The sequence below is a fragment of the Microcaecilia unicolor genome, chromosome 2, assembly GCF_901765095.1.
Source record: "Microcaecilia unicolor chromosome 2, aMicUni1.1, whole genome shotgun sequence".
Taxonomy (NCBI): Eukaryota; Metazoa; Chordata; class Amphibia; order Gymnophiona; family Siphonopidae; genus Microcaecilia; species Microcaecilia unicolor.
In genome coordinates this window covers 212563475-212666265 of record NC_044032.1, presented here as the reverse complement: position 1 = coordinate 212666265, position 102791 = coordinate 212563475, and the positions used below count along the sequence as shown (strand labels likewise).

Sequence of the window (102791 nt, the reverse complement as noted above, 5' to 3'; positions counted from 1 at the left end):
GGGCATGTTTGGGGGATTCAGGTTTACCCGTTTCGCTCAGGATTTTGTGGACCTCCATCATATGTCCCCTCAGCCAACTCTTCTCCAGGTGAAGAGCTCTAATCTCTATAGCCTTTCCTCATATGAGAGGAATTCCATCTCCTTAATTATTCTGGATGCTCTTCTTTGTACCTTTTCTAATTCTACTATATCTTTTTTTTTTAATGCAGTGACCAGAATTGCACACAATACTCAAAATAATAAGGTAGCATTGCTCATTCACTGGAAACTGTGAGGTCAGCATTTAGCAGGACCTTCAACGCATAAAGATAAATTGATGATTTATCTACTTGTCTTTATGCCAGATTTTCAGCATTACTATCCATTTAAGGTAGAAACTTAACAGCCAAAAACTCTTGTTCTAAAAGACAGTTATTTTCTGTTCTTTGGCTGCTGGAGAGGTAGCAAGTCCAGGGACCTCAATTAGGTGCTAACTAAGGTGTGGGGAGGTAGAATATTTGCATAGGTTGCTGAGTTAGCTTCAAAGAGCCTGTTTAAAAAAGCCCCCTTATAGATTCAAAACTATTTAAAGAGGAAAGGTCCCACTGAACTTTCTTTCTGAGAAGTTCTGATAGAAGAGGACATTTCTCTGGTAAGTGAACACTATTTTGCTTTGTGCTTCGAGAACTTAAAGATTGGGGTTTAAAGGAGGAATTGTAGGTTAGTGATAGGCAAAATAAAAATATAAAAAAGCACATTTTATCAACTAATCTCCATAGTCTTTTCCCCTAAGTTTTAAAAACTTTGTACCACAGCATTAACAGATAGACTCTAGCAGGCACTGCAGGATCTAGTTTAGTCTTCCCGCCCACCCCTAGGACAACTCTTCATTTATAGTCAGTTATTGTAATGAGGGTAACAAGCAAGGAGTGCTCTTACAGAGTTTTAAATACAATTCATTACCATCTAAGAAGGAAACACTAAATAAATCATACAATATACTATATAAACTAAAAGACATTTTTATATTAGGCTAATATCCTTAATACTGAAACAAGTTTTAAATTATTGAAAAACTCATAAACACTAAGATGAAGTCAGCTGTCCAGCAGCAAGAGGGGTGCTATCCAGTCTTTTGCATTGAGTGTCACATGTATGATTATCTCCCAGTTGGTGAGATGTCATATGGGTGTGCCCGATGCAAAGAGCTCCTAGCTTTCAGAGAACGTGTCCGTTCTCTTGAGGCTAGAGTAGCAGACTTGGTGGAGCTGAGGGAGACAGAGAGGTACATAGAGGAGACCTACAGGGATGTTGTAGAGAAGTCCCACCTCCAGTCTGGTAGACCCTGTGCTATCTTGGAGGAGGGAGGTCTCCTAGAAGGAGAGCATCACCCTGGTGAAGTAGGAAGTAATCCTGTAGCCAGGACCTGCCCACCAGGGGATGTACTATCCTCTCACACCGAGGATATGTCTCCAAGTGCTGCCCGGGTGGGAAGGGTTAGGACAGCTGTTGTAGTTGGTGATTCGATCATTAGGCATATAGATAGCTGGGTGACTGGTGGATGTGAGGATTGCCTGGTGACTTGCCTGCCTGATGTGAAGGTGGCGAACCTCACACGTCACCTAGATAGGATTTTAGATAGTGCTGGGGAGGAGTCGGCTGTCTCAGTACATGTGGGTACCAATGACATAGGAAAATGTGGGAGAGAGGTTCTGGAAGCCAAATTTAGACTCTTAGATAGAAAGCTCAAATCCAGAACCTCTAGGGTAGCATTTTCTGAAATGCTACCCGTTCCACGCGCAGGGCCCAAGAGACAGGCAGAGCTCCGGAGTCTCAATGTGTGGATGAGATGATGGTGCAGGGAGGAGGGTTTTAGATTTATTAGGAACTGGGCAACATTCTGGGGAAGGGGGAGCATATTCCGAAAGGATGGGCATCGGCATTTAAAAAGGAGATAGAGCAGCTTTTAAACTAGAAATGGGGGGAAGGCCGACAGTCGCTCAAAAGCGCATGGTTCGGGATAAGGTATCTTTCAAAGATATCACCAAAACAGGGAAGATACGGTATCCTGGTAGTGAGATTGCAAAAGAGACCGTAGTAGATCAGGTGTCCTTAAATAAAAGTAAAAATCAGACAAAAGATGGCAAATTAATACTATCAAGTACTAAGAATGATATAAATAGGAACAACAAACATAGTTTGAAATGTCTATATGTGAATGCCAGGAGCCTAAGAAATAAGATGGGAGAGTTAGAAAATATTGCACTAAATGAAAAATGAGATATAATAGGCATCTCTGAGACCTAGTGGAAGGAGGATAACCAGTGGGACACTGTCATACCGAGGTACAAATTATATCGTAGTGATAGGGTGGATCGAATTGGTGGAGGGGTAGCATTGTATGTTAAGGAGAGCCTTGAATCAAATAGATTGAAAATTCTGCAGGAAACAAAACACTTCTTGGAATCACTGTGGAGTGAAATTCCATGTGTAAAGGGGAAAACGATAGTGATAAGAGTGTACTACCGTCCGCCTGGCCAGGATGAACAGACGGATGCAGAAATGTAAAAGGAAATTAAGCACGCTAACAAAGTGGGCAACACAATAATAATGGATGATTTCAATTACCCCGATATTGACTGGGTAAATGTAACATCGGGGCACACTAGGGAGGTAAAATTCCTTGATGAAATCAAGGACTGCTTTATGGAGCAGCTGGTACAGGAGCCGACGAGAGAAGGGAAAAATTCTAGACCTAGTCCTTAGTGGAGCACATGATCTGGTGTGGGAGGTAATGGTGCTGGGGCCACTTGATAACAGTGATCATAATATGATCGGATTTGATATTAGCTTTGAAGTAAGTATACATAGGAAATCAAATACGTTAGCATTTAACTTTAAAAAAGGAGACAATGATAAAATTATTATTATTATTATTTGTTACATTTGTATCCCACATTTTCTCACCTATTTGCAGGCTCAATGTGGCTTACATAGTACCGTAACGGCGTTAGCCAGTTCCGGTATGAACAAATACAAGGTGATATTATGGTAGAATGAGGTTCATGTATGGTCATAGGTGCCCGGTATAAGAGGCTTGGAGAGGCTAAGCCTCCCCCCTGCTGCAGCAGAATGGATCAGCTATGGAGTCCAGCTGCTCTGAGGGGATTAAATTGTTGATTTACCTCCATCCTCACAGCAGGAGCTGCAGTGAAAGCTCTCTAGCAGTTGTAGAAATTGGTTTATGGTTTGTTTACCTTACTGCTCGGAAAGCAGGGGCGGTTGGCTGGAGGTGTCCTGGGTTGCCAGGGAAATATTTAAGGAGGATGACTTCCTGACCTGCAGTGAGGACAGATAGCAGCAGAACGGATACTGGGCCAGCATGATCAGAAAAAGTCACCAGACAACAAAGGTAGAAAAGATCATTTTATTTTCATTATAATGTTTGGAATATGTCCACTTTGAGAATCAGGTGCTCAACATTAAAAGTTTATATTTATTTACTTATTTATGGCATTTTATCCCACATTAAACATGAATTAGGGTGTTTTGTGGCTCTACATGAGAATTGTGATGATATGATCCCTTGTTTCATATTGTTGACAGTCTGCATTTTCCGTATGAGTGGTATGTTGGTGTATTAGGTCTGCCCAGTGTAACGTAACCCTAGTAGCGCTTTAGAAATGTTAAATAGTAGTAGTAGTAGTAGTAAGGTTCTGAGTGTGTTTTTGGACAAAGTTGTGCATAGTGTTTTGCAGTTGAGCGATTGTGGTTAGAATATGCTTTGAGCAACCACTTTATTCTTTGACATATGGTACATATCTAATATCTAAATGTAATAAAAGGTATTAATTGTGACTTTTATTTTTATTTATTTATTTTTTCTGTGTGTTATCAGACAATTATGGATTTAAGCTCCACCCCTGGCCCCCTTTAGCCTCCCTAAACAGTTGGGCCACTGACCGCCTATGTGTATGGTAAATACATTAGGGGAACTTAGAGAGGAAGAGGAAGAGTTAGGATATGTCCATTATGATTATGAGAAGAACGGTGAAAAAAAAACTTAGAGGAGCGGCTGTGAGGGTCAAAAATTTACATCAGGCATGGATGCTGTTCAAAAACACCATCCTGGAAGCCCAGGCCAAATATATTCCGCGTATTAAAAAAGGAGGACAGAAGACCAAAAGACAGCCGGTATGGTTAAAAAGTGAGGTGAAGGAAGCTATTAGAGCTAAAAGAAAATCCTTCAGAAAATGGAAGAAGAAACCAACTGAAAATAATAAGAAATAGCATAAGGAATGTCAAGTCAAATGCAAAGCGCTGATAAGGAACACTATGAGGGACTTCGAAAAAAAGATTGCGATGGAGGCCAATACACATAGTACAAAATGTTTTAGGTATATTAAAAGCAGGAAGCTGGCAAAAGAATCGGTTGGACCGCTAGATGATCGAGGAGTAAAAGGGGCGATCAGGGAAAACAAAGCCGTAGCAGAGAGATTAAATGAATTCTTTGCTTCGGTCTTCACCGAGGAAGATTTGGGTAGGATATCGGTGCCAGAAATGGTATTCGAAGTTGACGAGTTGGAGAAACTTAATGAATTCTCTATAAACCTGGAGGATGTAATGGGGCAGTTTTACAAACTGAAGAGTAGCAAATCTCCTGGACTGGATGGTATTCGTCCCAGAGTACTGATAGAACTGAAAAATGAACTTGCAGAGTTATTGTTAGTAATATGTCATTTAACCTTAAAATCAAGCGTGGTACTGGAACATTGGAGGGTGACCAATGTAACGCTGATTTTTAAAAAGGGTTCCAGAGGAGATCCGGAAAATTATAGACCGGTGAGTTTGATGTCGGTGTCGGGCAAAATGGTAGAGACTATTATAAAGAACAAAATTACAGAGCATATTCAAAAGCATGGATTAATGAGACAAAGTCAACATGGATTTAGTGAAGGGAAATCTTGCCTCACAAATCTACTACATTTCTTTGAAGGGGTGAACAAACATGTGGATAAAGGTGAGCCGGTTGATATTGTGTATCTGGATTTTCAGAAGGCGTTTGACAAAGTACCTCATGAATGACTCCAGAGGAGATTGGAGAGTCATGGGATAGGAGGTAGTGTCCTATTGTGGATTAAAAATTGGTTAAAAGAAAACAGAGTAGGATTAAATGGTCAGTATTCTCAATGGAAAAGGGTAGCTAGTGGGGTTTCCCAGGGGTCTGTGCTGGGACCGCTGCTTTTTAATATATTTATAAATTACCTAGAGATGGGAGTAATTAGTGAGGTAATTAAATTTGCTGATGACACAAAGTTATTCAAAGTTGTTAAATAGCGGGAGGATTGTGAAAAATTACAAGAGGACCTTACGAGACTGGGAGACTTGGCGTCTAAATGGCAGATGACGTTTAATGTGAGCAAGTGCAAAGTGATGCATGTGGGAAAGAGGAACCCGAATTATAGCTAAGTCATGCAAGGTTCCACGTTAGGAGTCACTGACCAAGAAAGGGATCTAGGTGTCATCGTTGATGATACGTTGAAACCTTCTGCTCAATGTGCTGCTGCGGCTAAGAAAGCAAATAGATTGTTAGGTATTATTAGGAAAGGAATGGAAAACAAAAATGAAGATGTAATAATGCCTTTGTATCGCTCCATGGTGCGACCGCACCTCGAATATTGTGTTCAATTCTGGTCACCGTATCTTTAAAAAGATATAGTGGAATTAGAAAAGGTGCAGAGAAGGGCAATGAAATGGTAAAGGGGATGGGACGACTTCCCTATGAGGAAAGGCTAAAGCAGCTAGGGCTCTTCAGCTTGGAGAAAAGACGCTGAGGGGAAATATGATAGAGGTCCATAAAATAATAAGTGAAGTGGAATGGGTAGATGTGAAGCATCTGTTTACACTTTCCAAAAATACTAGGACTAGGGGGCATGCGATGAAGCTACAATGTAGTAAATTTAAAATGAATCGGAGAAAATGTTTCTTCACTCAACATGTAATTAAACTCTGGAATTAATTGCCAGAGAATGTGGTAAAGGCGGTTAGCTTAGAGGAGTTTAAAAAAGGTTTGGATGGCTTCCTAAAGAAAAAGTATAGAATGTTTTGTACTTTTTTGGGATCTTGCCAGGTATTTGTGACCTGGATTGGCCACTGTTGGAAACAGGATGCTGGGCTTGATGGACCTTTGGTATTTCCCAGTATGGCATTACTTATGTACTTATGGTCCTAAACTTAAAACAAGTAATTTATCCACTTAAATTAGGGTTCTCTTCTGCAAGTATATTCTGACCCCCTTCTAAAAAAGTTCCAAAAGTGCACTCCTCCTTTGATATCTATACCTCAATGTGAGGCACAGAGGAAAAATGGAGGAGTGGCCTAGTAGTTAGGGTGGTGGACTTTGGTCCTGGGGAACTGAGGAAGTGAGTTCGATTCCCGGCACAGGCAGCTCCTTGTGACTCTGGGCAAGTCCCTTAACCCTCCATTGCCCCATGTAAGCCGCATTGAGCCTGCCATGAGTGGGAAAGCGCGGGGTACAAATATAACAAAAAAAAAATATACAACATTTCTCAAAGCCAAAACATGACAATATTTCTTCATGTGTTATTGTTGTCTGCTTAGGACGCATCACAGTTGGTCCTTCACAAATTGATCTGGACTTCCAAGGTTGTTTAATGGGATGCATCCCCCTGGTCCCGCAAACATCCTTGGGTATATCAAAACACTCCTACAACTTGAAGTGTTCACGCAGACCCTAGCTGGGTTACTTCAGACTACTAGTTACTTGCAATCTCTGAAATAGCTGTACATCTACAGAAATTTTCTCCAGACCCCTTTTTGGTCTGTTCTCCTATCAACACTCTGTTGCAGTTTAGGCTTAGTCAGCATCAAACATCTCTGTTTGTTCAAGGCCTATCTGGCAATGAAGAGAGTCAGCTCATTGCTGTTTCTCAGCAGACCTTGAGCACCCTGGGCCCTGTAACTCACTCAGCCATGCACTGGAAAATGCGCCCTAAATCTTACCAAGCAGTGACTGCTTTTTATAGGTCTTTCTCAAACACATACAGGGAACACCCACTGTCTGAGAAAGACACCTTGGCCCATTCTCCATTACATTGTTTTATGATTCTGTATGAATTAGGAGCAGGAGGCTCAGAAATGTCCTCACCTTAAAGGCGGAAGAAAAATTGAAGGCCCTGCTACGCTGTGGTAGTGGTAAAGGAGAAAAGCACAAAAACAGCACTACTAAAAAAAAAAAAAAGTATCAGCGCCGAGCAATTATTCTGTTCTATATATGGAAAAAGAGAAAATCAAGTACCAAACCAGATGTGATCAGTCAGAGACCAAGACAGTTGGCAGAAAGATACTAAAATAGTCACAAATATATTGGTCGTTATGGACCAAATTCTATAAATAGCGCTGAAAAATCGGCACCAAAGAAAATAACGCACTGAGCGCTATTCTATAAAAGGTGCTGAAAGTTAGGCACAATTTATAGAATATTCTTAGGGCCAGATTCTGTAAATGGAGTCTTAAATATAGATGTGTCCAAAAAAGTGCTTAAGGCTATTCTATAAACCGTACCTAAAGTTAGGTGCGGTTTATAGAATAGCACATAGGGCCAGAGAATACACCTACATTAAGGAGCGGCCATTTACGCCACTGAAAACCTGGTGTAAATACCTGCACCTAAATGTAGGTGCATTCCCCCAAATTCTATAACCAGGCACATAAATTTGAGTAACGCCCACACTCCTCCCGTGGCTGTGCCCCCTTTTCAGCAATGTGTGCCTCTTTTGAGAATACAACTAAAAAGAAGCATGCGTAAATTCCAATTATTGCCAATTAATGATAATTAGTTATCTGCCAATTACCATTAATTGGCTTGTTACTCAATTAAGGTGCATGTATGAATTGGGCTCACACCTAATTTAATGCATGCAACTCATCTCGCCTTATAAAGAATCCAAGGCTAGTGCCTAACTATAGATGTGAGGATTTACACCACGTAAACCCTGGTGTAAATCCTCATGTCTAAATTAGGCATAGATCTTCCTTATTCTATAACAGCGTGCATATATTCCATGGCACTTCAATGAACACGCCTCCATATTGGAGCCATGTGTAAAATTTATATGTGGGTCCAGGCGACTAAAAATGCATGCATACATTTCAATTAGTGCCGATAATTATTAGCACCCAATTAGCGCTAATTGGCTCATTATTCAACTAAATTGCGCGTTCAAATTGGGTACACACCCAAATTTGTGCATGCAATTTTAAGCACCATTTATAGAATTCTGTGAAATCTGCGTGGATTAAAACAGGAGCGTAGCCTGGGACCACCCAATCTCAGCTCAGGCCCACCCAGTTTTAAGCGCCAGTGAAAAGTGCACAGCAAAGCAGCAGCTGAACGGGCCACAGCCTTAGTTTCTGCCATTGTGGTGGCAGCCCGCTCAGCTGACCTCCCAGTCCCACCCACCTGCGTTTTGGCAATCTTGGCAGCTCTTGACTTCTGGTCCTGGCTCCTCTTCCTCCTCAGCCAGCACTGCCTTCCATCCCATGCCACGGCCGTGCGCACTCAGCCTCGTTCTCACACTAAAATAAGTAAGCATAAGCTCAGCTGCTGCATGCGCTGCAGCCACATGGCACTGCCTGCTTCCCTACTCCCCCACCCCGGCCCGCAGTGCACACGGCACAATGGTGCCGGCCGGGCCACACACAGTACCGCATAGGAAAGGCTGCTGTTGGCCTGGCTGTGTCGTGGGCATGGCTCCTTAGTCATAGTAATATAGTAACATAGTAGATGACGGCAGAAAAAGACCTGCACAAGATAAACTCATACGTGCTACTTCTTGTGTATACCTTACCTTGATTTGTATCTGCCATTTTCAGGACTCAGACCATAGAAGTCTTGCCCAGAACTAGCCCCACCACCCATACACCAACCCTGCCTCCCAATCTCGGCTAAGCTTCTGAGGATCCATTCCTTCTGCACAGGATTCCTTTATGTTTATCCCACGCATGCTTGAATTCCGCTACTGTTTTCATCTCCACCACCTCCCGCGGGAGGGCATTCCAAGTATCTACCACTCTCTCCGTGAAAAAATACTTCCTGACATTTTTCTTGAGTCTGCCCCCTTCACTCTCATATCATGTCCTCTCGTTCTACTGCCCTCCCATCTCCGGAAAAGGTTCGTTTGCGGATTAATACCTTTCAAATATTTGAACGTCTGTATCATATCACCCCTGTTTCTCCTTTCCTCCAGGGTATACATGTTCAGGTCCGCAAGTCTCCCCTCATACGTCTTGTAACGTCCGCATCTGAGTCTAGATGATTCAGTACCGGTTGGGTTCTTAACAGTGAGTCACTCGAATCTTTGATCACAGTCACAACAGTAGCACTCCCCCGCGCCCCACAACACAGTCTGAATCAGTTACAGGAGCCAGGATGCTCTGCACCACATGGCACGTGCAACTGCAAGCAGCTAACCAGTGCTCAAAGGAAATGATATTCAAATTATATGCACACTGTAAAAGTGAAAGCGGTGGGGGGGGGGGGGGGGGAATGTACTTGGCACATGCACAGAAGAGTTTCATGGTAAGCTCAGGTCCTGTGCGCATTCGCCAGGCAAATCTGAAAGTGAAGCATACATTGGCATCTGTTGTTTTCTGTGCCTTTAAATATAAGCGTTCCATTTTTTTTTAACTTGGAAGGTTTATATTTAAACGTAGGAAACCGGGCGCCAATGTGTGCTTTCACTTTTGGGTTTGCTCTGACTCACTCACATTCGTCTCTCACTACTAGCGCTTAGGGGTTTGCATGGGTTTCATTCTGCTTACAAATTAAATTTTTTTAAAAAACGGCACATTTTAAAGAAAGAATCATGAGAAATCCTGTCTTCAAGCAACAAAAAGAGAGGGTCCAAAAGTATACAAATCAAGACAACAACAAAAAGCACAAAAGGGCCTCCAAGACTGGAACAATGAAATGGACCCAACACTGGCTGTGTTTCGGCGCAAAGGGATGCCTGCCTCAGGGGTCAAACCAGTGTTCTTTACAGTGAAAAAATGTGTCCCAATCGTCAAGAGACTTTTCAATCCGCAGCAGATTGTACCGAACGCTTCTGAAGGTAGCAGATGATTCCTGTCCAAGCTGATGTTATTTTTGCAGTGGTAAGGCAGATTTGTTTGTGTGCTGTTCTCTGAGCATTGGGAGGGAATAGGAAATGACCTCATAAACATCCGTTTGACTACATTAGCATGCTATTTGCATTCATCTTTGGTGCGCACATTGTCTCCCATGCTAGAGCCTCTGAGCATTCTGCGCTTACTAATGTGGGCGCTAGTCCAGTGCTAATGGCCTCTAGCGTCCATGTTTGGTTCTGAGCATTGGCCCATGAGGCTCTATTAGGCAACAGTGATATAAGCTTTGCAATTTGTTTCTGTTGGTCCTGCTTGGACAGTGCGTGATAAGCAAAATAAACCCATTTGGAGACATTGCCCCCATGGAGAGAAGGTTATTTTAGAGACAAAGCGCTACTTTAGGAATTTCAACTGTTCAATTAGCAGCAGGCACAGCAGGGAGCTAATGCACAATGACATGCAGATTCCCCAGACATTTTCTATCAAGATTTGTGTGATTTAAATCAGACCCTGAGATGTATCATTAATACTCTGAACTCTCCTCTGGTTGTCTGAACATCATATTGTAAGGGTTGAGGTACAAACGATGACTGAGCCGTTGTCAGAATCTGTGAGAAATTTAGGAATAGAATTTCAAGCGATATTACCTCCACAAAAGACCAAGTTGATGAGAAGCTCTCACATGGGCAGCAAGACAGGCTGCAGAACAGTAAATGTTAATGGTGTGAAAAAATACTATGTAAACTGGCACTTGGATTATTTCAAATATACAGACCTGCAAATCAAAAATGCAGTACAATCTGTTTTGTTCCTCAGATAGCAGCACTGTGTGTGCAGATGCATCATCTCAAATCTTATTCTAAAGCATTATCATTCAACTCAATCTTCCTATTTTGAGGCAGATATTTGCCATGTAAAAACAGCTGTGAAGGCGCATCCTGTTGGAAGACTAAAACAGTGCCAAGGGTCTCCAAGCACGGGACAAACAAGGGGTCTTTCTGTGCATTGACCCTAGCAGAAGATAAGCTGGGCAGCTGCTGTATCTCTAAAGTATTTTTTGCTGCGGTTTGGAACAGATATCTGCTGTGCAGAATCTGTTCAGATGTGTTTTTATTAACACTGTTTTTTTTACTGACATACTTTTTATACATTTTTCAAGAGTCGAGACCCCTGATGCAAGCGCATTGTGCATCAAAACATGACCCATGTCAGGTTTCTCTAATAAAGACTCTTGATTTGTCCCATTTTGGAGGCCATTGGTGCTGTTTTTGTCTTCCGTCTTGGTTCTACTTTGCCATATGATCTCTTCAGGGCTTTTTTTGAGTACCAGCACATTTTCCATTGTCTGCTAAAATTGACCCATGAACCCCAAGTTTTAATGAAAGAGCTCAGGCTCTACACACTTGTCATAGATTCTGTGACTGGTTGCAGGGGCCTGGCTCTTATGGGATGGGTCCCTCAGTGATCACCCCACCCCTGAAGGGTGGCCTGGCATTTGAGTACCGGCACCTTTTTTGCTAGAAATAGCACACTGGATCTCCTGCACCAACCCAAGTGTCCTCTTAGCACTTAGGCATTCATTGCAGTCTGGGTCTCCTACTTGCTTGATGATATATGAGTCATTTGCTATAACTCTTCACTGCACAGCCACAGCCACATCATACATATAACAGTCAATACTCCAGTACAACAAGATCTTTTGTCTTTTCTATCAAAGTTCCTTCAGGTTATTTGCAGCCTATTCTCTTTCCAGTGCAGAGTCTCCATCAATTTGCAATCTCTGAGATTAGACTGGGTTACTTCCTGATTGTAGGAATGGCCTCTCTCTGCTACTCCACCCTATCCTGGCTTCTGCCCCCAAATCCCTCCAAGCCTCAACCCTGAGTCTTCCATGCTACAAATTCCTAATTTTCCCTGGGTGCTACTTTTGGGCACCATTTGCAATGCTAGTTAGACAGCTTGCTTGTGTTTCCCTGTCAATGTTTATTATGGAACATAAATTCTGCACAAACAGGGCCAGCACATCCATTAGGTAAATTAAGGGGTGGAAAATGGCAATAGAGATCCTGGGCACTCCCCCCTCCCAATCAGAATTGAGCAGAACAGCTGAACTAGCAGGCAAGCTGGCAACTAAACAAGGAAGCACAGGAGCCCCAATACATGTATGCTGAAGGCCTGCTGTGTCTCCACCTACTCTGATGCAGACTTCCTGTTACAGAGTGGGCAAGGATGTGGCAGCCTTCAGCACAAGAATGTACTGAAGCCCCATGCTTCCTCATTGTTTAGCTGTCAGCTTGCTTTCTGTGCTCTGGCTGTACCACCTAGCCGTCATGGCAAGGGACAAGTGGACAGGAGAAGGGGCAGGACCACCAAGTAGGAAGGATATGAGATGCTGGACTGTCAATGCAAAGGGAAGGAGAAGAGGGGGGGATATTGTGGTCCATGTGGAGGGAGGAACATACAGGACAGGACAGGAAGATGCTGGACTACGTAAGGAGGGGAATGCTGGCCAGTGGGAAGAAAAGAGGGAGTGGTGAGATGGTGAGCTACTGGGGAAGGACATGGAAAGGGGTTGGGGGGGCACAAGATTAAAGGTTCACCTAGAGCACCTAATAGCCTTCCACCAGCTCTGGTCACATACAAGGAATCCCCCTCTCAAAGATATGCAAAACACACTCCACCAACGCTTCTCTTTCCCTGAACAGAAAGTATACATTCTAAGTTTATGTCCAGTTCTGTGGAATGTTTCAAAATCATACGTCTGGAGTGTGAGGTACCACTGTATAGTAACACAGTAGAGAAGAGAAGAAAAAGATCAATTGGCCCATCCAGTCTGTCCAGTTATTCTTGTCCATAATGCAAAGATATATCCCAGATGCCAGTCTTAAAAACTTGACCTCTTGTTGGATACCACTTCTTATTCAAGTCATTTTTTTGTATTACTCATTAGTTCTCTACCACTCTGTGTAGATGTGCATACAATATTGTGCAGGGGTACGAGCCCCTGCCATCATGCAGCTAGTATATCATGGAGTTTCACTGGGTTACATCTGTGGGATATCTGCAGTGCCTGGGACTTCACAATACAGTGACCTTTGCTACAGTTAAAGTTTGCTATAATTTAACTTTTCTGAAATAAAGGGCCAGATATTCAGACTGTGGGAGGTAGCCCAGCTAACTCACGCAGTTGGCATTGAGCCAGGATATTCAATGCGGGGATATTTCCAGTGACTGGCATTGAGTATACGGTTTATTTTTGGCTGGTTCAAACTTAACTGGCCAAGATGCTATTCAGCACTGGCCAGTTAAGTTTGAACTGGCCAAAGATAGGCCTGGTATTCACACGGCTGTCAAACTTGTGCTGAAAATCGTCAGATAGCCGGCTGTATCACGTGATATAACTGGCTAGCCACTAGTCACGAATTATCAGCAGGTCATGGCCGGCCATGTCCCACTGAAAATTTGCAGATAGCTGGTTATGGTGCATTTAACCGGCCGGGTGCCGATCCTGGCCGGTTACATGCTTTTGAACATCAGGAGGAAAGCTTTTTCATGCCCAAACATGCCCGTATTTTTGTTAAGCAGCCCGGCTGATGCAAGACAAAGAAATCTGGGCACAACAACTTCTCAAGACTATTCAAAGCCAGACTCACTGGATCCTGAGTTTTATTTATTATTTATTTATTAGGATTTATTTACCGCCTTTTTGAAGGAATTCACTCAAGGCGGTGTACAGTAAGAATAGATCAAACATGAGCAGGAGGCAATTAGAGCAGTAAAAATATTCGAACAACAATACAAAGTATGGCATGGTATACTACTTGCAATGACAACACAATATGCACTAGAACATTATAATTGGTAGTGAAAGGTAAGGCAAAGTTGTAACGTATAGATGAGTTCTGACGAAAGTCCCCAGAAATAATGTCACAAGACTGTTCAGAGCCCCGAATCCCAAGAAAAGCATAAAAAATGACACCAAAAGACATTCTTGTGGTTTTGTGAGCCACAGCAAAGAAGAGACAGCCAATCACTTTTTGGGATTTTATCAAAATATCGGGGGCATTGCTGATGGCATAAAATGCTAAAAGGGCACCATCGGGATAAGAGATCAGCTTTTGGGCTCACTAGATTCATCTGACTTTCATTTAATCTTCTATCAACTCATTGAATGCCTACAGCTTCCAGAGTGAATACTGCTTTCTTCAGTCATCACCAAGAGACCCTGGCAATGCATGCAAGTTGTATGATCAAACTCTGTGATTGCTTGCGGGTAACAGACAGTAGGCAGTTGCCGATATGGAAAGTGTGTTTGTTCTAATTTCTGATAAGCATGAGTTTTCTTTCCGAAGAATTTTGTTTCAAAGGTAATCCTGGTGGGACCTGTGGGGGTGGGGGTCTGGTTGGGGCTCTTCTTGTCTTTGAGAGGAGGGACGGGGCACCACAAACCTCTTATGCAGCTATTCGGAAGTTAACTGAGCACTGACTGATATTCGGACTGGTGTCCAGTGACACCTCAAGAAACACTATTTTGGAGCTGTACTTTTGAGGTGTCACTGGACGATTTAGCAAAGGTAGCTTTCCAGCTACAAGATTGCACAACTGAAAATATATCCTCAATTGACACAGATACGTTGACTCCTGAGGCAGGTATACCATTTGCCAACACACAGAATCGTGTTGAGTCTTATATCTGGTCATTGGCAATATAGATTTTATCTACTCAGCTTTTGGTGTCCCGTCTGGAGTGGTTGCCACATATCCCTTCCCTACTCCTCAGAAAAGTTCATAAACCATTATTAAAGTTGACTTGGGGAAATCCCACTGCTTAACCCTGTGAATAAACAGCATGTAATGTATTTACATTTTGGAAGCCTGCCAGGTACCTGAGACCTGGATTGGCCACTACTGGAAACAGGATACTGGGCTTGAAGGACCTTTGGTCTGAGCCAGTACGGCAGTTCTTATATTCTTAAAAGAAAGATCACTTCCCAAATTGTGGGCCCACAATTAGAAGAAATGTTTTAGTTTCAGCAGACAAAAACAAACTGAAGAAAGCTGCAGAGCCACTTCAGCACAGCAATTACCATGTGTATGCAGTGAATGTTTTTTTTGCCTTTCCATATTATATGTTTCACACCAAACAGGATCACATGGCCCACTTGTGTGTCAAGGAACCTTTTTGTTTTCAGAAAACACGATCATGTCAAGTACTATGTATTACAGGTTATACAGCCACAGTTCACCTGGTTACATGCCAGCCTCACATACAAAGGGAAATACAAGTGAGAGAAGCTTTTATTCTTTTCACCTGTGTGAATAAGAACAAGTCCTGCATTGTATTTTGAGCATGTTCTGCCAGTATTCGACAAAACACTGCAAGCCTCTAGCAGTGCTGCAAATTGCTACGTGAAAGACCTGAATTTTCTTCTTGATCCTGGTTTACACTCTCTGGGTCAGCTGGGGATGCTGGGAGGCAAAGGAAGTAAGAGAGCATAGGTGTAGGGAGAGGTAAGAGAATGGGTAAAAGGAGGGGTGAGGTAAGGGCATTGATGAGAAAGTGAGGAGAGAAAAGAGTAAAACCATGAACAAGACATGGAGTTGACAGAAGGGATCAGAGAGTAAGGGTGAGGAAGGGCCAGCTAACCGTTAAGCAGAGTAAGCAACTGCTTAGGGCAGCAGCTTCTGAGGTAAACAGTTTTCAAAATGCTCTTTACCCAGGTATAATAATTTTTGTGCGTACCTTTCGGATACTGCATGATATCCCCAAACAAAGAGTTATAAGTATATCAAATAAGAACATAAGATTGGATGCCAGAGCCGGTGGTGGGAGGCGGGGATAGTGCTGGGCAGACTTATACGGTCTTTTCCCCTGAAAATAACAGTTACAAATCAAGGTAAGTAATGCACAAAAAGTAGCACATATGAGTTTGTCTTGTTGGGCAGACTGGATGGACCGTGCAGGTCTTTTTCTGCCGCCATCTACTATGTTACAATGTATATTAGGACAGACCGAAGGTCCATCAAGCCCAGTATCCTGTTTCCAACAGTGGCCAATCCAGGTCAGAAGTAATTGGCAAGATCCCAAAAGAGTAAAACCAGATTTTATTATGCTTTTCCCAGAAAAAGCAGTGGATTTTCCCAAGTCTTAATAATAGCTTAAGGACGTTTCTTTTAGGAAATTATCCAAACCTTTTTTAAACCCTGCTAAGCTGATTTTTACTATATTCTCTGGCATTTTCTTTTATTGTTTTGTTTTATTTCTATTTATTATCTCTAAAGTTCCATGAAGAGTCTGAGACACACCCTGTTACAAAGGTTTTAAAAGCAGAAGCATTTCTATGTGTCACCACTGGCAATTGCATGGTGAGCACCCTCGAGACTGTCCAAACTTCTCATAGGTATTTTTGAAACAAGGCAACAGAGGTAAACAAAAGACCCTTTGCATATTTAGTACAATTTCTAAAAGCCATTTTCCCAGTTCTCTCTCTCTCTCTGCTATTATTCAGTACATGCACTGTCACCTCCAGGGGCAGTCTCTCAGGGGGGAGGAGGAGATTATTTCCTTCCAAGGCCCAAGACACAAGATTGCCAAAAACACATTCTCTCATGGGGTAATCCAACTAGGCTTTGCTGCTTGTGCAAAAGATTCAACTATCTTGAGGTAGTCTTCCTTTTTTTCGGTTTCGAAAATTAGTCCCTAAACCCCTTAAATATTATCAGTATATTGATGACATTTTTATGATTTGGACTTTGAGAGGAGACTCTCAAACAATTCTACAATTCTGAAAACTATTTCACAGACAAAGTTAACTTTCTAGATACCACATTTTAATCAATATTGGTTATATACAAACATCTATATGCAGGAAAGCAACTGACACATACAGCTATCTCCACAATTCCAGCTTCCACGCTTCACATATGAAAAACCAAGCCACAAAATAACATTATATCTGCTCTGACCCAAGAGAGAGAGAGAGAGAAAGAAAAACATCTCAAAATCCTGACTGAATCCTTCTAACAGAAAAGCTACAACACTAAAATGATCTCCAAGAAGACTTCCTTGTCACTTAATACTGGGCTACATGTTAATCCTGGTTAACGCAGCAATTAACATGTTATTTATTAGTCACAATTTTAAAATTATTTACTGTTAATAAAATTTATCACTCTGCACAGTCTTCCCCCAGTATCTCCCCCTCTTTCCCTCCCTTCATCCTCCCCCCACCAGATGCATGGTTCAGCATCTCTCTCTCTCTCTCTCTCTCCCTGCAGCTCAACAGCTTCCCCCTTTCTCAATTCCCCCCCCCCCCCCCCCATATGAACCTTAAATCAGGCCTACTCTCGGTCCATGGTGGTGGCAATGATACTTATGCTGTTGGCAGCTTGCTCTAAGGCTATCCCTCTGACCCGTCCCAACCTTTTTATGAAGCAGGGGTGGAATGGGTCAGAGGGAAAGCCCCAGAGAAGGCCACAGCCAGCATATAAGTATCGCTGCCACTGTCAGGGACTAAGAAGAGACCAGATTTAATGTACACCCGGGGAGCTGTGAAACTGCAGGTAGGTGGGGCTGAGGGGCTGGAGGGAAGGGAGAGAGGCGCTAGACCCATGGAGGGGCATGGAGGGAAGGGAGAGAGGTTCTGGACCACAGGAGGGGGTGGGTTAGGGTTGGAGAGCTGGAGGGAAGGGAGAGAGGTGCTGGACCACAGGAGGGGGAGGCCAAGACTGCCGTGAGACACAGCTGGGCCCAGGGCAGGACTGGACCACCGTGTGCATACCGTGCCACCATGCCGCCCCCACCCCCCACACTTGGGCCGCCGCCCCTGCAAATTTCTGTCCGATCCCTCACTCTGTTCTCTCCTGCGCTGCCCCCCCTGGTGGTCCTGGGGAAAGCTAGGACTGGAGAGAACGATGCTGGACTCTGGGGGGCTGGAGGGATGGGAGAGAAGCAATGGGCCCATGAGGGGGCCTAGAGGGAAAGGAGAGAGGCGATGGACCCATGGTGGGGGCTGGAGGGAAGGGAGAGAGGCACTGATTCCAAGGAGGTTTAATGACAGGAAACGGCATGAGCCTATCTGATTCATTATCTTGGCTGAAGCCAATGGGTGGAGCTTGCCACCATATTGGTTTGTCCAAAACAATAGCAAATACTATTGAAAACAATAGCAAACTTGTGAGATTTATATTGTTACATTAAACCTCCTAGGTTTTGCATTCTGTCTGTTAGGATAGATTTAGTATTGGCTGATTGGATTCTTGCACTCCTGTTTACTTGGTATGAGTTAGGTTTAGGGTACTGTACTAGCAGAATGTGCGACTCTTGTGTGTCTGCTTCTTTCCTATCTTACAATATAGAGCTCTTTTCTATTTCCTGTAACTGTTAGCAATGTAAACCACCTTGATTTAGGCACAAAGTAGGCTGTATATTAAATTAATAAACAATAAATGATATAATGGACCTTGGGGTGGAGAAGAGGGAGAAAGATACAGTCTAATAGGAGGGAGAGACGAATGGAGAGAGAGATAATGAATCTGCTGGTGGAGGCAAAGAGAGAGATGATGCACAACTGTATAATGCCGTTGTATCGCTCCATGGTGCGACCGCACCTGGAGTATTGTGTTCAGTACTGGTCTCCGTATCTCAAAAAAGATATAGTAGAATTGGAAAAGGTACAGCGAAGGGCGACCAAAATGATAGTGGGGATGGGACGACTTTCCTATGAAGAGAGGCTGAGAAGGCTAGGGCTTTTCAGCTTGGAGAAGAGACGGCTGAGGGGAGATATGATAGAAGTGTATAAAATAATGAGTGGAATGGATCGGGTGGATGTGAAGCGACTGTTCACGCTATCCAAAAATAATAGGACTAGAGGGCATGAGTTGAAGCTACAGTGTGGTAAATTTAAAACGAATCGGAGAAAATTTTTCTTCACCCAACGTGTAATTAGACTCTGGAATTCGTTGCCGGAGAACGTGGTACGGGCGGTTAGCTTGACGGAGTTTAAAAAGGGGTTAGATAGATTCCTAAAGGACAAGTCCATAGACCGCTATTAAATGGACTTGGAAAAATTCCGCATTTTTAGGTATAACTTGTCTGGAATGTTTTTACGTTTGGGGAGCGTGCCAGGTGCCCTTGACCTGGATTGGCCACTGTCGGTGACAGGATGCTGGGCTAGATGGACCTTTGGTCTTTCCCAGTATGGCACTACTTATGTACTTATGTACTTAGAAGACAGAGAGAGATATTGGGTCTGGGAGTGGACAGAGAGAGAGAGAGAATGGACCTAGGAGGTGGAATGGGGAAGGAGAAAAGAGAGAGGTGCTGGACTCCGGGGAGGGGGAGGCGAACTGGAAGAGAGAGAGAGAGAGAGAGAATAGACCTGGAGGTAGATGGGAGGGAGGGAGAGATGCTGGACAATGGGCGGGAGGGAGGAAGGAAAGAGAAAGGAATAGAGGGAGATATTGGGCCTTTAATTGTGTGATTAATTGCAATTAAAATTTTTAATTGAAATACAGCGCTACTTAATACCCAGAGAAAACCTGCTGCAGTACAAAGAAAAGAAAAGAAAACATCAGAGAGAGTCCCCCTTGTACAGACATATAATCCAAAGCTGGAAAAAATTAGAAAATTCAAAAAAGATCTACAGCCACCACTCCAGGAGGACAAATTACTGAAAGAGATATTCCCAGTCTCATCAATGTTGGCCTTCAGACAAACATTTAATCTGAAACAAAAATTAGTGAAAAGCAAGCTCCCAACAGAAGCTCAGAAAGAAGAGAATGGCACAAGTCCCTATAATATATCAAGCTACAAATTATGCCAAATCATATCACAGGTCCCCACAGTTACCCACATGGGAAAAACATTCAACATATAGGGATCCTACTCATGCTTCTCCTCAAATGTTGTATATATTATTCAAAATGTTAAAAAGGTGCTATATCAGAGAGGCAGGCCAGATACTTCATCAAACACCATAAAGCAAACCAAGGTGACATATATGTGGGAGACCACTATTCAGGACCAGAGCCCTGCACTAATACTAAGAAGAAATGTTATAACAATCCAGGACCTTAAGATCTTTGAAGCTCAGATGAGGAGATATTTTGACACCGACAAGACAGAACTGAACAGAGATCTGGGTTTCATATCACATTAAAGATACACTACTTTGTCACCACCTCTCCCTGTTTTCACCCCCAACCCCTACCTTTCCCCTTGAGACTGTCATTAGAATGCTTTCATGTTTCACTTATATAGGGGGGAAGTTATCATTGTGGGCTACCATTAAGATGGATTATTTTCCCACTAACTCATGCTATTTTAGCACAGGTCCCATTGTATGCAATGAGACCTAGTTACTAATAACCTGGGTTAAGAATAAAATAACCCATCTTAATGGTAACCCACGCTGATAACAACCCCTCCCCATCATAATCCGATATTTGTCATCTTTTGCTCGTATTATTCTGGCCTGAGGAATTCAGTTCTAGCCTTCAAAGGCTAGTCAAAAAATGTATTGTTACTCCAATAAAAAATGTATCATCAGTTTTTCTTTTTAATATTGTGTTTAATTTCTATTTATTATCTTTAAAGTGGACCAACAGGGCAACCACATTATTTTATTCGCAATCCATACAGAAATCCACACTGCCACCTAAGCTTAGGATAAAATATTGCAGCCATTGTAATGTCAGTAGAAGTGTACATTTCCTCATTAAGGGGTCCTTTTACAAAGGTGTAGGAAAAAGTGGCTTTAGTGCACCCTTACGCAGATCTCTCCATGCACTAAGGCCATTTCTTCCCATAGCCAGATAATGGCCAATTTCCTATTTCCAGCATTAATGGCCACTAGTGTGTAGCTATTACCACCACCTATTTTGTAGGCAATAAGGGCTTATGCACTAATCAGTTAGTGTAGAAATGCCCACTTTCCACCCCCCCCCCCCCAGACACTCTCCCTCTGCAAAAAAAAAAAATCATTTTTTTTAGCGTGTGGTGTGTGTGTTTAGAGTGCAAAATTACCACAGGACACCTCAGTGCATCCTGCAGTAAGCCCTTTCAAGTTGCGGTAAGTGTGAGCTAGCCATTGGTGTTCCTAGGTTGACTGCCACCCAGGGCGGATCACCGCTGCACCCCCCCCCAGGCGCATCATCCCCTCAGCAAATCACCCCCACACACACGAATCACGACACCTCCCCCAACGCATCACCTCGGCCCCCGCAAGCGCGTCGCTCTTACCTCCCGGGGAAGCAGGGAGCAGTCACACAGCTGTCAGCCTCGCCGGTTCCCTGCCCCAGAACAGGAAGTAACGTCAGAGGGAGCAGGGAACTGGCAGAAACGACAGCCGCACAGCTGCTACCTGCACCCCCTTGCGGCATGCACCCGGGGTGGACTGCCCCCACTGCCCCACCCTGGGTACGCTACTGGAGCTTTCACTTACTGCAGCTTCGTAAAAGGACCCCTACACTAAAGCAATATGGCCCTGCTGCCATAAGCATACTTTATTTATTTTGTTTCATTTGTATCCCACATTTTCCCACCTATTTGCAGGCTCAATGTGACCTACATGGTACCGCAACGGCGTTCGCCAGTTGCAGTATGAACAAATATAGGTGTTATTGTGGTAAAAGAAGGTTCGTGTTTGGTAGATACATTGGGGAAGTTAGGGAGGGGGGATGAGGATTAAGGTATGTCCATTACAGTCTTTGGTTTTGCAGTGTCACAGGAACTTAGGTTTTTATGTTGGGTCGGTGGGGTATGCCTTGGTAAATATCCCCCTTACATCTATACATGCATATAAAGCAAAGCTTAAGACTTAAAAGGTTGATGCCTAATTATGCATTTTTACTGAATCATTCTGGTTTGAGCGGCATTGGTGTTGGGGTGATCCTGTCAGTTAAATCCATCTTAGGTCCCAGGAGCCTGAAAGCTAATTGAGGAGGGCACAAAGGCAAAAGTTCACCTAAAGCCTTAATACCCTTGCACCAGCCAATGGGGGGGGGGGGGGGGGGGGAGAAAGGGGGAAAGAGAGGTGCAAGCTGGGTGCAGGTCAGGGTTTAAGACTATCAGGCTCATTTTCGAAAAAGATGGACGTCCAAAAAGTGACATAAATCGGCACTTGGACGTCCTTCTCACAGAGACGTCCAAATCAGTATAATCGAAACTGCATTTTGGACATCTTTATCAGAAGTCCGAGCAAGGACATCCAAATCTCAAGGGGACATATCGTAGGCGTGTTCAAGGCGGGACTTGAGCGTTCCTAAGACTGGACGTCTTTGAGCCATAATGGAACAAAGTGAAAACGTCCAACACTAAAACTTGGATGTTTTGAGCTGGACCTGTTTTTATTACAAATAAAAAGGTCCAGATTTACTCCTCACTTTAACCACACATATATATCAAAAATACTTTAAAAAACTAATTAATTAGTATCTCTTGCCTCAGTAGTGCATAATTGTCCCACAATGATTTTTAGGGCAATCCCCATAGCACTAACTTCTTCATTGGTTTACTTATTTCTTTTATAAATACATATTAAGTACTTATCTTCAAAAAATTTTCGGACTGGGGGCATTATGCTGTCCGACAAGCATGTTTCGCCATTAGACTTTATCAAGGACTTCCCCCAAACGCCGTTCTAGCGCCAGCTCAATCAATATGTCAAAGGAATAAATAAACATAAAATTCCCCCATGTGGGAACATACCAACCACAAATGATGACTACGAGTGTAAAATCTAAAAAGTCCAATTTTGCAGAGATGCCGAGTTACTCAGTTCCAGGCTGGAGATTCTGGGAAAGTCCTGGATGTCTGACCACCTTGCTCTGGTGGATTATGGGACATGCAGCACTGGCTTCAATAGGCAGGATCAGGCACTACAAATCCCACATTGCTTTGGGATGTAGGTTCAAAGCCAGGACTGGCCAACAATCTCCAGCCTGGAACTGGGTAACTTGGTGAGAACAAAGGAAGAAAGAGATGAAGGGAAAGCAAGGAGGATGAGTGATATGCGAGTAATGTTCTGGAAGGAGGATGAGAAAAGTTGGGCCTGCATTTTATTGCCCTACCAGGCCTCATTGTGGCCTGAAGAGGGCCACTGACAAAACTGCCAAAGGAACAGAAAACTACACAAATAAGTTGAAAATCACACACTTATAGTGTGACAAAACGCAGCAAGTAGCTAGGACCAAATAGACCTCCAGGGGAAAAAATTAAGTTGGGCCCCTATAACACCATCTCTCCCAAAGTAGTGAGGACTGGGGGTGGGGACCCCTTCAGAGCTCCAGTAACCAAACCCTGCAAAAACAAACACATTCCAGACCTATGTAGAAAACTTGTCATAATGAAGCAGCATTAATATCCAGGACTCAAATAAAAAAAAAAAAAAAGCAGCACTTGGAATACAAATATTCTTCCTGCTTGAAAAACAGAACAAGTCAGACTGCTACAGATCCCTACAGAATGCCTCATTTCTGTCACTCTTGCAGAACACAGACAACCACAAATTAGAAATAGGAATTCCAATAAATCTGAATGCAATGCAACACTAGAAAAAAAGAACTATATTTCCTTTGAGTTACTTAACAGAAAATAAAATGTGTTCCGCCATCGTTGTCAGGGCATTTTATTTCACTAATGTGTCTTCTTTTCACCTCTGCATTTGTCTCTGACATTGATCATTCCCCTTTATCATATTTCTCTCTTCTGTGTATCTCCACGCAGCAGCTAGATTTTACCCCTCATTTATCTCTCCCTCTAATTCTGTTTCCTTCTTTTCACATCTCTCCCTAGCCTTCATTTATCTTCCTCCAAGTCTCAGTTCCTCACCAACCCAGCTCTTACCTGTCATTCAGCAGTGTTGTTCAAAGAACGACGTCAAAGTACTTAAACTAAAAATAAATGTATATTTTAATAAAGTATAAGTACAGTGAAGAACACTTAAAATGTACTTAAGTGACAGTAAAAGAAGTTACTGCCTAATATAATACTTTTTTGAGTAAAAAGTAAAAGTACCACAACTACAATGAATGCAACTATTGTTAAAAACATTTTTCCGCAACAACTTTATTGCTCTTCAAGTCAATTTACTTTGCTTTTAGTAAGACTAAATTGAAAATGACTGTCACTTATGTGAGTGTGCTTGTGAGTCATTAATCCAGCACAGCTAAAAGGGTTCAACAAATGCACTAGCAGAAAGTGGATTTTCAGTCTGATAAAAGTTCCTCCAAATCAGGCCAGGCTGCAATATTATTGATGTCTTCTGACTTGGTCTGCAGGTATTGATCAAGGAAATCTCTGTCTGAAACACTTGACTTCCGTATAGCAAAAGAGTATTTTATCATCATTATTGTCATTATCATCTGCATTAGAAGCAGTGCTAATTCATCACTTGCATCTTCATTATCTCACGCTGTCCAATTACAGAGACGGCTTTCACAAAGTTGGAATCATTGTTTGTTGTAGTTCTAACAATTTTTTGTCTGATGGCAAAATCTGTTTGAATATTTTCAAGAACTGATGCAATAATGTCAAATGTGTGGGAATTCTTCAGTCTTAAGGCCAGACAAGCAGACTTCCTTTCTAAAGACTATCAATCCAGTGGACAGTCACCCCAATATAAAAATTTCCATGGGATGGCCAGCAGTTTGTTGCAGTAGAGACATGTGTCTGCTCACCAAGAATTGCAAACAGCTTCAGCTTCATCTCTACTTCACAGTGGTCCAACTCATAACTTATGTTTGGCTGGAGACAAGTAACCAGTTCAACAACCACAGGCAACTCAGTGCGTTTTTTCTAGCAAAAAAAGGTGCCAGTACTCAAATACTAGGCCACCCTTCAGGGGTGGGGTGATCACTGAGGGACTCACCCACAATAGCCAGGCCCCCTGCAACCAGTCACAGAATCTATGACAAAGCAGAATTGGTGTGTAGAGCTTGAGCCGGTATTCAGCAATCCCAAGTACCCCCTCAAAAAAAGCCCTGAGGCAACTCCAATGTTCTTATAGGCTGTATTCCCTGAACAGCTAAATTTAAGATGAGATGATCCACTGTTTATGTGATGAGGTTTACAATAGCAAAATCCTGTTCCCAGTCTTACTGTTTCATTTGATTTACTGAGGAATCATCATTTACGTCTTGCTTTCACTTCCGTTTTTACTTTTAACTGCAAACATCAGATGTAACTGAGTAAAAATAATAACATTTGGCAAAATTATTACTTCAGTAAAAGCAAAAGTAACAAATGTTATCCTGTACTTCTTTACAACTTCCTTTGGTTTTACAATCCATGTTGATCTCGCAACACCTTACTAGTGGACTATAAAATCCATTTTCAATATAAGATTGATGTATAGATTATTTCTTTTTGACTCTGTTGTTTGAACTGGATGTATCTAATCAAAGAGGTTTATCTTTGTTTAATTTGAAATTAATAAAGAAATTAATAATAATAAGTACAGTAACTAGTTATCTTTACTTAGTTACTATACAACACTGTCATTCAGTCCCTCCTGGCAACCAAGCCCCTTCTTTTTCTTACCTGCTACCCAATTTCCTCATTGCTTTCTCAGATTTGTCCCTTTTATCTGTTCCTCTCCACTGCCTCTTCAGCTCTTTTCCACCCCTTCCATATCCTTCATCCCTTCCCTTTTCTTACCCTTTCTCATCCCTCCAGTTTTCCTACTTCATACTCCTTCTTCCATACTTTTTCCTTCTTGCAACTCTTCCTCCATTTTGATCCCTTCTCACCACTTCCTCCCTCTTTCCTTCCATTCATGGGTGTGGGGGAGAAGAGGGGCATTCCCCTGCCCCCCAGATTTTGTAGCCATTCACTGCTGCCTACCACTGCTGCTATTCCCCTCCATTCAAGCATTCTGTTGGATGCAAAAAAATTACTCCCCCCCCCCCCCCATCTTTGGGGAAATTTCTCCCTACACTACTGCTTCCATTTTGACTCCTTCCCTCCAGCTCAGCCTACTCTCTCTCTTCTTCCTCCATACCTGCACTCTCCCATTGTTCATCCCCAGTACTTTCATCAGCCCCTAGGTCTCTTCTTTCAGCCCTTGCATTACACCCATCTTCAAGCCCCAATCCATTTGAAACTTGAATTTGAAACCTCCTTCTCTCACCTACCTCCCTATCAGCCTCAGCCTCCATCAGTGCTCTGCTCTCAACTTCCTTCTCTCAGGCCCAGCATTAGAACCATTTCCCTATAACCATCCCTCAACATCTACCCTTTCTCCCACCTCCAGCCCCTGTGTTACTTACAAGCTCCTTCTCCCAGCCCCAGCATCAGACCTTTTTCCCAGACCTAGTATAAGCTCTTTTCTGTCACCCCCACCATCTGACATCATCCCTCTTCTGCCATCCCCAGCTATATCAGACCAGACCCTTCTGCCACTCCATCTTCTGCTGACATCAGCCATTTTCTGCCAGCTCCAGCCCCCTATTCGCACCCCAGCCCTATGTCAGCCCTAAGCCCCTTTCTCTCTTTTTCCACCAACAGCCCCAAGCCGCAGCATCAGCATCAGCCCCTTCCCCATTTCTCAAGTGCCTTTAAATCAGCTGAAGAGCAGCGTGAGTTTATTTCTTCATTCACGTAACTCTGCCTGTCCTCTGTTGGATCTGGCTGCCAGCATCGCATAGGAGTTGAAATCAGAAAACATGTACTTTCTGTATAACATAGGATGTTCTTGATCTCCAATTTGAACAACCCGTGGTTAAAGGATGAGCAAAACAATTATTTTCGGTTTCAGTTGAAACCGAACCTGTGACCAAATTTCATCGCTGTCGACCAAAACCAAAACTGGACAACCCAATTCAACACTGTGCCCCCTCTGTCCCCCTGAACAGGCGCATCTCCTCCCCCCTTTCCAGCCCCCCACCTGTAGGACCCCCTGGAGCCTACCTTACAAGTGTTGGTGGTGCAGGGGCAGGAGTGATCCCCACTCGCTCCTGCTGACTCCATTGTCAAAATGAGTGCCACAGCCATTTTGAGAATGGAGCTGGCATAGATAGGCAATCGCTCCTACCTATAATGCCCCCTTGTGGCTCTTGGAGCTATCTAGGTTAAGTGGCAATAGCTAAAGTTGCTATTGGTCACAGTGGATGGGGAGTTGGTTTGCCCTGAACAAACTCACATGTTAGCTTAAAACACAACAATGGTTTAAATAACCAGCGTTGAAATCAAGTGGAGGGGCATTTTCGATATGACGTCTAAGTCTTGCGTTAAATGTCCCGAATAGCAAGTGTGACCATTTTCAAAAAAGCAAAATACCATTTGTAACAAGGTTTTGTGCTCTGTGTGTTTATCTTTTCAGGTCATTTTTGAAAAAAAAAAAGAAGCACAAATGAAAAACGTAGAAAATCAAGTCATTGGGATGCAGGAAGGGCCAGCATTTTTAGCAGACTGGTCCCCCAGACATCCCAGGAGAGCAGGGGCGTAGCCACGGGTGGGCCGGGGCCCACCCGCTTTGGCCTCAGACCCACCCAGCAACGGTGCATGCTGCAGGCCTTCTTTCCCTCGGGCCCTCCCTTCCCTTCAGGCAGTGCCGCAGTCTACCTGAACAGGAAAGCTGCACGGCACCGGGTCGTCCTGCCGCTACACTGCTGCCCTCCGCTCCAGTCATCATCTTTCTGGCACAGAGTTCTTCTGCTGCTTATCTGCAGTGGATCCGCGCGCTGCCAGGGCTGTATGCTGCTGCGACTGCTTCCTCTGCGCTGGCCCGCCTTCCGCCTCTTCAAAAAGGCGGGGCCAGCGCAGAGGAAGCAGTCGCAGCAGCATACAGCCCTGGAAGCGCACGGATCCGCTGCAGATAAGCAGCAGAAGAACTCTGTGCCAGAAAGATGATGACTGGAGCAGAGGGCAGCAGCCTAGCGGCAGGACAACCCGGTGCCGTGCAGCTTTCCTATACAGGTAGACTGCAGCGCTGCCAGAAGGGGAGGGAGGGCCCGAGGGAAAGAAGGCGTGCAGCTAGCATGTCAGTGAGTGGTGTCTGGGGAAAGGGAGAGAAAAAAAAACCTGCAGCATGCTGGCGGGTGGTAGGTTTGTTGTGTGTGTGTGTGTGCTGGTGAGGGGGGGGGTCAGGGAGAGACAGGAGCACTGTTGGGATGAGGGAGTGAGACAGATGGGGGAGGGACGGAGAGATGCTGCAAGGGAAAAGAGAGGGAGAATGGTTGGATATGGGTGGGATGGGGAGAGGGAGGGAGAGGGCATGAGAGAAAAAAACGTGTTGGACATGAAAGTGGAAGGGAGGGAGAGCTGAGAGGGGAAATGTTGAACATGGCATTGAGGTGAGGGAAAGGAAGGATGGAGAGATGGTGGTGGGGGGGGGGGAGAGAGATGTTAAACCAGGGGCTCAAGGCAGGGAGCGGGAGAAAAGTTGGACATGAAGAAGGTGGAGAAGAGGAGAGGAAAGGAGAGATGCACAAGCGGGGGAGGGGAGAAAGAGGGAAGATGGATCCAGGAAGAGAAGATAGACAATGGATGGTAGGGAAGAGAAAGGGAAAATGCTGGACAATGGGGGAGGGGAGAGAGATGGAACAGGAAGATGCTGGTGGTGGGAGGTAAAAGGTATAGGGAAATAGGCTATGAGGGTGAGGAGGGTAGAAAGAGGGAACAGATGCTTGGCTGGGAGGAGGGGGGAGAGAGAAAATTGTGTGCCCACCCACATTGTGCTCAGGCCCACCCAAAATTGGCTGTCTGGCTACGCCACTGCAGGAGAGCAATGGGCACCCTAGGGGGCACTGATGTGGACTTCATATAAACGCTCCCAGGTACACATCTCACCATTGCTCCCTTATCTTGTCTGCTGAGCTCTCCTAAACCCACCCAAAACCTACTATCCTCAACTGTACACCACTGCAATAGCCCTTATTGGTGATGGGGGCACCTGTATGTGAGCACAGTGGGTTTCTTCTGAGTTTTGGAGGGCTCACATTTTCCATCACAAGTTTAACGGATAGGGGAGGTATGGGCCTGGGTCCACCTGTCTATAGTGCACTGCACCCACCACTACACTACTTCAGGGACCTACATGCTGTTCTGATAGTCCTGGCTAGAACATCTGAAGATGGCTGGTGAGTACCATTTTTATTCACATTTTTTCTGAAAATGGACCAAAAAACAAAACATCCAAATCACAAAACCTTGTTCAAAACAGTATTAAAAAAAAAAAGACAGATGTTTTTCTATTTTGAAAATGACCTTCTTTCCTATTTAGACGTCATATCGAAAATGCCCCTGTGTGTTAACTCTTGCAAGCTTCTCAGCCAAGAAGGAAGCATACAGATACCTTGCAGAATAACAAATGTTTTATTGCATAATGAAAAATTTAAACCAGTAAAATAGCTGAATTTAAAATTGTGATGTCAATAAAGTGCAGCAAGTTATTTAAAACAACATAACAACATTTCTTGCAAATCCACTGTTATGTAACTTTTCTTAAAGTGCTTGATTCAACGGATAATGTGTACAGTGTTAATGATACATTCTGGTTACAGCATCACTTGGCTTCAAGCTGTTCATAAGAACATAAGAATAGCCATACTGGGTTAGACCAATAGTCCATCTAGCCAGTATCCTGTTTTCAACAGTGGCCAACATAGGCCTGTTTCATTTGGGGGGGAATAGGAACTTGAAGAGAAGGCTTCGGGGCAGAGCCGAAGGCAGCGTGTACGTCGCTACCGCTGCCAGGAACGCTGAAAAAGACTGCTGCCTGCGCCGGAGGGAGGGAGGAAGAGAGGGGAGTAGACGGACACGCTCCTCTCCGTCCGCTTGGCTTCCCTGCCCTCTCTGTCTGTGTCCTGCCCAAAAGGAAATGACGTCAGAGGAAGGCGGGACGCAGACAGAGAGCAGGGAAGCCAAGCGGACGGAGAGGAGCGCGTGCCTGCTTGTTTTTTTTTAACTACTGGCGAGGCGGCGCCTCGTTGTCGTTTGGGGGGCATTGCCCCCCCTCACCCCCCCCCCAGTCTACGCCCGTGGTGGCCAATCCAGGTCACAAGTACCTGGCAGAAACCCAAATAGTAGCAACATTCCATACCACCAATCCCAGAAACTTGTCCAAACCTTTTTTAAACACAGATATGCTAACTGCTGTTACTACATCTCCTAGCAAAGAGTTCCAGAGCTTAACTATTCGTTGAGTGAAAAAATATTTCCTCCTATTTGTTTTAAAAGTATTTCTGTGTAACTTCATTGAGTTTCCCCTAGTTTTTGTACTTTTTGAAAGAGTAAAAAATCAATTCACTTCTTCTTGGTTCTACATCACTCAGGATTTTGTAGACCTCAATCAAATCCCCCTACAGCCATTTTTTTCCAATCTGAAGAGCCCTAACCTCTTTAGATTTTCCTCATATGAGAGGAGTTCCATTCCCTTTATAGTTTTGGTCGCTCTTGTTTGAACCTTTTCTAATTCTACTATATCTTTTTTAAGATACGGTGACCAGAGCTGAAGGACTAAGAAAACAACAGGGCAGTCTATCTTCAAACTCCAAGATGGTAAACAAAAGAAGAAGCAGAACAGATGAAAAAAAGTCCAAAGTTTATTAATAATGCCTGACACAGATTGTGTTTTGCACACACATGGGCTGCATCAAGGGTTACAACCAAAGATAAAAACATACACATCACTAACACTGAATAACATATATGCAAATGATGATATAAAATAAAACAAGCATAAAACCAATGAAGAAAGCACAGATCAATAAGAAAGGCAAGACATTGAAGGGCTACTGATTTGTCTCCTGAAGAAGCTAAGAACATTGTTTACTAAAGCTTAGCTCGCGCTATCAGCAGCAGGGCCCATAGGAATAAAATGGGCCCTGCTGCAGAGAACACGAACTAAGCTTTAGTAAACAACCCCCTTAATGTGAAACAGAGGCTCTCTATAGAGCAAACCATGTTATATACAGTATGCCACGTTCAAGATAAGTGCCCATTTAGTACTAAAAATTACCTTTAAAGAAAAAGTTGTACTAATATAGATGAAGAAAAAAGAAAAAATTAATGAATAAAACAAAACAGTCTATAAAAAGAGATTGAGTATCCGGAGGTTTTTCTGACTAGTACTTATGTAGCTCGCCTAGCATTTATATTGAATAAATAAGAGCTTCTTACTCTCTTACCATTCTATATGTTACATCTTTGCTTTACCCTTCACTATCAATTAAAACGTTCTACTACATATTGTGTTGACATTGTAAGTAGTATACTATAAGCCATACTTTGTATTGTTATTTGAATATTTTTACTGCTGTAATTGCCTATTGTTCATGTTTGATCTATTCTTACTGTACACCGCCTTGAGTGAATTCCTTCAAAAAGGCGGTAAATAAATCCTAATAAATAAATAAAAAATAAATATTGAATAAATTAAATCCGTGAAAGCAGAGCATCTGAAGTCTTTTCCTCCAATCAATCACTAAAGTCAAACGCTTGTATGCACGAGAGGATATAATACTTGCTTAGTTAGGGATGGAGTGGCCTAGTGGTTAGGGTGGTGGACTTTGGTCCTGGAGAACTGAGTTAAATTCCCACTTCAGGCACAGGCAGCTCCTTGTGACTCTGGGCAAGTCACTTAACCCTCCATTGCCCCATGTAAGCCACATTGAGCCTGCCATGACTGGGAAAGCACAGGGTACAAATGTAATAAAAATTTGAAATATACTCATCAGCAAGTCCAAAAATAACAAAGTGTAATTAATTAACAAACAAACACACCTACTCCCATAATAGAAACCATCTCTGGCCTATTAGTCAGTCTAGACACATGGGGGTGCTAGAGAAAGGCACTGTGATCTGTCTCTGTTTCCTTGCTGGTTAAATCTGTCAAAGGAATTTTATTTTGTGTAGCACAACTTTCAGCATATGTCATCATGAAAAGACGTTCACATGTATCTCAGTCAGAAGCCAGTTGTTGAGGGACATCTGCTCATCTGATAAGTATGCTGGGCTTAGACTCAGCCAAACTCAGATCTGGAAGTTTTTGAAAGTAGATTATTGTCTACTGTTGTACTGTAAATCAGTCACTGTTTGATGTATGCTAAAAACCATTTACACATTTGCTATGATTAAATTCTAACAGCGCTTTACAATTGAACATGAAGAAGACAGTCCCTGCTCAAAAGAGCTTACAATCTAAATCAGGACAAACAGACAGGACCAAAAAGGATAAGGGAAGGACAGGCAGAAGGACACATAAGGAAAAGATAAAAGATAGCAACCATTTTTAATTTTTGGTATCTTCTGTTTTTTTTGTTGTCTCCGCAACTATAGTAAGCTTTTACTACTAACCACTAGGTATATATATATATTTAAAGCACCCGATATGCTCAAATCCAACCCCTGCTGCAGCCCAGAGCTCCCCGCTGCGGCTCACCAAGTGCCCAGTCCTTTCGCCGTCATCCGTGATGACGTCACTCGCTCCGCCCATGACCTAGGAAAACGAGGTGGCCGTCGGGGCAGGTGTGTTTCGTTGCCGTAGCAGCAGCCCAGGTCTGGTCCGTGATGGTACTGGTGGTGGTGATGGGAGTGAGCGGCTCGGGGAAGTAGGTACCGGAAGGCGCTGTCATTTCCTCGCTCCGCAGCGGTAGGGAGGCAGTGATGACGTCAGCGGGAGTGTGCGTGCGAGGCGCGGAGACCTTTGCCCCCTAGTGCAGGGGATGAGGGGATGGGGAAGAAGGCTTTGCGCGAGCCGATGGCGGGATTTCCCGCGCAGGAGTTCGTTATAGGTGGTGGTGCCTTTACGTCTTGACTTTTTAGCTCCGTGCTTTAGCCGCTCCTGAGCAGTGGTCTCTCTTCTCAGCAGCCCCAGAAGAAGCTCATCCGTTATTGAGGGAAGCTGTTAACTAAAGTGCAACTGGTGGAGTTGGGTGCTAGTGTGGTAGGCAGGGGGGCCCCGTTCCGCAGTTGTAGTGCCGCACTTCTGGGCAAGGTTAAGAGCCTCGTGAAACCCAACTGTGCGAGTTGGGAAGGAAGATATTCATATGCTCGTATCTGTATCTTTATTCTGAAATTCTTATTCTATAATGTGTATATGTCGTTGTAACATTTTGTAATCCACGTTGAGCCTGAAAATAGGTGGGAAAATGTGGGATACAAGTGCAGCAAATAAAATAGAAGAAGGAAGTAAAAGTCAAATGGAGAGTAATGGGAAACGCTCAGTAATTGCAGAATTCACTGCTTAAACGTAGGAAAAGTGTGTCTGCAGATAAGAATAAGCCTAGTAGGAACAGTACTGTACAACAGATATGAAACTGTCTAAACAACGCTCCCTTCCCTTGTATTATTGGGGGTCCTCCTTATTATGTGGGAAGCACCATTGGCTACCTAGTTATTGGAGTATTCCCGTGAGTAGTAGACAGTGTTGAAAGGGCACTTCCCGATGCCGTTCTCGGGGTGAGTAAAACCAAGACTTCTTAGGTTTGCTGATGGACCTGGGAGAGGATTTGCTGCTGACTGACAGCTTGGAGAAAGTGACTATGGAATACAATTTGGAGATAGGCTTACCTAGTCGACAGTGGCCCAGGCCAATAACAGGAGAATTGGAGGCAGTGTCAAGTCAACATCACACAGCCAGAGTGCTCACCTACCTGAACCTTGGGGCCCAGGGCTGTGGAATCTGTAAAAATTATACCAACTTGGACTCTAGCTTTCAAAATAAAAACTTACAACATTATAATGTATGGTAAACATATGATTTTAAATACTTTATATTTTTGTCCAGGATCTAAAGTACTGGTAAGTGTATTATATTTACCAGTACTTTAGCTCAGTGTTGCTCAAGTCCAGTCCTGGAGTACCCTTTGCCAGTCAGGTTTTCAGGTTATCCACAATGAATATGCATAAACTTGATTTGCATACACTGCCTCCATTAAATGCAGATCTCTTCATGCATATTCGTTGTGGATATCCTGAAAACCTGACTGGCAAGGGGTACTCCATGACGACCTGGGCAACACAGCTTTAGATTGAGCAAAAAATGTAAAGTTTAATATACATAGGGGTTGGAGTTTGGTATACTGACTCCACAGCCCTGTTGGGGCACCACCAAAAAATCAGTTTTGGCTACACCACTGTGGCAGTAGAGGGTGAAGGGAGCTTGCTCTGGAAGGATGCACTATACCAGTCTTTGGGCTCCTTTTACTAAGGTTAAATGATAAGATGCTCATAGGAATAAAATGGGCGTCTTGTCCTCAATAAAAATTGTTGAAACATAAAATGGGCGTCTTATCATTTAGCACACGCTAATCATTAGTATACAAAAAATCCATGAGTGCACCTTAGTTAAAGGACACCTTTGTTTCTTATTCCATTACCCCTGGTACAAAATAAGTACCTGAATATATGTAAACCGCTTTGAATGTAGTTGCAAAAACCTCAGAAAGGCGGTATATCAAGTCCCATTTCCCTTTCCCCTTATTTCTTTTCATTTGTAGAAGGAAGGTAGACTAGAGAATTGCATGCATGTTTATTGTAGAAATCCTAAACGTGTGGCCCTTGAGGATCAAGTTGGGAGATCGTTGGCCTAGACGGACCTTTACGGAGCAATTTTCAAAATAGTCACATTTTCTACATGAAAAACCTTACAAAAATTGTCAAAGGGGAAACAAGCCATGTTGCCCTAGGAAAATTTCTCAAAGTGAATCCCTCAGTCTATGGTGTAATAAACTCAAAAACCAAGACTCCTAAACTGCTCAAAATCCTGGCTAATGCAATACAGATTAATACTTTTTTCTTAACTTTTTGCTCTTAGTATACATGTGATAAAGAGAGCCCCCAGCAAAAACCACTTTTTTTTTGAAGGCAATATGTTTCTTTGCCCAGTGGTATATCACTTCTTTCATCGGGTCTCTCTTAATTTTCTGTATGTGCTATTGCCTCACACCTTAGTGCTCTATTCAAAATGAAATCAAAATGTGAACTTATCTGAACCAAAATATGTTGCCTCACAACAGATTATGGCCTCCCCTTGAAACACCCGACTCCGCGGGTTTCATAGAGTCTTTCTTCAGGGACTCGGGTTAAAGCCGTCTCCAAATTCACTGTGAAGTCGTCCATTCTCGACTGATGAAGGTTTGGCACAACTTCTCTACTTGATAGAAAAGCAGCTTTTAAAGGCGCTCCGTGATCTAAACCAGAAGTGATGCTCCTGACGTATGGGCGTAGACTGGGGAGGCCAAACGATGACGACGACGACTTACCGGAAGTTGCTTCGGCAAACTGGCGGGCGGGGTGCCAGTAGTAAAAGCAACAAACAGGCACGCTCGTCTCCGTCCGCTTCCCTGCCCTCTCAGCGTCCCGTCCGAAAGGAAATGGCATCAGAGGAAGATGAGACGCAGAGAGGGCAGGGAAGCGGACGGAGACGAGCGTGCCTGCTTGCTGCTTTTACAACCTCCGCTCGCTCGGCCGCCCGTCCGTTCGCCGCTGGAGCGGAAATGCTGGCTCCTGTCTAGTCCACGGTAAGGAAGGAAGCCATTTGATAAGTCTCTGCTTCCACTCCCCCGCGCAGCCGTCGCTGTTCACTCAAACACAGCAAGCAAACCTGTGAGCTGCTGCATCCACGCTGTCGCGAAGGGGAAGGGGGGGAGACGCTGGATAGAATGGGGAAGGGGATGGATAGGAACAAGAAAGGGGGTGGGTAAGTACTATGGAAGAGGGAGAGCTGTGTAAGGAGGAAAGAAAGAAGGAAGGAAGAAAGAGCTGGCTTGATATTCCCCAAAAAAGCCAGCTCTTTTCCCCTTCCTCCATATTAGCATATTCATTTGCATATATATGCAAATGAATATGCTAATATGCTCCGCCCCATCCTTTGCCCCCCAAATGAAACAGTCAAACTACTCCCATGTCCTGACATCACTGCAAAGTCAATACACCGGGGTCAATGCTGATCAAATCAATTAAATCCTAGACTCAATTAGAAATATCCAATTAAAAAATGTCCAAAATCCCTCAGTCCATAATAACCACCTACATCATCACCTGTACTCTAGGCAACAATGTTAATATCACAAATACCCATCTTATAAATTGCTGAACAAATAATGGTGATGGACTTTGAATTCAGATAACCATCAAATCAATGTGTTCCACTCAATGTTCTCATTCAGCCCTAGGGGATTAACAGTTTGTAACTTGTAAATCCAATTCTGCTCACGACATGTCAATGCAGCCGCTCGATCACCCCCCATTACAGAGGCTGGTATATAATCAATAATGAACCACTGCAAATCTGTAAATTTATGCTCATATTGAACACAATGAACAACCAGAGGTGCTGAAAGATTTTTTGTATTTAACCGACTTTTATGCTCTATGAGACGAGTTTTCATTTTTCTCATAGTGCGTCCTACATAATAAAGGGCACACGGACACTGGATAATATACACCATGAATGTGGACTGACATGTTGAATGTCCCAATAAGAATGTTTGCTGTAACCTATTGTGTGTCAATTGTTGCATCACTTTTGTCTGCGGGCAAAACTGACACTCTCCACATGGTCCATGTTGTGCCTCCTCAGCCTGCTGAATAGTTTGAATAAAGGAGGTATGAACCAGATTATCCTTTAAATTACGACCCCTTGTATATGCAATACACAGATGTTGAGCAAATACTGAGTGAAATGAGAGGACCTGCCAATGTTTATGAATCAAGCATGCAATTTGAGGAGCCATAGTTGAGAAACCCAAAACGCACAACATTTTCTCCAATTTCTCTTTGGATTTTTCTTGCAACAATAGTGTGCGTTGGGCATACCACGCACGCTTGTACGCTTGGCGTATACACTTGTCTGAATATCCTCTCTGCTGTAATTTTAAGGACAGATCTGCTTGTTCCTTAAACATATCATTGGTAGTGCATATACGATGCAGTCGTAAGAATTGCCCCACTGGTAGGGACCATTTCAGCCTATGAGAGTGATGACTGTCAAATAGCAAAAGTGTGTTGCGATCCGTTGACTTGTGATACACAGTGGTGTATAATTTTCCTTGGGCTTTATAAATCCATGTGCCCAAATAAGCAATGTTGATGTTATTTCTAGTTATTGTAAATCTCAAATTGGAATCCAACCCATTTAACCAAGCCAAAAAAACAATCCAAATGATGGTCTGTGGAATGCCAGATAAAAAAATATGTCATTGATGAACCAGTACCAATGGGAGATATTATTAAACCACTCAGTGTTGTATAAGTGACTCCTCAAAGTTACTGATATACAGATTGGCCACGCTGGGGGCCGCTGCTGAAGGAAATACTGAGTGGGATAGCGCGGGGTACAAATGTAAAAAAAGTTATTTTTTAATACCAGTTGAGCCAGAGATAGGAACAGTTTGCTCGGAATTCTCTCACTCTGCTCTTTCGCACAGAGTACTCTCCACAATCGCATAAGCTGCCTCCTGGGGGATATTAGAATATAAAGATTCAATGTCCAATGTTACCAGTATCGCTTCGGAAGTGACTTAGATTGTAAGCCCTACTGGTTAGGGAAATACTGTACCTACGTTTAATTTGAACTTGGATTTGGAAAAGCAAGTGATTAAATATAAAATCTAGACCTTGATGGACAAGAGACTGCATTTTTGCGGTTGTTATGTATTTTCCTGAAATGAAATACTTTATAAATGATTATTTTTAATCATTACACCTTTTTTTTTAAAGTTTACCCTGTCTTTCATCTTTTATATCATTGTTTGAACTGCAATTTTGTCTTGGGTCAAATTTACGGTAAAATGAGAAGTCATCAACAAATGCCTAAAGCTTATGAAAGAATCTTTAATGCTTTGAATGACAGAAGTAGTCATGGGAAAATAGAGAAATCTGATATTCAGAATTACAGGAGATGAAAAATGCTTACAGTAGGGTATTCAGAAAGATACCACTGTTAGGATTTATCCTTTCACCTTCATCAGTACCCTGATTTGCCTTTGCCTTTCATTTGTTTGCTCTGTTTTATTTATCTTACAAAGAGCTAAATTGACTAAAGTGTGCATTAGTACATACTAATGCCACTAATATGCATTGTTAGTGAATAGGTAGCACTGCATAAAATGGGACCTGTGCTAGATAACGTGCTAATGTATGGTAGCATGCACTAACAGTAGCGCCTTTTAGGAAATCTAGGCCAAAGTGTTACCTGTTTTGAATTCTGGGTGTGTAGTTTCCTCTTTAACATGTTTTATATTGTGTGCCTCCTACAACATTCAGTTTAAATAAAATGCAAGCCGTGTGGTAGTATCCCAGAATTAAGGAACCTACCAGAACTTAGGTTGCTATGATATTTTTTCAGCTCTAGTTCTATGGTTAATATATCTGGTCACTGAGCTTGTGACATGTCAGTAGGAAGTCTGAAGTTTGCAGAAGGTTCCCTGGAGCTTGGGGATGAGTGGGGGGCAATTATTCTTATTTGTTTAAACTTTTTTTTTTAACTTCCTTTTTCTGAAAGATAATACAGGCTCTGGCCTCACTGGTTTCACAAACCTGTTTGTACTTAATTCAGGTTAATTACATTTGGTATATTGGTGGTTCATAAAGTGAATAAAAAAACGAACATCAGTGCAATAACAGCATTCTAGGGAATCATTTCATAGGCAGTTTATCAGTTGGAGAGAAGGAATAAATAAAGTGAAGGAATTTATTACTGGCTTAATTCAAATGACAATTTGAATAATGAAATTAGTACTCACAAAATACTCCCTATCTAGGTATTTTGACATCAAAAGATATAATTTTTTTAATGTATTATAAAGCATATGTTCTCAACAAGGGCTATATCAGATCTCAGCAGTGGGTATGCAGTGCCAGGTATAAGACTTTCCTCACCTCCCTCCCACTCTTCTCTCCCCCCCCCCCCCCCCCCCCCCGCAGCAGTGACAAAAGAACCTAAAGCAGTCGTGGAGGCCACAGTCTTAATGTGCACTCCGTCCTCTGATGTCAGCTTCCTGTTCTGGGGCAGGGGACTGGCAGAGCTGATAGTCCCCTGCCCCTTTGCCTTACCCCTTACTACCAATTATAATGTTCTAGTACATATTGGGGCTCATTTTCAAAGCACTTAGACTTACAAAGTTTCATAGGTTACTATGAAACTTTGGAAGTCTAAATGTTTTGAAAATACGCCTCATTGTGTTGTCTTTGCAAGTAATATACCATGCCATACTTTGTATTGTTGTTCAAATATTTTTACTGCTCTAATTGCCTACTGCTCATGTTTGATCTATTCTTACTGTACACCGCCTTGGGTGAATTCCTTCAAAAAGGCGGTAAATAAATCTTAATAAATAAATACATAAGAGTATGCCTATGGAGACTGCAGCCCCACAACAGCTTTAGGTTATTTTGCTGCTGCTGGTTTGGAGAAGCAGCAGTGGCTTGGGGGGGGGCAGCAGCTGGGGTCTATTTCAATAAAGATTTCTCTGGACTCCGGGTCCGCTTTGGTTTCTGTTCCATGTTTGCCTTCTACGGACCTGAAGAGCCTCTTTTGGTATTGGATATTTTGAAATGGACATTCCAAAAACTTACACATTCTAATCACAAAATAGAAAATAACTTTTTTCTACCTGTATCTGGTCATTTTATTTTTCTGTTGGAGGAAAGCAGAAACCAAACAAGAGTTCAGACCACTTTCTCTTAACTCTTGTCATTTTTCTCATTCCTCCTTTTCCTTTCAGTATCCTTCAATTAATTTTTCTGACTCTTTGCCCAGATTTATTCTATTATCCAGGCTTCAGTTTCCCACATTTTGATGTGTGCACCGCCAGCTTTCCACCTCTTTTACACTCATTCCTCTGGGCAAGTCCCTTAACCCTCCATTGCCCCAGGTACAAAATAAGAACCTGTATATAATATGTAAACTGCTTTGATTGCAATCACAAGTTCCTTCCCCTTCTGTTCAAGCTGTGTAAAATATAAACATACATCCTATTAGATATTTCACAATTGTTAAACAATAGAAAAAGGCATTCAGTGAAAATTGTCTTAAATACATGGAAATACAGGAAAAGGAAAAAGGCTGCAATCCCCATGTAGGTAAAACTGAGGAATAAAATCAAGCAAAGAAAGTAAAATCCAACTCAAAAAGTCTTTATTAAATATGGTATTCATCTACACTAGTCTGTGGCATAATAATAAAAGGGCTCCAACCAAAGATGAGTACAAAGCTTAACATTTTTTTGCCACATAAAATTTTGATTGTAAATGCCCAACAGAGTCTTTCATGAGGCAGTACCTAACTGGTCTGAATCGGATAAAGAGAAGACATAGTATGGACTAAAACACAAATTCCATCCTTACATTCTGCGAATGTGATTCTAAGGTGTGTGCACACATTGTGTTATTACTGCACAGCATATTTTCACATGGTGCACAAGGCACTCTTTTCTGCCCTGCTCTGTGCCACAGTATGCATCAAGACAGCTGCAGACGATGTAAACACAGAAGAACAAAGTATTCGCAAACTAAAAAATCACAGGGAACATAGCGAAGATGACACAAGGAAATGGTCTTGAGACGATGTAAAAAACATCAAAGTTTATTATGTAACTCAATATGCACGGAAAAGTCCAAATGGATCAAAGAGACTCTACATGGCCATGTTTCGGCCAGTCGGCCTTCCTCAGGAGTCTTTTGTATTCTAAAGTAAAACACATTATAAAGCATGTTCATACATATAATCACAACTGACAAAGAGGACACAATCAAGATAAGGATACAAACCATAAACATATGACTAAAAACTATATAATTTTAAGGTTACAAATATAAAAACAGTTTAAAAGACAAATATTGAGATATAAAAATCTAAAAGCCAGCATTAAGGTATAAAATACAAATATGGAGCTATCTTCTGAAGGTTAGTATATCATTGCAAAATATGGATAGACATCTACTGAAAGACGTACATATAAAAAATTGTAATAATGGAGGCAATGATAAACCATGATTGTTTAATACAATGGTGAGACCATCTTTACAATAATAGTGTGTGATTACACTAAATGGGTAAATGCATGATATAAAGCATATATCTAAAACATATCTTAACAGAGGCAATATATAACTGACAAACATCGGTGACACAAAGGTTCACACCTTAATAAGGAATTCACACATAGTGCATTACTATACACAGAGACATATTTTAAATAGAGTCCAGAACATTAATATTTAAAATAGACTTAAAAGATCTAAGAATATCTGGATTAGAAAATACTGTAAAATCAACCTCTTTTCTAAGAACTAAAAAATATGTACCTTAAGGAAATTTCGTGTAAGAAAATGTGTCTGTCAATATGTTTTCAGATAAACACTTGTGTCTGGAACTCTATTGAATGATTAAAAACATAATATACTCATATGTAACCATATTGAGGAAGCTTATATAATGTAGAGAAATATAGACCCACAGTCTAAGCAGAAAGTCAAACTGGAAAGACAGCCACCTAGGATAGAAGGTGAAAAAGTACGTTGCATTCAGGAACCAGTTCACTCCATATAAATGGCAGCGCTAGATAAAAATGCTGTATGAAAAAAATTAATTACTTCAGTATGAGTAACGGGGGATGTTAATTTATGACCTTGAACAGACATCCCTAATATATCGGCAAGTGAGATCAACATAAAGAAAAAGTCTTATTACCAGTAAAAAAACAGACAAACTCGTATTGTGACATCAATGGAAGATATCTTACACATTTTACGTCTTGTATTTAATGTCAAATCATATTTTCTGTAAAGGGCTAAAGAATCAGAGAGATTTAAATAGAAATAGCTTGGCCTTAATTTGAAAGTGTTATGAACTATGATAACGTGCTCTTTAGTGGCGGAAAAATAAAGACGAAATCCTTGATTTAAAGGAAGGGAATAAACTTATAAAAAGGCATTTAAACAGGGGATATCACATGCGCTTATCAATGATAGGGGAGCTACATTGTGGGGAATTTGCAAGAGAGCGTCATCTCTTCAAGCCATAGAACAGTGATGAGTAAAAAGTGTCGCTGAATATAAACCCGAGTGGTGACATATTCAATTGTGTCATGAAGGTAATTATCATATATGAATTAAGACTCAGGAAATCTAATTTTAGATGTATCTGGATAAAAAATGTAAACCTTAAAGAAACACCCATGTTGTATCGCCAAATAGGAGCCACGTAAGAAAGTCACCTTATAGCTTTGGGATCGATGTGAAAAAAATAAAAAATAATAGACAGACTCGTATTGGAACGTCTATGGTAAATGTAATACACATGCAGCTTCTTACATTTTCATGTTAAAACCATTATAAACCTTTTAAAAAGGTTCCAGAGGAGATCCGGGAAATTATAGACCGGTGAGCCTGACGTCGTTGCCGGGCAAAATGGTAGAGACTATTATAAATAACAAAATTACAGAGCATATTCATAAGCATGGATTAATGAGACAAAGCCAACATGGATTTAGTGAAGGGAAATCTTGTCTCACCGATCTATTACATTTCTTGGAAGGGGTGAACAAACATGTGGATAAAGGGGAGCTGGTTGATATTGTGTATCTGGATTTTCAGAAGGCGTTTGACAAAGTACCTCATGAAAGACTCTAGAGGAGATTGGAGAGTCATGGGATAGGAGGTAGTGTCCTATTGTGGATTAAAAACTGGTTAAAAGAAAACAGAGAGTAGGGTTAAATGGTCAGTATTCTCAATGGAAAAGGGTAGCTAGTGGGGCTCCCCAGGGGTCTGTGCTGGGACCGCTGCTTTTTAACATATTTATAAATGACCTAGAGATGGGAGTAACTAATGAGGTAATTAAATTTGCTGACGACACAAAGTTATTCAAAGTTGTTAAATCGCAAGATTATTGTGAAAAATTATAAGAGGACCTTACGAGACTGGGAGACTGGACGTCTAAATGGCAGATGACGTTTAATGTGAGCAAGTGCAAAGTGATGCATGTGGGAAAGAGGAACCCGAATTATAGCTACGCCATGCAAGGTTCCACGTTAGGAGTCACTGACCAAGAAAGGGATCTAGGTGTCATCGTTGATGATACGTTGAAACCTTCTGCTCAGTGGGCTGCTGCGGCTCAGAAAGCAAATAGAAAGTTAGGTATTATTAGGAAAGGAATGGAAAATAAAAATGAGGATGTAATAATGCCTTTGTATCGCTCCATGGTGCGGCTGCACCTCGAATATTGTGTTCAATTCTGGTCGCTGCATCTCAAAAAAGATATAGTGGAATTAGAAAAGGTACAGGGAAGGGCGACGAAAATGATGAAGGGGATGGGACGATTTCCCTATGAGGAAAGGCTAAAGCGGCTAGGGCTCTTCAGCTTGGAGAAAAGGCGGCTGAGGTGAGATATGATAGAGATCTATAAAATAATGAGTGGAGTTGAACAGGTAGCGTGAAGCATCTGTTTACGCTTTCCAAAAATACTAGGACTAGGGGGCATGTGATGAAGCTACAAAGTAGTAAATTTAAATCCAATTTGAGAAAATTTTTCTTCACTCAACATGTGATTAAACTCTGGAATGCGTTGCCAAAGAATGTGGTAAAGGCGGTTAGCAGAGTTTAAAAAAGGTTTGGATGGCTTCCTAAAGGAAAAGTTCATAGGCCATTATTAAATTGGACTTTGGGGAAAATCCACTGTTTCTGGGATGAGCAGTATAAAATGTTTTGTACTTTTTGGGGGGATCTTGCCAGGTTATTTGTGACCTGGATTGGCCACTGTTGGAAACAGGATGCTGGGCTTGATGGACATTGGTCTGTCCCAATATGGCAGTACTTATGTACATATGTTAAGGACAACAAAAATGTTTTTTGGAAAAGAGAAGACAAAAAATCATGGAAGTCACTTGGTTAACAATACAATAACGGCGTGCTCTATTGTGACAGGAAAATATAAAAAACTGTAGTTGGGAAAGAGGGAGATCTAAAAAGAATAAAGTAGTAAAAAGGTACTCAAAATTAAGGTGATGTGCACTTACCAATGATGGGAAAACTACGTGGTGAAGAATTGGCAATACAGAGTCGCCTCTTCAAAATGTAAACCAGTGAAGGATGAAAGTGTCGCCGAATATAAACCTGTGTAGTGATGTAATGAATTACGTCTGGAAAATAATTAACATAAATCATGCAATACCCAGAAACCTCCCCCCCAAAAGATATATCTGTGTAAAAAAGGAAGAAATGGAACTGTAGGGTGAATGTGAATGAAGAAGCTGCAGTATAATATGATGTACTGTACTCGAGTATGTGTCATCAAACGTGATTATTCAAGTTGACACTGGAATTGTTAGACTCAGCATTACAGGTCACAGGCAAGGTTATGTGTGAAAATAAAAAAAATGTGATCAGAAATACAAAAAGTATATTGAAAGCAAAAAATATAAATTAAAAGATAACAAATAGTAAAAAAAAATAAATCATAGACATCGAAGTGTCATAAAGATGTCTTGATTTGCAAGGGGAATTGGTAGACTAAACCTAATGACAGCAAATTAAACTTAACTACGTCTAAAAATAAAAGTTGTATAAAACTTTTTTGGGTATGCTGAAGTACGAACTGCCAGATAAGTGTACTAAGAGTATAACTGACAAAATGCTTGAGATGTAAAATTGAAATGAATGTACTAGGAATAGACCAGGTAAGTGGTATGCAAGCAAACTATTAAAAAGATGTAAGATTTAGCTCCAAATTTAGACCATTGGGTGTGACTGTATTAAGATTAAAAATATAGCGTTCTTTCAATAGTGTTTCTTCTAAATTGCCCCCTCTTGGTCTAATCTTAATTTGTTTGATTGCAAAAAAAGTTTTCTCCGAGGACAAGCAGGCTGAATAATCCTCAGAAGTGGGTTGACGATCCGCGCCAACCCGGGAACCGGCATTTGAAATAGCAATAACTTTTGCTGGAGCCTTCTGAGCATGCTGCACGTCCAACGCAGGCTGGGAGTGCATGTGTTCCCTTATCTCGACGATTGGCTAGTGAAGAGCACCTTGAAGGACGGTGCTCGGGAGTCCAGGCGGACAACTATTCAGGTGCTGGAACCACTAGGGTTTGTAATAAATTATCCCAAGTCCCATCTCACTCCAGTTCAGAAATTGGAATTCATTGGAGCATTGCTCGACACGAGAACGGTTCGAGCCTATCTTCCCAAGGTGCGGGCAATCTTCTGTCCCTAGTATCCAAGGTTCAAGCACCACAGCAAGTCACAGCTCGGCAAATGTTGAGACTCTTGGGGCACATGGCCTCCAGAGTTCATGTTATGCCCATGGCACGTCTGCACATGAGATCTGCTCAATGGACCCCAGCTTCTCAGTAGTATCAGGCCACAGGGAATCTAAATGATGTCATCCTTCTATCCATTGATTTTCTACATTCTCTTCACTGGTGGACGATTAGATCCAGTTTGACCATGGGACGTCCATTGCAAATTCCTCAACCGCAAAAAGTGCCGATGACGGATGCATCTCTCCTGGGATGGAGAGCTCATGTAGATGGGCTTCACACCCAGGGGGCCTGGTCCCCCCAGGAAACATCTTTAGATCAACCTTCTGGAGCTCGAACGCTCTTAAGGCTTTCAGAGATCGGCTGTCCAACCAAATTATCTTGATTCAAACAGACAATCAGGTTGAGATGTACTACACCAACAAGCAGGAGGGCACCGGATCTTGACCTCTGTGTCAGGAGCGTGTCCAGATGTGGCTTTGGGCGCGCCGTCACGGCTTGTTTCTCCAAGCCACTTCTCTGGCAGGCGTAAACAACAGTCTAGCCGACAGTTTGAGCAGGGTTATGCAATCTCACGAGTGGTCACTGAATATGGACGTGTCCCGCGAGATCTTCCGAGTGTGGGGCACTCCCGTGGTGGATCTCTTTGCCACTCAACTAAATCACAAGGTTCCTCAGTTCTGTTCCAGGCTTCAGGCCCACGACAGACTAGTGTCAGATGCCTTTCTCCTACATTGGGGGACAGGCCTTCTGTATGCGTATCCTCCCATACCTCTGGTGGGGAAGTCTTTGCTGAAACTCAAGCAAGACCGCAGGACTATGATCCTGATTGCGCCGTCTTGGCCACGTCAGATTTGGTTCCCTCTTCTGGAATTGTGAATTCTGAAGAACCGTGGAGATTGGAGTTTTTTCCGACCCTCATCACTCAGAACGAGGGGTCATTTCTACATCCCATCCTCCAGTCTCTGGCTGTCACAGCCTGGATGTCGAGAGTATAGAATTTGCTCCATTAGGTCTTTCGGAGGGTGTCTCCCGGGTCTTATTTCCAGAAAAGATTCCACTAAGAGGTATTACTCTTTTAAATGGAAGAGGTTTGCCATCTGGTGTGACAGCAAGTCCATAGATCCCCTTTCGTGTCCTACACAGACCCTGCTTGAATACCTTCTACACTTACCAGAGTCTGATCTCAAGACCAACTCTGTAAGGGTTCACCTTAGTGCAATTAGTGCTTATCAGCGTGTAGAAGGTAAACCTATCTCTGGACAGCCTTTAGTTGTTCGCTTCATGAGAGGTTTGCTCTTGTCAAAGCCCCCTGTCAAACCTCTGTCAGTGTCATGGGATCTCAACGTCGTTCTCACTCAGCTGACGAAAACTCCTTTTGAGCCACTGAATTCCTGCCATCTGAAGTGCTTGACCTGGAAGGTCACTTTTTTGGTGGCTGTTACTTCAGCTCGTAGAGTCAGTGAGCTTCAGGCCCTGGTAGTGCATGCACCTTATATCAAGTTTCATCATAACAGAGTAGTCCTCCGCACGCACCCTAAGTTTCTGCCAAAGGTGGTGTCAGAGTTCCATCTGAACCAGTCAATTGTCTTGCCAACATTTTTTCCCCGTCATGCCCACCTGGGGCGTAGCCACGGGCGGGCCACCCAATTTGGGGTCAGGCCCGCCCAGCAGCAGTGTTCCTGCACAGCGATTCCGGTCACAAGCTCGGCTCGCAGTGATTCCCACATGCCTGCTGCTCAACAGTCTCCTTGTAGCTACTAAGCATTATCCCGGAAGCCTCTCCTCTGCCGCATCTTGACTGGGCAGAAACCGGAAGTTGTGGCAGAGGAGAGGCTTCCGGTTTAGCGCTTAGTACCTGCAAGGAGATTGTTGAGCAGCAGCCGGCAGGCAGCGTGTGGGAATCGCTGCAAGCCAAGCCTGCGACCGGAATCGCTGCAAGCTACAGGAACACTGCTGCTGGGTGGGCCTGCAAGGAGGGTGAGGGAAGATGGGGTGAAAGTTGTTGCACGGGGGAAGGGATGATGGGGTGAAAGTTGTTGCACGGGGGAGGGAAGACGGGGGACAGCAGCTGCACAGAGGGGAGGGAAGATGGAAGGAAAGATGCTGCACAGGGGGGGAGGGAAGATGGAAAGATGAGGCATGGTGGGTGGGGGAGATGCTGCACGGGGAAGAAGGGAGAGATGCAGCAAAGGTGTGGAGGGGTGAGGAAGGGAGAAGTCTTGGCTGCATATGAGGTGGAGGGGAGGGAGACATGCTGCATAGGGAGGGGATAGGTGGTGAGAGGGGGAGAAATGTTGAACATAGGGGTGAGGAGGAGGGAGAAACGGTGGGCATAGGGGTGGAGGGAAGGGAGAAATGTTAGACATGATGGTAGAGGGGAGGAAGGGAGAGATGCTGCATGGGAAGGGGAGAGAGATGTTGGACCAGAACACAAAGGAGAGGGAGAGAGAGATGGTGGACAGTGGGAATGAGAGGGGGAGATAGACATGGGGGTGGGTGGATGAGAGGGAGGGAGATGTACACAATAGGTGGTGAGGGGGGGATGCTGGGCCATGGGGGAGGACAGGAATGAAGAGAAAAGGGGCAGGAAAATATAAGGCTACCAGGGTGGGGTGGGGAGGGGATCAGATGCTGGTTAGAAGGGTGGAGGGAGAAAGATGATGGGAATGGTGGAACCCTGTGGGAGAGGCCAAGAAGGGGAGGAGGGGGTGGCAAGGAAATGAATGAGAGATAGTGATTACAGAGGGTAGAAATATGGTAATGGGGAGTAGATTCAAGATAAAAGAGAAAGTAGGGATGGGGAGGAGTAAGATGGGGAATGGAGAGCTAGTGGGTGAAAGAAGAAGATGGAAATTTGATAGGTAGTTGAAAAGTAAAAAGGAGACGAAGAAGGGTGAGAGAGAGGCAGAAAAGAGCTAAAAAGGAATGATCAGTATGTCAGAGGCAGGAATAGTGAGGAATAGCCGCTTGAAGAAGAATTAGCAGACGACAGAGAGGAAAGCAGAAAAGAGAAATTGGAACCAGCAAGATGGAAAAATAAAATGTCCAGACAACAAAGGTAGAAATAAAGCATTTTATGTTGAATGTTTTAAATGGAATATATTAGCTTTTGAAAAAGTGCATAGTGTCTTTGTATTGTGTTCTGTAGAAAAGGAAATGCATCTCTGTTTTATGTCTCCAGTGTTGCAGTAATGCTATGTTTAACTTCTTGGGGTTCCCTTTCAATTTTTGTCTAAATATTTTTATTTCTAATTTGTGATCCCTTGTTCTGTATTTGGTGAGGGTCTATTGGTGTGATAGTAATGGCAGGTGGGAAATTGGAGGGGAGGCAAAGAGGAGAGGGAATCGGGTAGGGGAGCCCTCCTTTTTTTTCTGACCTGGGCCCAAGCAGGTCTAACATCAGTCCTAACCCTTAATGTATAGCTAGTGAGGATGCCCAGGCATCCCCACCTAAGGACTTCCTCCAAAGGCGGCCAGAACTCCCTTCTACCAAGCTCTGGCAACAGCATCCTTGAGCCATCGACAGCTAAGCATGTGTGGGGTGCTGGCATCAGGTGCTTAGGGTCATTGCTGCTGCCTGCCAAGCTTGGTAAAAGAGAATTCTGGCAACCTTCAGAGAAAGTCTTCAGCTGACTGAGCTTGAGGATCCTCATTAACTAAAGTATTTATATTTTGAGGTGGAGGTAAGGCGGAGCAGAGAAATTTTGGGCCCACCCACTTTGGGCTCAGGCCCACCCAAAACTGGCTGTCTGGCTATGCCACTGATGCCCACTTTGGTGAAAGCAGCTTGCACGCCTTTTAAGAGAGCATTGGCAACAACCCTTCTCCCAACAAGAAATATTGGAGGCTATTCATTCCCTTTCTAAAGGTAAATCACCAGGTAATTCCCTGTGGAATTTTACCGGATGTTTGCAGATCTTCTGGTGCCCAAGTTACATATTATCTATAATTCGCTCTTGCATTGTGAAGGTCAAACTGGCTCTTTCTATCAATCTAAGATCATTGTCATACCCAAGCCGGATAGGGACCCGTCTAAAGTGGAGAATTATAGGCCTATCTCTTTGATTAATATTGATAACAAAATCTATGCTAAAATCTTGGCCTTGCGCCTTCAACATGTTGTGCCGGATATCATCCATAGGGATCAAAATGGGTTTACGATAGGCAGTTTGGCTAGCGATAACTCTAGACTCTTCTGGAATGTCATTGCACATGTTGAGGGCTCACGTGAGCCGTTTATAGCGGTTTCACTGGATGCTGAGAAAGCCTTTGACAGAATTGAATGGGATTATTTGTTTCACACTTTGTCACGGCTGTGGCCGTGATAACCCTCAGACTTACCCTGTTTCTGGGAGTCAGTGTCTGTGCTGGCTTCTGCTTGTCTCTGTGTCTGTCCTAGGTTCTCTCTGGCTCTGTGTGCTGATTGCCTTACTGAACCTCACCTATGTGGGCTTTGCCTCTTCCAAGATGGCTGCCGCCTCTTCCTCTCTGCCAGTATCCAAGATGGCTCCCGCTGTTCCCTTCTATGGGATGACTGCTCTGTGTGTCAAGCCTCTGTTTGGTTGCACGGTAATTGCTGCAGCTGTGGCTCTGGTGTGGAAGGGCTTTATTAATCACTTGGAGACTACAGTCCTGGCCTTTGCATCTCTTCTAAAGGTCCTGGTGTATAGAGTGCTCTGTACACAGTTTTTGTGTTTGCTCTGTGTGAGTTTCTATGTTTGTTAGACTAGCTAGCTTAGGCACCGTCTGGCTTGTAGCCTGTGTTTAGCTCTGCTAGTTCTCTGTGTTTGTTCCTAGTGTTAGACTAGCCAGCTTAGGCACCGTCTGTTTGTTAGCTTGTGTACAGTTTTACTGGTTCTCCTGAGTTTGCTCTGTGTTTGATCCTAGTGTATGACTTGGTAGCTTGGGCACAGCTTTGCATTGTCAGCCTGTGTACAGCTTTCCTGTGTTTTGCTTTATGTATGTTTCGTGTGTATGACTGGTTTGCTTGGGCATAGTTTTCCTACTAGCTTGTACAGTTGACTAGTCTTCTTGTGTTTAGCCTGCTGGTTTTCCGTGTGTGTTTCTTTGCTTCTGGAGCTTCTGCCCTTGTTCTATCTGTTGCCAGTACTCCTTGATACTGAGGCTCCAGCTGTAGTCTTGTTCCTGGTCCTGACCATTGCTTTGAATCTGCCTGCTGCCGGAACCCAGACATTCTCTGCCTTGCCTTCGCCTAGGTGTCAGGGGGCTCTCCTGGATCTTTATTCCTGTTGTTCCCGCTTGCAAGCTCCAGTTCCGGGTCTTCCCGTAAGTCCTATCGGCTGCCAGAACCTGAGGGCTCAACCCGAGGGGGAAGGCGGTCAGGTGTAGGTGAAGCCTAGGTCCAGTGGGTTCCAGTCCAGCGGGTTTCACTCCTGTTTGTTCCAGTCCAGTGGGGCCACTCCAGTGTGTCCAGTCCTGCGGGCTCCACTCCAGTGCGCACCCGTCCGGTGCGTTCCAGTTCTGAGTATTCCTGTGTAGAACTCCAGTCCGGGGTTCCAGTCCAGTCTTGTCTCATCACTACCTTGTAGGTGATCTTGCCTGCCACTGCCGCTCCACGGTAGTGGCCCAAGGACTCACGAAACCAGTGCTCCCGGGGAAGAAGCCTGACAGTGTGCCAAGGTCCTCGTGCACGCGACACACTTTGGCTTGGTTTAATTTTGGACCATCTTTTATTAAAATGGTCAAAGTTTTATATACTGATCCGATGGCTTCAATCTCAGTGAATGGTACTAATTCTCCACTTTTTCCTCTCCGGCGGGGTACTAAACAAGGCTGTCCATTGTCCCCTCTCCTTTTTAATATTGCCTTAGAGCCATTGGCTCTGGCTATTCGGGCTCATTCCAATATCTCTGGGGTGTCTGTGGGAGGTGAGGTGTTCAAACTTTCTATTTATGCGGATGATATTTTACTCTATACCACCCCATACTCCCTGCCAGTTGTTTTGGATGTAATCAATTCCTTCTCCTCACTGTCTGGCTATAAAATAAATTGGTCTAAATCAGCCATCATGCCGTTAAATTCCCGTGTGTATAGATATCAGATATCTCAATATCCATTTGCCTGGGAACCTTCTAAGCTTAAATATTTGGGAGTTTGGTATTCCAGGTCGGTGGATCAGACCATGTCTCTTATTCGGAATCAAATTTTGAATTTAACCACTTCACTCCTGGGTTCATGGTCTCCGCTTTATTTGACGTGGTGGGGTCGGATTGGGGCTATCAAGATGGTTCTGGCTCCGAAGTTGAACTACATATTTAGTATGACTCCCTTCTCTTTTCAAAACTCTTTCTATGCCAAGATTGACTCCTTGTTACTTAAGTTTCTGTGGAGACAAAAGCCACCTCGCATTGCACTGAAGAAACTTAAGATGCCGACTCATTTGGGAGGTCTTAATGTCCCTGATTTTAAAAATTATCACATGGCTTTTCGCCTATCTCAGTCTTTAATGTGGTTCCAAAGGGAATTCTCTCATTTGACGCCTTGGTGCGCCCTTGCCCCTTATATCTTTTACCCTCTGCAGATTTGTATCCCTATACCAAGCACTTGCGGTTGTTGAAGGCGTCTGCCTTTAATATCCGTATGTTTAGGGCTGGTCTTGGAGTTTGCGCTGCCTCCCTGGAGGATGTCTCTCTCTGGTATAACTCTAGCTTGCAGTCTGTTCACCTGCAGTCCCAAAAAGCTGAATAGTCTTGTAAAGGTATATGGCTGTTATCTCACCTTTATATTGCAGGTACGTTGTTGTCACTGGATGCTTTGGCTGCACTATATGGTGTTTCTTTGCTGGCCTCTCCCATATGGAAGGATATCTCTACCTTTCTCTCGACCTTTCAGGTCTCTAATTCTCTGCTCACTACTCCTTCAGATTTTGTTGCCCTCTGTCTCAGTATTGTAGATGGTAAGAAAAAAGCATCTGTCCTTTATAAAAAAACTTCAGGATTCGTGTGTTGATGCTGTTGCTCCATTACGGCTGTCTTGGGAAAGGGATCTCAGTCTTGATGCGTCTGATTTTGACTGGTACACTTTTTGGGTCCATTCGATGCGTCCAACTAAATCAGCAGCAATTTCCCAATCATCCTATTTTCTTTTTCACAGGGCTTATTGGACACCTGCTAGAGTGGCCAGGATCACTAAAAGTCTTGATTACAAATGCTGGTCCTGTCAAGAATCAGATGGATCCCTTTCCCATATGGTTTTTTACTGTAAGAACGTAAGAGCATACTGGCGACTCATTTGGGCTAAGTTGCGCCTTATTTTTCAGTTGCCTGCATTAACCGTGATCTCTTATGATATTGTGCTTTTAAGAGCCTCTTCTCCTAACCTCTCTCTTTTAGAATCCGATAAGAAATTGTTTAACATTTTGTTAGCGGTTGCTTTACATTTAATTGTTTTAAATTGGAAAAATAATGTACATCTCAATTATAATGAATGGTGGAGTAACGTGTGTGTGATTAGGAAATATGAAACTATACTAGCCCATAGGCACCGTTGTGTTCAATCTGTCTTGAAGACCTGGGCTCGTTTGGATTCATTTTGTCAGATTCCTAATAGCACTACCTGATAATTGTATAATTGCTGATTTGTTATGGGTATTGTCATGGTATGTTGTTCTGCCTTTTTATTTTTGGTTATTAATTTTGCCATGGATTATTGTTACTGTTTCTTTTTGGTTGTTTTGTGTTATACTTGTAAAACCTTAATAAAAATATGAAGAAAAAAAAAAAAAAAAGAGAGCATTGGCCTTTTACATGGAGCAGACGAAAGCATTCAGTCTGCCCAGTTGTTAGTTGCTTTTGATCCCAACAGGAGGGGAGTCGCCATCGGTAAACGCACCATTTCCAATTGGCTAGCAGATTGCATTTCCTTCGCTTATGCCCAAGCTGGGCTGACTCTGGAGGGCCATGTCACGGCTCATAATGTCAGAGCCATGGCTGTGTTGGTGGCTCACTTAAAGTCATCCTCCATTGAAGAGATTTGCAAAGCTGCGATGTCTTCAGTTCACACATTCACATCTCATTACTGCCTTTAGCAGGATACCTGACGTGGCAGTCGGTTTGGGCAGTCGGTGCTGCAGAATCTGTTTGGGGTTTAGAATCCAACTCCACCCCCCTAGGCCCGTTTTTATTTTGTTCTAGGCTGCACTCACAGTTAGTTGTATATCATTTCAGGTTAATCTATGTTACGTCCTCGCAGTTGCAAGGCCCAGTTGACCAACGGTGGTTGTTTTTGAGTGAGCCTGGATGCTAGGGATACCCCACTTGTGAGGATTATTGTCCTCGGAGAAAGCGAAGATACCTGTAGCAGGTATTCTCTAAGGACAGCAGGCTGATAATCCTCACAAACCCACCCACCTCCCCTTGGAGTTGTCTCCGCTCTCTTTTTTACTCTTCACTTAACTGAGGAGCGTGGCTGCGCGGCAGGCAGGAAGGCACTCAGCGCATGCACAGTTGGACACGCACGCTCAGAAGTCTCCATCAAACGTTTTTGCTATTTCAAATCAGCCTGCTTTCCTCGGAGAATACCTGCTACAGGTAAGTATCTTTGCTATACAGTGCACTCCATTTAACTGCACGTTGAATAAGCGCATGCTCTGTTTAACTGCATGCCGTACTTCGGTCCCGTTTTTGGCTCCATCAGTTTCTTTGGTGACAAACTTCGGTTTATCGCACCACTGATAAGTGCAAGATTCACTTATATGCATGGTTTAAGACCGCTCCTCTCCAGGAAAGACTCCGCATAAGCGCACACACGGAATATGGAAGCCGATTGGCACGTGACAAAGGGGCGGTAAATTTGAAATCTCGGTTAACTGCCACAGGCAGAATAAGCAAAAGAATGTTGTTAGAGTGTACACTGGAGTCATCGTCACGCAACTGTAAGACTTTAACACTGGCTGAATAAATAGAAGTTCTTAAAAAATTAGAAAACAAACAAAGTTAAGCATCTTTTGCTAAAGAATATGGTGTCAATCCCAGTCAAATTTCACGTATCTTGAAGCAGAAAGATCAGCTTCTGGAAGACTGGCAAAACAATACAAATCCACACAGGAAACGAAAACGGGCGGGAAAAGCTGAGGATGTAGAAGATGCTCTTCTTCAGTGGTTTTCTCAAGTCAGGAGCAGACAGTTTCCTGTCAGTGGTCCACTGCTTATGGAGAAAACTAATCAGCTAGCTGAAAGTCTTGGACTAACTGAATTCAAAGCCACTGGTGGATGGTTGGAAAGATGGAAGGAGAGGAACAACATAAAATTCAAGAAACAGCATGGTAAAAAACAAGACACTGATGAATTTGGTGCTGAAAATTGGGTTGTTTCAGTTCTTCCTACCATCTTGAACGAGTTTGTACCTCGTGACATTTTCAGTGCTGACGAAAACGGTCTCTACTGGCGAGCAATTCCTGATGGAACACTTGCATTCAAACAAGCCGAAACTACAGGAAGTAAAACGTCGAAAGACCGACTGATGATCCTCCTTTGCTGCAGTATGGATGGGAGTGAGAAGTTGGAACCACTCATCATTGGAAAGAGCAAACAGCTCCATTGCTTCAAGAATGTTAAGCGACTTCCTGTGTCATACGAGGCTAATGCAAATTCATGGATGCCTGAGGAAATTTGGAAGCATTGGCTAAAGAAGTTAGACACTAGAATGCGGGCACAAATGCGTCAGATTTTGTTGCTTTGTGATAATTGTGCTGCACACAGTGATGATGTCAGGCTGTCTAACGTCAAGGTGGTCTTCCTGCCACCAAACACTACCTCTCTGATCCAACCTATGGATCAGGGCATAATAGCCAATTTTAAACAACATTATCGGGCTCTTGTGCTATGTCATCTGATGAAATCTGATCTTGACTGTATTGTATTTTGAAATGTGGATGTGTATCAAGAGAGTTAAGCCACTCTTAGAACTCCATAAGTTTGCTTTCTTCGCCTCTCCATCATAAAAGTATGTTGTCTATATATCTTTTGTAAAACACAATCTCTTTTTCATATGGGTGATTTCTAAGAAACTTCTCTTCAAAGTCAGCAACGTACAAATTGGCTAGATCAGGAGCCATGGCCGATTCCATAGCCATGCCTTAGATTTGTTGGTAAAAATCCTCTTGGAATATGAAATAATTATGTGTGAGGGCAAAAGTAGCAAATGCAATAACCAAATAGGTAGGGACTCTTTATAATGTTTTCCTGCCTTTCAATACATTTTCTATAACTGATATTGATTCTAATTGTGGTACGTCTATGTCAAGAGTCACTAGGAGAATATCACTGAGGTCTCCGTTGAAATCTTCCAAAAGTATGAAAATGTGTGATGAATCTCTGACGTAGGTTTCATTTTAGAGATATAAGGTCTTAGAAAATAATTATCGAATTGTGGCAAAGGTTCAAGCAGAGATACATTACCCGATACTATCGGGCGTCCTGGTGGATCTACTAAAGATTTCTGTATCTTCGGTAAAATATAAAAAAAGTAGGAGTAACTGGAAAAGGGACAAGGAGAGAATCTTTTTCTTTAGAAGTCAGGTAACCTGCATCATGTGCTAATAAAACTCTCTTTTATTTCTTCTTGTAGTCTTGACGTTGGATCTTCTTTGAGTTGTATATAATATTCCTGATCAAGGATTTGTCTGTATACTTCGTTGGTATATTTGTCTCTATCCATCACCACTATACCACCTCCCTTATCAGCTGGTTTTATCACTATTTCTGTATTTTTTGACAGTGTCTGAAGTTCATTAGGGATGTCTGTTCAAGGTCATAGGTTAACATTTCCCGTTACTCACACCGAAGTAATTAAGGGCCCTGTTTACTAAGTAGTGTTATAGGTGTGTTAACTATGTACGCGCCTACAATATCCCTATAGGCGCCTTCATGGTTAGTTCGCGTGCTAAGTGTAGGCTCGCCAAAAACACTAACACACCTTAGTAAACAAACAGAGCCCTAAGTTTTTTCACAAAGCATTTTTATCTAGTGCTGCCATTTATACGGTGTGAATTGGTTCCTGAATGAAATTTAGTTTTTCACCATCTGTCCTAGATGGCTGTTTTTCCAGTTTGACTTTCTGCTTACCAAAAGGATTTCTAGACTGTGTGTTCATATTTCTCCACATTATATAAGCTTCCTCAATATGGTTACATATGAGTACATTATGTTTTTTTATCATTCATCAGAGTTCCAGACACAAGTGTTTTTCTGAGAACATATTGACAGACACAGTTTTCTTACATGGAATTTCCTTAAGGTACATATTTTTTAGTTCTTAGAAAAGAGGTTGATTTTACAGTATTTTCTAATCCAGATATTCTCAGATCTTTTAAGTCTATTTTAAATATTAATGTTCTTGACTGTATTTAAAATATTTCTCTTTGTATAGTAATGCACTATGTGTGAATTCCTTATTAAGGTGTGAACCTTTGTGTCACTGATGTTTGTCAGTTATATATTGCCTCCGTTAAGATATGTTTTAGATATATGCTTTATATCATGTGTCTACCCATTTAGTGTAATCACACACTATTATTGTAAAGGTGGTTTCACCATTGTATGTAACGATCATGGTTTACCATTGCCTCCATCATTACAATTTTTTATAATATACATCTTTCAGTAGACGTCTATCCATATTTTGCAATTATATACTAACCTTCAGAAGATAGTTCCATATTTGTATGTGACGCTCTCTTTTATATGTAACTTTGTTTTTATACTTTTATATTTGTAACCTTAAAGTTATATATTTTTTAGTCATATGTTTATGGTTTGTATCCTTATCTTGATTGTGTCCTTTTTGATTGTCAGTTGTGATTATATGTATGAACATGCTTTATTATGTGTTTTACTTTAAAATACAAAAGACTCCTGAGGCAGGCTGATTGGCCGAAACACGGCCGTATTGAGTCTTTTGATCCATTTGGACTTTTCCGTGCATATTGAGTTACATAATAAACTTTGATTTTTTTACATCGTCTCAAGACCATTTCCTCAAGACAGCTGCAGCCATACTTGACATTAATCTCAATGCCTTCTGTATCTCTGTCCATTCTAATGCCAATTTCCTGTTACGTAGTGGGCAGGGTGCAGCAGGCCTGCTATGGGGGTATATAGATGAACTCCAGGCCTGGCTGACTGTCCTGCTGCAGTGTTGGCACACAGCAGGAAAGGATGTTGTGTGTTGACTGCCACAGTACAGGGGAACTGTGGAAGGAAAAAGATGGGAGGCTGGACCATAGTATGGGGAAGAGAGGAGGAAAGGAAATCCTGGAGACGACCAGGGAGATGTTGAACTGCATGGGAAAAGAAGAAAGGGGTGGTGGATTATATTTATTTTTATTTGTACAGACTTGATATGCCACATATACTCTGAGCACTGCTGGATGGATAACAAATTACAAAAAAAATAGAGGAAAAAAATTGATGTAGAGAGAAGGAGAGGGGGAACAGAAAGAGGAAGGAAGGATAATGAGACTTAGAGGCTGAGTGAGATACGCGTCTATCAGGAAGGATTGTATTTAATGAAATGCTCAAATAGCCAGGTCTTTAACGCTTTTATGAAATGTGAATATGATGGTTTCTGCTGAATGGTGAGGGGCAAGGAATTCCAAAGAGTCAGGCCTAATAGAAGACAGTGTCAAAGAACAAGTCTAAATGGAGTTGGGATGGAAGGGAAGGGATAAAAGTGCTGTTTGGGAGGAGCGTAGTAATTGCAGCAGAAGGTCAGCGATGTAATTGGGTGCTGCAGGCTGTAGCCATTTGTTAACTAAAGTATTATGAAGCTAATTTTTGCCTTCTCTGGTTGCCAGTTTTCAGACTTCAAGAGCGGGTGATGTGGTCATGACGGTGGATGTTGTAAAGCAGTTTAACTGATGTTGACTGAATAAGCTGGAGGCATTTTACAGTGGAAAGTATGTCCATGGTACAGGGAATTGCAGTAATCCAGGGGTGGAATCACCAAAGCCACGATAAGGGTTCAAAGTTGGGCAGTAGAAAGAAGGGACTTGACGGAACAAACATGGTGGAGAGCATAGAAGGAGGAATGGATAACCAAATTAACTTGGGATCTGAAGGAAAACTTAGTATTGACAATGAAACTTACAGTCTGTACTGGTTCTCAGAAAGTGGGTGACCCTTGATTGCAGGAAGGGGAGGAGCAGGGCTGTGTGGGTTGGGAAATACAATAGCCTCACATTTTGGAATCATTGAGGAAGAGGTGATGTTCTTTTAGCAGGTAGATACTGTATAAAGGCAGGAATTAAAAGAAGACTTGTCAAAGGAAGAGAATTAGAATTTGCACAGAATTTGCACATTGTCAGATGGAGGAAGAGAAAGTAAGGGAAATGTTGGACTGTGGAGGAAGGGGGAGACAGAAAGGTGCTGGACTGCAGAGGGAAAGGAGAAGAGTGAGAAGAGAGATGCTGGATCATTGGGAGGTGCTGGGGGGAAGAGAAGAAATGTTGGACCACTGGATAAGGGATAGGAAGGTGCTGGGCTATGCAGGGGGGGGATGCTGGGCTGTAAGAGGAGGGAGAAGACGGAGGGAAATCAGAAGAGACACTGGGACCAAAGAGAGTGGAGAAATAAAACAGATGACAAAGATAGAAAATAGTATTCTGAATTTATTAATTGAAATATATCAGTTTTGGGAGATGCATTTCTCCTTGTATATCAGCGATGAGCATCAGTACTGCCTACCTCATTTTAATTTTTCTACTGTAAAGTACTGCTCACAGTGTAATGTAACTGAAAACTTTTGCTCACATGAACTCTTATGGCCTTGAATAGCTCTGACTTTCAGGATTTCTGGTGGACATTTATGATATGTATTTATACGTATGTATGTATGAATCTGAATCAAGATTCTGATTCATTTGCATAATTAGGTTTGGCTCTCAGGAAAGCCAGTCTAATGCATTTGTGACTGATGTTTGTCATCAGTGGATTACACTACACAGATTCCATGTCAGCAGGACTTTACTGTGCTTGAAGGGTTTTGTTTTCAGGTGTTGTCTGCCAGAAACTAGGAAAAGACTGTCAGCTGCATTCAACTTGGTCTATTAGTCTATTTAAGAAATAATTTTTGGATGTATGATCTTTAACTCTATGCCTGTTCTCTTTTACAGAAGTACTGTGGGGTCACTGTTAGCGAAGAAGGTACAGTTTATTGATACAATTTGTCTTTTTATAGGCACTGAATTAACTTTAAAGTACTTCTTTCTGCTGATCATAGAACTGAAATGTATTAGAAAGAGTTGAGTATAGCATGCAGGGCCAGCTCAAGGCATGAGCCCGGTGATGCAGTGGCTCAGGGTGCCAAAGTTTGAAGGCACCAAAAGCCTGCCTCACTGGCTCAGCCTTCACAGCAGTGCCAGCATCTTTTGTTATCACTATTCACTACTGTATTCTTTCCAACACTGTCACAAGTTTAAACATGAGAACAGGTACTTCTTGGGGTGCTGTAGATGGCTGAGTATGGAGGAGAGCACAGTGAAAGCAAGGTAACATGATCTCACTACTGTAAAGAGCAGGTAGAGCCAATGAGGAGAGAGCAATGGCATCAATGCTGGTTTGGGGGGGGGGGGTGGAGCAGTAGTTGGCTTATGGTGCCATAACCCCTTGGGCCAGCACAGTACTTTTCATATCTTCTGAGGCTCTATGGTGAGTCTCAGCCCTCATCTGCATTACCCTTACTACTAAACTTCTCCTTTTCAGAATAACAGCAGCTAATTATACTGACAGTATAGTTTTTGAGACGGGTAGATGCATATTATGGGCCTAGGTTGAGAAAACAATTACAGTATGTTTCAACAGGACAATTGCTGAATGAAATGATGCCCAGGGAAGGCTTGTTTAGCTTCCCCCTTCTCTTTTGGTTTTGTCTGCTTACAGACTTATTCAAAAGGGTACTGTAGTGTCTCAGGTTTGCTCATCCCATATAGGGCTATATTCTATATCGCACTCCTAAAAAAAATCGCCCCCCCCCCCAAAAAAAAACAAAATACGCCTAGGCATATTCTATAAAGTATGTCTAAATTTAAACGCAGTTTATGGAATACACCTAGTTCCGCCCACACGACTAAATTTAGTCATGGGCAGTTATGCCAAGTAAAACTTGGTTGAAATGCTGATGCCTAAATTAGGCATGGACAAGGTATGTTCTATAACAATGCGCATAGATTTTAGAAATGCACACAACCCGCATATTCCACACCCATGGCCATTCCCCTTTTTCAACTATGCAGTTTAGAATTTACGTGCATTACGTTACAGAATACGCTTAGACAGTTGTGTGTGTAAATTCAAATTAATGCCAATTAGTGACAATAATTGCTTGTTAATTGGCAATTATTGGCACTGATTTGCCTGTTAGCTAATTAAGTTGCGCGTACAAATCCAGAATACGACCGGATTTGCGCGTAATCCGGGGGATAATGCTTCTGCATTTCAGTGAATCCAGAGCTAGCTATTTACCCTTGACTTCTAGAAGTGAACAGACTAGGGCATCAAGCTACTTTATGGCCTCATGTTCTTCCCACTGAACCACTATCTGGCCTCCCTCTCTTTCCTCCTACTTCATTGTCTTGTGAGCATGTTTTATAATTGTAAAGCACACTGGGATCTGCTTGGATGAAAGAAACAACTGTATTTATGTTCAGATTTGTAGTATGTTGGCAATATTGATACCAAAACAAAAATCATATAATCGACTGGTAAACCAAATAATAACCGCTAAATATAAACCCGGTTTATATTTAGTAGTAATATTGGCACAGCACCTGGTTTCCTGCAGCAGTGCAGGGATAGATTCTAGAGCAGGAGTTAGAAAATTCTGCAACAGTTTTGAAAATGCGCTATCAATTCTGTGGCAAATTTATATATGTATGCATAGTAAATAAAGATATTGGTTGCCCAGTCTTGTTTATTCTCCCTTATAATTATTTACCTTTTTTAATGGGAAAGGAATCACAGGTATTGACATAGGAATGGGGGACAGGAGAGGCATTGGGAATGGGTAAAGGAAGAGAGAGAATTTGGTTTTGGTATTGGAAAGGGATGTTCTGCGGTCTGGTAGGTTGGTTTTAGGATGGGGAAGAGGCACTGAGATATATGGCAGGGAGAGAGAGGAAGGTTTGGGGCTCATTGGGAGTGGGTGGGCAATGGGAATAATGAAGAAAATCCAGAATCAGTAGGAAGAGGATCTGGATTAACGGCAGGAACGAGTTTCCCGTTAGGTACAGTAGGAAACAAGAAGACTGTCCTGTCAAGAATTTTTTTTAATGTAGCCCTCATTTTGTGATGGCTGACTGAGACAAAATCAAAGAGAGGGCTCCTACTCACGGCGTCCTGCAGTGTGCAATTATGTAAAGGAGGTACTGCACAATTCAAATTGAGCCTGGATCTTGGTAGCAGAGGAAGACCTGGCCCAAGACTCTGCAACTTTCCGTTTTCTTCCAACTAGACTGGTTCCATTTGAATGTGTTGACCAGAGGAAGAGAGAGATTGTGTGACTGTCTAGTTGCCTGCTACCACCACCTTGGTTTTTGGTTCTCATAGTTACATGGGGACTTGTTGAGGAATTGCCAAGGGCTGGATTTTATGGGCATCCTTGAGAGGTCCTGATTGTGTGCTGAAATTGTGTACCTGTGGGATAATTCCTTTCTGAATTTATCTAAACCAATAGACCCTAGTCCATGTGGCCATGCTCATACAGGAACATTTCAGGCTGCTCTGATCAAAGCAATATTTCTATTTTTAACACAAAACAATAATTATCGTACAACTATTCTTTTCTAGCTAGGATGGAAGTTCTACGATGCAGATGATTATCATTCTGATGGGAACAAACTGAAGATGGCAAAAGGAATACCACTCACTGATCAGGTAGCTTCAATCATGGCAAATCAGTGTTTGTGTATGTGCTGCTTGTTAAATGCAGAGCTGGTTTCATCTGTGTTATGTAGCTCTTTCAGATATCTTTCTCTTCTGGAGTCTTTTCAAAAGCATACCAGTTGTACAGAGCCAAGACCCCAATATACCCCCCAGCTGTAGCATTTTATCATAGATTCTTTTGTTTAAAAATATCTAATTGAAAATCAACCCCAGAAGATGGGAAGTGGAAAGAGAATCAAGAGAAGGAAAACTCATAGTAACGTGGAGGGGCATAATCGAACTGGGCGCCCATCTTTAAGGGCGCCCTGGCGAAGGGGTGGGGCATCCGGTATTATCGAAACAAGATAGGCGTCCATCTTTTGTTTCAATAATACGGTCTGGGATGCCCAAATCTCAACATTTAGGTCGACCATCTTGACATTTAGGTCAACCTTAGAGATGGCCAACCTCGGTTTTCGCCGATAATGGAAACCGAGGACGGCCATCTCAAAAACGAAAAAATCCAAGCCATTTGGTAATGGGAGGAGCCAGCATTCATAGTGCACTGGTCTCTTCTCACATGCCAGGACACCAACCAGGCACCCTAGGGGGCACTGCAGTGGACTTCACAAATTGATCCCAGGTGCATAGCTCCCTTACCTTGAATGCTGAGCCCCCACCAAAACCCACTACCCACAACTGTACAACACTACCATAGCCCTTAAAGGGTAACGGGGGGCACCTAGATGTGGGTACAGTGGGTTTCGGGTGGGTTTTGGAGGGCTCCCATTTACCACCACAAGTGTAACAGGTAGGGAGGGATGGGCCTGGGTCCGCCTGCCTGAAGTGCACTGCAGTACCCACTAAAAACTGCTCCAGGGACCTGCATACTGCTGTGATGGAGCTGGGTATGACATTTGGGGCTGGCATAGAGGCTGGAAAAAATGTTTTTTAATTTGTTTTTTTTGGGTGGGAGGGGATTGGTGACCACTGGGGGAGTAAGGGGAGGTGATCCACGATTCTCTCCGGTGGTCATCCAGGTCAGTTCAGGCACCTTTTCGAGGCTTGGTCGTGAACAAAAAGGGACCAAGTAAAGTTGGCCAAATGCTCATCAGGGACGCCCTTCTTTTTTTCCATTATCGGCTGAGGATGCGCATCTCTTAACCATGCCCCCGTCCCGCCTTCGGTACACTGCCGACATGCCCCCTTGAATTTTGGTCGTCCCCGCGATGGAAAGCAGTTGAGGACGCCCAAAATCGGCTTGCGATTATGCCAATTTGAGCGCCCTTAGGAGAAGGACGCCCATCTCCCGATTTGTGTCGGAAGATGGGTGCCCTTTCTCCTTCGAAAATAAGCTGGATAGTAACATAGTAGATGATGGCAGAAAAAGACCTGCACGGTCCATCCAGTCTGCCCAACAAGATAAACTCATATGTGCTACTTTTTGTGTATACCTTACCTTGATTTGTATCTGTCATTTTCAGGGAACATTGGCAACCACAACATTTGAAAAAAAAAAAAAGTTTCCAGACTTTGCTGCCAGCTTGATAATCTTTTTAGATCAACTTTGGGAAATGAGGCAGACAAGTAGGATTCTGATAGCCTTATAATATTGTTGCCTCTGATGGCATTTTTGAAGTCAACACTGTTCTTTGTATACCTACTGTACCCAAGTAAACTGCAAGTGAATCATCCCACTTTTGTTAAGGACATTTTGATGAGTAAGCAAGGATGAATGCAGTGTACAGAGCTCTTCAGTTTGCATCTCATCTGAGCAAGGTACTTCATGATTCAAGATATTAGCACATACATGAGAAATTTAGTGCACTTATCCACATCCAAGAAAATCCAGATGTCCAAGAACAATGTAAAGCAAACTTTTATTCTCTTTTCAAGTAGCAGTGGCAGCAAGAGATAAGGAAATGTTACTGTTGAATGTTTTTAAACACTTCTGAGTCACTGTCACCATTAACATGAGTAAGCCATGGTGCTGGTCACCAAAGCTTCTTGGAACCCAATGCTTGTAGCAACTGATACTTATAAAACATGAACAACTGAAGAGTGGATTCATGGAAGGTAACAATTCTAAATGATGTACCCTATAATCAAATAAGCAAAATAGCGGAACTAAGTCTTAGTCCCATCTGCCCGCAACCTCCGAGTCATCTTCGGCTCCTCCCTCTCCTTCTCTGCGCATATCCAACAGACTGCCAAGACCTGTCGCTTCTTCCTCTTCAACATCAGCAAAATTTGCCCTTTCCTCTCTGAGCATACCACCAGAACTCTCGTCCACGCTCTCATTACCTCTCGCCTTGATTACTGCAACTTACTCCTCACCGGCCTCCCACTCGGCCATCTATCCCCCCTTCAATCCGTTCAGAACGCTGCTGCACGTCTTATATTCCGCCAAAACCGATATACTCATATCACCCCTCTCCTTAAATCACTTCATTGGCTTCCGATCAGATATCGCATACAATTCAAGCTCCTCCTCCTTACCTACAAATGCACTCAGTCTGCGGCTCCTCACTACCTCTCCACCCTCATCTCCCCCTATATTCCTGCCCGCAACCTCCGCTCACAGGACAAAGCCCTTCTCTCAGTACCCTTCTCCACCACTGCCAACTCCAGGCTCCGCTCATTCTGCCTTGCCTCACCCTACGCCTGGAACAATCTTCCTTTACCCTTACGCCATGCCCCCTCCCTACCCATCTTCAAATCTCTGCTTAAAACTCACCTCTTCAATGCTGCCTTCGGCGCCTAACCGCTCGAGAAATATAAAATGCCCCAATCTATCCACCCTATCAGATTAACTGTTCACTCGTCCTCTAGATTGTTCACTTGTCTTTAGATTGTTCTCTTGTCTTTTAGATTGTAAGCTCTTTGAGCAGGGACTGTCCTATGTTTAAATTGTACAGCGCTGCGTAACCCTAGTAGCGCTTTAGAAATGTTTGTTAGTAGTAGTAGTAGTAGTACTTAGAATAATAAAGAAAAAAAAGACAGAGGAAGCAAGATAACTTGTTTTTTTGGCATATTTTGAGAAATCCATCCTGCTGCTTTAAAATCCCAGGATACTCCATAAGAGGAAAATGCAAGCAGGGGTTTGTGGGCATCTAATTATTCTTGATCTGTCTCTGTGGATAAGGAAACTGGATATTTGAAAGGCGTTTAGAGATTTAATAATTTAGTTTCTCCGAGGACAAGCAGGCTGCTTGTTCTCACTGATGGGTGACGTCCACGGCAGCCCCTCCAATCGGAACACTTTCTAGCAAAGTCCTTTGCTAGTCCTCGCGCGCCGATGCGCACCGCGCATGCGCGGCCGTCTTCCCGCCCGAACCGGCTCGTGCCGGCCAGTCTTTTGTCCGCGCTTGGTACGGTCGTGTTTCGCCGTTCGCGCCCCAAAGTTGACCTCGCGCGTCATTTATCAATTCGTTCTACAAAAAAAAAAAAAAGGTGTCGGAAGGAGACCTTTATGGTTTTCTCCCTTCCCGTACTTCCAGTCTTTGCTCCGGTAAGTTTTCTTTCGTCGTCGGGGTAGGCCCTATTTAGGCCTCGGTCGAAGTTTTTCTTCCCCCTATTTTTGCGGTGCCAATTTCGCCATTTCGAGTTTTGATCTCGCCGGTGCGATTTTTCCGCCCATGACATCGAAGTCTTCCAGCGGCTTCAAGAAGTGCACCCAGTGCGCCCGGGTAATCTCGCTCACTGACAGGCACGCGTCGTGTCTTCAGTGTCTGGGGGCTGGGCACCGCCCGCAGGCCTGTAGTCTGTGTTCCCTTTTGCAAAAGCGGACTCAGGTAGCGAGATTAGCCCAGTGGAACGTTTTGTTCTCGGGCTCTTCGTCGGCATCGGCACCGGGAGTATCGACTGCTTCGACATCGTCGGCGCCTGGACCTTCATCTTCGCCCCCGATTGCATCGAGGCATCGGCCCTCTGCATCGGGGCGACATCGGAAGGCTGTATCGGCATCGGTGGTATCGAGACCTCCTCGTCTGCTGATGTCGTCGGACGGTGGTGCTTCGTCTGGAGTGCAGGTGAGGGCTGTCCATTCCCCTGCTGGTGGTGGTGAGCCTTCGGGTGGGTCTCCCCCTACCCTGAGGGCTCCTGCGGTACAGCCCCCCCGAGACCGACCTCCTTCGGCCTCGGCCCCGAGGAAGAGACGGCTGGATTCTACATCCTCCTCGTCGGTGCCGGGAAGCTCCGGTGACATGCTTCGTCCCAAGAAGTCGAAGAAGCATCGTCACCGGTCCCCTTCCCGTGTCGGCACCGAGAGCTCTGGGTCGCCGAGGGAGTCGGCACCCAGTAGGCATCGGCACCGAGAGGACCGCTCGCCCTCTGTTCAAGAGGTGTCGATGCGCTCCCCTTTGGACAGTCCGGAACAGCCTCAACGCCCGGAACAGACTGACATCGACGCCTGCATTGGCTTCCATGCCTTTTTCCACAGCCGCTCTGAACGAGAGTCTCCGAGCTGTTCTCCCAGAGATCCTGGGAGAGCTGTTGCGCCCTATCCCTCCGGTACCGGGGGTGCTTGCGCCACCGGTACCGTCGAGCGAGGCGCCGGCTGGCCCATTGCCCGGGGTGAGGTCTCCGACATCGGTGCCGTGTGCGGTACAAACTGCGGTAGCCTCCCAGGAAGGCTCCCCGACTACGTCGGCGGAGGGAGCTTCGCCGGTGCGGACGAGGGAGTCTACCTCTCGACGCTCCCACCGTGGCCGTGGTTCCACGGAGTCGAGCCGGGTACGGCTGCAGACACAGGTCCGTGAACTTGTGTCTGACACCGATGGTGAGGCCTCGTGGGAAGAAGAAGAGGACATCAGATATTTCTCTGACGAGGAGTCTGAGGGTCTTCCTTCTGATCCCACTCCCTCTCCTGAAAGGCAGCTTTCTCCTCCCGAGAGCCTGTCTTTCGCTTCCTTTGTCCGGGAGATGTCTACGGCCATCCCCTTCCCAGTGGTTGTGGAGGACGAGCCCAGGGCTGAAATGTTTGAGCTCCTGGACTATCCTTCTCCACCTAAGGAAGCGTCCACAGTACCCATGCATCATGTCCTCAAAAAGACATTGCTGGCGAACTGGACCAAGTCATTAAGTAATCCCCACATCCCCAAGAAGATTGAGTCCCAGTACCGAATCCATGGGGACCCAGAGCTGATGCGCACTCAGTTGCCTCACGACTCTGGAGTTGTGGATTTGGCCCTAAAGAAGGCCAAGAGTTCTAGGGAGCATGCTTCGGCGTCCCCAGGCAAGGACTCTAGAACCTTGGACTCCTTTGGGAGGAAGGCCTACCATTCTTCTATGCTCATGGCCAAAATTCAGTCGTACCAGCTCTACACGAGCATACACATGCGGAACAATGTGCGGCAGTTGGCGGGCTTGGTGGACAAGCTCCCCCCTGAGCAAGCCAAGCCATTTCAGGAGGTGGTCAGGCAGCTGAAGGCGTGCAGAAAATTCCTGGCCAGAGGGGTGTATGACACCTTTGATGTTGCGTCCAGGGCCGCTGCTCAAGGTGTGGTGATGCGCAGACTCTCATGGCTGCGTGCCTCCGACCTGGAGAATAGAATCCAGCAGCGGATTGCGGACTCGCCTTGCCGTGCGGATAATATTTTTGGAGAAAAAGTCGAACAGGTGGTAGAGCAGCTCCACCAGCGGGACACCGCATTCGACAAGTTCTCCCGCCGGCAGCCTTCAGCCTCTACCTCTACAGGTAGAAGATTTTTTTGGGGAAGGAAGACTGTTCCCTACTCTTCTGGCAAGCGTAGGTACAATCCTCCTTCTCGACAGCCTGCGGCCCAGGCTAAGCCCCAGCGCGCTCGCTCTCGTCAGCAGCGTGCGCCTCAGCAAGGCCCCTCGGCTCCCCAGCAAAAGCAAGGGACGAGCTTTTGACTGGCTCCAGCAGAGCATAGCCGACATCCAAGTGTCAGTGCCGGGCGACCTGCCAGTCGGGGGGAGGTTGAAAGCTTTTCACCTAAGGTGGCCTCTCATAACCTCCGATCAGTGGGTTCACCAAATAGTCCGGCAAGGATACACCCTCAATTTGGCCTCAAAACCTCCAAATTGTCCACCGGGAGCTCAGTCTTACAGCTTCCAGCACAAGCAGGTACTTGCAGAGGAACTCTCCGCCCTTCTCAGCGCCAATGCGGTCGAGCCCGTGCCATCCGGGCAGGAAGGGCTGGGATTCTATTCCAGGTACTTCCTTGTGGAAAAGAAAACAGGGGGGATGCGTCCCATCCTAGACCTAAGGGCCCTGAACAAATATCTGGTCAAAGAAAAGTTCAGGATGCTTTCCCTGGGCACCCTTCTCCCTATGATTCAGGAAAATGATTGGCTATGCTCTCTGGACTTGAAGGACGCCTATACGCACATCCCGATACTGCCAGCTCACAGACAGTATCTGCGATTTCAGCTGGGCACACGTCATTTCCAGTACTGTGTGCTACCCTTTGGGCTCGCCTCCGCACCCAGGGTGTTCACAAAGTGCTTGGCTGTAGTAGCAGCGGCACTTCGCAGGCTGGGGGTGCACGTGTTCCCATATCTCGACGATTGGCTGGTGAAGAACACATCCGAGGCAGGAGCCCTGCAGTCCATGCAGATGACTATTCGCCTCCTGGAGCTACTGGGGTTCGTGATAAATTATCCAAAGTCCCATCTTCTCCCAGTGCAGAAACTCGAATTCATAGGAGCTCTGCTGGATTCTCGGACGGCTCGCGCCTATCTCCCAGAGACGAGAGCCAACAACTTGTTGTCCCTCGTCTCGAGGGTGCGAGCGTTCCAGCAGATCACAGCTCGGCAGATGTTGAGATTGCTGGGCCACATGGCCTTCACAGTTCATGTGACTCCCATGGCCCGCCTTCACATGAGATCTGCCCAATGGACCCTAGCTTCCCAGTGGTTTCAGGCTGCTGGGGATCTAGAAGACGTGATCCACCTGTCCACGAGTTTTCTCAAATCCCTGTATTGGTGGACGATTTGGTCCAATTTGACTCTGGGACGTCCTTTCCAAATCCCTCAGCCACAAAAAGTGCTGACCACGGATGCGTCTCTCCTGGGTGGGGAGCTCATGTCGATGGGCTTCACACCCAAGGAAGCTGGTCCCTCCAGGAACGCGATCTGCAGATCAATCTTCTGGAGTTACGAGCGATCTGGAACGCTCTGAAGGCTTTCAGAGATCGGCTGTCCCACCAAATTATCCAAATTCAGACAGACAACCAGGTTGCCATGTATTACGTCAACAAGCAGGGGGGCACCGGATCTCGCCCCCTGTGTCAGGAAGCCGTCAGCATGTGGCTCTGGGCTCGCCGTCACGGCATGGTGCTCCAAGCCACATATCTGGCAGGCGTAAACAACAGTCTGGCCGACAGGTTGAGCAGGATTATGCAACCTCACGAGTGGTCGCTCAACTCCCGTGTAGTGCGACAGATCTTCCAGGTGTGGGGCACCCCCTTGGTAGATCTCTTCGCATCTCGAGCCAACCACAAAGTCCCTCAGTTCTGTTCCAGGCTTCAGGCCCACGGCAGACTGGCATCGGATGCCTTCCTCCTGGACTGGGGGGAGGGTCTGCTGTATGCTTATCCTCCCATACCTCTGGTGGGGAAGACTTTGTTGAAACTCAAGCAAGACCGAGGCACCATGATTCTGATTGCTCCTTTTTGGCCGCGTCAGATCTGGTTCCCTCTTCTTCTGGAGTTGTCCTCCGAAGAACCGTGGAGATTGGAGTGTTTTCCGACCCTCATCACACAGGACGAAGGGGCGCTTCTGCATCCCAACCTCCGGTCCCTGGCTCTCACGGCCTGGATGTTGAGAGCGTAGACTTTGCCTCTTTGGGTCTGTCACAGGGTGTCTCCCGCATCTTGCTTGCTTCCAGGAAAGATTCCACTAAGAGGAGTTACTTCTTTCTGTGGAGGAGGTTTGCCGTCTGGTGTGACAGCAAGGCCCTAGATCCTCGCTCTTGTCCTACACAGACCCTGCTTGAATACCTTCTGCACTTGTCTGAGTCTGGTCTCAAGACCAACTCTGTAAGGGTTCACCTTAGTGCAATCAGTGCATACCATTACCGTGTGGAAGGTAAGCCGATCTCAGGACAGCCTTTAGTTGTTCGCTTCATGAGAGGTTTGCTTTTGTCAAAGCCCCCTGTCAAGCCTCCTACAGTGTCATGGGATCTCAATGTCGTTCTCACCCAGCTGATGAAACCTCCTTTTGAGCCACTGAATTCCTGCCATCTGAAGTACTTGACCTGGAAGGTCATTTTCTTGGTGGCAGTTACTTCAGCTCGTAGAGTCAGTGAGCTTCAGGCCCTGGTAGCCCAGGCCCCTTACACCAAATTTCATCATAACAGAGTAGTCCTCCGCACTCACCCTAAGTTCTTGCCAAAGGTTGTGTCGGAGTTCCATCTGAACCAGTCAATTGTCTTGCCAACATTCTTTCCCCGTCCTCATTCCTGCCCTGCTGAACGTCAGCTGCACACATTGGACTGCAAGAGAGCATTGGCCTTCTATCTGGAGCGGACACAGCCCAACAGACAGTCCGCCCAATTGTTTGTTTCTTTTGATCCCAACAGGAGGGGAGTGGCTGTGGGAAAACGCACCATATCCAATTGGCTAGCAGATTGCATTTCCTTCACTTACGCCCAGGCTGGGCTGGCTCTTGAGGGTCATGTCACGGCTCATAATGTTAGAGCCATGGCAGCGTCGGTAGCCCACTTGAAGTCAGCCACTATTGAAGAGATTTGCAAAGCTGCAACGTAGTCATCTGTCCACACATTCACATCTCATTACTGCCTGCAGCAGGATACCCGACACGACAGTCGGTTCGGGCAGTCAGTTCTTCAGAATCTGTTCGGGGTTTAGAATCCAACTCCACCCCCCTAGGCCCATGTTTGTTCTGTTCCAGGCTGCACTCTCAGTTAGTTGGTAAATTTTTTAGGTCAATCTCAGTTATGTCCTCGCCGTCGCGAGGCCCAATTGACCATGGTTGTTGTTTTGAGTGAGCCTGGGGGCTAGGGATACCCCATCAGTGAGAACAAGCAGCCTGCTTGTCCTCGGAGAAAGCGAATGCTACATACCTGTAGAAGGTATTCTCCGAGGACAGCAGGCTGATTGTTCTCACAAACCCGCCCGCCTCCCCTTTGGAGTTGTGTCTTCCCTTCTCTTTGTCTTGCTACATATGAGACTGGCCGGCACGAGCCGGTTCGGGCGGGAAGACGGCCGCGCATGCGCGGTACACATCGGCGCGCGAGGACTAGCAAAGGACTTTGCTAGAAAGTGTTCCGATTGGAGGGGCTGCCGTGGACGTCACCCATCAGTGAGAACAATCAGCCTGCTGTCCTCGGAGAATACATTCTACAGGTATGTAGCATTCGCTTCATTTCCTTTCCAAGATATAATAATCTGTCTAGAGTTTCAAAGACAGCTAAACCCCTAGATTGAGCCTGATGTGTCTATTACTAAAATAGGCCTTGGTGTGTGTGCCACCTTCTGTGTCATGCTGCAGCCCTGCACAATGCCACATCATGCAACTCCTTCATGTACCCTCACTACTGAAGCTGGTTCCTCTTCTGCACATCCCTTTGTCCTGCCTCTCCAGCTCTGAATTACTATATTTCCATTCTCTCAACTACACTCTTCATCTGCCTCTCACTTCAACATGCCCTTTTATCCCAGGACAAACATGACACAGTCTTCTCACATGTGGGTGAAGTCCCCCGACAGTTCCAGTGTGGATGCTACTCAGCGTTCCTAGTATTCAATAAGCCTTTGGTAGGTCCGCACCCTACATGCGTGAATGCCTTCCCACCTGCCCAAGTCGTGCGGAACACAGTTTCACTTTCTCCAAAGAGATGATATAACATGTCTTCCATTGTGCCAATGAGTAAAATGTACCTGTTTGGTTTTTTTTGGGTTTTTTGTTTGTTTGTTTTGCCTTACTGCCCCATTTGATTTTGTGAGTAGCGTGGGATTTAAAAAAACTTTTTAATTACTCTTAGTTCTTTTTGCCTTTTTATTTTCTTTCCTTTTTCCATTTCTCGTGGCCAGTTTGGGTCTGAGCTCCCAACCAGGATCTTGGGGGGGGGGGGGGGGGGGGGAGGTTGTCATTTTTCCCCTCTTTCCATCATTGAGCCATTTGATTTCACTGCGGCTATTTTTCCCCATGGTGTTCCAGAAGCCTGCTAGTGGGTTTAAGTAGTGCACAGATTGTAATATGACATTGTCTGTGACTGACACACATGTCATGTGCCTAATATGTCTGAGGCACCACCATGACTCTTCTAATTGTTCTCGATGTACTCAAATGCAGAAGAGAAAAGTAGAGAGGCTGTATGAGAGAAACATTTTGGCACACAGAAATCCGATACATCGGCATTGAGAGGATCAACCACCATGGCTTCTGGAGCTGCACTAGACACTGGTAAGAAATCAGCATCGAGGAGGTCTCTCCATGCCTCGACATTGAGCACCTGTAGCGGCCGCCTGGGCCTAGCATCCTTAGACCCAACACCAAGGATTCGCATGAATTCTGCTTCGCCCTCATCGGCTCTGAAGGGGTCCGATGCTGAGCATCGATCCTCCTTGAAGCATGATGCCAGGAGCTCCAGGGAATCGGTGTTGTCGGTACCTGAGAAATGTTGGCTTCCCCTCTATTGAAGCAGTGCTGATGCACCAGTCTCCTGGAAGCTGAGACCCCACTTCCGATTTGGCACCAACATGTTCGCAGGCTGTCTCCACCCTGGCAGTAGTCCTGCCTTTACTGATGCCTGCCTTTGAGGAGCAGTTCTGGGTCATTCTAAAAGACTTGTTGGCGTGCATCCTGGGATTGCGCAATACCAAGGAATCAAGAGCACTTGTGCCAACTGTGGAATCACTCCAGCCTATCTTGGAGACCCACGCCCTGCCTGTTAGGTGGTTGTCAATGCCATTGTCTTGCTGGGCATCAGAGACTGCACCAACTGATGTGGTGACCCTTTCCAGCCCATTGGAGGAGAAAGCTGCCTGAGAGTCCTTGAGATGATTCATAGCTTGACCCACTCACTCTGGACCCGGACACCTTTATAGTAGGCTGAGGCAGGCACAGACTTAAACTTTCAATGATGAATGCTTCTTTGAATCAGACCGTTCCTGGACATAGGAGGAGGAGCAAGAGGATTTCTCGGAGGAGAGGTCCCTTAGCCTTCCTTCGGATCATTCCCCACCGCAGGAGAGAAGGAAATCCCCCCCCCCCCCCAAGGAACTCTCCTTTGTTGGTGGGTTTTTTATTTTATTTTTTTTAGGGAAATGATGGAGACCATTCCATTTAAGTTGGAGGTTAAGGATGTGCCCAGGGCATAGATGTTGACTGTCCTCGATTATGATTCTCCTGCTAAGGAAGCTGTGACAGTGCCTATTCACACCATCCTGCCTATTTGCAACATCCTGAAAGATGCACAGATGAAGAATTGAGAGAATCCTCTCTCTTTGCAGACTGTTCCTAAGTAGGTGGACTCCATGTATAGGGTCCAGAAGTCTCTTGGATTTGAGAGGCTGTAGTTGCTGCACCATTCCATGGTGGTTGAATCCACTTTCAAAAGAGCCAGAAGCTCGAGGACCATACCTCAACTCCCCTAGGCAGGGATGTTCATACTCTGGAGTCGTTTGAGAGGAAAGTTTTCAGGGCTCAATGTCATCTCCTGCATCCAGTCCTACCTGCTTTATATTTTAAGTCCTTGGTGGGTACTGCGCTCAAAATTGTGGATACACACCCACAGGAGCAGACCGCAAGCCACACGCCTTCACCAGGTAGCTACTGAGCAGAAGGAGTGCAGGAAGCATCTGTCTTAGGCTACATTTGATGTTTTTGATGTGGCATCCAGGCTTTCTGCTGTTGATATTAGCACATGCAAACTCTCATGGCTGTGTGTCTCAGACCTTGGACCAATTGTCTCTGGACAAAGTGAAAGAGGTGGAAGACTCGTCAAGAAGAGAATTGATGTCATCAAGTCACTACCTTAGCCCACTCCTTCTGCATCCTCCACATCTTGGAGGTTTTCCTGTGGGAGTTGAAACGGTACCTACTACTCAAAGGCATAGGTTCACCCATTCCTCCCATCCTCAGCAGCAGGCCCAGCCTCCAGGCTCCTGTCCTTAGTGGCAAGCCTAAGCAAGGGGAAAGCTTTTGACTGGCTCCAAGAGAACATAGTAGCCATAAAAGTATCCATCCTGTATGGCCTACTGGCAGGAGGGAGGCTGAATGTTTTCTAATAAAGGTGGTCCCTTGTAACACCAGACTTCATAGTCTGGATGGGTTACACCCTCAATTGGTGTCAACTCCTGCCAAATTGGCCACTGAGAACGTCAAACTTCAGCTCTCAGAATGGGGAAGTGCTTGCAGAGGAACTCTTCTCCCTTCTAAAAGCCCATGTGGCCGACCCTATTCCACCAGGAGAAAAAGGGAAGGGGTTTTATTTCAAGTACTTGTTTGTGCCATACCATTCTAGACTTAAGGGACCAGAACAAATATCTGGTCAAAGAAAAGTTCTGGATCATTTCCTTAGGTACCCTTCTGCCCCTGATTTAGAAAAATGACTGGCTATGCTCTCTGGACTTGCTTATATCCACATTCAGATGTGTCCAAGTCACAGGAAGTATCTCTGATTTCGGGTGAGGAAACAACACTACCAGTTTCACGTCCTGCCTTTTGGCCTCGCATATCTGCCCCCACCAGTTGTGCTTTTGTACTTGATAGTAAAAGGGTGAGTGAAAGTTTCTGAAGGCTGTTTTCGCCACTGTTTTGATTCTGTGTAGGAATCAAAACAGTTGAGAAAAGAGCTTCTATATTAATTAGAGTTTCTGTATTAATCAGTTGTTGCAGACTAGCTGGCAGGGGCGTAGCTACGGGTGGGCCTGGGTGGGCCCAGGCCCACCCAATCTTGGCTCAGGCCCACCCAAACGACGACGACTGGAACGGCGACTTTTACCCGAAGTCGCAACGACGAACGGGCAGGCAGCGCTGCAGTAGTAAAAGCAACAAGGAGACTGGTTCGACTCTCCGTCCTTCACTTCCCTCCCTCTGCATCCCGCCCGAAAGGAAATGACGTCAGAGGAAGGTGGGACGCAGAGGGAGGGAAGTGAAGGACGGACGGAGAGTCGAACCAGTCGACTTGTTGCTTTTACTACCACAGCGCTGCCTGCCCGTTCGTCGCTGCGACTTCGGGAGTAGAATGGAACGGAAGTTGTCATTCTTTACAGGTGGCTGGGAGATGCTGTGAAGGGGGAGGGAGGAGACGCTGGATGGAAGGGGATGGACAGAAACAGAATGGGCAGGGGAGAGAGGAGAATTGCTGGACAACAGGGATGGATGGAGGGGAAAGGGGAGAGAGGAAATTTGCTGGAGATGGATGGAGGAGAGGGCAGGGGAGAATGGAGAGTTGCTGGACGGAGCGGAGGGCAGGGGAAAGAGGAGAATTGCTGGACATGGATGGATGGAAGGCAAAGGGGAGAGAGGAAATTTGCTGGAGATGGATGGCTGGAGGAGAGGGCAGGGGAGAATGGAGAGTTGCTGGACATGGAGCGGAGGGCAGGGGAAAGAAGAAAATTGCTGGACATGAATGGATGGAGCGGAAAGGGGAGAGAGGAAATTTGCTGGAGATGGATGGATGGAGGAGAGGGCAGGGGAGAATGGAGAGTTGCTGGACATGGAGCGGAGGGCAGGGGAAAGAAGAAAATTGCTGGACATGAATGGATGGAGCAGAAAGGGGAGAGAAGAAATTTGCTGGAGATGGATGGATGGAGGAGAGGGCAGGGGAGAATGGAGAGTTGCTGGACATGGATGGATGGAGGGGAGGTCAGGGGAGACAGGAGAATTGCTGAACATGGATGGATGAATGGAGGGGGCAGGGGACAGAGGACATTTGCTGGATAGGGGAGAATGGAGAGTTGCTGGACGAATGGATGGAGGGAGGGGAGAGAAGTCAGGAAGGAGGTGCACATGGATAGAGGGGATGGAAGAGAGGAGAAATGCTGGACATGGATGGAGTGGAGGGCAGGGAAGAGAGGAGAAATGTTGGACAAGGATGGAGGTAAGGAAAGACAAAGGAAGGAGATGCACATGGATGGAGGGGAAGGGAAAGAAAAGAAGAGAAATGCTGGACATGGATGGAGGGGAGGGAAGACAGTGGAAGTAGATGCACATGGATGGAGGGAAGTGAGGAGGAATGCTGGATATGGATGGAGGGGAACTGCTGAGTTTAAGGGCTGGTTTGGAACACGTTGAGGGCAGATACTGAAACTCGCGGAAGGATAGGGGCAGGGCTACAGATGGTAGACAGGACGCATAAGGACACAGGAGGATGGTGGACATGGTGAGTGAAAAAATATCAAATGGAAAGACACTGCGTAAAACAGAAGACACTGGGACCAAAGCAAATAGATCAGACAACAAAGGTAGAAAAAAGTATTTTATTCAGAATTTATTAATTTGAATATGTCATCTTTTGGAAATGTGCATCTGTGATATTTTGCATGTAAGTTTAAATTTTTCTGGTATTGCTGCATGCTGAGTCTGACTTCTTGAGTTAACTTTCCACTTCAGTATTTTGCCTTCATATTTTTTGATTTCTAGTTCCTTGTGTCATGTCTGTTGTGTCATGTGTTTTTCAAGTGTGATCAAGGTGCAGTATTCTGCTAGCATGTAGTATTCGCAGCCCTTTTTGTTTTGCTTTTTTTCACGAGGTAGTGTATTGGTGTTTTAGAGCCTAGTGTAATTACAGTTCTGCCTTTTCAAGCATAAGGTTGTAGCTCATCCTGTCCTTGGAATTAGTGCTGTTATGGTTTTAAAGATATGAGTGTGTTTTTGCACAAGTTTGTGTATAGCATTTTGCAGTGGAGAGATTGTGGGATAATGTAATTATATTTAAAAATATCAATTTTTCCATTAAGTATGTATGTGGTTATACTGATGCAGGGCAGCTGTTGGGCAGACTACTTAGAAATCCATCATCAAGTGAATTCTTAGTCATTATTTTGTAGGATCCCAAGAGACACTACTCATACTTATATAGACAGTGCGTGCTCACCCATATTAGCTCTGGGCCCACCCAAAATCTCAGGTCTGGCTACGCCACTACTAGCTGGAACTGGTTCTTTTTTTTTATTTTTGTGGGTTTTCACAGTTCTTTTTGCCCATTTGTATGATTAATTTCAATTACCCCAGTACTGACTGGCTAAATGTAGCATCACACAAACCAGGACTGTTTAGCCACAAAAGCATATATGTCTCTATTATGTGTCCCACGTAGTGTCACCATTTACAAAAAATGACATCATAATATTTTTTTTGAGTACCCTCAGATATAACCCACTGTTCATTGCAGACAATCAAGCTGCTAATCAGTGGTATAGCACTTCTTTCATCAGGTTACTCATTTAGTGATTATTAGGAGGGTGTTTCTTGTGTGTAACTCACCCAAGTGCTATAAATATTGTTCAACCACTCTACAATAATAAATGTCGTGAAACACAATGTACTTAGCTTAGTCTCGCCAAGAATAAATCCAAACTAATGATTTCTTCCAACTCTTGTGCTTAGAGTAGCCAGTTCTGGTTTTTGCCTGTGGACTGGTTGTCTCAGGACCGGTGGTCATTAGCCTAACTTTGCTACTAAGTTGGTAATCTCTTCTCAAGATATATTATACTTGTGTAGTCATATATCTATCTATCTGTCTATTGGTAATCCTTAGGATTGTGTGCACAGTATTATATTTTTTGTATTTGGCTTTGCCATATTGCTTTATTTATATCTATAATAAATATTTCATTTCTATTTTGGCATTATTCCTTCATTGGTGGACAACCTAACAAGAATTTAAGGGCCACATTCAGGTACTGGTCATATCCGTAGCCAAATGAGTCCAGAGGAATTTCTGTCTGAGTGATTCTCTGATATACAGTGATACCTCGGTTTTCGTCGATAATCCGTCCGAAAACAATCGGCGAAATCCGAAACCGACGAAAACCGAGGCAACTATTTCCATATGAATCAATGAGCAGGAGAACGCATGGGTCGCCCTTTGTTTTCGCAAAATTAGCAGCGAGGTCACGTGGGCACGCCGATGAAATCAGAGACAAATTTTTCGCGGAAAAAAATCGACGATAACCGAAGTCAACAAAAAGCAAGGTATTACTGTACAACAGTTCCTACACGGCCCAGCTCTGTCCTTATATTCCAACTTTTGGAGTTGTCATTTAAGCCCACTCCAACCTATTCAAAATTGTCTTGTCATTTGTGGGACCCGTAAAAAAGTCTGCCCAGCACTTCCTTCGGTTCCAGCTACTGAAGTGCTATTGAAGCCCTTTCCAGCCCATCCTAAACTGGATTGTCATATACAGAACATAGATCTACAAAGTCTGCCCAGCACCGGCCTTATTCTTCACAGCTGGAGTCACCATCCAAGCGTCACTCACATATCCACAGACATGCAGCCATTTAAGGCTTTTTTTATACAATCCATTTTCTAAATAGAGATCCTCTGTGTTCATCCCACACGTTTTTGAATTCTGTCACTGTTTTTGTCTCTACCACCTCCCTCAGAAGAGCATTCTAGGAACTGACCACCCTCTCTGTAAAAAATAATTTCCTGACATTACTCCTAAGTCTGCCACTCCGCGACCTCAGCTCATGTCCTCTAGTTTTACTGTTTCCCCTTCTCTGGAAATGATTTGTTTTTATATTTATACCTTTCAAGTTTTTAAACGTCTATATCATATCTCCCCTGTCCCTTCTTTCCTCTAGGCTATATATATTCAGGTCTTCCAGTCTCTTCTTATATGTCTTATGGCGCAAACCCCATATCATTTTTGTCACCTTCCTGTGGACTGCTTCTAGTCTTTTTACTTCCTTAGCAAGATACATCCTCCAAAACTGAACACAATACTCCAGGTGGGGCCTAACCAGCAACTTGTACAGGAGCATCAACACCACCTTTCATCTGCTGGTTATACCTCTTTCAATGCAGATTAGCATCCTTCTGGCTACAACCACCACCTTGTCACTCTTTTGTTGCTTTAAGATCCTCAGACACCATCACCTCAAGGTCCCTCTTCCTGTCTATGCATATCAGCCTCTCACCTCCTAGGATATACAGCTCCCTTGGATTTCTACTGCATCACTTTGCACTTCTTTACATTAAAATTTAATTGCCAAACATTAGGCCATTCTTCTAACTTTTGCAGATCTCTTTTCATATATTCCACTCTCTTTGGGGTATCCGTTCTATTACAGATTTTGGTATCATCTGCAAAAAAGGCAAATCTTAACTTTTAACCCTTCGGTAAAGAGTAATGAGTCAGAGAAACTGAAACAAATCTCTGTAAACCTGTATTAGGAATTGGTTTTTGGACAGAGGATAGGGTTAAATAGGTATTTTTCTCAATGGAGGAGGGTGAATAGTGGAGTGCCTCAAGGATCTGTACTGGAACTGGTGCTATTTAACATATTTATAAATGATGTGGAAATTGGAACAAGTGAGGTGATTAAATTTGCAGATGACACAAAACTATTTAAAAGTTAAAACATATGTAGACTGTCCCCTTTATGCATTTACCCTGGCAGCCCAGAGAGGAGGGAAGTGGGGGCCCTTTTGGGCCCTTACCATGAAGTTATGGTGGGATGTGTGCAACGCCTTGGAAGGTTGCCAATGTTCCTGGTACACTGCTTTGTAGTATAACACTGAATTCTCCCTTGGACAGGATCAGGCTATGCAAAACTTGGACCAGTGGTATGATGGATTAGGATCCATGGAGGGGCATAATCGAACGGAAACGTCTATCTCCATGGGCGTTTATCTCCGAGAACGGGTCCGTGAAGGGGCGGACCAAAGTGTATTTTCGAAAAACATGGACGTTTATCTTTTTTGAGCTGGGCGTTTTTGTTTTTCAGCGATAATGGAAACCGAAAGCGCCCAGCTCAAAAACGAATAACTCCAAGACATTTATTCGTAGGAGGGGCCAGGATTCGTAGTGCACTGGTCCCCCTCACATGCCAGGACACCAACCGGGCACCCTAGGGGGCACTTTAAAAAAAAAAACCCCCAAGGTAAAACAGCTCCCAGGTGCATAACACCCTTCCCTTGGGTGTTGAGCCCCCCAAATCCCCCTCAAAACCCACTGCCCACAAGTCTACACCATTACTATAGCCCTAAGGGGTGAAGGGGGGCACCTACATGTGGGTACAGTGGGTTTGGGGGGCGGTTTGGAGGGCTCCCATTTACCAGCACAAGTGTAACAGGTGGGGGGGGATGGGCCTGGGTCTACCTGCCTGAAGTCCACTGCACCCCCTAATAACTGCTCCAGTGACCTGCATACTGCTGCCAGGGAGGTGGGTATGACATTTGAGGGTGAAAATAAAAAGTTGTGAAATGGCATATTTTGTGGTGGGAGGGGGTTTGTGACCACTGGGGGAGTCAGGGGAGGTCATCCCCGATTCCCTCCAGTGGTCATCTGGTCATTTAGGGCACTTTTTGGAGCCTTATTCGTGGAAAAACAGGGTCCAGGAAAAGTGCCCTAAATTCTCGCTAAAAACGCATATTTTCTTTCCATTATTGGCAAAAGGCGCCCATCTCTGATCGGCCGATAACCACGCCCCAGTTCCGCCTTCACCATGCCTTCGACACGCCCCCATCAACTTTGTCCGCATCTGCGACGGAGTGCAGTTGAAAACGTCCAAATTCGGCTTTCGATTATACCGCTTTATTCGTTTTTGTGAGATAAACGTTTATCTCCCGATTTGGGTCACAATATAGGCATTTTTCTATTTCGATTATAAGCAGGATAGTTTACCAGCTCAAGACGATTTAAAATTTGTTAGATTGGGGGTTTTTGTTATGACTTCTGTTTTGTCTCAGTGGTGTGCTGGTAAAGTTTTAACAACAGGCTCTCCCCCCCACCCTGGAATTTGGGAGGGGCGCATGCAGGGGGTCCAGGAGGGCGCAGAGATTGACTGGGGTGGGCAATGCACTACTATCTCTCTCCTTGCCCCCTCGTATCAAAGCTCCCATTAAACCATAAGACCTCACTGCCGGTGCTGACCTCCTCCCCGGTCCCCCAAGCCACAGGGTGCCCTCTTGGCACATGCCTGAAGCCACCCGGATGGTCTAGTGGAGTCTTCGGGGCAGGAAAGATCCCTAGTCTTTCCTGCCTGCTGCCGGCGCTAACCCTCCTGCAGCCGCATCTTCTTTAAAATAGCTGCCGAGACTTACAACTGTGGCCTAGTCTCGGCAGCCATTTTTAAAATAGTGATGCGGCAGCAAAATGATCAGCGCCAGCAGCGGGCAGAAAAGACTGGGGAACTTTCCTGCCATGAAGATTCCACTAGACCACCAGGGTGGCTTCAGCCAGGTATGCACCAGGACTCTGCAGCTCGAGGGAGGAGAGGCAAACGGAGCAGGAGAGAGCCCTGCATTCAGTGGTGTGCTGGAGGGAGCAGCTCTGCTGCATTTAATAACTGCTGAACTGATCCATTCCCAGAATACCTAATTTATTTTGCAACAACCTTTCATCCTCCACACTCAGGGGTGTCTCTTGAAACATATCCACCACCCAATTCAGCCTTGTAATCTCTTTAAAAACTAGTTATTTTTATCCTTGGATTGTTTAACTCTGACATTCCATGATTCCAAATTACTTTGTATGTGCCATCATACTATATTCCCTTCACACCTCCCTTCCCAAGATTTCCTATAACACCCCCCCCCCCCAATCTATACTCCTCTTTATTGATATTTACGGGCAGATATGCTGGCACTGCTGTTTTGGAGTTGCATGAAGAAAATGGATGCTCCTGGCAGGAGCAGAGAGCCTCCTCTAAGTTAACTCAGTCTGCTAGGTATAAATTTCCTGACATGCCAATGAAATCTTTAATTTTGTAAAGAAGAAGCCAACTAAATTTTCAGTCAAGGCATTACCTTTAAAAAGACAGTTTTGAATGATACATTAATAAAGCTGGAAAGCTGTATCATTGTATCTAATTTTTATTTTTTCTTCATAGGATAGGATCCCATGGCTTGGCGAATTGCACAAAATAATAAGGTAAACAATTATTTGACTTTGTAAATCAGAATTGTTACATTAAGTACTAACGGAATGGTCAAAAAATGAGGGACAGGATATTTGTTTCACTAAAGAAAAGGGGAAGTCCTATCATAATTTAGAGTAGGGAAGTTGACCTCTGGTGGTAGCAAGTGCCCTGAAAAAGTCCTTGCAGTGGCTGACTGACTTTGCTTCCATGCAGGAAGTTTCTACTTTCTCTCTTATTTAGTCTGGATGAAGATCATGGTGCAAATGCTGAAGTAGCTCCCAAAAGTGACAAAGAAGTGGCAGCACTTAAAAAAAAAAGTTAGCATTGGGCCTTTGAACTCGCATTAGTGCCTAAAGTCTGTTATCCCTCCTCAGGACTACAACAGCACCACAAGAAAAAGTACAATGACTTTGAGCCCATATGTTTTGGAAGGGGCAGGATTTGGTAGGCCTTGAGTGCACTCAGAGGCTCAAAAGCACCATACCAACTTTTTCTTTTAATTCTATTCCAGGCCTGGAGAGGTGTGTGCATGACAGTAAGAGGAAAAAGAGGCACAGATGCTGGACCAAGAGGGGGAGGGAAGAGAAGAAAAGGGGGAAATGAGGGGAAAAAAGCAGGAGATGCAGGACTGGAGGAGGAGAGGAAGAATTGGTGAAAGACTGGGCAATAATTAGCTAGGGAAAGAGATGGAATCTTTAGGTAGATGAATTAAAGAGGGAGCATGAGAACTTGGTAGTAAGGAGGGGTAAAATCTGAGTGGAAAAAGAAAAATAAATGGTAGAAAGCTGAAAATGAAAGATCAGTGTCAGAGGTGGAGGAAGTAGGGAAAAAGACAAGAGGAGAGAAAAGAAATGGCAAATGGATAGAAACAGAGTTAAGTGAAGACAGGAAAACAGAAACCAGAGAATGGGATGTAATCAGAAAAACAATCACCAGACAACAAATTTGGAGCAAAGAATTATTATTTTTTTCATCTTCGTTATTGGAATATATTGGTTTTAGGAATATACATCTGTTGTTTTTATATGTTGCATGGTAGAGGAGGAAATGCTTTTCTGTTTTTCTGGTGTTGCATTACATTCAGAATCTGGCTTCATGGGGTTTAAGTTTTATGTACATATTTCTAGTTTGTTTATGGTAACTTATTCTATGTTTGAGAGTCTATTTATGTTCTGCATGTATGACTGAGTCCAGGAGTTCTGTTATTATATCTATGTACAAGAAACAAAATGAAGCAACTGAGAAAATTAGTCAACAAGCAGCGAGAACAATATTCACTTAACCTTCCATATTATATACCTGTATATAATATGTAAACTGCTTTGGTTGTAACCACAGAAAGGCAGTATATCAAGTCCTATCCCATCCCCTTTCCCCTTAGTGTGCACCTTTGTGGGCAACTTTGGGGCGATTGAGGGTAGAGCCTTCAGAGGCCAAAATTTCCTACCACAGGTCAGGACAATACACCATAACAGCAGCAGACTGTGAAGGCTCCTTTTGAATGATGCAACTAGCTCAACTGGAGACCTAAATCCATGCTCATCCTGAAATCCATATCGCACTAATATGGCCCCCACATCCAAATGCTGAAGCCAAGGTAAGAAGCCCACCCAATACACGACACCTAAGGGAAAATTGGATTGCTCCACACTGTAATAAAAATAAAATACCATCCAGCTACAACAAAGCAACGAGAGGATATCCACCCTGGGCTGGAACCAAGATTCCACCCTAAGACCCAAACACCTACTAATCGAGTAGTACCCCTCTACTAGATGAGACCTGAGAAGTACATTGATAGTGACCCAAAGACACGAAAACAAAACAAATCAAGATGGATTGGATGAATTACACAGCCATACTCTTGATAATACTGGGGATCCTGATCTCACGCCTGTCGACAGGCCTTACACTCGACCACCACCCCTATACTCCCTCACACATATCGCGCACACACCCTAACCACCAAACTACAAGGCTCCTACCTGATTAGCCAGACTATATGCAACACAACATCACAACACTAACAAACATCAGAAAGCACGCACACAGAGAAAAACGATACCACCAACCTTCCAAAACATAAAAAGAAAATCCCTTATAAGACCGAGCCTGGAGAATAGACCGTCCTCTACAACCATCCTAGTTCCCGCTATTACCTAAATGCGAGGTCGCTTGGAAACAAAACCACTACAAAGACTGGACAGAACTCCAAACACCAGGCCTGGTATTTATCATAGAAACCTGGTTGGTTCTGACAGCGACCCACTCTTAAATCTGTCCTCCAGGCTAGAAATTCTTATCTGTCCCAAGAAAACTGAAGAAAGGAGGAGGTCTAGGCCTTACATACAACGGGATGTTTAAAATCACTCTGACCGACTTCATTCATCAGACCTAGAAATAATGGCATGTAAAATAGAGGACACCACTCTATTAAACCCATTGACATGCATACTTTCTATTGCCCACCAGGGAAATGGTGCGTAGCTAGTACAGACTTCTTTGATTTCCTTGCCAAGAATGTAGACTTGATAACCTGCACCCTACACCTAAATATAACAAACAATCCTAAGGTCAAGGACCTATCAACCTTCCTTGAATCCCTAGATCTTCATAGCCCACCAGGCCAGGCGACTCATGAAATGGGTAACCAACTAGACCTAGTTGTATCCACCAAAAGCCCAAAATCCAGTCCATCTGTAGAAATGGGAAAATGGTTTCCCCTGGTCTGGTCAAATCACTTCCTATTAGACTTCAATATAATGTGGACACAACGAAATGCAAATACCCAAAACAAAATAGCTACAGTACCCCAGACAACACTAAAATACAATACTATGCCAGAGGAAAGATCAACAGCACAAAATTCTGGGATAAGGTAGATGAATACTACTCAAGGAGTGAGAAAGCAACACTAGAAGATTGGAATGAGATCTGTGCGACCATTCTAGATAGCATGGCCCCTATAAAAATAAAAGAAAACTCTAAAGCTAGTAAGAATAAATGGTTCAACGTACTAAACTGGTTTTGCGGCTTCCTAACAAGGAGATCTTACCTAGTTAGAATGAATGGAACATTCTCAGAAAGATGGCCCACAGATAGCAGCATTCCCCCAGGACTCGCCACTCTTTCCCATTATATTCAACATCCCTATGTCCTCCCTTGGATACGTCCTCGAAGCAGCAGTCTTCAGAGCATTTATATACACAGATGACATTACCAAACTAATTCCAACAAATGATGACATTCACTCAATAAAACAACACATGGAGAACTGCATCACCCTAATCACAAACTGGATGGCAATGAACCAATTAAAACTAAACTGTGATTCGCAACTAGTTAACAAGATACACATACTACTTAAGGGGTAGGGGTCGGGTTCAGCCTCAAGGGAGGGAAGAGGGGGGAGGGAGGGTGCAAGGGTGGGGGGGGGGGGGGCATGTAAAATGAAAACTGGGGGAGAGCATGTCCTGTATGGTATGTTTTCTTTGGAAGTCTGTGGGACATAGTCAGTATGATACATGTTACAGACATTCAGCATCTCAATGTTTCATGATTTACTACTTTATCATTGTATCTGTATGGGGTGCAGAGAGATGCGGTTATTTTGATGCATGTTGATGTTATATAATGCTTTTCTCCTGTTAATAAAAACAGTTAAACAAAACAAAAAAAAAACTAAACCATGATAAAATTCCTACTGACAGGCCATAACACAACCATAGAACAAAACAGTTCCTTCATAGTGAATGGTTTACCCTACAAACTGGAACCCTCCTTCAAAATCCTAGGCATTACAATAGATCAAAATGTATCCTGGGGAATACAGGTGCATAATCTCAGACGAGTACAGAAATATTTTACACAAGAACAATTCAGACTCGTGTTACAGGCTCTAATTCTAACTAAACTAGACTACTGCAATATAATCTACTTAAACTGCCTTAAAAACTTAATATGCAAATTAAAGACAACACAAAACACAGCCATAAGACTAATTTATGGTAAAGGACAGAATTATCTTTAAACTCTGTTGTTTTGTCTACTCTTTCAGGGCTGTGCTCCCCAATACATGTTCTCTCTAATCACAAATCTACACTCAAACTACGGTACAAGAAACTCTCTAAAATTATCCTTCCCATCCTTCAAGGAATTTCAACTCGAGACTTTTCTCAAGCCTATTCTCTTACCAAGCCACCAAGTTCTGGAACGCCTTACCGACACCAATGCTCAACATCAACTGCTACACTCATGTCCATAAAGTCTTAAAATCTGTCCTATTCAAGAAATACATCTTACCAAACTCCTCGTAAATCTGGTTCCCCAACATGACTTTTTCAACTGAAGTCCTTTTCACTGCATCTATGTATTACACTGACTTATCTACCTGCTAACCCGCTTTTTTATCTGTTATGAAACTTGTCTTCCCAGTGCAATCTTGTTGAATTCTCTTTACTCTGTAATCCGCTCCGAACCTCTTGAGGTGTGAGCGGAATATAAGCACCTGGTAACGTAAATTTAGGTGTGGTTTATAGAATAGACGCTTAAGCAAAGAGTTGCGTGTAAATTTAGGTATGGCCATTTGCACCAATGTGCTGCCTAAATTTACGTGCGGAGCACCCATATTCTGTAATTATGTGCATAACTGAAAACCACGCCCCGTTCTGCCCAAAAACACCTATGACCCTTCCATTTCTACACCCCATTTTTTGGACAGCATGGATGTCCCAATTAAATCTAATTAGTGCCAATATTTTGCTTGTTAAAAAGCCAATTATTGGTATTAATTTGTTCATTCTATTAAATTATGTGCGCAAATTGGGAACACGCCTAAATTTGCTTGTGCAACTTTTGGCAACCTTTATAGAATCAGGGGGAATATATCTTATAAATTTCTGCGATAATCTTCCTGGTTTCTGTTTTCATATTTAAGGTACCATAAAACTCTGTAAAGAAACCCCTCCTCCTCCTTCCCTTCCCTTCTCCCTGCTCTTTTCCTCCATGTATACTCAAGCATTTCAAAACAGTGATTCACACTCCATCAGCCCCAGAAATATATCATTCACTCATCCATTCAAACCCATTACTCTCATTCAATCATAATCTCAATATCACATCCCTGTCTATTTTTCACATCTTTGCCTATAGCATTCGTCCCAGCATTCTCTGTCAGCACTATTGTTCATCAATGTGTGAGTCTTTTCCTCCTTGCTGGGCAGATTTTCAGTCTCTCATTAATCTTGGAGAATGTTTTTCTTCCATCTGTCATTGAACTTTTTGCCTCTTTTTTCTCACCTTTTGCCAGGTTTAAAGGCTCCTCTTCTGCTATCAGTTGAGATAATCCATCCAATAGAGGCCAACCGAATTTTGGTTTTGGATTCAGCACCAAAATAGACCCGATATCTGAGTTTAGGTTTCACTCCCCTCCTTAACTGTTATTACTCCCATGCCCCCACCCAACACTGGTAGGCCCTCCCCGGGCCTACTTTAAGAAATCTTGTGGTCTTTTAGGGGGCAGTAACAAACCCCACTCGTTCTTGCCCCAATAGAAATAGCTGCCGAGACTTCCAGCACGGGCATAGTCTTTTAATAATACATTGAAACTCTCTCCTTTTTCATAGGGTTATCAAAGAAGGGTTAGGAGTATATTTCTATGGAGCAGCTTTTCCACTGTATCTTGCCTGGTTTCCTTGCTGCTTGTTTCCTTGGCTGTATATTTGTGGAATAGAGCCATAATATATTGAGGTCTTTCTTCCCTCTGTGGGCCCAACGTTCTTGGGCTCTTTCCGTTTGTAAGCATAATCCTTTCTAATCAACTGCTGCTGCTAGCATGATTTTGAACCAATAATCTCCCCTTTCATCCTCTTCAGGCATACCTCTTAATTCTTACATTGCTAGGTCAGGCTCTGTTTTCCATGTCTTCTACCTTTTCCTGCAAGTCTCCTTATGATATTACTATTTCTCCCAATCTGTCTTAGAGTCCAGTCAGGGTTTCCTCCTGTTCTTCTAATTTTGTTTCAGCCTCCTTCACCCTGTGGCCCAAGTCTGTTATATCTGATTGGAATTCACCAATCCATCTTTTAATTTGTGTTAAAAGTCATTAGTTTGCTTTTCATTCCTTTGAACCAGTTGCACATTTCCTTTCTAAGTTGGGAGAGTTCACCTCCACTTGTTTGGTGGGCTGTCTTCTTGGGATCCACATTCTCCACTCCTTATGTTTCTTTGGCCGCCATCTTAATATCAAGATCCACACACACATCCTTCTTGGTAGTAAGTGTCTCTGGACTTTAATTTTTTTCAGGGGGTGTTTTGGTTCATTTTAGCCAAGCGTGACGGGGTTTTGCTTAGGCTTTCTGGAGCTGTCATTCCTGGCCCATGCCGGCTCCAATCTCAAAATGGCTGCCGAGATCTCCTGCGATCTCTCTGTGTTCTCCTGTGGGGCGTTTTGAGTTCTCTGTTTTTGGTGGATCTTCTCTGGCAGTCTCATGGCAGCCATTTTGTCATCGGAGCCAGCATGGGCAGGAGTGACACAGGATCACTCCTGCCCCCTGTAGAATTCCCGGGGGCTCGGGCCTAGGTATGGTTCTGGGAGTGGAGAAGTAGGGCTGTGGCCTGCAAAGTACAGTTTTAGCAGAAAATGCACTGGCATTTTCAGATGAAACCAAAACAAGACTGAATCTAGATTTGTGCTGGTTTTGGTGCAACCCCCCCAGAAATTCAGTCATCCTTTAGTTGGTATTCTGTAAGAGGTAATTCCATATCATCATGCTGATCAATCCATAGACTGGTGGGTTGTGTCCATCTACCAGCAGGTGGAGAAAGAGAGCAAACTTTTGCCTCCCTATATGTGGTCATGTGCTGCCGGAAACTCCTCAGTATGTTCTCTATCTCAGCAGGTGGTGGTTACACACAGCAGCAGCTCTGGCTAGGCCTCCAAGCCTAATTTTTAGGTTTTGTTGAGTGCCTGGGGTTGAGGGCTCTTCTTGAGCAAGTGCAAACCTGGTGGCGCCAGGTCCCTCCTTTTCTCCCCCCTCCCGCTGGCTCCGTTAAAAAAAAAAAAAAAAAAAATTTTGAACGTCCTTAAAGGCGTTTATTTCGACGTTTATTTAAACGTTTATTGCAGCTACTCACTGGGACACCAGGTCGTTACAGCTCGGAGCGGAAAGCAGGTAATTTTTACCTTTTTATAGCGGGCAGGGGGTTCCCCGATTGATCTCCACGTGGCATATGGCGTCGGAGGGCGAGGGCGCAAAAAGTCACTTCCTGGATCGCTTGGGCGCTTCTAGAGGGGATGCGGGGGTCTTAAAGTCTGATTCGCCCTTGTTGGGTGACAGTTTCGTGACCGATGAGTGTCCCGGTCCTTCCTCCGGTGTGGCGGTCTTTCCCGCCATAAACGCCCATCCCCCGCTGCTCGCCTCCGCCATCTTGGCCGGCCACGCGGCTCGGACGGCTTCTTCTTGGGCCGCCCTTGAGGTAGGAGACATTAATGCCATGAACGCCCTTAATTTGGGCGACGGCACAAAAGCGGCTAAAGTTAAGCGCCGTTCTTCCCGCGCGGCTCCTTCGTGGAGTGTCGCGCCGGACGCCATCTTGGATGCGCAGCATGTCTCTCCCCCGCTCTTGCGAGCGCCGGTTGAGGGGGCGTCTAGGGCTGTAGCCCAGGCTGCGGAAGTGCACAGTCTGGGGGGTTTCTCCCCCGAGTTTGTTTTGCTGCTGCATCAGGCCTTCCTTATGCAAAACGCTGCCCCTGCTCCCTTGTCTGGTAAAGAGGTTGAGGCCCCCGGAGGTAAACGCCCTCGGGTTGATTCCCAGGCCTTGGAGGACTTTGTCTCCTCCGATGTAGATGAGGGCAGCGTATCTGAGTTCTCCCAACGGTCCTTTGCGGATTCCTTGGAGGAGACGGATCCCCGCTCGGATGGAGCGGATGACCCCTCTGCAGCGCGGCTTTTTAGCTCAGAGGATTTGCCCAACCTGTTGGTGCAGGCCATGGGCATTTTGAAGATTTCCTCTCCGGAGGACGTCTCTCCCTCAGCCCCTGTTGGCTCTGCCATTATGCTGGGGACGAAGCGCCCGCCTAGAACCTTCCACGTGCATGATGCCATGCACACCTTAATTTCGGCTCAATGGGATGTCCCGGAAGCGAGCCTTAAAGTGGCTAGGGCTATGTCCCGCCTCTATCCTTTGCCTGAAAGTGAACGTGAGGCCTATCTGTGGCCTACCGTGGATTCTTTAATCACTGCGGTGACTAAGAAAACGGCGTTGCCGGTGGAAGGTGGCACGGCCCTAAAGGACGCCCAAGACAGAAGATTGGAGGCGGCCTTAAGGTCGTCCTTTGAGGCGGCTGCTTTAAGTTTGCAGGCCTCAGTTTGCGGCTCCTATGTGGCCAGGGCGTGCCTGACTATGGTGCAGCGGGCTTCCCCCTCGGATCATTCCTTGAGGGCTGATTGGCCGGCCCTGGAATCGGGCTTAGCCTATTTGGCAGACTTGCTGTATGATGTCTTGAGGGCCTCAGCTAAAGGCATGGCTCAGACAATCTCTGCGCGGCGGTGGCTTTGGCTGAAGCATTGGTCTGCTGACCACGCCTCTAAATCCCGCCTGGCTAGATTGCCTTTTAAAGGCAAGCTGCTCTTTGGGGTCGAGCTGGACAAAATCGTGACCGATCTCGGCACGTCTAAGGGCAAGAAGTTACCAGAGGTCAGGGCTCGGGCTAGTACTCGCCCTGGTACCTCCAGAGGACGGTTTCAGGAAGCCCGTCGGTACCGCCCGGGCAGGTCGGGCTCCTCTGCCCCCTCTTCCTTCAAGAGGAACTTCTCCCCCAAGCAGCATTCCTTTCGCAGAGACCGCCGTCCCGGAGGTGCTCCCTCCGGTCCTCCCCCAGGGTCTTGTACCCAATGACGGGGCCTTGGTCCACGCCCCAGTGCAGATTGGAGGACGGCTGTCCTCGTTTCTGGGCGAGTGGACCACAATAACTTCAGACGCTTGGGTGCTGGAAGTCATCAGAGACGGCTACAAGCTAGAGTTCTGCCGACCCTTAAGAGACGGGTTTGTACTCTCTCCCTGCAAGTCTCCGGTCAAAGCTGTGGCAGTGCAGCAGACCTTGGACATCTGATCCGCCTGGGTGCGGTCGTTCCGGTGCCAGAAAGTCAGCTTGGCAAGGGGCGTTACTCCATTTACTTTGTGGTACCAAAGAAAGGAGGTTCTGTACGGCCTATCCTCGACCTCAAAGGGGTCAATCGGGCCTTGAAAGTTCGGCACTTTCGCATGGAGACTCTCCGCTCTGTTATAGCGGCAGTGAAGGCAGGGGAGTACCTGGCATCCTTGGACATCAAGGAAGCGTACTTGCATATTCCCATCTGGCCTCCTCATCAACGCTTTCTGCGTTTTGCAGTCCTGGGCCGACACTTCCAGTTCAGAGCCCTCCCGTTCGGGTTGGCTACTGCTCCGCGGACCTTCTCCAAAGTAATGGTGGTCATCGCGGCCTTCCTGAGGAAGGAAGGAGTACAAGTCCATCCTTATCTGGACGACTGGTTGATCCGAGCCCCCTCTTATGCAGAGTGCGGCAAAGCTGTGAACCGGGTGGTTGCTCTTTTGAGCTCCCTGGGGTGGATCATCAACTGGGAGAAAAGCCAGCTGCGCCCAACTCAGTCCCTGGAGTATCTGGGAGTTCGATTCGACACCCAAGTGGGCAGAGTGTTCCTGCCAGACAATCGGATTGTCAAGCTTCAGGCTCAGGTGGACCAGTTCCTAGTAGCCTCTCCTCTTCAGGCTTGGGACTATGTGCAGCTGTTGGGCTCTATGTCGGCCACGATGGAAGTAGTGCCCTGGGCCAGGGCTCATATGAGACCACTACAACACTCTCTGCTGCAGCGCTGGACTCCGATGTCGGAGGATTATGCTGTGCGCCTTCCCTTGGACCCAGCAGCGCGCAAGGCGCTGAGCTGGTGGACGCAGACAGACAAGTTGTCTGCAGGTATGCCTCTGGTGACCCCCGAGTGGATTGTTGTCACGACGGACGCCTTTTTGTCGGGCTGGGGAGCCCACTGCTTGGGAAGGACAGCACAGGGGCTCTGGTCTCCTGCAGAGGCAAAGTGGTCTATCAACCTCCTGGAACTCAGAGCCATTCGGTTGGCGCTTTTGGAGTTCATCCCGGTACTGGCGTGGAAGCCAGTACGGGTCCTATCGGACAATGCCACGGCTGTGGCCTATGTCAACCACCAGGGAGGTACCAAGAGCGCCCCTCTAGCCAAGGAGGCTATGAATCTATGCCAGTGGGCGGAAGCGAACCTGGAACAGCTGTCAGCGGCCCACATTGCCGGAGTCATGAATGTCAAGGCGGACTTTCTCAGTCGCCATACCTTGGAGCCCGGAGAGTGGCAGCTATCTGCTCAGGCGTTCTTGGACATCAGGAAGCGCTGGGGCCAGCCGAGCCTAGATCTGATGGCGTCATCGGCCAATTGCCAAGTGCCGCGCTTTTTCAGCAGAGGACGGGACCCTCGATCCCTGGGAGTAGATGCTCTTCTCTAACAGTGGCCGACACAAGAGCTTCTCTATGTGTTCCCGCCCTGGCCCATGCTGGGCAGGGTGCTAGACCGGGTGGCAAAGCATCCGGGCCGGATAATCCTGGTGGGTCCGGATTGGCCCAGACGTCCCTGGTATGCGGACTTGATCAGGCTCTCAGTCGACGATCCTCTGCGGCTGCCAGTGGAGCAGGGCCTGTTACATCAGGGTCCCGTGGTGATGGAGGATCCCTCCCCCTTTGGTCTTACGGCCTGGCTATTGAGCGGCAGCGTCTGAGAAAGAAGGGCTTCTCAGACAAGGTCATCGCCACTATGCTGAGAGCGAGGAAGCGCTCTACTTCTACTGCTTACGCCAGGGTTTGGCGTATCTTTGCAGCGTGGTGTGAAGCAGGCTCACTTTCTCCCTTCACTGCTCCAATTTCTTCAGTGTTGGCGTTCCTGCAAGAAGGTCTGGAGAAAGGCCTGTCGCTCAGTTCCCTTAAAGTCCAGGTAGCGGCTCTGGCTTGCTTCAGGGGCCGCCTGAAGGGTGCTTCCCTGGCTTCGCAGCCAGATGTGGTGCGCTTTCTCAAGGGAGTTAATCACCTGCGCCCTCCTCTGCACTCAGTGGTGCCTGCGTGGAATCTCAACCTGGTGCTAAGAGCATTGCAGAAGCCGCCTTTTGAACCCTTGTCGAGGGCATCTCTGAAAGACCTGACGTTGAAAGCAGTCTTTTTGGTGGCTATCACTTCAGCCAGAAGAGTTTCCGAGCTCCAGGCACTCTCATGTCGAGAGCCTTTTCTGCAGTTCACTGAGGCAGGAGTGACTATTCGCACAGTGCCTTCCTTCCTGCCCAAGATTGTTTCTCGCTTCCATGTGAATCAGCAGCTCTGTCGCCCTTCCTTTCGGAGGGAGGACTACCCGGAGGAATACTCTGCTCTCAAATGTCTGGATGTGAGACGTGTCATCATCAGATACTTGGAAGTGACCAATGATTTCCGGAAATCGGATCATCTGTTTGTCCTGTTTGCAGGTCCTCGTAAGGGTCTGCAGGCTGCTAAGCCTACAGTGGCAAGATGGGTCAAGGAAGCCATTGCAGCGGCTTATGTGGCCGCGGGGAAGGTGCCGCCTATCCAGCTGAAGGCTCACTCCACTAGAGCACAGGCGGCCTCGATGGCAGAGGCCGGGTCCGTCTCCTTGGAAGAGATATGCAAGGCGGCAACTTGGGCATCGGCCCATACATTCTCCAAGCATTACTGCTTGACTGTGGCTGCTCGGGCGGAGGCCCGGTTTGGAGCTTCAGTGTTGCGGTCAGGGATTTCAATGTCCCGCCCTGGGTGAGTACTGCTTCGGTACATCCCACCAGTCTATGGATTGATCAGCATGATGATATGGAAGGTAAAATTATGTATCATACCTGATAATTTTCTTTCCATTAATCATAGCTGATCAATCCATAGCCCCTCCCAGATATCTGTACTGTTTATATTCTGGTTGAATTTTAGGTTCAAGTTTAGTCTTCAGTTACTTCAGGAGGACTTCGTGTTCAAGTTTTTTCACTTGGATCCTTCAAGAGTTGAGACGAGTTTGTGTTACAGTGAGCTGCTGCATTCCTCTCCCCTCCGTTTTACGGGGCTGGATTGAGACTTAAATTCTGCCGGCACTCCCTCCCGCTTCGTGCGGCTGTAGGGCAGCTTTGTACCCCTCCCGCTTCGGCGGTGTTAGGGTCAGTCAGCTCCTCCCGCGGTTGCGGTTGCAGGATAAGCCAGATCCCCCCGCATCGGCGGGGTGGTGTCCCTCCCCCGCTCCGCGGGGATGAGCTGGACGGATTCCCCTCCCCCACTTGTGTGGGGATGAGCTGGGTTAATTCCCCTCCCCCGTTTCGGCGGTGGTGAGCTGGGCAGAGTGTCCCTTTGTGGGTGTAATTCTCTAAGTGCTGAGTCCTGCGGATGGAGCTTTGATATCGACATACTGAGGAGTTTCCGGCAGCACATGACCACATATAGGGAGGCAAAAGTTTGCTCTCTATCTCCACCTGCTGGTAGATGGACACAACCCACCAGTCTATGGATTGATCAGCTATGATTAATGGAAAGAAAATTATCAGGTATGATACATAATTTTACCTTTATGCACCCAAGTGGCCATTTACATGCATGAAAATGACTAAACTGCCCTTTACACACCACTTTGCTACCTACAGCTAGGCAGTGACTTATAAAATCACCCTGTAGGTGTGAAAGTTACAGTAGATTTGTACAGTTTTCCTAGAAATCTTTGAACCCATTTACATTTTAGGCCTTAGTGATATAATCTTATTTCGTGAAATTAATCTTCATTCCCCTTGTTTTTCTTTTAGAGAAGGGCTTTCAAGTGAAAATATAGTACTGGCCTGTTCTGCACTGAAACGAGTATACAGAGATATACTAACAAATGAGGAAAGCACTGCATTATCCCAAGAAGTGAAGAAAGATGAGATGCCACCAAGTCGCCCTTTTTTTGTCCATTTGGATGGTTCCATGGAGTTGATTCTCCAGCGATTGGAGAAAAGAAAAGGACATTTTATGCCTTCAGCCTTACTGCAATCCCAGTTTGACACTTTGGAGCCTCTGTCAGCACCAGAACATTTCATCATCATTAATGTTGAAAAGAATGTTTTAGATATAGTGTCTGAAATTGAGAGAATGTTAGTCAAATCTAACTTAGAATATCTCCAGTAATCTGGTTCTTTGTTCAGATGGCTGACCGATTGTATTGCTTTTGTATCTCTTACATTCCAGATAGGTATTTGTAGTGAAAAGGATTTTAAAGATTGCTTTTCAACTCTGTCTGTATGACCAATAGTGACTCTAAACATATTTCAGGTTGGAATAATTCAGTTTGTGTGAAAATGATTTGGGAATGTGTAAGAAGATACAGTGGGGGAAATAAGTATTTGATCCCTTGCTGATTTTGTAAGTTTGCCCACTGACAAAGACATGAGCAGCCCATAATTGAAGGGTAGGTTATTGGTAACAGTGAGAGATAGCACATCACAAATTAAATCCGGAAAATCACATTGTGGAAAGTATATGAATTTATTTGCATTCTGCAGAGGGAAATAAGTATTTAATCCCTCTGGCAAACAAGACCTAATACTTGGTGGCAAAACCCTTGTTGGCAAGCACAGCGGTCAGACGTCTTCTGTAGTTGATGATGAGGTTTGCACACATGTCAGGAGGAATTTTGGTCCACTCCTCTTTGCAGATCATCTCTAAATCATTAAGAGTTCTGGGCTGTCGCTTGGCAACTCGCAGCTTCAGCTCCCTCCATAAGTTTTCAATGGGATTAAGGTCTGGTGACTGGCTAGGCCACTCCATGACCCTAATGTGCTTCTTCCTGAGCCACTCCTTTGTTGCCTTGGCTGTATGTTTTGGGTCATTGTCGTGCTGGAAGACCCAGCCACGACCCATTTTTAAGGCCCTGGCGGAGGGAAGGAGGTTGTCACTCAGAATTGTACGGTACATGGCCCCATCCATTCTCCCATTGATGCGGTGAAGTAGTCCTGTGCCCTTAGCAGAGAAACACCCCCAAAACATAACATTTCCACCTCCATGCTTGACAGTGGGGACGGTGTTCTTTGGGTCATAGGCAGCATTTCTCTTCCTCCAAACACGGCGAGTTGAGTTCATGCCAAAGAGCTCAATTTTTGTCTCATCTGACCACAGCACCTTCTCCCAATCACTCTCGGCATCATCCAGGTGTTCACTGGCAAACTTCAGACGGGCCGTCACATGTGCCTTTCCGGAGCAGGGGGACCTTGCGGGCACTGCAGGATTGCAATCCGTTATGTCGTAATGTGTTACCAATGGTTTTCGTGGTGACAGTGGTCCCAGCTGCCTTGAGATCATTGACAAGTTCCCCCCTTGTAGTTGTAGGCTGATTTCTAACCTTCCTCATGATCAAGGATACCCCACGAGGTGAGATTTTGCGTGGAGCCCCAGATCTTTGTCGATTGACAGTCATTTTGTACTTCTTCCATTTTCTTACTATGGCACCAACAGTTGTCTCCTTCTCGCCCAGCGTCTTACTGATGGTTTTGTAGCCCATTCCAGCCTTGTGCAGGTGTATGATCTTGTCCCTGACATCCTTAGACAGCTCCTTGCTCTTGGCCATTTTGTAGAGGTTAGAGTCTGACTGATTCACTGAGTCTGTGGACAGGTGTCTTTCATACAGGTGACCATTGCCGACAGCTGTCTGTCATGCAGGTAACGAGTTGATTTGGAGCATCTACCTGGTCTGTAGGGGCCAGATCTCTTACTGGTTGGTGGGGGATCAAATACTTATTTCCCTCTGCAGAATGCAAATAAATTCATATACTTTCCACAATGTGATTTTCCGGATTTAATTTGTGATGTGCTATCTCTCACTGTTACCAATAACCTACCCTTCAATTATGGGCTGCTCATGTCTTTGTCAGTGGGCAAACTTACAAAATCAGCAAGGGATCAAATACTTATTTCCCCCACTGTAAGTACATCTCTAGAAATGATAAGTAGTAGTAGTAATTAATTTGGTACGTGTGGGAAAGTGAGGCACGTCTCTCTGATTTGGGAAATAAGACAGCTGGCCAATGTTTTGTTTACTTGAACAGAGAACATGTAAACACATTCCTAAGCACATTTTGTAATTTTTCTTAGCTCTGAAAATGAGTTTTAAACCTAATAAAAAGGGGGGCCTCTTATAGCGAATCAGAAGTTCATCTATGGGTAGACGTATCACACAGAGACCATTCCTGGCTATCGCTGTAAACAGGGCTTCTCCAGTTGATGACAAGAGCCTGGATGTAGTGATAAATGACCAATGATGTATGTATGTTATATTTCTTTATTATTGTTTCTTGCCTGGTCAAGAGACTCCTGGCTTTGCTGATAAAGAAGCCTGGATGTAGTGATGCATGACCAGTGATGTAAAGATTGTTTCTCATCAACTATAAAATAGATCTATATATTTCTTAATCATTGTTTATCTTAGATAATAATGACTTATACACACTCTTCATTTGAAGTGAACCTCTAGTAAAAGTCTCATTTACCTAATACGAATCCAAAAGAATCCACAGTAATTATTGAGCAGTCTGTGTCAGTGATTGATTAGACAGGCTGTAAAAAAAAAAAAAGAGCAAAACTATTTTAAATAAAATATAATAATTTAAAAAATACAGATTAAAACTGCAGCTCTACAAGACTGGTTGGAACTTTTAAAGGGATTCTGAGCTCACTTTTTGTACTATGTTCCAGTACCCCTCATTTCATGATTTTGCTGTAAGAGCTGGAAAACTGTACATTAAAATTTCTGAACTTCAGTTTTCATATTTACTTTATTTTCCAAGCTCATTTTCTGAGTGTAATTTTTTTTTTCCATATCCTTTTATTGATAACACAGAACATATCATATCAAATAATGCGTACAATACATATAAAAATGTCATCAAGTTTATACATTTTCTCCCTCCTCCCCCCCCCTCCCCATTCCCACCCTCAATTATTCCGCTACAAGTTCTATTAACAATTCAATATCCTGCTTCTCACAACGGGTGTTAGGGTATCCCAGAACGGGAGCCAGGTTTTACAGAACTGGTCTCCCTTCTTTGAAGCTCCCACTTTTTTTTTTTCCAGCATACAGCATTGCATCATAGCACCGCGCCATTGCGGTGTTTCTGGTTGTAACCATAGTTGTAATATGGTGCGTTTGCCCATCAAGATTACTCTTTTCAAGAATTCTTTAAGTCTCTCTGGTGACTTGCCGCAAATTTTATAGACATCAAATAATTGTCCCGGTGTTGGCTGCCAATGTATGTTCCACATTTGCGATACTTGATGTCCAAGTTTTATCCAGAAGGGCTTTACCCTTGGGCAGTACCAGAACATATGTCCCAAAGATGCCCCCACTGTTCCACATTTTGGGCAGTCATCTGTTGCTCTCAAAGTCGCCTTGTAGGCCCTGTGTGGTGATATATACAATCTCATGAGGAATTTGTAATGCATTTCCTGCCAGGTTACATTCTCCGTCACACTGTATACACCCTTTAAGCTCAGTTTTATCTGTTCTGGATCCGGTTTCCATCGGAGCTCCTGATGCCATTGTTGTGACACCTGTGCGTAGTCAAGTGCTTCCTGTAACTCTCTTAAATGGTGGTGAAAGTATTTGAGTGGCACTTTTAATTGTGCTTCTAGGCCCAGCATCTCACTCATTGATTCCCATGTTTGTTGGGTAAGAGCCATGGCCGGCAACGTTCGTATATAATGTTTAAGTTGCAAATATTGAAAATAGTCTTTATGTTTAAGTCCAAATTCTGTACACAGGGCCTGAAATGTTTTAATAACTCCTGTCTCCGACACTACTTGGAATAGATATTTAATACCACACATCTCCCACTTCCTAAACAACGCAGAGTTTCCTCCCTCCGGGAATGCTGAGTTACCTTTAATGGGTAGTAATGGGGACACCATACTATTCCATTTGTTTCTTTTACTCAACCATTTCCATGTTTTCCGCAAGGGGTTCAATAGAAATCTATATGGGCCCAGGTTTGGGAGTTCCCCTGGAGGGGCATGTAGCCAATAAGCAAATCCCATTGGGGCCATCAGCAAGGTTTCCACTTTCGTACAGGAGAAAAACTCTCTGGAACGAAACCAATCTGATAAATGTCTCAGGTTACAAGCAATAGAAATAAGTTTTAAATTAAGCAGCCCTAGCCCTCCTTTTAGGCAAGGTCTCATAAGTTTATGTAACCCAATACGTGCGCGTTTTCCTTGCCACAGAAATGTTGTAAGGGTTTTTTTAAGCCACCTCTCCTCTTTATATCCCAATATAGCAGGGATCATCTGGAAAGTATATGTCCATTTGGGAAAAACAAACATGTTGTACATGGTGATTCTTCCCCTCAGAGACAAAGGTAGGCCCTGCCACCCCTGTAGAGCCCCCCTTGTATGCCTCATTAAGGGGTCTATATTTTCCTTATACAACTTTGTCAGATCCCTCGGTACCTTGACCCCTAGGTACTTAAGGGAGCCCCGGGCCCACTGAAAGGGAAAGGGACCTTCCCACTCCTCTTGCACTGTTTCTTGTACTGAAAGGGCCAATGATTTTTGCAAGTTTAATTGCAATCCTGAGTAAAACCCAAATTCGTCTATGACTTCTAGTAGGCGTTGGATTGAAGTTTTTGGTTGAGTAAGTGTGAGAAGCATATCATCAGCAAAAGCCAGGGTTTTAATTAATGTCCCGTGAAGCGTAACTCCCTGTATGTCTGGGTCCAAAAGCATAGTACGCAATAACGGTTCTAAATATATGAGGAACAGCAAAGGGGATAGTGGACATCCTTGTCTGGTACCACGCTCCACTCCAAATGGCTTAGACCTGGTACCATTTATTAGTAGTTGTGCTGTGGTGTTTTTGTACAGTGTTTTTGTGGCCTTTAAAAACCAGCCATCTAAGCCCGTATATTCAAGTACTTGGAACATATAGTCCCAGTTAACTTTGTCGAATGCTTTGGCTGCATCTAGGCTAACCAATATGAGGGGATCCCCTGTAGCTTGCCCATATGCCACTGCCAATAGGGCTTTCCGTACCTGCTGAACTGCTTGACGGCCCTTAACAAACCCCACCTGGTGTTCTCCAATTAATACTGGCAAGTGGTGCATCAGTCTATTTGCTAAAATTCGGGATAGAATCTTTACATCAACATTAATGAGGGAGATAAGCCTATAGGATTCTACTTGCTCTTTGGGTTTGCCTGGTTTAGGAATTAGGGTGATCAACGCCTCATTCTCTCTGGGTGAAAAGGCTCCCCTGGCAACCACTGCTTCTAAATAGTCAGTTAACGCTCCACATAGTTGTGGTGTTAGCATTTTGTAATACTCATTGGAGAAGCCGTCCAATCCTGGCGCCGACCCTATTTGTAAGTTTTTTATTACTTTGAGTACTTCTTGTGTTTGTAGGGGTTTAGATAGTATTTGACTGGCTTCCTCTGGCAATCGTGGCATTTTTGCATCCTCTAAGTAATCTTTAGTCAGGGGGCCTTGGACCCTATTTTGGGAAGTATACATCTGTGTAAAATGCTCATGGAATGCGTTTACTATGTCCTGTAACTGATTAAACTTATCTCCCTTGGCATTTTCAATCAAAGGGATAAATCGCTGTGTAGTAGTTGCTTTTGCCACCCTTGTCAATAATTTCCCAGACTTGTTCCCAAATCTTTGAAAATTCAGACGTCGCGCTATTAACTGTTTCTTTGTTTGCTCGTGTATCAGGGAGTTCAATGCTACTAAGGCTGCAGACATTGAGTCTCTATTAATTGTTGTTGGGTTACCCAAGTATTTCCTCTTGGCCTTTATATATGTTGTTTCTAATTGTAATATTCCGGCTGCCAGGCGTTTTTTTCCTAGCACACTGAAATGCTATTATTTCTCCCCTCATAACCGCCTTAGAGGCTTCCCAATATATTGTAGGAGAATCACATGAAATCAAGTTTGTATCTTCATATAGTTGCCATTTTTCTTGCATGTGTTCTAACAGTTGTTTATCCTGGTATAAATATGCAGGAAATCTCCATTTATTGCTTCCTCCACTACCCCCACCCATATTAATTTCCACCCATATCATGCTATGGTCCGATATTTCCATCGGGCCAATAGTGGCTTTCTGGACTTTAAAGAACCAAGGTTGTGAGATTAGTATGTAGTCAATTCTGGACCAGGAGGAATGTACTTTAGACTGATGTGTATAGTCTTTTGTTGTGGGGTGGAGGGTGCGCCACGGATCAATCAATTGGAGGTGTTTACAGAGCATTGGTATCCCCTTCCCCTTACCTGACCCGGGAATAGTTGTAGGTGAGGATCTATCTAGGCTCGGGTCTAGTACTTGATTAAAATCTCCCGCCCATATCCAGGGGGCATCGCTGTACTGTAGTCCTAGTGTTATAAGGGACTGGAAGAAATTTGAGCTATAAGCATTTGGGGCATATATTGCACAGATGTAAAACTTTTGTCCTTGATAGTTTATTTGTAAGAGTACAAGTCGTCCCTCAGTGTCTCTATGGATTAGTTTTGTTGTGCAAGGTAATCCCTTACGAATAAGTATTGCTACCCCGCTCCTCCTATTACCCGAAGAGGAGAAGTGGCTTTCACCCACCCATCGCTGACATAATTTTTTGTGTTCTGAGTCGGATAACTTTGTTTCCTGTAAGCATGCAATATCTATACCTTGTCTCTTTATCTGTGTCAGAATTTTATATCGTTTTACAGGTGATGTGACTCCTGAAACATTCCATGATAGTATCTTAAGACCAGTTCGACTAATCTTTCCTGTATTTCATTGAAACTATTATGGTTAGCATCAAAATATTCCTCCGGGAGCCCAGCCTCCCCCAGGAGATATGTGGTTCAACCTGTGGGAAATTTTTCATTATCCCAAACACTCCATTTGTGAGAACAAACATTGTTAAGAACTTCTTCGCTATTTTATAACATGACTCCACTCCTATCTCTTCCCTCCCATCCTTACCCACCCCCCTCCCTCCCTCCCTCCCTGTATCTAACCCCCTTATCCCCCCCCTTTGCTCCCAGATTGACCCCGAGATGGAAAACCCCATCTAGGCAGAGTCACAATGTGCCGGTTCCCCACTCACCCCCAGGCCCAGCAATACAATAATAAACATATAAACTATGACCTCTATATAGAAAGTCTTTACAGTGTTGTTTGTCCCATCAAGACATTTCAATCAATTGCATAATGTGCTCACCACCATGTGCTCAGAACTGGTTCAAGCCGGTGCTTCCTGGCTTTTCAGCTCTTTGTTAATGTATTGCCGTGCTAAGTGTTCTGATGTAAATGATATCCACTTCCCGTTTTCCATAATTTTTAGAGTGGCAGGGTAAAGCAGCATGAACCTGGTATTTTGTTCAATCAAAGTAGTACACACCGGGTGAAATTTCCTTCTCCTTTCTTGTATGCTGGCTGAGTAGTCTTGAAATATGCGGATCTGGGCACCTGCGTAATTAAGCGAATCTCTTTTCTG

At 44.5% G+C, this 102791-nt stretch overlaps 1 protein-coding gene across 1 annotated transcript; it reads left to right on the top strand.

Annotated features, from left to right (window-relative positions):
• Positions 1–32452: 32452 nt before the first annotated feature.
• On the top strand, positions 32453–95648 carry IDNK (IDNK gluconokinase). The gene is made up of 5 exons (XM_030192346.1): positions 32453–32676; positions 59462–59492; positions 62133–62219; positions 82209–82249; positions 95094–95648. Exons 1-5 carry the CDS (start codon positions 32636–32638, stop codon positions 95452–95454), a joined length of 561 nt encoding a protein of 186 aa, XP_030048206.1. The 5' UTR covers positions 32453–32635; the 3' UTR covers positions 95455–95648.
• The last annotated feature ends 7143 nt before the right edge of the window (positions 95649–102791 follow it).

What these genes read in the sequence shown, in the direction of transcription:
- IDNK (XM_030192346.1), top strand. Translation starts at nt 32,636, where the DNA reads ATGGTACTGGTGGTGGTGATGGGAGTGAGCGGCTCGGGGAA. An exon ending in GGTCACTGTTAGCGAAGAAG is followed by an intron (nt 59,493 to 62,132) that starts GTACAGTTTATT and finishes ATTCTTTTCTAG; the next exon opens with CTAGGATGGAAGTTCTACGA. An exon ending in GAATTGCACAAAATAATAAG is followed by an intron (nt 82,250 to 95,093) that starts GTAAACAATTAT and finishes TTTTTCTTTTAG; the next exon opens with AGAAGGGCTTTCAAGTGAAA.